The sequence below is a fragment of the Aquarana catesbeiana genome, linkage group LG03 (genome assembly GCF_042186555.1).
Source record: "Aquarana catesbeiana isolate 2022-GZ linkage group LG03, ASM4218655v1, whole genome shotgun sequence".
Classification (NCBI taxonomy): Eukaryota; Metazoa; Chordata; class Amphibia; order Anura; family Ranidae; genus Aquarana; species Aquarana catesbeiana.
The window spans coordinates 680238253-680374353 of NC_133326.1; the positions used below are offsets into that span (position 1 = coordinate 680238253).

Sequence of the window (136101 nt, forward strand, 5' to 3'; positions counted from 1 at the left end):
GGTGAATGGGTAGGGGTACCATGTACCCTATACTCATTCACATAGGGTGGGGGATCGGGATCTGGGGGCCCTCTTATTATAGGGGGCTCCCGGATTCCGATAAGCCCCCGCCCGCAGACCCCAACAACCAACGGCCAGGGTTGTCGGGAAGAGGCCCTTGTCCTCATCAACATGAGGGCCCTGCAGGGCGCCCCCCCTCCCCCAAAGCACCCACCCCCATGTTGAAGGCATGCAGCCTGGTACGATTCAGGAGGGGGGGCGCTCGCTCATCCTCACCCCCTTTCCTGACCGGCCGGGCTGCGTGCTCGGATCGGGGTCTGGTATGGATTTTAGGGGGGACCCCACGCCGTTTTTTCGGCGTAGGGGCTTCCCTTTAAAATCCATACCAGACCTAATGGCCTGGTATGCCCCGCACTCGCTGCAATAGGAAAATGTGTTTTTCCTATTGCAGCGAGCGCGAAATGCAAACCCTGCCCTTGCGTCGTATCTGATCCGTTGGACCAGCATACAGACGAGCGGGCTTTCCGTCGGACCAGCACACAGACGAGCGTACTTTCTACCAGAAACTGAGTCCGACAGAAAGATTTAAAACATGTTTCAAATCTAGGTCCGGCGGGCTTTTGGGAAAAAGTCCGCCGGAGCCTACACACGGTCGGATTGTCCGGCAGACTCTGGTCCGCTGGACCAAGTATGCCGGAAAGTCCGCTCGTGTGTACGCGGCATTAGGTTTATTTTGTCACCTCTATGTCTGGCTTTATTGTGGGCACTCCTTTTTTTAGTCACATTCTTTGTTTTTGCACGTTTGGTTTTCACTTGTTTTCTATTATGTGCGGGTTAGTATACACCGCACTTATCTTCTTTCACCCTCACATTTTTGAGTACTCACAATCACTTACTCCTTTTTTATCTAACCTTAATCACTCTATTTAAATGAGCTGGTGTATACTATTCTGACCCTTTGAATCAGTACTCTACTTAATTATTTAATCAATTGGTTATTTCAACTATTTCTAATGAATTTCCCCTATTCACTTACTATTCCTTTTCACATATGTATTTATCTAATACTCTGAGGCCGCAAACTGCATATATGGTATGCATGGAGATTGGTGTCCCTTATTTGACCACCTCTTTGAAGAATTACTTTTTAATATATTTTTTCTCATATATATTATGGGTGTATTTCTTAGCATATTTCTGGGTTTTCGCTACAGGTGTGGCTTGCTCCCCGATCGACTATCTGGCCTGACGGGGGGCGACCTCTAGTGTGACTTCTCTTAAGCCACATTGTTGGACTACTGCTCCGGTGTTGGTGGCCGTGTCGGTGGAGGTGTTTTGAGACCCCTTGGGGAGAGAGAATAGGCATTTTTTAAAAGGATCTCCATTTAGGAGGCCTCTTGTTGCTGGACACACATTGTTGGGTAATTATATCACATGCATGCACTGTACATTATTTTCACTGTGCGCAATTAAGTTTTTACATGTGTACCTTTATCATATATTCTCTAACAGACTGACCTCTGAAGAAGACCCTCGATATATGGGTTGAAATGTGTCAGCTTTTATTTTCTGATGTCGACAATATTTGTTTAATGTTGCTATGGAAATATGTCTGTATAATGTGTGTCTGATCCTATAAACTTTCTAAGCACTTCTTACTGGAGCTCATTTTTTAACCTTCATGTTATGCGATTTTTTGTACAATAAAATATTTTTATTTTTTATAAAACATTGATTCAATACTTGTATTTTGCTGCCTAAAAACCCCGCCCTGGGGGAAAAAAATTTCCTTCTTTTTTGGCATATAACATTCATAACCATAACAGAGACTTAGGGCCGAAACCAAATTTGAAGAGTACTTTCCACAAATATCCCCATTCAATTGAATTGAATGCTTTCTCAGTGTCCAAAGAGGCCACCACTCTCGCTGTATCTGGTTGTGCTCTATCAATATGAGAAAATAGTCTCCTAATATTAATGTCTGTGCCTCTACCTGGCATGAATCCCATCTGGTCAGGTTGAATTAGGGCCATTATGACTGTGTTCAGTATTTTGGCCAGTAACTTTGCGTCAACGTTTAGCAAGGAGGTAGGGCGATAGGAACAGCACAGGGAGGGGTCCTTCCCCGGCTTAGGGATCACCACTATGATTTCTTCGCCCATGGACTTGGGGAGATTCTCCGACTCCAGTGACACCCCTAACATGTCTTGAAATCTAATGACGAGGTCCTCTGCATATTGTTTATAGAACTCCACTGGAATGCCATTAGGGCCAGGGGTTTTACCAGTTTGAAGAGTTTTGAGCACCTTAAGAATTTCCTCTACCGTGATAGATCTATCTAGTCCTTCCAATATGTTGCAGGGCTGGGATGTCTATGTCTTCTAAGTAAGATGTCAACTCGTCCTCCCCATAGGTCACTCTAGAGCTGTAAAGTGACCTGTAGTACGAGACAAAGCACCGAATAATCTCTTCAAGGGCATAGAGAAGGTCTCCGTCAGGGCCAAGGATATGTGGCACACTAATCCCCCTAGACTGTTCTTTAGAGAGCCAGGCCAGCAGTCTCCCCAACCTCTCCCCCTGCCTGAAAATGCATTGGGACTGAGCCAATAACTTTTTCTGAGTGAGGGAGGTGCGAAGGCGGGGTCCTTCTTTAGTCAGGAACTGCAGCCGGGCGTACTGCTGGGGATCTCGAGATCTAATATAGAGTGCTTCCTGGGTGGTAGTGTCCACTCCAAAGAGTATCTGAGGGGGCTACCGAAGTATTCAAACTTAGTAACATAGGTGCATGGACCGATATGCCCCTAGGCAGTATCTTTACGTCCAAGACTCTAGGCAGGACAGACCCCCCAGCGAAGACCAGATCAATGCAGAAGAAGGATCTGTGAGACACAGAGTGGCAAGTGAAAGCCTGGGACTGGGGATGCCTCCATCTCCAGATGTCTGTCAGACCATATGTCTCTGCCCAAGCTGCCAGTCCCGAGTATTGAGGTCCCACAGCTGTCAGTCTGTCCACACCCAAGATTAAAATCTGTTCACTGGTTTAATGTTGATAAATGTAAAGTTATGCACTTGGAGACTAAGAATATGCATGCATCATACATAATGGGGGGATCCATAGTGGAGAAGGATCTGGGAGTTTTGGTAGATCATAAGCTCAATAATAACATGCAATGCCAAGCTGCGGTTTCCAAAGCAAGCAAAGTCCTTTCTTGCATTAAGAGGGGTATGGACTAGAGAGAGAGAGATATCATTTTGCCCTTGTACATATCATTAGTAAGACCTCATCTGGAATATGCAGTTCAGTTTTGGGCACCAGACTCAAGCCGTAATGTCTTACATCAACTAGCTAACAGAGTACCAACCACTGTCCACCCACAAAGTGGGGTGACACTACCCCACATAAAGGTGGACCACAACAAAGGGGATGGTGGGTGAGAGAGTAGGTCAAAAGATCCAAAAATAAGGCTGAAGATAATCCAGAGGTGAATCCAGCTGACAGAGTTGATGTAAAAGCTGACTCCACCCAGGGACAGGAGAGGATCTACAGGAAAGAGGTTACCGTCATTGGACAGCTCTTTTCCCGCCAAAGATTTTTCACCAATCCAGCACTCAGCTAACTGAGGATCTGCCCGATGGCTGAGGTAAATCCTGCTAGCAACAGCAAAGCAACTTGTAACCTGAAACACAAAACAGAAAGAACAAGCACAAAGGAGACAGGTACTTAGCAATCATCATAGCTCCGGGGTGACAATCCCATGGGACACTTGAGAATCCCTGAGCACAACAGTGCATAGAGGGCTTCATGGATTGGGTTTCCATGGTCAAGCAGCTGCATCCAAGCCTTACATCATCAAGTACAATGCAAAGCGTCGGATGCAGTGGTGTAAAGCAGTCTAGAGCAGTGGAGACATGTTCTCTGGAGTAGCAAATCATGCTTCTCTGTCTGGAAATCTGATGGACGTGCCTGGGTTTGGCGGATGCCAGGAGAAAGGTACTTGCCTGACTGCATTGTGCCAAGTGTAAAGTTTGGTGGAGGGGGGATTATGGTGTGGGGTTGTTTTTCAGGGGTTGTGCCTGGCCCCTTAGTTCCAGTGAAGGGAACTCTTAAGGCATCAACATACCAAGACATTGTGGACAATTTCATGCTCCCAACTTTGTGGGAACAATTTGGGGATGGCCCCTTCCTGTTCCAACATGACTGCACACCAGTGTACAAAGCTGCTACTGGAGTGAAGCGACAGAAATTTTAGGATTTTGTAGAGGGGTGAATATGGAGCCATCCTAGAACTGTAAGTAGATACCACTGGGGCTAGGAGCCAGGAGCCAGTGGACACATCTCTCTCTCCAGCTGACAAACATCTCTGCCCAGCCATTTCTATATCCCCTAGGGCTCCCTTTATACTTTATAGCGGAAACACACGTTCCTGCTCGCTGTGTTTTTTTTTCTTTTCTTGTTTTTCACACATAGGGTGGCCAATTCACTTGAATGGGCTGCCATATGTGTGACAAACACATCATAGAGGCTCTAGAACCTTTTAAGGCATGCAGCTTTGCCACATGGCAAAACGCAGGTCTGCTAATTGCATTTGGGGTGCCATTAACAATTAATAGCACCACAAGCGCTATGCGCATTTGCAGTGTATTTCCAAAATGCACTGCAAAATGTCCGTTACCTGTGCACTTTGTCACACATTCAGAAAAAGTCAAATGTGAATGCGGTCTAATGCCTTGTATACACTGTTAGTTTTTTTTTTTTCGTTCAACCTCACAGGCTGAATGAAAAGAAACTGACACCTCAGGTCAGAGCCAATGTACTAACAATCCAATGTTAGTACATCAATCTCCCCTGCTGTTCTATTGTGTTCTGACAGGGGGACGCCCCCCCCCCCCCCCGCCAGAACACTTCGGTCAGCGCTTTCAGCCATTAGCCTTTTTTGGTTGTGCCCCCGGCAAGTGTCATGAGGCAGCAGGAGTGCAGCTCTATCGATTCGATATTTCTAGGTGTGGGGGGCCCTGTCAGGTAGGTAGTAAGGGGCCCCATGATTTCTTACATTGGCCCTGCCTGTCAGCCCTGGGGGGGGGGAATTCTCCCCCTCCTTCCTCCTCGCATTACACTGTGTGCAAGTGGCACTTGCAGAGAGACCAGCTGCCCATTCTGTTCCCTCCCCTGCTTTCCTATTGGCAGGGAGAGGGAATCAATGAAGCTTTAAGAGTACTGCAGCAATGCATCTTGGGACATGTAGTCCCCATCAACAAATGGCCCCATAGACTTCTTTGGGGACAGGGCTGCACACCCCAGCATGCTTTTAGGGAAAAAAGGAGTAAGAAACAAAGAGACTGCCTGGGAGTTAGGCAGACACCATGAGGCAAGGGAGGAGACAAGACCCAGGGGAGAGGTGCTGCCTTCCTGGGTCAGTGTGCCATTCCTCCCACGCATCCAAGGCTGGTCAGAGATATCCTGCCTGAAAGGGAGATCCCAGGTGCATTCTCCCCAGGTGCATTCTATACAGACAACATAAAGTGTTCCGGTTGTGAGGTAGCCAATCAGGCTACCTGAAGAGCCTGCCTGTTCCAGAACACTTCGTTTGGGCCTTGGCCACAAGATTGGTGAGCTGGAACTTGCCCATTTTACAAAGATACAAAGACACTGCATTCAGACAATGTTGCCTATTTTTCCCACACCTGTAGGGACAAAGGACACTGGGTAATGTAGTTCCTCCCTCCTCCATGTCACCATATAAATACTGCTTCATTCCATCATGATGCTATCAGAGCCTGAAGAAGGAACACACATGCTCCGAAAGTGCGCCAGCTGGCCCTGTGCCCCACATCCAGTGACGTCACAGCAAGGCAAGCAATAGGGCTGCATCTGGCCTCCGGGCTGCAGTTTGGAGACAACTGCCCTAGGAGGTTCAGTTTGATGGACATAAGCCTTTTTATGGACTTTATTGCAGGGTGACTAAATGACTAGGACTGGTTATGCGGTGGCATGGGGATGGATAATATATGTGCCCAATTCCCTGGCACAGTCCCCTTTAAGGTGCATGTGTCCCTGGCACTGGTCTTGGCCCTCCAACTGTGCAAATGCCAACCCACCAGTTTCACTATGCAGATGCCAACCCATAATGGAGCCACTTGTGCTTTTTCTTCTTGATACCTTCAAGGCGTCTCTCCAAGCTATGTATGCATACAGTATCTTGGTGCTTCTTATTTGAAATCTAATTGCCTGTGCCTCTTTTTCCAAAAGTTTCTGTTCAATTGTTTCTGAACATAAAAAAATGGGGGCATGCTTTTATGGGTATTGCTACAAATGGGGGCATAGTTTTGGGATGGTGGGTCTGTAAAAGTTGGATTGTTCCTAGATATCATTTTGAAAATCTTGTAACTTTAGGGTACATAGCTCTGCAGGAGTTTTGACTTTCATAGAAAGTCAAGTCAAAGCATTATACCATAGGCAAAATACGGATTCACTTTCATATGTGTAGAACTGTTATGCCCCGTACACACGGTCGGACTTTGTTCGGACATTCCAACAACAAAATCCTAGGATTTTTTCCGACGGATGTTGGCTCAAACTTGTCTTGCATACACACGGTCACACAAAGTTGTCGGAAAATCCGATCGTTCTAAACGCGGTGACGTAAAACACGTACGTCGGGACTATAAACGGGGCAGTGGCCAATAGCTTTCATCTCTTTATTTATTCTGAGCATGCGTGGCACTTTGTCCGTCGGATTTGTGTACACACGATCGGAATTTCCGACAACGGATTTTGTTGTCGGAAAATTTTATCTCCTGCTCTCCAACTTTGTGTGTCGGAAAATCCGATGGAAAATGTCCGATGGAGCCCACACACGGTCGGAATTTCCGACAATACGCTCCGATCGGACATTTTCCATCGGAAAATCCGACCGTGTGTACGGGGCATTAGAGCTAAGTGGGTCTGCAAACAATACTGCATGCTCATCCTGTTTTTTTTAATTGGTAAAATGAAGTAGAGGAGACGGGGACTTCCTCCCTAGAAAGCCTTTTGGAAAGCTAAAAAAAAAACCCTAGAGTTCAGCAACACGACAAATCCCCAGTCCAGTTCCTTTTTTTCACTTCTTTTTCAAATCTGCATAGAGAACCTCTGTATCGGGATGCGGTGAACTCTCTGTCTTTTTCAGTGTAGAAGACGATGAGTGGTTGACAGTAGCATATACCAAATGTTCACCCTGTTGGGGTATCTAAATAAAAAAGTATAGGGTAAAATATTTAAAGCCAGGCAATAAATGTATTTTTCTGTGTTTTATTTATTATTATTTATATATTTATCTTTCCCCCACCTCCTTCTTAGTACTAGTGGTACTAAGCTAGACCTTTCCTGTTTTTTCTATGCTCCTCCTAGGGTACTAGCTAGCTCTAACATTACTCTGTATAGAGAAGGGAATAGTTAAAACCCCCTTTCATATTTTTTGTTTTTTCTGCCATATGTATCCCATGGGGAGCATTTCATTCACTTCCTCTTCTGTTCCTTTGGAATAGATCATGCATTTCTAAATGGCGGACCGCAGTGCGGACCCAGACCTAGTGACAGTCCTGTCTGGACCGCGGCTGCCACTTATCAGCTGTGTGAGCTCTCCTGAGTCTCCTGCCCGGCCTCCGCTGTCATCTTCACAGCAGGCGGGGGCAGGAGGTGCTGAAGACCAGGACAAAGAATGGGAGTCTTTTTAAATGAACAAATTAACAAATTGGGTAATCACCCGCTTGTTCACATATTGAGTTGGGTAGCTCCTGTCCTCTATTCTGTTCTGCAGCTTCTCTCGCCCCTGCCTGCTGTAAGGATGACGTCGGTGGCCGGGCAAGAGACTCGGGAAAGCTTTCACAGCTGGCAGTGCATCTACCCTGCCAAAGATAGGACAGTGCAAGGGAGGCTTACAGTGAAAGGAGCATTGCGATGTGGAGGGGCACCACTGTGATGTAAGGGGCACTGTGACATAAAGAGGCACTGTGTTATAAAGGGGCATTGTACCTAAGGGGCACCACTGTCAAGTAAGGGGCACTGTGCTATAAAATGCACTGTAATGAGAAGTGCACCGCAATGTAAAGGAAGACTAGGGACCAGTGGTGGCTGGTCCATAAGGGGCACAGGGGCGTCACCCCCCCCAAAAAAATTTTGCCCAATAGGAAAGCTAATCATGGAATTGTTTATTTTTAAATAAATGATAATATGGCTAACATGTTTTAACATCTTAAAGTTAAAAAATGTTAGACATATTATAATTTACTTACAAATAACTTGTTCTATGTGTGTGCAGGACACTGCGCGGGGCACCGGACTAATAGAAGTCTATTAGGTCCATGAATTTTTCTCAAGCACGTTATTAGAGCCTGAGGCTCTAATTGGCTTGCTTTACATTGTCCACGGGGCGCAGAGTACTGCGCCACGAACCCTCCCACTTTTGATTTTAACTAATCTAAATTTGCCATCTTGTCACTTCCGGTTTCCGGCTTCTTGTCCCAGCCAATCAAGAGGCTGAAGATTAGAAACACGGAAGCCGCCGGGTATCAGGGGAGCCTTGACAGCCCAAGCTGGAGGCTTTGTTTGCAGGTAAGGACCTGGAGGGCTTTGTTTGCGCCCCCAAAATCACCAGCCGCCACTCATAGGGGACACTGATGTAAAGGGGGAACTGTGATGTTAAGAGGGGTTGTGATGTGAAGGGGGGCTGAGGATAGTGATGTAAAGAGGGGGCTGTGGTGTAAAGGGGGCTATGATGTGAAGGTTAGGCTAAAGACACTGATGTACAGGGGGGGCTGTGATGTGTTCTATGCAAACATGAAATTCGGACCTCTGCCAAAAGAACATTTTTCTGACTGAATCTCCACACATTTTTAATCAAGACCCCTGTTTGTCACCAGAACACATTACCCTTATAATTATTTTCCTCTTTTCCTGTTCTGGGGACAGTTCAACTTCTTCCACATTCTGGAAAAAAAAAAAAAAACTTTGGCCACAAGGTACATTCTAAAGTAACTTCAGTCACACAAAAAAAAGTATTGAAATTGGAAGGAATGGTCAGGACAAGTCAAAACTCATTGGAGGAGAGTGGACTGAGTTCCCAGCACAGCTAGATAACTGACCATGCTGTGCTCTCATGCCTAGTGTGGTCAGTTTTTAATAGGAAAAGGGTGGACTGGAAGGGATTTTACACAAAGGAAGCAATACAAACAGAACAAGAGACTTTCTCATACAAGTATCTGGTATAGCAGGCACAGTTCAGGAATATAAAATGTTGGGTTTACATACTCTTTAACCCTGTATGCCTAATGCAGTCTTCCTCAGGGTTCTAGCTAGCTTCAGCATTAACCTGTAAGCCTAATGTAATCTTCCTCAGGCTGTATAGAGTCACTCATCAGCTATAAACTGATAAGACAGCTGAGATCAGTAGTTCTGCAAAAATATTAGAGTTTACAGAAGTATGTTTTATGTGCAGGACAATAAAAATGATATACCGTATTTATCGGCTTATAACACACACTTTTTTCCCCTGAAAATAGGGGGAAAATCATGGGTGCATGTTATACGCCGACAGCGTACCTTGGAGGGGAAGGAGGGGGACGAGTGCCGCCAGAATTCACCGAGCCGTCATCTCCTATCTACTCGGCTCTCACGTCACACGCACACAGTCCCGCCTCCACCACCGGCATTGGACCAGTGTTCTGTCTATCACAGAAGCTGGTCCAATGCCGATGGCGGAGGCGGGACTGTGTATGTGACTGCTGACTGAGAGCCGAGGAAACTGGAGATGACGGCTCTGTGATTTCCTGCGAGAGATGAGAAATTGTGACCTGCATTGATGGGGGAGATGGGCGCAGATCTGGCTGTAGATGGGCACAGATCAGGCTGCAGATGGGCACAGATCAGGCTGCAGATGGAAACAGATCAGGCTGCAGATGGGCGCAGATCAGGCTGCAGATGGGACCAGATCAGGCTGCAGATGGGCACAGATCAGGCTGCAGATGGGACCAGATCAGGCTGCAGATGGGCACAGATCAGGCTGCAGATGGGACCAGATCAGGCTGCAGATGGGACCAGATCAGGCTGCAGATGGGCACAGATCAGGCTGCAGATGGGCACAGATCAGGCTGCAGATGGGACCAGATCAGGCTGCAGATGGGACCAGATCAGGCTGCAGATGGGCACAGATCAGGCTGCAGATGGGACCAGATCAGGCTGCAGATGGGCACAGATCAGGCTGCAGATGGGACCAGATCAGGCTGCAGATGGGACCAGATCAGGCTGCAGATGGGCACAGATCAGGCTGCAGATGGGACCAGATCAGGCTGCAGATGGGACCAGATCAGGCTGCAGATGGGACCAGATCAGGCTGCAGATGGGACCAGATCAGGCTGCAGATGGGCACAGATCAGGCTGCAGATGGGCACAGATCAGGCTGCACTGAAGCTGCATTGATGCTCACTGACCATTATTTTGCTTCAAAGTGGTTTATTTAAAAAAAAAAAATTTTTTTTCCCTGAAACTTCCCTCTTAAATTGTGGTGCGTGTTTTACGCCTGTGTGTGTTATACGCTGATAAATACGGTAATCATATAAAATATACTGATTATTATTATAATTATGATTACTATGATTATATGATTATAATGATTACCAAACCATCTCCTCCATCACTTGCTCAGTGTTGCTATGGAAGGGGTCAGAAGGCTGATAATTTACACTTAGGTCTTGAAATCTAAGATGTTACTCTTCTTCTTTCCAGCAAACTGTATTTTCAATACTAGTCCCCAGTAGTGCACTGACCAGGAATGAGGTTTGGATTTATCATGACTATGGATTTGTGGAAAATTCACTTAGTTCTTAGATCTAGGGTTGCCACTTTTTCTTCAAGCCAAACCCGAACACTTTAGCGGTGCACTGTAATGTTATTTTTTTGGTAAACACTATAGCAGGGGTTTACTGTCCTTCAGACTTTAGGGGGGCCAGACTAGCCATTGGGAGTAGAAAATGTCCCCGATGTCAGTGGGAAAAAATAATGCCCTATTGTTTGTTTCAATGGGAGTAATTGCAGCCCATCATTGGTCTCAGTGGGAGGAGCTGTGCCCCATCATTGGTCCCAGTGGGAGGAATTGTGCCCCATCATTGGTATCAGTTGGAGGAATTGTGCCCCTTCATTGGTATCAGTTGGAGGAATTGTGCCCCTTCATTGGTATCAGTTGGAGGAATTGTGCCCCTTCATTGGTATCAGTTGGAGGAATTGTGCCCCTTCATTGGTATCAGTGGGAGGAATTGTGCCCCTTCATTGGTATCAGTTGGAGGAATTGTGCCCCTTCATTGGTATCAGTTGGAGGAATTGTGCCCCTTCATTGGTATCAGTTGGAGGAATTGTGCCCCTTCATTGGTATCAGTTGGAGGAATTGTGCCCCTTCATTGGTATCAGTGGGAGGAATTGTGCCCCTTCATTGGTATCTGTTGGAGGAATTGTGCCCCTTCATTGGTATCAGTGGGAGGAATTGTGCCCCTTCATTGGTATCTGTTGGAGGAATTGTGCCCCTTCATTGGTATCTGTTGGAGGAATTGTGCCCCATCATTGGTATCTGTTGGAGGAATTGTGCCCCATCATTGGTATCAGTGGGAGGAATTGTGCCCCTTCATTGGTATCAGTTGGAGGAATTGTGCCCCTTCATTGGTATCAGTTGGAGGAATTGTGCCCCTTCATTGGTATCAGTGGGAGGAATTGTGCCCCTTCATTGGTATCTGTTGGAGGAATTGTGCCCCTTCATTGGTATCAGTGGGAGGAATTGTGCCCCTTCATTGGTATCTGTTGGAGGAATTGTGCCCCTTCATTGATGTCAATGGCCCTTTTGCTGTAATTTGGAAGAATTGTACCCCATCATTAGTGTCAGTGGGGGGAATCATGCTCCATTGGTGGTATCAGTGGATGAAATAGTGCCCCAAGGGCTGGATAAAAGCAAGCAAAGGGCTGCAGTTTGGATACTGATACTATAGGATTGTAACAGACCTGGGGCACCTTTGGGCACTCCAAAGACAACAGTATTGCGGCACTCATGGTGCCCCCTCTCCCTCCTGTCAGGCCCTATTCCGAACCACATTCCTGTCTGAATAATGTGTCCGGGTTTCAGGTGGACTGAAACCCTGACAAATGGTTCCAAATCCGGACTGTCTGGGTGAATCCTGGACAGGTGGCAACCCTACTTAGATCCCAGCAAATCTTTGTCCACATTCACCAGGTCGAATTTTTTCAAACCTTAAAGTGGTTGTAAACCTCAGACATAAAATATGAGCAAAGTATATCCATATATAGTGTGTACTAAATCCAGAGCACTTAGGGGTCGATTTACTAAAACTGGAGCACTCAGAATCTGGTGCAGCTGTGCATGGTAGCCTTCAGCTTCTAACTTCAGCTTGTACGATTGAGCTTTGTCAATAAAACCTGGATGCTGATTGGTTTCTATGTAGAGCTGCACCAGATTTTGCACTTTTCAGTAAAAAAACCCTCTAAGTGTCATTTCTTTCATGTCTTGCCTCCTTCCTCTACTATCAGCATGAGTCACTTCTGACAATTTTTTCTGACACCAAGAGAAAAAAGGTGACAGGAGAGGAATCTCCAGCTGATTTACAGACTCAGCTCTGTTCCTGTGTGCTGTGTGAAGGGAGGTGTGTCCTTTCCCTCCAATCAGCTTTCAGAGCTCTCCTCACTGAGCTCTGCAGAGTGTAACCTCAGCTCTCCATCCCTTTTTTTTGACAGCTCAAACAAGCTTTACAAATTCTGGACTTGAAACAGAACGGGGATCTGTCAATGTAAACAGATAGATCCCTATTCTGACAGGGGAGTTCAGAGTGATCGTCTGTTCCTAGTGATCAGGAACAGTGATCTCTCTGTACTCCCAGTCAGTCCCCTCCCCCCACAGTTAGAAACACCTCACAGGGAACACATTTAACCCTTTGATCACTCCCTAGTGTTAACCCCTTCCCTGCCAGTGTCATTTATACAGTAATCAGTGCATTTTTATAGCTCTGATCGCTGTATAAATGTCAATGGTCCCAAAAAAGTGTCAAAAGTGTCCGATGTGTCCGCCGCAATGTCGCAGTCCCGCTAAAAAACGCTGATCACCGCCATAACTAGTAAAAAAAAAATGTATAATAAAAATACCATAAATATATCCCCTATTTTGTAGACACTATAACTTTTGTGCAACCCAATCAATATACGCTTATTGCAATTTTTTTTTTTTACCAAAAATATGTAGCAGAATACATATTGGCCTAAACTGATGAAGATTTTTTTTCGGATATTTATTATAGCAAAAAGTAAAAATATTGTTTTTTTTTTTTTTTCAAAATTGTTGGTCTTTTTTTGTTTATAGCGCAAAAAAAGAAAAACCACAAAGGTGATCAAATACCACTAAAAGAAAGCTCTATTTGTGGGAAAAAAAGGATATAAACTTTGTTTGTGTACAACGTCACATGAACATGAAATTGTCAGTTAAAGCGACGCAGTGCCGTATCACAAAAAAATGGCCTGGTGAGGAAGTGGGTAAATCCTTCCGGGGCTGAAGTGGTTAATGCACTGCAAGGCCTATGAATAATCACCATTAGACTCAACAAGACCAATATGGAGGCTTTTGGATATGCCAGCCCCCTCACTGTAAAAAAATAATAGGGTCACAGCAATTGCAGTGTCAGTGTATTGGAAGCTTTTGTCACCAAAAAAAATAGAGTAATAAAAAACGTAGACTAGCAAACTTAAAGGGACTAGACCAAAAAAAAAAATAAGAACTCCAGCTAACACTACAGGAGATTTCTAATAACATGTTTCCATTGATACAAAAAGTAGCACTTAGAAGTATAGTAGAAATACACATATTTTTTGGCTTTTGTGTGCATTTAAACATTTGACCTACTTTTTTATCTTCTGTCTTCTCTGTAGTTTCAGAAAAAGTGTCCCTAATAAAAAAAGGTAATTAGTGGTAGTTGGATAGATATTCATACATTTATATTGAAGATAGATAGATAGATAGATAGATAGATAGATAGATAGATAGATAGATAGATAGATAGATAGATAGATAGATAGATAGATAGATAGATAGATAGATTATATAATATATTATATATAATAGACATACCCAGAGTTAGGCGGCTTGTTACCTATATGAGAAAACAACAATAATTACAGTTATTTACTATTTAACCACTTCAGCTCTGGAAGGTTTCACCCCCTTCACGACCAGACCATTTTTTTTTTTGCTATGCAGCACTGCGCTACTTTAACTGGTAATTGGTTGATCATGCAACGCTGTACCCAAATTACATTTATATAATTTTTTTTTTAATTATTTAAATTAACTACTTATCTAACGGGCACTTTCACCTCCTTTCCTGCCCAGGCCATTTTTCAGCTTTCAGCGCTGTCGCACTTTGAATGACAATTGCGCGGTCATGCAAGAATGTAACCATGTGAAATTTTTATCATTTTCTTCATACAAATAGAGCTTTCTTTTGGTGGTATTTAATTACTGCTGGAATTTTTATTTTTTTTCCTAAACAAAAAAAAAAGACTGAAAATGTTGAAAAAAAAGTTTCTTAGTTTTTGTCAATAAATTTTGTAAATAAGTAATTTTTCTCCTTCACTGATGTGCGCTGATGAGGCAGCACTGATGAGCACTAATAGGCTGCACTGATGGGCACTAATAGGCTGCACTGATGGGCACTAATGAGGTGGAACTTATGGGCACTGATTAGGTGGCACTGATGAGGAGGCACTAATATTCTGCACTTATGGGCACTGATACGTGGCACTGATGAGCGCTGATAGGCAGCACTGATAGGTGGCCCTGGTGGGCCCTGATAGCCGGCAATGATGGGCACTGATAGGCAGCATGGATAAGCGGCACTGATGGGCGGCACTAATGGCACTGATAGGCATTAATAGGTTGCACTGATGGGCATTACTGATAGACGGCACTGAAACCCAGCACTGACTGGCATCACTAATGAGCACTGATTTCTGGCTGTGGTGGGCACTGATTGTTGGCACTGGTGGGCTATGATTGCTGGCACTGGTTGGCACTGGTTGCTGGCACTGGTTGGCACTGGTTTGCATGGGTTGCTGGCACTGGTGGCGCTCTAATGTAATCAGGGCACTGATCATCAGTGCCCTGATTACATCTCTCACTGTCCCCTGCGAGGAAATGCCGCTGATCGGTTCTGCTCGCCACACACTCTGTCGGTGTGAGGCGAGGAGAGCCGATTACCGGCACTTCCTTGTTTACATGTGACCGGCTGTGATTGGACACAGCCGATCACATGATTAAAGAGCCGCGTCAGCGGGTCTTTACAGAGATCGGGGTTGCGCCCTGTCCTAGCAACACAGTGGGACTGCGATCACCATGCTGCGCGCAGTAGCACCCGTTCGGGTGCACCATCATATGACGTCCACCCAGAACGAGAGCCGCACCATCCCGCCGTCATTTAACGGTGGGCGGGCGGCAAGTGGTTAAAAAAGACCAAAAATTAAAAAAAAAAAAAAAAAAACTATTTTTTTACTTTCTGCGATAAAATATCCAATAAAAATATTTAAAAAAATTGAATTTCTTCAAAAATGTAGAATAAAATGTATTCTGCTACATGTCTTTGGTAAAAAAAAATTTCAATAATAGTATATTGATTGGTTTGTGTGAAAGTTATAGCGTCTACAAATCATGGTTCATATACTGGAATTGTTATTTATTTATTTTTTTATACTTGTAATGGCGGTGATCATTGACTTACAGACATTAACTGACTCTGGCGGGGGGGTACACTAACTGACACTGACATCACCAGTGACAGTAACACAGTGATCAGAGCTAATACTATACACTGTCACTGTACTAATGACACTGGATGGGAAGGGGTTAACATCTCAGGACGATAAAGGGGTTAACTTTGTGTCTAACAAATGTGTAATGTGTGCTGCTTTTTACTAAATATGTTTGTTCCTTCTCCTTGTTTTGCAGAGAGAAGAATCAAAGAGTTCATTCCCTCCATATAGAGCCCTGTGTTTATCAACACAGGGCTCTGGGTTGTGATTGGGCAGTCGGTAAGCGGTTAAAGACTCTGTATAACCAGAACTGAATTTCTTTTAGTTTTTAGAAGAAGGTTTAAGCCCAGTGGCGGCCCATCCAAAGAGAGAGCATGGGGGCCGACCCTCCTATCTATGCGTCCGGCCCCCTAATCTACATGCAGGGAGCCAGACTTTTCAATAGGGTTCTCAATAGGGTTTGGGTTTCAATAGGGTTTTTCTTTTTTTAAGCACATTTTAAGCACATTTTAAGCTTCAAAAAAGGGTGGGCTCAGGGCGCAGGGCACTGAGCCCTGAACCCACCCAGTTGTGTGACAATAGCGAATTAATAGTCGCTATTGTTTCCTGATTCTCCTCCCGGTCAATCAAACAGTTCCTAAGACCCGATTGGCCAGGGAGTCTTAGGACTCCCGGCCAATCGGGTCTCAGTCAGGACCCACTTCCTGTTCAGCCTGGAGGAGAATCAATAACCCCGAAGCGAGGAACTGCAGCCCGGATCCATGTCTGCTTGATCTGCCTCCTTCCTAAGGTAAGGAGGTCTCTGATCGCCGCTGCATTCCCGTCCATCTCCCGCGGGGGAGGGATCGCCTCATTCCCATTCGTCTCTCGAAGGGGGGATCGCCGCATTCCCATCTGTCTCCCACTGGGGGGGGGGGTGGTAATTGGTTTGCTGCCCCCCCAAATATTGAGCACCAGCTTCCACTGTTTAAGCCTCCACCAGGTTACTTTTTGCTGTCTTTTCTTTTAGCTTTGGTTAGAGTAGAAAAAGGTTCAATCCCCCAGCAGGTTAGATTTTGCTGTCTTTGTCCTATTGGGGAAATTTTTCATAGACAAGAATCAGGAAATCTCACAAATGAGGAGAATTCTCCTATCAGACAATTGTCCCTGAAACAGGTATCCCCATTGGAAGGTTTCATCTCAGCTCCTGTTCTGGAGACAATTTTGTAATTTTGTGTTTACCTTCATTTTTTTTCCCTTGGTAACAATGATCATTAATACAAATATAGGGATAAATGTTCCCAGAAGAAACACGGACAGCAAGAAAAAAAATTGACAGAGGATCTAACCTTTCCCGAATATATCCAAAACTAAAAAAAGTTTTGCCTTGAGATAAACTTTAATGGTTTGCTACTGTCTCATCTTACTCTGCTCTCCGGTGTCCCCATCAAATTGTCCTTACTCATTTCCCTTTAGCTGTTTAGAGCATATTAACATAAGTACCCACTATACCTATGTTACAGCTAAATTTAAGAGCAATGCATACTTCCAGAATATTATGTTGTGATATACACCTGTGACAGACCCAACTGGGACAGGGGCTTTTGGAGGGGACTAGAGGCAAGCCTCCTACCCATCCATGGCCCATGGATTTTGTCTGCTTCTTCCTGTTACAGCATGGTAAAAAGCTAAGTTCAGTCTCTGATCCCATGGAGAGAGCAGATCATTCTTTAATGATGGACAACGTGATGAATGCTGAGAGCGAGGCTTGGATTCATTCTCTGAATAAGGACAATAAAACTTCCCATCTGGAGTGGATGGAAAGGTGTAATATTAATCTTGTACAGGTTAATGGACAGAGGAAGTATGGTGGACCTCCTGCAGACTGAGTTGGAGAAGCTTTACTTGGGACAGTAATATTTATCAAGAATATCCCACAGGAAATCTATGAAAATAAATGAATTCCACTTTATCAGACTGCTGGGACATTGTATGTCTTCTGATGACTTGTCTGGTGGACAGATAACACAAGTTTGTGTCTCCCCTATTGTGCGCCTCCTAGCTGTGCATTCCCATTGTTGATTGATTTACCTATTGGTTCTGTCTGTCTGCGTATCTCTTGGAGATAAGAATATTGTGACCACTTTACCTTGTTATGGAACCGTTCTGGGATGTGATGTGTTTATGCTTATAATAATGTATAATGTACTATGTATCCAGGGTTGTGGGCAGGGTGCTGGATCATCTGGTCACCTAGGCTGGTTTAAGTGGCTAGTTGTTAATTAGTTATTGTTATTTAGATCACTGTCAGCTATTCGTTGCTAGAGGTGGATTAGCATACTGCTTATGTTGGCTGTTCAGTACCTATGTAAATTATATTCTGGTATACATTTTCCTTTGCATATAATAACGTGACTAGGCCTTCACCTGATCTGCTTGCTACATAACCTGTGTGATTTTACATTAAAGTTACTTCCAGTTCCAGAGCACCTAAGCTAGTGTCGCCTAGTCTTGGGTGCTCAGCAACAACACCTGGTTCCTGGGTCCAGACTGGAGGAAGCTATATCTTGACGGAAGCACCCAAGCTGGGTGCTGGATGGTTCCATCACAATACCTCCCACCCTTTTGTTCTAAAAATCTTGATAGTGTACATTAAGCAACAACATAGTTACCTTATATTTCATTTTTTGAAATTGTTTCCTTCTTCCAAAATTTACACCAGTTTCCCTCAATAAAACTTAAATTTTTCCAGAAAACCTTTATTTTTTATCATTTATGATCTGTCGTTTTCTCTGTGTTTACAAATGTAGACTTACCTCTTGTTTTTATCCAGCAGATGACCAACACAATGAAGATGACCAGGAAGACAACGGCCACACCCATTACAATTGGGAATATTAGGGTGGAGTTACCTGTAATTTGAAAGATACATGCAGTTAATGAGATACCATAAGAGCATTTACGAGTAATTTTATTCCTCAACTGTACATTTGTATCACTAGCTAAAATCAAAGGACAAATTCTGAAAGGACAGATCCTCATATGACCCTTATCCATAGGCACATCTTTAAAAGGCATTAGCTGGAAATGTCGCCATCTCTAGAATTGCTGTAAATTTTCTGGTTGAACATTTGGTGAAATTCCAGTGAATTTTGTTCTAAAATTTTGCCTGGCAGCACTTGTAAGGAAAATGTTGAAATAAAAGCAAGGACAGATGTAAGCAAAGCCTAATTGCTCCATGCACTGGATTTACTATATTAGCAAGTCAAGGCACTATGATGTTTACACCTTCATTGCCCCTGATTGCTGTATAATAAACCTTTATCAAGCCAGAAAAGGTTTATTTCTTCTCTCCGGCTTTTAGCTAATAAATGCCTTTGTTTTGTCAACAAACACCAATAATTTATTTAATCTAGTTTGAAACGATCACAAGATTATCACATAGTGACTCATTCATGTCTTCATTTTACATTTTTTGTGTGTAATCCATGGCCTTGTGTGTGTATTGCAGACCATTTATAAAGATGTAACATCTTTTAAATGGTCTGCAGTGTAATATAGACACAGAGCTATTGAAGTGTTACTAAACCCAGGACTCTGCATTCACTATATCTGATCTCCCACAGTACACAGAACATGGAAATGCATTTGTTTTAGTAAATATAAACTGCTAAATACCTTTTCTCATCAGCAGTATATAGCAGTCTTAGGACTTCTATCAGTGTCTGGTTAAAGCATGTGAGAGTTTTCATTCTCCTCTGACTGTCCTATGAGGCTGCAGGACCCCTGACCCTTGGTCTAGACAGTGCTGATTGGCCCTGTGCTGATCACATGCACTCTCCCAAGAAAATAAAGTCCATAACATGCAAAGTGTTATATACACTGTGTTGATCGTCACTAGTCCCTCCTGCACCAGGATAGTGACCAGTCTATACAATTGTATTATTCAAGGTATTAGTTATTACTTTTATGCTTCACATGTCTTGTTCTTATGTGTATACCATTGTTAATTTGTAATAAAATTTATACCTTTTTACCTTCTGGTTTGGTCTGTCTATTAACAACCCTAAGGTGTCTCTCACCGTACCTTTGGTACCAGGTGTTTTTTTTTTCTACTTTCTACTTTCTCATTATTTGGGCCAGACAGACCAAACTTCTAAACACACAGTCCCTTCCCTCTCCCTATTCCTTGGTTCCCAAGAAAATAAAAAAACTCTCACTAGCAACACACACGAAGCTGAGCATGTGCAGAGTGACTCTGTCTTATCAGGGGATGCATTGGAGACAGTGGAAGAAGGGGGGGATCAGAGAAGACAGGATCAAACAGCCATTTTACACAATGTGCTGGATTAAGCCCTTAGTTCCATAGTAAGTGAGTTCTATACTCACTAGGTTCCATAGTGAGTATAACAAGCATGCTTTACTGCATATATAGACTTATTTTACTGTTGTAGGTTTAGTAACACTTTAATTCCCCCGTACACACGGTCGGACATTGATCCGACATTCCGACAACAAATTCCTAGGATTTTTTCTGACGGATGTTGGCTCAAACTTGTCTTGCATACACACGTTCACACAAAGTTGTCGGAAAATCCGATTCTGAACGAGGTGACGTAAAACACGTACGTCGGGACTATAAACGGGGCAGTAGCCAATAGCTTTCATCTCTTTATTTATTCTGAGCATGCGTGGCACTTTGTGCGTCGGATTTGTGTACACACGATCGGAATTTCCGACAACGGATTTTGTTGTCGGAAAATTTTATAGCAAGCTCTCAAACTTTGTGTGTCGGAAATTCCGATGGAAAATGTGTGATGGAGCCTACACACGGTCGGAATTTCCGACAACAAGGTCCTATCACACATTTTCCATCGGAAAATCCGATCGTGTGTACGGGGCATAAGGCTTTTTTCCTTTAGCATTGGATAGAGTGGAGAGGGATTAGAACACCTGTCAGGTTTTTATTGCTGTCTGTGCCCCCCGTTCCGGAAATTCATCCTATTTGTCCTGTTTACTGTTATCTCTGAAATTGAAAGAAAATCCCTAATTTAGGGAACATTGGGACACTAGTTCTGTTGACAACCAGGGAGTCCTTCACTTTGGGGGGGGGGGTTTCCTGTTACTTTCTGTTTTGGCTATGGGAAAGGATGTGAAGAGAAATCTCCCCCAATGGAACATGGATGGGTAAAACAAAATGAAAAATAGTCTCACGTAGTCCTTTTCCATAAGATTCCAACAATGGAATTACATTAACGGCAATATAAAGCCAACAAAGTTTTAAAAAAAAGTCTGAAGAAAAATAAAAACTTATTTTAAGTTGTTTTCAGCATCTTTGTGTATTTTTTTTTTTTTTTACAAAAACATACAAAAAACCCACAAAAAAACAAGAAAACAAAAAACAGGAATAAGAACTGCTTTTGCAATATTTCAAGGTTGGGTAATGATGATGGTGTGCTTTGGGCTCACTGATAATTACTGAGGATAAATACAAAGTGCAAAAAAATTATACAAATAAACTAATAACACAGTAAGTCATATGATAAAGTGCATATGTAAATGAATCTAGAATTTCATCCCAACAAAATAGTGACACATGTTAAGGCTAAAGTGCAAAACAGTGCCTGTGCTTTTCAAGCATCAGATTCAAGTTATGCTGTAACCTTACAGCAGTAAGGTGAGAGGCTAGTACACATTTAGGTGCCACCACATTTTGGATTGGCTAGACACCAGACGTTTTTACTGCACCATTCACGGTGAAGGGAACCATCACCTATCATTCACTTTGGACATTGTTTCATCGAACTTTTTGCGTTATTATATTAGTTGATTTGGGACTGTTATATATAGTTCATCATTGATCACCCTAACCTAGGGTGCTCCCTCGAATGTTCATTTTTTTTGGATTCATCATATCACTACTGTCACATTTTTATGTATGCACAGGCACTGTTTTGCACTTTAGCCTTAAAGCGGTGTTCCAGCCGAAATGTTCTTCTTTTTAAAAAAATCAAGCAGCTCCAAACACTGTAGCTACTGACTTTTAATAAGGACACTTACCTGTCCAGAGAGCCAGCGATGTCAGCCCCCCCGAGGCCGATCCGTCCATCGGATCGGGTGCAGGCGCCGCCATTCTAACTTCAATGCCGATTTCCGACTGCACATACTCGAGTCGTGCGGCGCTTTGTGAATGGCCAGCTTGTCTTCTGGGACACACACATGTCCCAGAAGACAACGGGGGGGCTCGCCGCAGAAGAGGATGTGATGTCCTCGGGCCGCGGCCTGGCTGGATCGGAAGTAATCTTAGTACTTCTAAAAAGGTACGAGAGAGAGAATTTTTTATTTTAATATCCAAAAACTAGGGGTGGAGAGGTGGTCTTTCTTTTAAGACCACCTTTAAAAATTGGGTGGAACTCCGCTTTAATATGTGTCACTTTTTTCTAATAATTGTTTATTTTTACTACCATTATTATGTAATCCCATAGTAGCTCGGGGGGTGCTTTTGGTCCCGCTCCTGGTTCCAGGGCCCCTCTTTGCCCTTTCCCCAGGGTGTGGGCTTCAAGCGCGATCTCTCCTGGGCCTATTTGACTGGCCTTCCAGATACTTCACCCCTTCCTCGGCACGGTGGGCCAGGACCTCTTGCCACGCCGCCTGGATCTCTTCAAGCACAGCAACCTTCAAGCACAGCACTTTGAAGGCCATCTTTACAGCCGTTTTTGGTAAATATGGTTGTATTTTGGCAATACATGCGTTGATGTTACATATATATTGTTGTTCAAATGTATGTTCTCTCCTATTATATTCTCTTGTAGAGTTCTTGTACTTCTTTTCCCCGAGAAAAAGACCTCTACTAGTAATGGCAAAACGCGTCAGTGTTTTTAGTATGATTATACATACCTATACCATACTATGTGTGTTTTATGTACACTTATGACTGTATTACTATGATGTATATACAATTGCTTCAGTTACAGAGCTCATGTTTTAACACAAGCTATATTGTATTAAATTTTTTCAGTAAAAATTTATTTTTTCTACTTTTTATTCCAATTTTTTGGCTGCACTACAAAACCGCATTGGGAAACTTTTCTTTCTATAATATGTGTCACTATTTTGTTGGGATGAAATTCTAGATTAATTTACATATGCACTTTATCATATGACTTACTGTGTTTGTTATTAGTTTATTTGTATCTATTCTTTGCACTTTATATTTATTCTCAGTAATTATGATTGAGCCCACAGCGCAGCCTCATCATTACCCAATTCCAGGCATACCCCACTTTTAAGTACCCAATGGGGTTTATTTACTAAAGCTGGAAAGTTTTAATAAGGCTCACTGCTGCATAGAAACCAATGAGCTTCTAACCCCAACTTGTTCAATTAAGCTTTTGTAATAAAACCTGGAAGCTCATTGGTTTCTATGCAGAAGTGAGCCTGATTTTGCACTTTCCAGCATTAGTAAATAAACCTCATTGCATACTTAAAAGTGGGGTATGCCTGTATCTCATTATCTGCTAGGATCAGCTGACCAGGTGCTTGCTGCAGTAGGTTCTGTTACCTTTAGTTAGGTAGTTAACCACGCTGAAGTATCATCATTAAATGTTTAAAGGTTAATTGTACTTTTTGATATTTACAGTCAATGAATACCTCTAATTCTTAAACATGTTCCAGCACCGTCCTCTAAGATTGTCCTTATCTGGTTCCCATCTCCCAAGCATTTTCTTATGATCACTCGGCAGTAGAAGGTGGTGTTATCTGGCCCATGGAAGTCTTCCAGGAGAAGATTGGAACCATCCACCAGTCTGGTCTTTCCCTTGTAATCCGGGTGTATGTAGTCCGGGTTTGGGTGGTAGACGTAGTCCTCTCTTGGGTCTCCGATCATCCAGTAGACTTCTGTCCTTAATATACTGCTCTTACTTTGTACAGTGAAGCTGCAATTGATTGTTGTGGGATGATGGAATTCAGTATCCTCTGACTGGAGGATGTTTAAGGAAATCGTTTTATCTAACAGATAAGAACAAATGTTATTAGTGACCCATGTGCAGGGTTCAGGTAAGCATATCTAAGGCTGTTTTTTTTTTTCAAACTACATTAGGAAAAGTATTACATTTCTGTCATAATATCAATATACACTTATTGTGTTTTTTTGTTTTTTTTTTACCAAATATATGTAGAAGAATATTTATTGGTCTAAACTGAGGAAAAAAAATATTTATTTATTTTTAAATTTGGGATATTTATTACAGCAAAAAGTGGTTATGACTAAGGCCTTATAGGCTGAAACGCGTCAACTGTTCTCATTTGCGTTTAGTCACTGTGGCTTGTCAATAAATATTACACTTTTTTAGAGCAATCACCGGAGTGCGGATCATCTTTTCTAGACATGTGCACACTGAAATATTTCGTTTCGGAATTTCGTTTTCGTCCAAAAAATAAATTTATTTAGTTACTCCCGAAATTCGTTTTTATTTGTTTAATTTTTCGTTAAAAATTGCATTCGTCCGAAAATCCAAATTAAGGTTGAATCTGTCATTGAAGGCTTATGGTGTCTGTCGAATGTTCAAAGAAGATTCGACAGAGTAGCTAAACTGTACAACGCTGTATAGTTTACCTGCTCCGTCGAATCTTCTTAGAACTTTCAACAGACACCATAAGCCAAAGTACGTGTGTACTTAGTTCTAGCTATTTTACTGCTCATCCTCTTTGGTTACAATCAGCCAATAACATTCATCATCATTATTTTTATTTATCTTTTCTCCCCTACGTCGAATCTTTTCTCCCCTACGTCGAATCTTTTCTCCCCTACGTCGAATCTTTTCTCTCTATGTAGAATAATCTTGGACTAATAGAGTTAAGGTTAGGCACATTCGACCACAGGTTTGATGGACACAGATTGGTATTGTCATCATCATGTCGAATAGATAGGAGTATCTATATCAAACTGTTGTAGCAACGAAAACGAAAATAAAGCATTTGTTTATGTCGGATCATTCGTTTTTCGGATTCTGCACTTTCGTTATCGTTTGTTAAAACGATAACGAAAATACCTGAAATTCGGACGAAAATGCATTCGGACGAAAACGAATGCACATGTCTAATCTTTTCCTCATTTCCCTACTCAGCCAGCGACTGTGGATCGAGCACCCGGGATCTCTGCTTTCTATGTGATGTATGGGTAGTAGCACTGACTTTTTTGTTTATAAAAAGTAAAAGATATTGTGTTTTTTTTTTTTCTTCAAAATTGTCGCTCTTCCTTTGTTTATAGCGCAAAAAATAAAAACCGTAGAGGTGATCAAATACCACCAAAAGAAAGCTTTATTTGTTGAGAAAAAATCACATCAATTTTGTGTGGGTACAGCATCGCACGATTGCGCAATTGTCAGTTATAGTGACGCAGTGCCGTATCGCAAACAATGGCCCGGTCATTGAGCGGCCAAATCTTCCGGGGCTGAAGTGGTTAAGTAGGCACTCTGAACTCCCTGTGTCTCTTCCGTGACTTCCACCACTGTCTGCCCCAACTTCTATAATCAAAACCTGGTTAGCTAGTCTGCCCCCTAGTGGGGATGGATTCGCATCCATGACACCCATTGCAGATATGTAATAAATAACTTTCTATGTTAAGTTGCGCTAGGCTCTCACGTGAGTGAATACTAGCAATGAGCCTTAATAATGCTAAATTATATATATAAAGTGACTCCGTACATAAATAAAAATTGATTGAATAATTGATTAGATCGTGTTTGAAAAAGTCCACTGTTTTAAGGCGATTTTCAAACGTAAAATTAACACACGATACACCCAAGGTTTGTGGTTAAAAGAGATAAAGACCTCCACCTCTGCACACACTGCCGCTTACCGACTCCAAATGATCTCCTATTACAGGAGGTCACACTCACTTGTGACTTAATACCCAGCCTGGGCCTTTTGAGAGATGGAATGGTGATCCCAGTGTCTTCACAGAATGTAATCTTTCAGGGGCACATGTTGCCCATTGATCCCCAAAAAGACATAAAAGCTTCCATAGTGTAAAATCCTAGGTTACTTTATTTAAATAAGAAAGTATTGCAGTTACAGTTAAAACAATAAGAGATAGCAGTATAGACGAGTTGGACGGCTCTCGATAGCAGCCCGTCACTCCGGGATCTGTGTGAACGAGGTGACGTCAGCACGCCGCTCGTCTCTACGCGTTTTGTCACACCTGACGTCGTCCTGGGGCCTGTTGAATGCCACTATGTGTTGACCCAGGGACAACACATCACCGGACAGGAATTTGAATCGTCTCCCACTCCATCCAAAACCCATGATGGCTGTATTCAGAGCTCACTCCCCGTCAGTCTTTTTCACACAAGAAAGGAAGCACGCTTCCTTTCTTGTGTGAATAAGACTGATGGGGAGTAAGCTCTGAATACAGCCATGGTGGGATCAATGGGCAACACGTGTCCCAGAAAGATTACATTCTGTGAAGACGCTGGGATCACCGTTCCATCTCTCAAAAGGCCCAGGATGGGTGTTAAGTCACAAGGGAGTGTGATCTCCTGCAATAGGAGATCATTTGGAGTCAGTAAGCGGCAGTGTGTGCAGAGGAGGAGGTCTTTATCTCTTTTAACCACAAATCTTGGGTGTATCGTGTATTAATTTCATGTTTTAAAATCACCTTAAAACAGTGGACTATTTAAAACTATTTAAACCATGATCTAATCAATTAATCAATCAAATTTTATTTATGTACGGAGTCACTTTATATATATATATATATATATATATATATATATATATATATGTTTAGCATTATTAAGGTTTATTGCTAGTATTCACTCACATGGGAGCATAGCGCAACTTAATATAGAAAGTTGTTGATTTTGTGAGTATCTCACAGGAAGTTGCAGCTTTGCTTTCTAAAAAACAAACTTATTTATGTTTCATCCATTCACTTATTCACTTGTTCTTCTATTCTGATAAGCGCAGTAATTTTAATTTTATTCTATGTAATAAAAATAATATCAATAGGAATAAGTAATAATGATAATTTTGCTAATAATTAAGTCCTTTTTATATGTATTTACAGTAGAACTATAATTAATTTTATTCCATTTTACTTTACATATTTTATCATCTTTGCTCTACATTTAATACATGACAAAGGATTCACAGAGCACTACTGGTTAGCTAAAGAGACAGCCTAGCTATAGTCATGTACTTTCAGACACTGTGGGCTTGATTTACTTAAACTGAAGAGTGCAAAATCTGGTGCAGCTCTGCATATAAACCAATCAGCTTCCAGGTTTTATTGTCAAAGTTTAAATGAACAAGCTGAAGTTAGAAGCTGATTGGTTGCTATGCAGAGCTGCACCAGATTTTGCACTCTATAGTTTTAGTAAATCAACCCCTCTGGCTTCAAAGGCCCATACACACGATACGGAAATCGGTAGTAACATTTCTTCCGACAAACGATCTGCCGATTTTCGGATCGTTAGTATGGTGCTTTTGACAGCCGATTCCGATTTTTCGTCAGACAAAAGCTGGATGTGAAGACTATAACATTTTTGTCGGATGTGAACTCAACGTCCGATCTTCGTTTAATCGGTATGGTTTTCGTACGAAAAAAAATCGGAAGAGCAAGACTACACATGCTCAGAAAGGAAAGAATACATACAAAACTATTCAACACATTACATCACTTCTGAAGTTGAATTCTGTTGTACAAGAAATTTCGTATGGTGAGTAACCTCTTCACTTTAACATGAGACTAGCATGCAACAAAAAATGGACGAACGGTCAACCGAAAATCTGATTGTGTGTAAGAGGCTTAACTGTAACCTCAGACAGAACTGTAGAGAAGGAAGGCAGCAAGGTGAGGAGTCACTGCTCTGATTTACTTGTGTGTGTAAATTTCTATATAATATATATATATATATTTGTGCTCATAAGTTTACATACCCCGGCAGAATTTATGATTTCTTGCCCATTTTTCAGAGAATATGAATGATAACACAAAAACTTTTCTTTCACTCATGGTTAGTGTTTGGTTGAAGCCATTGTGAATCAATCAACTGTGTTTACTCTTTTTAAATCATAATCACACAGGAAACTACCCAGATAACCCTGATCAAAAGTTTACATACCCTGGTGATTTTGGCCTGATAACATGCACACAAGTGGACACAAAGGGGTTTGAATGGCTATTAAAGATAACCATCCTCACCTGTGATCTGTTCGTTTGAAATTAGTGTGTGTGTATAAAAGGCCAATGAGTTTCTGGACTCCTGACAGACCCTTGCATCTTTCATCCAGTGCTGCACTGACGTTTCTGGATTCTGAGTAATGGGGAAAGCAAATAATTGTCAAAGGATCTGCGGGAAAAGGTAGTTGAACTGTATAAAATAGGAAAGGGATATCAAAAGATATCCAAGGAATTGAGAATTCCAATCAGCAGTGTTCAAACTCTAATCAAGAAGTAGAAAATGAGGGGCTCTGTTGAAACCAAACCACGGTCAGGTAGACCAACTGTAATTTCAACCACAACTGCCAGATAAATTGTTTGGGATGCAAAGAAAAACCCACAAATAACTTCAGGTGAAATACAGGACTCTCTGAAAACATGTGGTGTAGCGGTTTCAAGATGCACAATAAGGAGGCACTTAAAGAAAGATGGGCTGCATGGTCGAGTCGCCAGGCAAAAGCCATTACTATGCAAATGCCACAATGTATACCACTTACAATATGCCAAACAGCACAGGGACAAGCCTCAAACCTTCTGGCACAAAGTCATTTGGAGTGATGAGACCAAAATTGAGCTTTTTGGCCACAACCATAAACACAACATTTGGAGAGGAGTCAACAAAGCCTATGATGAAAGGTAAACCATTCCTACTGTGAAACACGGAGGTGGATCGCGGATGTTTTGGGGATGTGTGAGCTACAAAGGCACAGGAAAATTGGTCAAAATTGTTGGCAAGATGAATGCAGTATGTTATCAAAAAATACTGGAGGAACATTTGCATTCATCAGCCAGGAAGCTGTGCATGGGACGTACTTGGACATTCCAACATGACAATGATCCAAAACACAAGTTGACTTGTCATTGGCTACAGCAGAATAAAGTGAAGGTTCTGGAGTGGCCATCTCAGTCTCCTCACCTCAATATCATTGATCCACTCTGGGGAGATCTCAGACATGCAGTTCATGCAAAACAGCCCAAGAATTTACAGGAACTGGAGGCTTTTTGCCAAGAGGAATTGGCAGCTTTACCATCTGAGAAGATAAGGAGCCTCATCCACAAATACCACAAAAGACTTCAAGCTGTCATTGATGTTAAAGGGAGCAATACACTGTATTAAGAACTGGGGTATGTAAACTTTTGATCAGGGTCATTTGGGTAGTTTTTGTTGTGATTATGATTTAAAAAGAGTAAACACAGTTGACTGATAATAAATGGCTTCAGCCAAACACTAACCATGAGTGAAAGAAAAGTTTTTGTGTTATCATTCATATTCTCTGAAAAATGGCCAAGAAATCAGCCAGGGTATGTAAACTTAATAGCACAACTGTATATATATATATATATATATATATATATATATATATATATATATACACAAACTGTGTCACTTTCACTTTAAAAAATGAACAACAATAAATTATGCATTTAAAATTACATAAAAGTGTACCTATAATTTGAAGATCCGGTCCAGGATGGTTAGATGTTGTTTTTCCATATCTTGTAGAAGTTTCTATTTCCCACTGATAGGATCCTTGGTGTTTATGATTCACTTGATTTATTTTGAAGGATAAAATAGAATCCTTGAACAAGCAGCTTTCTGTAGGTGTCCCCCGTCCTATACGGCAGGCAGTAATGTTGGGTAAAGTATTTACATTCCTAATTCTAATACGACTGAGAAGTGTCACATTTTCTCCAGGAGCAGCAAAGATAACCGGAATCGTCTCCACACCGGGTTCATCTTCACCTGACAGATTCAACAATATTATATAAATATAGGGCAATGTACAGAACAAAAACAGCAACTTCTACTGGAATGTTATTTAAATTGAATTTGAAGGTTAACTCATTAAAGGGATTGTAAATTCAGAACGTTTTTTATCTTAATGCATACTATGCATTAAGAAAAAAAGCCATCTGTGTGCAGCAGCCCCCCTCAGCCCCCTTAATACTTACCTGAGCTCCCACTAGATCCAGGGATGTTGCACGAGGCACTCGGCTGGCTGGGACTCCCCTCCTCATTGGCTGAGACAACACAGCGCCATTGGCTCCCACTGCTGTCAATCAAAGTCAGTCAGCCAATGAGGAGAGGGGGGTGGGGCCAGGCCGCGTGGCTCCATGTCTGAATGGACATAGGGAGCTGTGGCTTGGCTTGGGTGCCCCCATAGCAAGCTGCCTGCTGTGGGGGCACTCAACGGGGGGGGGGGGCAGGAGAGCTGGTGAGGGACCCGAGAAGAGGAGAATCTGGGCTGCTCTGTGCAAAACCAACTGCACAGGGCTGGTAAGTATATCATGTTTGTCATTATTAAATAAAAAAAAAGAGACTTTGCAATCACTTTAATGCCTTCTCCCCAATGCCCCTTTAAGTGGGCTTTAATGAGGGGAGGCGGTGTTGCATCTGTATCATGTGACAGATGTGATTGGCCATCTCCCAGCGATATATTGCTTTTTTTTTTTTACTTTTGCATTGGGACATGAGGGCACTCTCCAGCTTCCCATGCCTTTTGTTTAACAAAAGCCTCCTTATTAGAAATACAAATGACCAAAATTAAAAAACTTTACCCCCGCAACCCCCCCCCCCCCCATAGTTATCAATTGAATTTGTTGATAAGTTTGCGCCTTTAGTGGCAGTTTAAGTGGCAGTTAGTGTCAGTATGTCAGTTGAAGGGGTTGTAAAGCCTCAAGGTTTTTCACCTTAATGCATTCTATATTAAAATTATATTAAAATAAATTTACATAAATTGCATCAGCTGAATAAATTAATGAATACATGAATAAAAAAAAATAACAAATTAACCCACAATTTGTACCAAAATAAAGTCCCTACATCCTACATAAGTGCATGAACAATGAATAAGTGAATATATACAATTTAAAAATAAATGGGGATAGATTTTTGGCTTTGACCATCAAATTGAACATTTATTTTTTAATGTTATATAGTCACTTATTCATTGTTCATGCCCTTATGCAATTTATTTACATTCACAAGTCATGGCCTTGTTACATAATTTTAGTACTTGTAACCAATATCTCTCCAATGTTAAGTAGATCGTAATTAATGTTCTATTTGTATGGCAAGCAAATAAATAAATAAAAAAAAAAAACAATGTGGGGCACTCCAAGGGAAAGGGGGGGGGGGGGTGGAGTCTGGTGTTGGGCATTAAAAAGCTTGTTCTTGCCTTACCTTTCACCAAAACTAGAGTGCCCCCTGGATTCTGCCATTCCTCCTCCTTTTGACTGCCTTCAAATTTGAGTTTCAAACGTAAACAATAATTTTTATCACCATCAGAAGCTATTATATTTTTTATAGTTATGGTTGCATTTCTGTGGTCTAGATCCACATGCACATTGATCCTTTCCTGGTGGTTTGAGGATATTACGGAGGTTTCTGTTTTTTTGTAAATTTCATCTTTTTCACGTCCACAATAATTTCTATCGGCTGACGCTCTCACTACGATATTTACAGACTTGATTTTGTTCTTCGTTACTGGAAATGCAAACTGGCAGGGGATTGTTATTGCTCCTCCAACTAAGGATTCCATTCTTGTAGGCTGATCAACGCAGTATTGTCCAGAAGTTTTATGGAACCTGTCTATGAAAAGAACACATTTTGATTATCACTCAGGTGAGAAGAAGCATAAGAGCTCATATTTTCAAAGGTGGACATTTGCGTTAAAATACATACAATTCAATAAGAGCACCAAACATATCTCCAAGAGTCCGAGGTAATTTAATGAAGGCTGAAAACTGATCCATACCAGAGAAAGCTAACACATTTCGGGGGCCAAACATACCATTTCTGCATTCACTAACACTGGCTTAGCCTGACCTACTGGAAATGTTCCCAGCAATAAATCAGTGCAGTTTTATTTAAAGGGACCCAATTCCATTTAAAGGGGTTGTAAAGGCAGAAGGTTTTTTTATCTTAAAGTATTCTATGTATTAAGATAAAAAGTCTTTGTCTGATCGCCATACAGAGAGCAAGGTCCCCCCTTGTGGGATTTTAAAGGCCCTAATGGTGATATAACACCAGAAGACAATATGAATGATAAATATAAAAATAGAAATTTGTTATAGTATATACAGTTCAAAGCTAGCAAACAATGAATAAGAAAACCGTGGCTGATACAGTTACACATCAATATGATACATTGGTTAGATGCTGTGAGGGATCACCAGGGAACTAAGGTGGAGATATAATAAAGGGACTCCCCTCTTATACAAGCGGGACCGAACCCGGCCTGCTACCTTGTTTTCACATTGCATGTGAAGGATTGCAGTCTGTGCAAACAGATCAGCTGCTCCTCCGATCAGCTGTTCCAGCTTTTATCAGCTGTTTCAGTCCGCGGAACATCGCCGTCTTGATGCCAGTGGAAGTCAACATGCAGATGGATATCTGAATTAGGAGGACCCCTTCAACTGTTCCTGTCTGTAGGATCCACTAAATCTGAGCCCGTAAGACCCCCGTAATAGGGGTCCCACACATCTGGTAAGCGGCCGCCCTTTTTCTTTTCATCTTAGAATCTGAATACCTATTGGAAGAACTTTTCTATTTGGGAAAAGCACCTATTTGAATTATAGGACTGTTTAAATTGTTTTTTTCAATCACCCATTCCTCAAGGGGACTTTGTCACAATAATCATTTACCTGTGTTTTATGTTACAAGAGATGGTCAGAGACTGCAGTTCTTATGAACGTTAGTAGATAATGGCCGATCGGCCCTCTCACCTGACCCAGCGATACAGCAACAACGGTTCCTCTGATCAGGAGTCAGCTCACTCTGAATTGCCTGTGGCGTCTCTGTTGGGTAGAGCGCAGATCTGTATTCTGGCAATGACTCCATTCCTTTCTCCACCAGGGATGGCGCCAGGCTGTGTGTCTTTCCCTCTGGTGGCGCAGGGCAGTGGGGTTCTCTCTCTGATGGTGTTCCCTCAGCACTGTCCTCTCCCTCTGGAGTCCTGGGTGTACTTCCCTGAAAGCTTTCCCAGGCTCCTGTCTCTCTCTCTCTCCCATTCAGCTGAGCATGCTGTGTGGGCTGCAGTTTCCGTGTTACAGTGAGGCTGCTAGTCCTCGGGACTACATGTCCCACAATCCTCTTCTTTGCTCCTTTTTTTTCTTCCCTGGCCGATATGAAGGCGGGAGAAGAAACATAGTGCGCCGCTCACTAGTATAGCGGCGCACGCAAGGAGGAGAGGGAGAGGGGAAATAAGAGCCCATGGCTGCAGTGGCGTCACTAGGATTGGTGTCATCCAGTGCGGTAAAACATGGTGTCACCCCCCCTCCACCAACTATAGTCGCCCCTTAATACAGACCCCCCTCCACTAAGTATAGACCCCCTTCGTCAGTGCAGACCCCTCTCTCAGTACAGACCTCCCATCAGTATAGACCCCCCTCAGGACAAACCACCCCTCCTCCATTAGTACAGACCCCCAAGAACAAACCACCACTCCTCCATTAGTAGAGACCTCCCCAGAACAAACCACCCCCTTCCATTAGTACAGACCCCCCAGAACAAACCACCCCCCTCCATTAATACAGACCCCCCCAGAACAAACCACCCCCCTCCATTAGTAAAGACCCCCCCCTCCATTAGTATAGACCCCCCCAGAACAAACCACCCCCCCTCTATTAGTACAGACCCCTAGGACAAACTCCCCCTCCATTAGTACAGACCCCCCAGACAAACCACCCCCCTCTATTGGTACAGACCCCCCCGACAAACCACCCCCTCCATTAGTACAGACACCCCCGGCCAAACTACCTCCCCTACATTAGTACAGACCCCCAGGACAAACCACCCCCCCTCCATTAGTACAGACCCCCCAGGACAAATCACCCCCCTACATTAGTATAGACCCCCCAGGACAAACCACCCCCCCTACATTAGTATAGACCACCCCAGAACAAACCACCCCCCCCATATTAGTATAGACCCCCCAAGACAAACCACCCCCCCTACATTACTATAGACCCCCAGGACAAACCACCCCCCCTACATTAGTATAGATCCCAGGACAAAACCACTCCCCCTACATTAGTATAGACCCCCAGGACAAACTACCCCCCTACATTACTATAGACCCCAGGACAAACCACCCCCCTACATTAGTATCGACCCCCCAGGACAAACCACCCCCCCTACATTAGTTTAGACCCCCCCAGGACAAACCACCCCCCTACATTAGTATAGACCCCCCAGGACAAACCCCCCCTACATTAGTATAGACCCCCAGGACAAACCACCCCCCCTACATTAGTATAGGCCCCCCCAGGACAAACCACCCCCCTACATTAGTATAGACCCCCAGGACAAATCACCCCCCCTACAATAGTATAGACCCCCCAGGACAAACCACCCCCCCTACATTAGTATAGACCCCCCAGGACGAAACCACACCCCTACATTAGTATAGACCCCCCAGGACAAACCACCCCCCCACATTACTATAGACCCCCAGGACAAACCCCTCCCCCTACATTAGTATAGACCCCCCCAGGACAAACCACCCCCCTACATTAGTATAGACCCCCCAGGACAAACCACCCCCCCACATTACTATAGACCCCCAGGACAAACCCCTCCCCCTACATTAATATAGACCCCCCCAGGACAAACCACCCCCCCTACATTAGTATAGACCCCCCAGGACAAACCACCCCCCCTACATTAGTATAGACCCCCCCAGGACAAACCACCCCCCCTACAGTAGTATAGACCCCCCAAGGACAAACCACCCCCCCACATTAGGTTAATTTAAAACACCCGGGTGGCAGCTGAAGAGGAGAGGACAGTGTGCAGCCGCGCCGCCCAGGTGGAGCGTGTCAGGCTCGGGCAGCATGCGGGAGTGAGACACAGGAGGTCGGAGGAGGAGAACTGGAACACGTTGGGCACAGGCCGCCCCCCCCCCAGTGACATCACTGCACGGCTGGTCTCTCACACAGAGACAACCGCTCCGACCTCATTTCGCTCTCCTCCTCTGACAGGAGGAGGGAGGGGGGATTGGGCTTCGGCACTCGGCAGGTCGAGCCGGCGACCAGCAGAGAGAGCCGCCTACGGACAATGAAGAGGAGGAGGGAGGGGAGCACTATGGCGCTTCAGTGCCCCCACCTCTGTGGCGCCCGGGTGCACTGCACCCCGTGCACCCCGTCCAGGATCGGCCCTGGGTATTGGAATAAGAATTTTTCAATAGTTTGGTAGCAACATTGTATATTTTTTCACATCAGGGGATGAGATATGAATTGGGGTTAGCGCAGATTCCATGTGTTACAACTAAGGTGGAGACACATAAAAAACATGAATGCAATGCCAAGTAAAACTAAGAATATATATGTGAATATAACCATGAAAATAATAATCTGGGGGCTTAAAGGTCAAAAAAGTAATTGACCTGTGTTCCGGATGTATATGGTCCTATGCTTCGCAAATATATTGACCATCCAGGAAAAATCAGCTAAGCACACAAAGGAAACATCACATCAACACTTACCAAGAAAGATCATGGATTAAAGCATTCCCTGGATAGTAGTCTGGTCGCCCACTCTGATTCAGGACCCCAAACTCCATAGCCTTTGTTTAAGCTCTATGCTGTTCACACTAAAGCTCTGGCGCACTTGTTTCAACAAATTTTCTCTCTTTTCGCCATGCCCCTGATTATCTAATGTACTCTTCAACCAACTGCTCCCAGACAGCCTATCCCACTCCCGTATGGCCCCTTGGGCACAGGCTGGCCTATTTATACTATGCCATTTCGTCCACCCAGTCACCCGTAAATTCTGAACCTTTGCTAACCTCCAGTCTAAATACCAACTCCTCAAAAATTTGCACTACTCTTATCTCCAAACAAGTCATTATCTGTTATCTCTCTCCTCTACCCTTATTTTATCTAAACCAATGACCTTTGAACTCATCTTCTCCCAGGGCCCCCATCAAATGTGATTAAGCTCTGTTATTTACCAAATACTTCAGGACTCATCCCCACTTTCAGATGATCTTCACACTTACATGCGAAAATCACCCAAAAGCCTATCTCTCTCCCTCAGTGGGGCAGGATCTGGTCCTCCACCTCCAAGATATCCAGATGCATGGCGCAGAGAGAGACAGCGTTTAAAATATTGTTCTTCTGGTATAGAACACCAGAAATCTTACACCGTTATGATCCCTCTCTGTCCCCCCTTTGTTGGAGATGTGGTAAGACCAGAGGCACTCATTACCATATATTCTGGAAATGTGAGTTATCAACACCTTTCTGGTCCATGGTGATGTCCCTGCTCCAACGACTATTTGAGTCTCCTCTCTTGTTGGACCCGCTACATCAAACAAACTAACCTCATACATTTTATTAGCAGCTAAGAGCATTATCCCAATGTGTTGGTTGACCCCCACTCCCCCTCACTGGAACAGCTTCTCAATGTCATCACCGAAATTTGCAGAATGGAGCACATGACGGCACTGGTGGAGGATGCTGTTGACAGGTTCAATGGGGTCTGGGAGTTATGGGACAAATCTGAATATGGTTCCCCCCTGATCCTATCTGGTTCACATTCATCCTTCCACCCCCGTACCTCCTTGACATAGCTCCCCTTTATACTTTTGCTTCCCTTGTTGACTTCTGGATACCACCCAGATTACTATCCCCTCACCCCATGGTATACATTTTTATGTTGTTCAAAATAGCTATATACTCCCAGCTGTAATCCAGAGAAATATTGTTATAGCCCTTAACTGGTCTGCCTTATACAGCTCTTTTTATGGATACACATCTATTTTCGACCTGGATACCTATACATTTTTTTCATTTTGTTTGTTTTATATTTGTTCGAATCATTCTAGCTCTCGCCGAGCTTACTGTGCTGCATTTGTAATGTGAAAATCTTTATTAAGAATACAATTCTAAAAAAAGATAAAAAGCCTTCTGTGTGCAGCAGCCCCCCTCAGTTCCTCTAATACTTACCTGAGCGCCCACTCAATACAGCAATGTCCACGAGTGCCTTGGCCGTCCGGGACTCTCCCTCCTGATTGGCTGAGCGGCAGCATTGGCTCCCACTGCTGTCAATGAAAGTCAATTAGCCAATAAGGAGAGAGAGGGGGCGGGGGCCGAACCGTGGCTCTATGTCTGAATGGATACACGGATCTGTGGCCCAGCTCGGGTGCCCCCATAGCAATCTGCTTGTTATGGGGGGCACTCAACAGGAGGGAGGGGCCAGGAGCACCAACAGGGGACCCAAGAAGTAGAGGGTCTGGGCTGCTCTGTGCAAAACCAATTATACAGAGCAGGTAAGTATAACATGTTTGTTATTTTTATACAAAAAAAAAGCAACTTAAGTATCAATTTAAGATCAGTCAAAGTTATTAAAGTGGTATTAATGTCTATTGTTTAAAAATTGCTGACAGATAAGGCTTTTATGACAGAAGAGACCGTATCAGTTGTCATGTACACTGAGTCGCACATGTGTATGCACAGCTTAGTGTACAGTACATGTGCGGCACTTGATCTGTGCTATGATGATGTGACTCCCATGCGCACACGCAGGAGTGATGTTCTTGTGGCCCGCCATTCAAGTGGCCCAAAGAGATAGAACCAGGAAGGAAGACCAGATGAAAATATTGTCCGGATCAGTGACAGCACAGCACCGGAGGGTACATTATGATAGGTAAGTTTGTTACAGTGTGCTAATGGGCGTGCATACTAGCATACTATGGCATTACCCACCTGGTGGCCCATATAATAAAGAAAAAAGTTTAATATCGCTTGAAGTCCTGATGAAGGGGGAGTTGTCAGGGGTGTGTAACATTACTTTCCCATGGCAGCTGCTCGTCTCATTCCAGCATTTCAGTTTTGACTGGGCTGCACTCTCCCTATCTGACTGTCCACCTACAGGGTGATTGGTGGTGATGCAGCCTCTGGTTGGAGGTCAAACCTGTTTTAAGCCTGCCAGGCCCTTAGTGTCATACTTGTGATAGTATTTGCAACATGTGCCTCAAGCTCCCTGTTTGCCTGCCTTGTTCCCGTGCCTTGACCTTTAACTTCAACGGAACCCCACCCTGCCAGCTAGTTTTGATTTTCTTGTTATCAACCTTGGATTGGACTTTTGACTACTCTTTGAATTCAGCCTGACTTTTGACCACAGATTTAACCCTGATTACTCTCTGAACGTTGCCTGCCCTGAACCCAGACTTCTATTGGACCACACTGCCTGTCTGCCAACAGCAAGTACCTGTTTGCTGTGCTTAGCTCATGCCTGCCCCGGTGTGTTAGCCAGGCCCTATAGAAATGTGTACAAGACCTGGGGGCAACCTAGTACCAGTAGGCCTGCTTGCCTTTTGGGAAAGGGGGCTGCTATAGGTAAAGAACACAGAGTCAGCTATAGTGCCTGACCATCAATGCTAGGGGTAGGCGTGACAGAGTGTATTGGCCCCAGAAATGCACTGGCTTTAATTTGCTATGAATAAATGTTATCATTAAAAATCTTGGATTTTTAGACCTTTTTTTGGCGCTCTCATTGGATTGTATGTATATGAACTCTCATTTCTGGGTTCTTTACCTGTTAGGAGAGTCCCTGTTTTGTTGAGTGCTGTCAAACTGGAACCAGTATGCCCAGTGACAATTTCAGTGACCCTTAGAAAATCTGAATCCAGCACCCAGTTTGTACTTTACCACTTCCTTACCGCACAACAGCAAAAAGATGGCCACACGTCCTCCTGGAACCATGCCCCGCGCGCCCCCTGGGGTGTGCATCCGGTGCATTCTATGATTGCTGTGTCCTTCAGGCTGTGATTTGACACAGCTGATCACAGATCATGGTAAAGGGTCAATTACAGCTGCTGTTTACCCTGTGTTTAGCTGTGTCCAATCACAGCTGATCACAATGTAAACAGACTTGACAGTTATCGGCAGTGCTTTCCTCACACGCAGTGACAGCGTGAGGAAAGCAGAGCCGGTAACCGGCCACTGTCACAGGGGACATGTACACAGATAATCAGGGCACTGATCATCGGTGCCCTCGCATTTCGCATTTTTAATGCAAGGCTAAAAATAAATGAAAATGAAATGTGTACATATTAACGGTTTAAAAAAAATCTGCAGAAAAATAACAGTTACGGGGAGAAGAGGAAGGAGTTAAGAGGTGCAATCAAGTTTAACTAAGGGTTAAGAATATAAATTTCCTTTTTTTTTACTGGTGAGGTTGCTTTAAATATCATATGCAGATCAAAGGTCACATTTGATCTGCAGATGAATGAAGCAGAGTAAATACAATGTAACAATAATGTTACTTCTGAATGAAGCTTCTGAACAGCATTCCTTCAAGCACTGCAGCTCCAGTAAATAGGACTTTCTGTCAGGGCTGGGCTCAGCCCTTCCTTCTCTGAGCTGGCCGCTCAGCTGTCGGTTAATTGCCAGCTCCTATCTCTCCACAGTACTCAGCTGCTGATGATATCCTGCTCTTCAGTCCTGCCTACTTAAACCGTTCAGCCCAGTGGATCTCTGCCTTCGCCTTGGTCAACATCACAAGAAACATCTCCTGCGATCCTGTGTAAAGACTGGCTTTGCTGACATCCCTTCTGGCTCCAGATCCTGCTTGCTGTTCCACTACATTGATCCCTGACTTCTGGCTTGGCTGACTATCCGTTCCTGTTACTGAACTTTGGCTATGTTTTGACTATGTTTGTTCTTTTACTTTTATTATTAAACAAGTGTGATTTAACTGTACTTCTGTCTCGGTCTGATTTCATGGTTTCTGACACTTTCTCTGCTTTGAAACACAAGCATTGCGGAGGAACTATATTGGTGGTGGCAGGGGAAAGGGGGCTTAGGTTTAATTTTAATATGGCATCTCTCAGTGGGAAAAAACCATTTCCAGCTTTCATTAATAAAGTAATAATTCTGAAAATTAGTCATAGACTTATTGTCAAGTTCATTAAAACAAAGGCATCATGGACTGCTGGGCACACAAGTGTTACGCATGAATGCCCCAGGAAGATGATGTACATACATATACAGGTAGGTCAAACAGAAAACAAACTGTGTACAGTGCTCAATAGTTTAGAGTCAAATTTACACAGAAAAATTAATAAATTAGAGATGTGCCTATTCTCTCTTCCCTGCCTAAACTGCACAATCTTTTAACTCAAGAGTCAGAAAGCAAACAGACTCAGCTCTATGTTAAAGTGGAGTTCCACCCAAAAGTTGAACTTCCACTGATTTGTCTCCTCTCCCCTTCCGGTGCCACATTTGGCACCTTTCGAGGTGGGGGGGAGCAGATATCTGTCTTTCACAGGTATCCCGTTCCCACTTCCGGGAGTCCGGGCTGTGGCCCATGATGTCACCGGTCAGTTCCCTCTTCCTCCCTCCTCCTTCCACTGCCACCGGTCCAGTAGGAGAGAGGAGCGGAGCCTCACGCATGCGCAGTAGGGTTCCCAGCGTGAAGCCGTAAGGCTACATTGCCAGGTTCCCTTACCCGCAATAGCAGCGGCAGCACCTGACCAGCCGATGGAAACATCCGCTGCGGTGCCGACATTGCTGGACTCCAGGACTATTATTAAACTCCAGTACTATTATTAAAAGCCAGCAGCTGCAGTATGTGTAGCTGCTGGCTTTTAATTTTTGCAGCAGTGGGCGGACCTCCGCTTTAAAGTGGGTGTCCCTCCTTGGAGTTTTCAGCTGTGTTTGGCCTATATTACATCAATGAGTCAGAGTACATCCACAGTTAGAATTACCTCTGGCAAGGAATTTTAAAGAGCACAAACATTCAGTATTATTTTTGAGGTTTTGATATTTGATCAGGTTCCCTGATATCATATAAGAGATAATAGAGAACTAAAATTTAATCATAGAGATTGTGGTGGATTGTTACTCTAGAAACCCTTCAACCAAAAGCTTTAATGTTGATTTTGATTTACCTTCATTTACTTAACCACTTGCCGACCGCCTAACGAAGATATACATCAACAGAATGGCACGGCAGGCAAAATCACGTACCTGGTACGTGATTGCCTTCCCACGGGCGGAGGGTCCAATTGGCCCCCCCCCCGATGCCAGCGGCGGTCGGCTTTGGTCTGGGAGCGTTTAGAGATGAGGGGGAGGCCATCCGATCGTGGCCCCCCCTCGCGATCGCTCCCAGCTAATGACAATCATCCCCTGCCTGTGTAGTACACAGAGGCAGAGGATGTGATGTCATCTCTCCTCGGCTCGGCAGTTTCAGTTCCGGCGCCGTGGAGAGAAGACATGTGAGTGCACAACACACACACACAGTAGAACATGCCAGGCACACTTTACATCCCAGATCCCCCCCCGATCACCCCCCAATCACCCCTCCCCCCCATCACACTGACACCAAGCAGTTTTTTTTTTTTTTTCTGATTACTGCATGGTGTCAGTTTGTGACAGTTAGAAGTGGTAGGGCAGTTAGTGTTAGCCCCCTGTATGTCTAGGGTACCCCCCTAACCCCCCCCTAATAAAGTTTTAACCCCTTGATCACCCCCTGTCGCCAGTGTCACTAAGCGAACACCCAGGCACGCAGCATACGCCTCCCTTAGTGGTTCCCAAAAACGCAGTGTTAGCGGGATCAGCCCAGATACCTGCTAGCACCTGCGTTTTTCCCCTTCGCCCGGCCCAGTCCAGCCCACCCAAGTGCAGTATCGATCGATCACTGTCACTTACAAAACACTAAACGCATAACTGCAGCGTTCGCAGAGTCAGGCCTGATCCCTGCGATCACTAACAGTTTTTTGTTAGCGTTTTGGTGAACTGGCAAGCACCAGCCCCAGGCAGCGTCAGGTTAGTGCCAGTACCGCTAACACCCATGCACGCAGCGTACACCTCCCTTAGTGGTATAGTATCTGAACGGATCAATATCTGATCCGATCAGATCTATACTAGCGTCCCCAGCAGTTTAGGGTTCCCAAAAACCCAGTGTTAACGGGATCAGCCCAGATACCTGATAGCACCTGCGTTTTGCCCCTCCGCCTGGCCCGGCCCAGCCCACCCAAGTGCAGTATCGATCGATCACTGTCACTTACAAAACACTAAACGCATAACTGCAGCGTTCGCAGAGTCAGGCCTGATCCCTGCGATCGCTAACAGTTTTTTTGGTAGCGTTTTGGTGAACTGGCAAGCGCCAGCAGCCTAGTACACCCCGGTCGTAGTCAAACCAGCACTGCAGTAACACTTGGTGACGTGGCGAGTCCCATAAGTGCAGTTCAAGCTGGTGAGGTGGCAAGCACAAGTAGTGTCCCGCTGCCACCAAAAAGACAAACACAGGCCCGTCGTGCCCATAGTGCCCTTCCTGCTGCATTCGCCAAGCCTAATTGGGAACCCACCGCTTCTGCAGCGCCCGTACTTCCCCATTCACATCCCCAACCAAATGCAGTCAGGTGCATGAGAGGCATTTTCTTTATGTCCTCCCGAGTACCCCTACCCAACGAACCCCCCAAAAAAGATGTTGTGTCTGCAGCAAGCGCGGATATAGGCGTGACACCCGCTATTATTGTCCCTCCTGTCCTGACAATCCTGGTCTTTGCATTGGTGAATGTTTTGAAAGCTACCATGCACTAGTTGAGTATTAGCATAGGGTACAGCATTCCACAGACTAGGCACACTTTCACAGGGTCTCCCAAGATGCCATCGCATTTTGAGAGACCCGAACCTGGAACCGGTTACTGTTATAAAAGTTAGTCACAAAAAAAGTGTAAAAAAAAAAAAAAAACACAAACAAAAATATAAAATAAAAAAAAATAGTTGTCGTTTTATTGTTCTCTCTCTCTCTATTCTCTCTATTGTTCTGCTCTTTTTTACTGTATTCTATTCTGCAATGTTTTATTGTTATTATGTTTTATCATGTTTGCTTTTCAGGTATGCAATTTTTTTATACTTTACCGTTTACTGTGCTTTATTGTTAACCATTTTTTTGTCTTCAGGTACGCCATTCACGACTTTGAGTGGTTATACCAGAATGATACCTGCAGGTTTAGGTATCATCTTGGTATCATTCTTTTCAGCCAGCGATTGGCTTTCATGTAAAAGCAATCCTAGTGGCTAATTAGCCTCTAGACTGCTTTTACAAGCAGTGGGAGGGAATGCCCCCCCCCACCGTCTTCCCTGTTTTTCTCTGGCTCTCCTGTCTCAACAGGGAACCTGAGAATGCAGCCGGTGATTCAGCCAGCTGACCATAGAGCTGATCAGAGACCAGAGTGGCTCCAAACATCTCTATGGCCTAAGAAACCGGAAGCTACGAGCATTTTATGACTTAGATTTCGCCGGATGTAAACAGCACCATTGGGAAATTGGGAAAGCATTTTATCACACCGATCTTGGTGTGGTCAGATGCTTTGAGGGAAGAGGAGAAATCTAGGGTCTAATAGACCCCAATTTTTTCAAAAAAGAGTACCTGTCACTACCTATTGCTATCATAGGGGATATTTACATTCCCTGAGATAACAATAAAAATGATTAAAAAAAAAATGAAAGGAACAGTTTAAAAATAAGATAAAAAAGCAAAAAAATAATAAAGAAAAAAAAAAAAAAAAAAAGCACCCCCGTCCCCCCTGCTCTCGCGCTAAGGCGAACGCAAGCGTCGGTCTGGCGTCAAATGTAAACAGCAATTGCACCATACATGTGAGGTATCACCGCGAAGGTCAGATCGAGGGCAGTAATTTTAGCAGTAGACCTCCTCTGTAAATCTAAAGTGGTAACCTGTAAAGGCTTTTAAAGGCTTTTAAAAATATATTTAGTTTGTCGCCACTGCATGTTTGTGCGCAATTTTAAAGCATGTCATGTTTGGTATCCATGTACTTGGCCTAAGATCATCTTTTTTATTTCATCAAACATTTGGGCAATATAGTGTGTTTTAGTGCATTAAAATTTTAAAAAGTGTGTTTTTTCCCCAAAAAATGCGTTTGAAAAATCGCTGCGCAAATACTGTTAAAAAAAAAAAAAAATGAAACACCCACCATTTTAATCTGTAGGGCATTTGCTTTAAAAAAATATATAATGTTTGGGGGTTCAAAGTAATTTTCTTGCAAAAAAAAATAATTTTTTCATGTAATCAAAAAGTGTCAGAAAGGGCTTTGTCTTCAAGTGGTTAGAAGAGTGGGTGATGTGTGACATAAGCTTCCAAATGTTGTGCATAAAATGCCAGGACAGTTCAAAACCCCCCCAAATGACCCCATTTTAGAAAGTAGACACCCCAAACTATTTGCTGAGAGGCATGTCGAGTCCATGGAATATTTTATATTGTGACACAAGTTGCGGGAAAGAGACAATTCCACATATGCCCATGGCCTGTGAGAGCAATATATCATTTAGTGACAACTTTTTGTAATTTTTTTTGTCATTATTCAATCACTTGGGACAAAAAAAATGAATATTCAATGGGCTCAACATGCCTCTCAGCAATTTCCTTGGGGTGTCTACTTTCCAAAATGGGGTCATTTGTGGGGGTTTTGTACTGCCCTGCCATTTTAGCACCTCAAGAAACGACATAGGCAGTCATAAATTAAAGGCTGTGTAAATTCCAGAAAATGTACCCTAGTTTGTAGGCTCTATAACTTTTGCGCAAACCAATAAATATACACTTATTGACATTTTTTTTACCAAAGACATGTGGCCGAATACATTTTGGCCTAAATGTATGACTAAAATTGAGTTTATTGGATTTTTTTTAGAACAAAAAGTAGAAAATATCATTTTTTTTTCAAAATTTTCGGTCTTTTTCTGTGTATAGCGCAAAAAATAAAAACGGCAGAGGTGATCAAATACCATCAAAAGAAAGCTTTATTTGTGGGAAGAAAAGGACGCAAATTTCGTTTGGGTACAGCATTGCATGACTGCGCAATTAGCAGTTAAAGCGATGCAGTGCCAAATTGTAAAAAGTGCTCTGGTCAGGAAGGGGGTAAATCCTTCCGGGGCTGAAGTGGTTATTATGTTGTAGTAATTTATTTGTATACTTTTTTCATTCAAATTCATTCATTCATATTCAAATATTGATTTAATTTAGACCTTTCTTCTGTTCACTCACTCTGCATTTTTTACATTGATAAAAATAAACAAGTAATATATACTGTATACTACATACCCCATAGACATAGCATGAGCAGGACCAGTACACTGTATATAATAATACTACAGACTGTATAAATACTACATACCCCATAGACATAGCATGAGCAGGACCAGTACACTGTATATAATAATACTACAGACTATATATATATACTACATTCCCCATAGACACAGCATGAGCAAGACCAGTACACTTTATATAATAATACTACAGACTGTATAGTGGATATAAAAATTCTACACACCCCTGTTAAAATGTCAGGTTTCTGTGATGAAAAAAATGGGACAAAGATAAATTATTTTATAACTTTTTCCACCATTAATGTGACCTATAAACTTTACAACTCAGTTGAACTAACTGAAATCTTTTAGGTGGCTGGAAGTAAAAATAAAAAACGAAAATAATATGGGTGCATAAGTGTGCACACCCTTACACTAATACTTTGTTGAAACACCTTTTGATTTTATTACAGCATTTAGTCTTTTTTTGGGTATGAGTCTATCAGCATGGCACATCTTCTTTGTAAAAACACACCAAATTTGACAGATTGCGAGGGCATCTCCTGTGCACAGCTCTCTTCAGATCAACATACAGATTTTCAATCAGATTTAGGTCTGGGTTCTGACTGGGCCATTCCAAAACTTTAATCTTCTTCTGGTGAAGCCGTTCCTTTGTTGATTTGGATGTATGCTTTGGGTCGTTGTCATGCTGAAAGATGAAGTTCCTCTTCCAAAGCATAATGCTATCACTAATGTCCCCTAATCTATCCATCTTTAGACGATCCCTGAAAACCCTTCTCTTCTTCTCTTTAAAGAAGCCTATCCTGCTTCATACTTCCTCCATCAGCTCACCCCCCCCCCACAGCTATCACCTTTTGTATCAATTGACCCTTCCTTTTTTGATTGTAAGCTCTAACGAGCAGGGCCCTCTGATTCCTCTTGTACCAAATTGTAATGCAACTGTCATGTCTGCCCTCATGTTGTAAAGCACTGAACTGCGAAAACTGTTGGTGCTATATAAAACCTGTATAATATAATACCATCACCATGCTTCACGGTGGGTATGGTGTTCTTTTGGAGATGTGCAGAGTTGTTTTTGAGCCAAATATATCTTTTGGAATGATGGCCAAAAAGTTAAACCTTGGTTTCATCAGACCATAACACATTTTCCCACATGCTTTGTTTTTGCAAAATTTAGCCAAGCTTGGATGTTTTTCTTCGTAAGAAAAGGCTTCCATCTTGCCCCTCTACCCAATAGTCCAGACATATGAAGAATACAGAAAATTGTTGTCACTTGTACCACACAGCCAGTACTTGCCAGATATTCTTGCAGTTCCTTTAATGTTATTGTAGACCTCTTGGCAGCCTCCCTGACCAGTTTTCTTCTCATCTTTTCATCAAGGCATGTCAAGTTCTTGGTAATGTAACTATTGTTCCATAATTTGCTCTACTTGATGTTGACTGTCTTCACTGTGTTCCTTGGTTTATCTAATGCCTTGGAAATTCTTTTGTACTCTTCTCCTGACTGATACCTTTTTTTTTTTTTTTTTTAATTGTTTATTTAACATTTTTCATGACAAATATAATAACAGTGATGTCACATTCGGGATGAAAAGGAAAATAAAAAAAAAATAAAAAGGAAGGCTTTAACACTGTCATTCAAGGTTACATAAGCTTAAAACATTGTATATAAAAGAGTACAAAAGATGAAAAAAAAAGAAAAAACAAAAACCAGATCAAAAGCTATAAGGTGACCTATATTACAGCTTTAAAATTGGTAATACCGAGTAAGAAAAGCTTTTGATTACTAAATCAGCAAGTCTACGGTAAGTACATTACATGTTTTACTGGAAGTTGGGAAATCATTAGAGACAACCTACACAATCAAAAGAATAAGATACACAGCAACCCAGGGAGATAGAAGACGTAGATTACTATGTATCTCTAATAATTCAACTAGTATCATTTGTCTTAATGTTATAATCATAATCATGGCTGCCAAATAAGAGTAAATTTCTGTATGGAATCTTCAACAATGGCAGTTAGATGTTCCATTCTGCGAATGTCCATTAAGGTAGACAGAGTTTGTGAAAGGGTGGGAGGGGAAGTGGATAGCGAAAGTTTAGGGATAATTTTTTTAGCTGCTAATAACACAAAGGACATCAGTTTCTGCTTTGGTTTGTGAAGACATTGATATGGGAGGCCTAGTAAATAGTACATGGGGTCTAGGGGAACGAGAGTTCCCGTCAGAGACTCTAGTAAGGTTTGGATCTGCTCCCAAAATTGGGAAACTAAAGAACATTCCCAAAAGATGTGAAAGTGGGAACCAACCGCCTTATTACATCTCCAACAAATTTGGGAAATGGACGAATCAATCGCGTGTAATCTTTCCGGGGTTTTATACCAAAACATAAGTACCTTATAGGCAGTTTCTTTGTGAGATATACATCGGGAGCTTTTGGAAGTGGAGACCCAGATCTTATCCCAGTCTAACAAAGATATGTTATGTTGGAGAATCTGTGCCCATTTCTTCATATAATAATGTGTATCTACTTTTAGGGGAATGGCTTTGTGGAGTATTCTATAAATGGTGGATATCAATTGGGGTTCATGGGGACCTGTAGCACAGAGCATTTCAAATTCAGTAGGTTTATCTAAAGACAGTGTAGGAGTTTTGATAGAAAAGAAATGTCTGACTTGTAAATATGAGTAAAATATGGTTTTGGGTAGTTGGTGTTGTTTTTGGAGGTCCTCGAAGGATAGTAAATGTCTCGTGGCTGGGTTGACCAGCTGTTGCAGCTGGAAAATCCCGGCCTTAGACCAGTGCACCACACGGTCATAGGACAGACTATCCGGGATGTCTGGGTTAAAGAGGATATTGGTGAGAGGTGAGCATGGGGATGAAAGTGAGTATTTAGTGGAGCACTTCTTCCATATTGCTAATGTAAAGAGCATCGGGGCCAGGCAGAGACCCCTCAGCTGGGGCATATATTTATCAGTGGAGGGCCACAACATATAACATGGGTGTACTGGGGAAGTTATGCTCATTTCAATATCCGCCCATCTATTTGGGGCTGTTCTATTGGTCCATGAAGTAAGGGCCCTTAGATGAGATGCGTAATAGTACTTGATAAAGTCTGGAGCTCCTAGGCCTCCTTTAAGCTTACGTGCCATTACCACTGAGCCCGCCACTCTATGTGAAGCATTGTTCCATATAAAACGGAGGCTTCTTCTTTGAAGATTTTTCAACTGAGACATTGGTATTGCCACTGGAAGTGTCTCAAATAGGTACAATAATTTAGGAAGAATAGACATTTTTAGAATATTTATACGTCCAAGGAGAGAGATGGGCAAAGCGGTCCAATGGGTCAGCAAGCGGTTAATTTGTTGGAATAGGGGGGGTAAGTTCACCTGATATAAAGTGGAGTATGATGCTGTAATGCGGACACCTAAGTATTTCAAGGATGTAGAGCTCCAATGATAATTATATTTCTGTTTAAGGGTGACCAGATTAGATGGTGTGATATTTATGGGAAGAGCTTCTGTTTTGGTAGTATTAATTTTAAAGCCAGAGATTTCACTAAAAGAGTTTAGGATTTTATGTAGCGAGGGTAGGGACGTGTGTGGTTGGGTAAGTGTTAAAAGAATATCGTCTGCAAAAAGGGATAGTTTGTATTCTAACTGACGCAGGCGTACTCCTACTATGGAGGGGCATTCACGAATTGTCGCTGCTAAGGGTTCCAAACTGAGTATAAAAAGTAAAGGTAACAAAGGGCAGCCCTGTCTGGTACCTTTGCTAAGGGGGAATGGGGAAGATAGATAAGATGAAAGTTGTACTTGGGAGGTAGGGTGAGAGTATAAGGATCTGAGAGCCTGTACAAAGGGACCCGAAAAACCATATTTGGACAGGATCGCAAACATAAAGGGCCAACTAAGGCGATCAAATGCTTTCTGGGCATCTAAACTTAAGATTACTGCCGGGGTTTTAGTTCTAGTAAGCAAGTCTACGAGATCTATGGTGCGTCTGGTGTTATCACCCGCATGTCTCAGGGGGACAAATCCAACCTGATCTCTATTTATCAGAGACGGTAAAATTTTTGAGAGTCTATTTGCCAGGGTTTTGGTGAAGATTTTGTAATCAGAGTTTAATAGGGCGATAGGGCGATAATTGTCAGGGGCAGTTGGGTCCTTATCTGGTTTTGGTATGACTATAATATGGGCATGAAGAAATTGGGGGTGAGGTATGGTACCTTTTAATAAAGAGGCATATAAGTTTAACATGTGTGGGGATAATATAGGAAGAAAGGTTTTGTAATAGGAGTATGGAAGTCCATCTGGGCCTGGGGATTTATGTAGGGGAAGCAGTTTAATCACTTCAGTCAGTTCTTTAGCGGTGATGGGATCATTTAATGATGAGCGCTGGTCAGGGGACAATTGTGGAAGCTTCAGAGACGATATAAATGAATCAAATTTCCCTTGAGTGAATTGGGTGAGTGGGTCAGAGCTCAAACAGTTATATAATTTGTTATAGAATTCTCCAAAAACTCTAGACATGGATTGAGGGCAATAGGTGGGAGTTCCATCCATTTGTGTTAGATGATCAGGGATGGAAAGACTTGGGCGAGGTTTCAGTCTGTTCACTAACATTCTGTGAGGCTTGTCAGCATATTCATAGAACTTCTGTCTTGACCATAAAATGGCTTTAGATATTTTATTCATCTCCAATGATTTAATTTTATTACGAATAGACATCACCTCCCGTAAACGGGTGGTAGTGGGGGCTTGAAGTAAGTGTACCTCGGCTGAGCGTAGTTGAGTCAAGAGTTCAGCTTTTTGTTGAAGCGAGTCACGCTTCCTGTGCGACCCAGCAGATATGCACTCACCCCTAAAAAAGGCCTTGTGGACCTCCCACAGAATGGAAGTGTCCGAGACAGAGCCATCATTGAGCTGAAAGTATTCAGTCAATTTTGTTTGGAGTTGCTGTTTAATAACCTCATTTTTTAGGAGAGACTCATTAAGTCTCCAATGACATGACTTAGGAGAAGCGGAATGTAGGGATAGATCTAAGGTTATGGGTGCGTGGTCGGACCACGTAATTGGACCAATTTCAGAGGCAACTAATTGGGGTAGCAAGGGTGCGGAAAGTAGGAAGTAATCAAGACGAGAATATCCTTTGTGTGGGGGGGAATAAAAAGTAAATTGTTTACCAGTGGGATGTTTCACTCTCCAAGAGTCAAACAGGTTATGGGTGCGAATTAATTTGCGGAAGGAGGTAGATAACCTATAAGCCTGGGCTGGAGGGGTGTTTTGAAAAAGATTAAGTCTATCTTTGTTGGAGGACATACACATGTTGAAATCTCCTCCCACAATTGTGAATGGGTGAGAGGAGTTTTGTACTTCCTCAAGAACTGTAGTGAGGAATCCTATCTGTCCCGAATTGGGTGCATAGATGTTGACTAACGTGAGTTTCGTTTTTAAATGGACACAGTTCAGGATAACATAACGCCCCCGGGGGTCCAGTTTTGAGTCAATAACTCTTATAGGACATGAATGTTTGAACAAAATTGCTACACCTGCCTTCCCAGATGGGTCGGAGGCTACAAACGTGTTAGGGAACAATTTAGAAGCGAATTTAAAGGAGCCCCCTGGTCGAAAGTGTGTCTCCTGGACCATGACCACATCGGCTCCAGAGGCTCTGAATTCCTTCAAGGCTAGCCAGCGTTTGTGAATAGAGTTCAAACCCTTCACATTACACGAGAAGACCTTCAGAGCCATGAGGAGGGCATGTATTGTACAGCAATTGAAAACTTAATAACATACAGCAACATTTTTAACCAAAGTAGGTTAATCTGTAGTATCTTTACACATTTCTCAATTGTCATGTAGACAGTGAGCATATATACTTTAACAGCAAAAAAAAAGAAAATGTTAGGCATATATTCAGGCCAAAAAAGGGCCTAGGATTGAAAAGAAAAAAAGAAAAAGAGAAAATATGAACTAAAAAAAAAACAAAAAGTAAAAAGGAAAAAACATTTTGACATCCTGAAGATGTAAAAATCTTCAGGGGGCCTTGGCTACCAGCCATAGGCCTGTAGAGGAGCATGTCGGTCAGCAACGTGGACGGATCGGTACCTGCTCCCTCCAAAAAGAAAAGAAGATTATATATGCAAACTTTCAACCTTGGATTCTGGGGGAGAAAAAATATAAAAAAAAAAAAAAAAAAAAAAGGGGGGGGCCGTACCAACCGGGGGGGGCTGGAGTCCCCAAACTGGAACAGTTGCCTTTAAACTAGGCCAGCAAGAGCAGAATTAGGGAGGTCTCTCTCTGCGGTCATCAGGGAACTTCCCTTAAAATCCTCGGTGCCACCAAGGAAAATGGTAGGAAAAAACATTGAGGAGCTTCTCCTCATTAAGTGAAAAGTGTTCAGGTAGGCATTCTAGCTGAAGCAGGACGTTGAGGAGTGGAAAAATTTCTTTGACGTCTCCGACGAACCGGGGTCCAGATCGCTGTAAGCGGTTGAAGAGGAGCAGGAATCAGGTTTAGAGGTGGTGGAGGCAGATCTTCTTCAGGAATAGGCGGCAATCCTAAGTTGCGGATAAAGGCTTCACATTCGTGTAATGCTCGCATCGAGTATTGAGTGCCATCTCTCGAGGCCGAGAGGCGAAAAGGGAAACCCCATCTGTAGGCAACTTGATGTTGTTGCAGGTGCATGGTTACTGGCCGTAAGTCACGCCTTTTAGCTAGTGTGATGGGGGATAGGTCGCTAAAAATTTGAAGTTTAGCACCTTTGTATTCAATGCGATTTTTATTTTGCATGGCCATTGTGAGAGCTTCTTTGCTTTCATAGTAGTGGAAGCGAGCTATTACGTCTCTTGGGTTGGTACCAGGGGGTGGTTTCGGAGCTAGGGACCGGTGAGCCCTGTCTAGCCTCCAATCGATATCTGGAATATGTGGAGCTATAGTGACAAACAGTCCTAGGAGATAGGGACGTATTTCTTTGTCAGGAATAGGGATGAGCCGAACACCCCCCGGTTCGGTTCGCACCAGAACCCGCGAACGGACCGAAAGTTCGCACGAACGTTAGAACCCCATTGACGTCTATGGGACTCGAACGTTCGAAATCAAAAGTGCTCATTTTAAAGGCTAATTTGCATGGTATTGTCCTAAAAAGGGTTTGGGGACCCGGGTCCTACCCCAGGGGACATGTATCAATGCAAAAAAAACTTTTAAAAACGGCCGTTTTTTCGGGAGCAGTGATTTTAATGATGCTTAAAGTAAAAAAAAAAAGTGAAATATTCCTTTAAATATCGTACCTGGGGGGTGTCTATAGTATGCCTGTAAAGTGACGCGTGTTTCCCATGTTTAGAACAGTCCCTGCACCAAATGTCATTTTTAAAGGAAAAAATCTCATTTAAAACTGCTTGCGGGTTTAATGTCATGTCGGGTCATGGCAATATGGATGAAAATCAGTGAGACAAACGGCATGGGTACCCCCCAGTCCATTAGCAGGCCCTTTGGGTCTTGTATGGATATTAAGGGGAACCCCGCACCCAAATTAAAATAAGGAAAGGTGTGGGGCCACCAGGCCCTATATACTCTGAACAGCAGTATACAGGCGGTGCAAACAAGACAGGGACTGTAGGTTTGTTGTTAAGTAGAATCTGTTTGTAATTTTGAACGGGTACATTTTTAACGTGTTTAGCTCCAGCCAAAAAATCTTTTCTAAGCTTTTTGGAAAACATAGGGAAGGGTTATCACCCCTGTGACATTTGTTTTGCTGTCTTTCCTCCTCTTCAGAAGATTTCACCTCACTTTTTTGTCCCAATGAAAAATGTTTTTTGAAAATTTGGGTTTTTTTGTGGAACAAGGATTGGAAAGCATCAGTGGAAAGGAGAAATTGTTTTCCCATATTAACTCTTACAGGAAAGAATTTCCCTTCCTAGGGGTAGATTTCATCTCACTTCCTGTTGTCTCCTTCCGTTTGCAAGTAGGAGTCGTTTGTAAGTTAGATGTTTGAAAGTAGGGTCCTGCCCTATATACTCAGCAGAAATTTGGGCCTTAGGTGTTGCTGTGGCCACAACACTGTAAGCCCTCACAGGGCCCTGCTGTGAAATATTAGATCAAGAATTGTAATTACATGCCCCTGTTGAACAGGAGCTGAAAAATTAGGCCTTAGGCACTGGTGCTGGTGCCACAACACTGCAACCCCTCACAGACACTCTAGTTGGAACGCAGGAACGAGCCCTGCTGCAAAGTATTGCTTCAAAAATTGTAATTACACGCCCCTGTTAGACAGGGGCAGAAAAATTGGGCCTTAGGCACTGGTGCTGGTGCCACAACACTGCAACCCCTCACAGACACTCTAGTTGGAACGCGGGAACGAGCCCTGCTGCAAAGTATTGCATCAAAAATTGTAATTACACGCCCCTGTTAGACAGGGGCAGAAAAATTGGGCCTTAGGCACTGGTGCTGGTGCCACAACACTGCAACCCCTCACAGACACTCTAGTTGGAATGCAGGAACGAGCCCTGCTGCAAAGTATTACATCAAAAATTGTAATTACACGCCCCTGTTAAACAGGGGCTGAAAAATTGTGCCTTAGGCACTGGTGGTGGCGCCCAGAACCAAAAATGTTCTTACAAGCTATCAGCGTGATGATTGAGGAGGAAGAGGATAATTACTCAGGGATAGTCACTCAGCATCAGCATAGGCAGTCTTTGGAGGGATCTGAGATTTCAAAAAAAATTATTCGGTTACATCAGCATCAGGTGCTTGGTAGCTGGTGGTGATCCAAGACTCATTCATTTTTATGAAGGTCAGCCGATCGACCGAGTCGGTGGACAGACGCACCCTGTGATCGGTTACCACGCCTCCAGCAGCACTGAATGTGCGTTCCGAAAGAACGCTGGATGCAGGACAGGCCAGTAGCTCAATTGCATACTGTGCAAGCTCTGGCCAGTGATCCATCCTCAAGACCCAGTAACCCAGAGGATTTTCGGTGGGAAAGGTGTCCAAGTCTGATCTTGCCCCTAGGTATTCCTGCACCATGTAAAACAGACGCTGGCGATGGTTGCTGGAACCGATCATACCTTGGGGCTGCGGACCAAAAAATTGTCTGAACGCATCGGTCAGACGGCCACCTTCTCCACGGCTCCTTCTTTGACTGACCGAAGCCTCAGCAACACGTTGTCCAGAAACAGGAGTTTGTAACCTCCCAGTCTCTGGGAACGCGTTGCACAGACCTTTCTGCAAGGCCTCCCGAAGATGTTTCATCCTCTGCTCCCTCTGCGATGGCAAGATAAGGTCCGCAACCTTACCCTTGTAACGTGGATCAAGGAGGGTTGCCAGCCAGTATTGGTCCTTCTCCTTGATACCACGAATACGAGGATCCTTACGCAGGCTTTGCAGGATCAGGGAGGCCATGCAGCGTAGGTTTGCTGAGGCATTCGGTCCGGAGTCCTCTGGGTCACTAAGAACGACATGGTCCGCAGCCACCTCCTCCCAGCCACGTACAAGTCCATGTGTTTCTTGGGACTGATCCCTTAAAGACTGCTGCTGATGCTGAGTGCCAGGCTCCACCTCCATACTGACACAATCTTCCTCCTCCTCTTCTTCCTCCTCGTCCTCTTCCTGTGTGATCGGCGGGCACGCAGGAACACTGTCTGGATAAAGGGGGCCTTGAGAGCTAAGGAAGTCCTCCTCTTCCTGCCTCTGTTCTGCCTCAAGTGCCCTGTCCATTATTCCACGCAGCGTGTGCTCCAACAGGTGGACAAGGGGGACAGTGTCACTGATGCATGCACTGTCACTGCTCACCATCCTCGTGGCCTCCTCGAATGGTGACAGGACAGTGCATGCATCCCTGATCATGGCCCACTGGCGTGGGGAAAAAAAACCAAGCTCCCCTGACCCTGTCCTGGTGCCATAGTCGCACAGGTACTCATTGATGGCCCTCTGCTGCGTGTGCAGCCGCTGCAGCATGGCCAACGTTGAGTTCCACCTGGTGGGCATGTCACAGATTAGGCGGTTCTTGGGCAGGTTAAACTCCTTTTGGAGGTCCGTCAGCCGAGCACTGGCATTATATGACCGGCGGAAATGCACACAGACTTTCCTGGCCTGCCTCAGGACATCCTGTAAGCCCGGGTACCTGCCCAAGAACCGCTGCACCACCAAGTTAAGGATGTGAGCCAAACAGGGCACATGGGTCATTTGTCCCTGTCGGAGGGCAGAGAGGAGGTTGGTGCCATTGTCGCAAACCACCATTCCTGCCTTAAGTTGGCGTGGCGTCAACCACCTCTGAACCTGCCCCTGCAGAGCTGACAGAACCTCTGCCCCAGTGTGGCTCCTGTCCCCCAAGCACACCAGCTCAAGCACCGCATGGCATCTTTTGGCCTGCGTACTTGCGTAGCCCCTTGAACGCCTACAGAGCACCGCTGGTTCCGAGGAAGAGGCCATGGAGGAAGAAGAAGAGGAGGGGGTGGAGGAGAGAGGTGTGTCACAATCAGCATTTTGGAGGCGTGGTGGCGGAACAACCTCCAACACTACTGCACCTTGTCCTGCATCCTTCCCAGCTGCCAGCAGAGTCACCCAATGCGCCGTGAAACTTAGGTAACGTCCCTGTCCATGCCTGCTGGACCATGAGTCAGCGGTAATATGCAACTTACCGCTGACCGCCCTGTCCAGCGAGGCATGGACATTGCCTTCCACATGCCGGTAGAGAGCCGGAATCGCCTTCCGTGAGAAAAAGTGGCGTTTGGGTACCTGCCATTGAGGAACCGCACATTCCACAAACTCACGGAAGGGGGCAGAGTCTACCAACTGAAAAGGCAGCAGTTGAAGTGCTAGCAATTTTGCCAAGCTAGCATTCAACCGCTGGGCATGTGGATGGCTGGGAGCAAACTTCTTTCGGCGGTGCAGCAGCTGGGGCAGGGAAATTTGCCTGGTACAATCTGACGTCGGTGTACCAAAAGCAGATTGCCCACAAGTACTTGGCTGTGACACACCTAATTCTACACCTTCATTCCTCTCACTGCAGGTCTCAGAGAGGACTGAAGGTCTAGTGGGGTTGGAAATCTCAGCTGATGAGGAGCAAGGAGAGATCCTCTTTGTTCTTTGGTGTGGGTCTTTTAGATACGCTTGCCAACGAACTGCATGGCAGGTCAACATATATATATGTATGTGGTACCCAAGCGGGAGATGTTTTGGCCACGCGAGATACGCTTGAGACATATGTTGCAAATAGCAGCGGTGCGATCTGATGCACTCGTCTCAAAAAAGGCCCACACCAAAGAACTTTTTGAATAACGCGCAGAGACTGCAGCGCCCTGCACATGTGGAGCTTTGGGGTGTGATGCAGTCAATGTGCGCTGCCCTTAGGCTGGCCCCTGGAGGGCATCCTGCCTCGTTGGTGATGTGCCGCCGCCTCCTCCTCCTCCTCCTCCTCCTCCTCCTCTCTCCTATCAGGCACCCACGTTGAGTCAGTGACCTCATCATCCCCTCCCTCCTCATCACTGGAGCAAACCTGGCAGTATGCTGCAGCAGGGGGAGCATGACTGCCAGATTGCTGTCCTTCTTGGGCACCCCCTCTGTCCGTGCTCATGTTACTGCCTTCATCGAGCTCAGTATCGTCATCAGAGCCTTCCAAACGCTGGGCATCCTCCTGGAGCATGTACCCAACACTGTGGTCAAACAGTTCGAGGGAATCCTCATGAGGACATGGTGGAGCTAGGGAAGGAGTCACTGATGACATTGAGCTGAGGGAAGAGGCCGCTGCTTTGCCAGACAAAGCACCCTGGGCATGGGTGAGAGAGGATGAGGAGGATGAGGACGGCTTGGTCATCCACTCGACCAAGTCTTCCGCATGTTGCGGCTCAACACGGCCAGCTGCCGAAAAAAAGGCCAAGCGTGTCCCATGGCCACGTGCTGATGAGGATGCACCGTCTCCACGACCAGCACTAGACACAGAGCCTGCTTGCCCTCTCTTATTGGCTTGTGACTGTCTGCCTCTCCTTCTTGGCCTTCCAGACATACTAATGGCCTGTAGCTGCACTAAGCTGGGATAGAACACCTGTAATTTTCTTCAAGTAGCTTTATATACTGTAACCAGACAAGCCTGCCTGTCAGTAGGAAGATAACAGGAACGGATCTAGCTGAACACTGTGAGCAGGACGCACTGTACTAAATGTAAATAGTCTAGCTGCCTGACCGTGGTACTAATAGGATCAAATAGAACACCTGTAATTTTCTTCAGGTAGCTTTATATACTGTAACCAGACAAGCCTGCCTGTCAGTAGGAAGATAACAGGAACGGATCTAGCTGAACACTGTGAGCAGGACTCACTGTACTAAATGTAAATAGTCTAGCTGCCTGACCGTGGTACTAATAGGATCAAATAGAACACCTGTAATTTTCTTCAGGTAGCTTTATATACTGTAACCAGACAAGCCTGCCTGTCAGTAGGAATTTAACAGGAACGGATCTAGCTGAACACTGTGAGCAGGACGCACTGCACTAAATGTAAATAGTCTAGAAGATAACAGGAACGGATCTAGCTGAACACTGTGAGCAGGACGCACTGCACTAAATGTAAATAGTCTAGAAGATAACAGGAACGGATCTAGCTGAACACTGTGAGCAGGACGCACTGCACTAAATGTAAATAGTCTAGAAGATAACAGGAACGGATCTAGCTGAACACTGTGAGCAGGACGCACTGCACTAAATGTAAATAGTCTAGAAGATAACAGGAACGGATCTAGCTGAACACTGTGAGCAGGACGCACTGCACTAAATGTAAATAGTCTAGAAGATAACAGGAACGGATCTAGCTGAACACTGTGAGCAGGACGCACTGCACTAAATGTAAATAGCAGGAACGGATCTAGCTGAACACTGTGAGCAGGACGCACTGCACTAAATGTAAATAGTCTAGAAGATAACAGAAACGGATCTAGCTGAACACTGTGAGCAGGACGCACTGCACTAAATGTAAATAGCAGGAACGGCTCTAGCTGAACACTGTGAGCAGGACGCACTGCACTAAATGTAAATAGCAGGAACGGATCTAGCTGAACACTGTGAGCAGGACGCACTGCACTAAATGTAAATAGTCTAGAAGATAACAGGAACGGATCTAGCTGAACACTGTGAGCAGGACGCACTGCACTAAATGTAAATAGCAGGAACGGATCTAGCTGAACACTGTGAGCAGGACGCACTGCACTAAATGTAAATAGCAGGAACGGATCTAGCTGAACACTGTGAGCAGGACGCACTGCACTAAATGTAAATAGCAGGAACGGATCTAGCTGAACACTGTGAGCAGGACGCACTGCACTAAATGTAAATAACAGGAACGGATCTAGCTGAACACTGTGAGCAGGACACACTGCACTAAATGTAAATAGCAGGAACGGATCTAGCTGAACACTGTGAGCAGGACGCACTGCACTAAATGTAAATAGCAGGAACGGATCTAGCTGAACACTGTGAGCAGGACGCACTGCACTAAATGTAAATTGCAGGAACGGATCTAGCTGAACACTGTGAGCAGGACGCACTGCACTAAATGTAAATAGTCTAGAAGATAACAGGAACGGATCTAGCTGAACACTGTGAGCAGGATGCACTGCACTAAATGTAAATAGCAGGAACGGATCTAGCTGAACACTGTGAGCAGGACGCACTGCATTAAATGTAAATAGTCTAGATAGAAGATAACAGGAACGGATCTAGCTAAACTGAATACAGTGTATATATATATATGCAACACCTGGGATGCATATATATACACAATACACTGTAAGTGCAGCTAACTGACTGACTGTTCTGCCTAATCTATCTAACTCAAATCAAATGACACTGTCTCTCTCTCTCTCTATCTCTCAGCACACCGGAACACACACTACACAGGGCCGCCGTGCAGGCGGCCTTATATAGTGTGGGGTGTGTACTAAATCCCCTGAGCCATAATTGGCCAAAGCCACCCTGGCTTTGGCCAATTACAGCTCTCTCTACTGACGGCGCTGTGATTGGCCAAGCATGCGGGTCATAGTGCATGCTTGGCCAATCATCAGCCAGCAATTCACTGCGATGCCGCAGTGAATTATGGGCCGTGACGCGCCACACGAATTTAGCGCGAACGGCCCATAACGTTCGCAATTCGGCGAACGATCGAACAGCCGAAGCTCATCCCTAGTTAGAAACTGTCTCCGGGATTCCACGGATCCTCACATTCTGGCGTCTCTCTCTGTTCTCCAAGTCTTCCTGCTGTGATTGGACCTGGAAAACATTTTGTTTGAGTGTCGCATTATCTTCTTCGAGTACGTGCACATATTTCACCAGTTCATCAAACTTGGATTCTAAAGTGTCCGTTCGATCGCCAAGTTGATCGATTTCCCCTCGGAGCTCCTGAGCCAGTTTCCCTACTGCTACTGTAAAGTTGCGGGTCAGATCTTGTAGCAGGGTCTGTAATTTTAAGTCCAGCACTGCAACTGTAACTGAGCTGTCCGAATCTTTTCCTTGGGGTGGGGGAGTAGAGATAGGAGTACCTGTGAACAATGCAGGATGATCAGCAAGGTGGTCTGCAGCATTCTCTGCCATATGTCTGAAGTTGCTGTGTGAGGTCTCCCCCCTCTGCTGTTGTGTGGAGAGGGGTGTCTCTCGGGTTAGGGGGTTGTGAGCAGAGAGTTCTTGTGTGGTGATTGCTGTGTCTGCCGTACGTTCCGCTGCGAGCGTTGCAGCCGTCTGGTTAATTGAGGCCGGGGATTGCGGCCCATACAGGAAACGCTCCATGCTTTGAGGCGGCCGGGAGGTCGGAGGTGGGACAAACCCCTGGTAGACGTGCCGCTGGGAACCTATTTTCCCCATGAGGTGCCCGGGAGGTTCTGGGAGCTTATCCAGTGGATCCTGGATCTGTGTGAGCTAGCGTTGCTGAGCAGGGTCCTGGGATGGAAGGAGCGGGTCCGGAGCTACTCTCTTAAGCGTCCGCCATCATCGCCCGCCGCGCATGCCGACTGATACCTTTTAACAATGAGATCCCTCTGATACTTTGGAAGCTCTCTGTGGACCATGGCTTTTGCTGTAGGATGTGACTAAGAAAATGTCAGGAAAGACCTACTAGAACAGCTGAACTTTATTTGGGGTTAATCAGAGGCACTTTAAATGATGACAGGTGTGTACTGACTATTTAACAAGAGTTGGAATGTGATTGCTCATTTCTGAACACAGCTACATCCCCAGTTATAAGAGGGTGTGCAGACTTATGCAACCACATTATTTTAGTTTTTTTATTTTTACCCCCCTAAAAGATTTCAATTTGTTTTTCAATTGAGTTGTACAGTTTATAGGTCACATTAAAGTTGGAAAAAGTGCTCAAATGATTTATCTGTGTCTCTTTTTTTTTTTTTACATCACAGAAATCTGACATTTTAACAGGGGTGTGTAGATTTTATATATCCACGGTATATACACTACATACCCCGTAGACACAGCATGAGCAGGACTGGCACATTAATAAATTTAAAAGAGCGAACAAAAGTCCTGGATGGCTTAACACCAATGTAAAAATGCATATAAAAGCAAAGGAGAAGGCCTTCAAAAAATATAAGGTTGAGGGATCATCATCAGCATTCAGACTTTATAAAGAATGCAACAAGAAATTTAAGGGTGCAATTAGGACGGCTAAGATAGAACATGAAAGACACATAGCAGAGGAGAGCAAAAAAAATCCCAAGAAATTCTTTAAGTATGTAAACAGTAAAAAAGGGAGGACAGGCCATATTGGCCCCATAAAGAATGAGGAAGGACATCTGGTAACAAAGGATGGGGAGATGGCGAAGGTATTGAATTTATTCTTCTCCTCAGTCTTCACGAGTGAATCGGGGGGCTTCAGTAACCAAAACTGCAGTGTTTATCCTCATGACACAACACAGGAAGACCTCCATGGTTAACAGAGGACAGAATTAAAATTAGACTTGAGAAACGTAACAATAATAAATCACTGGGACCAGATGGCTTGCATCCGAGGGTACTTAGGGAACTCAGTCAAGTGATTGCCAGACCGTTGTTCCTAATTTTTACAGACAGTCTACTGACTGGAATGGTACCAGCTGATTGGAGAAAAGCCAATGTAGCACCAATATTTAAAAAGGGCCCACAATACATCCCTGGGAATTACAGACCAGTTAGCCTAACATCAATAGTATGTAAACTCTTGGAGGGGATGATAAGGGACTATATACAAGATTTTAGTAATAAGAACGGTATCATTAGCAGTAATCAGCATGGATTCATGAAGAATCATTCTTGCCAAATCAATCTACTAACCTTCTATGAGGAGGTGAGTTGCCATCTAGATAAAGGAAGGCCCGTAGACGTGGTGTATCTGGATTTTGCAAAAGCATTTGACACAGTTCCCCATAAACGTTTACTGTACAAAATAAGGTCCGTTGGCATGGACCATAGGGTGAGTACATGGATTGAAAACTGGCTACAAGGGCGAGTTCAGAGGGTGGTGATAAATGGGGAGTACTCAGAATGGTCAGGGGTGGGTAGTGGGGTTCCCCAGGGTTCTGTGCTGGGACCAATCCTATTTAATTTGTTCATAAACGACCTGGAGGATGGGATAAACAGTTCAATCTCTGTATTTACAGACGATACTAAGCTAAGCAGGGCAATAACTTCTCCGCAGGATGTGGAAACCTTGCAAAAAGATCTGAACAAATGAATGGGGTGGGCAACTACATGGCAAATGAGGTTCAATGTAGAAAAATGTAAAATAATGCATTTGGGTGGCAAAAATATGAATGCAATCTATACACTGGGGGGATCTAGGATGGAAAAGGACCTGGGGGTCCTAGTAGATGATAGGCTCAGCAATGGCATGCAATGCTAAGCTGCTGCTAACAAAGCAAACAGAAAATTGGCATGCATTAAAAAGGGGATCAAGTCCAGAGATAAAACGATAATTCTCCCACTCTACAAGACTCTGGTCCGGCACCTGGAGTATGCTGTCCAGTTCTGGGCACCAGTCCTCAGGAAGGATGTACTGGAAATGGAGCGAGTACAAAGAAGGGCAACAAAGCTAATAAAGGGTCTAGAGGATCTTAGTTATGAGGAAAGGTTGCGAGCACTGAACTTATTATCTCTGGAGAAGAGACGCTTGAGAGGGGATATGATTTCAATATACAAATACCGTACTGGTGACCCGACAATAGAAATAAAACTTTTTCGCAGAAGAGAGTTTAACAAGACTCGTGGCCACTCATTAAAATTAGAAGAAAAGAGGTTTAACCTTAAACTATGTAGAGGGTTCTTTACTGTAAGAGCGGCAAGGATGTAGAATTCCCTTCCACAGGCGGTGGTCTCAGCGGGGAGCATCGATAGCTTCAAGATACTATTAGATAAGCACCTGAATGACCGCAACATACAGGGATATATAATGTAATACTGACACATAATCACACACATAGGTTGGACTTGATGGACTTGCGTCTTTTTTCAACCTCACCTACTATGTAACTATGTAACTAAGTAACACTGTATATAATAATACTACAGACTGTATATATACTACATACCCCATAGACACAGCATGAACAGGACCAGCACACTGTATATAATAATACTACAGACTGTATATATACTACATACCCCATAGACACAGCATGAACAGGACCAGCACACTGTATATAATAATACTACAGACTGTATATATACTGCATACCCCATAGACACAGCATGAGCAGGACCAGCACACTGTATATAATACTACAGACTGTATATACACTACATACCCCATAGACACAGCATGAACAGGACCAGCACACTGTATATAATAATACTACAGACTGTATATATACTACATACCCCATAGACACAGCATGATCAGGACCAGCACGGTGTATATAATAATAATACAGACTGTACATATATTATACATACCCCATAGACACAGCATGATCAGGACCAGTACACTGTATATAATAATACTACAGACTGTATATATACTACATACCCCATAGACACAGCATGATCAGGACCAGTACACTGTATATAATAATACTACAGACTGTATATATACTACATACCCCATAGACACAGCATGATCAGGAGCAGTACACATAACATCATGGCTGCTATCTAAAATCAAAAAAAGTTTTGCTGATTATAAGCCATCCAAAGAGGAACTTATATTGCAAAAATGTCTACAGTAGGCATGGGAAGAAGATCACACATCTGGACTTCCCATTTTTCTAATTTTACAGACCAAATTAGAAGAAGACTATGTGGCAAGCCTAGCTTGACATATGAAGCGACATTATAATCAAAAACACTTTTAGATGATAACAAGTACTTTGTATACATAGCATTACACATCAATTAATAAAAGTAGTAAAAGTGATCAAACTAAAGACAAAATGTGACCATTAGAGATGAGCCGAACTGCCGTGAGTCCGTTTCAAGCAGGGGTCTGCAAAATTCAAAGAACGCCGAACCCAAACTCCATTGAAATCAATTGGAGCCAAATCTGTCAAAACAAAAAGCCAATTTTCTGGGCTAATAGGCAAGGGGGTGTCAAAAATAGCATGGGGGTCAGCACTGCCCTGGAGAAAATGTACCAATGCAAAAGAAAAACAAAATTGTAAAAAATTCCATGTTGCCAGGGGTTGTGATTATATAAAGCGCTGACAGTTGCAAAGGAAAAAAAAAAGAGTTGTAAATTGCCTGCCAATGGAATCTGCCTCCCGGCTTCTTTTTTTAAAAGAAAAAATGCCACAAAGACTCAAAGGTCCCCCAAAATACAGACCAAGGGTCTGTGTGCTGTTTTTATATTTTAAGGAAGCTGGCAATTAAGATTTATTGGGCAGCAATTTAAACTGTGACATTTCTTTCTTTGTAAATGCCATTATTGCTATAGAACATCATACTAAAATAATACCAAATCCTCTGAATATAATATGGATTTTAAGGGGGTAGCTCACTCATAAAGAACAAGAAAATATATGTGAGGTCTCCCTTATAATCCATGTCATACACTTAATCCAAGCATGCATTGTAGTTGACCAGGAAGGGGGGGGGGTGTAGTGAGTGTGCACCACCCACCTCCAGAGCCATATCAGGCCACATGCCAAAGGGAGTACCCTGCTATGGGCCCCCCCCCCCCCCCAATAGAGCACCTTGTCCCCATAATGATGAGGGCAAGGGCCTCATGCCCACAACCCTGGCCTATATTTGTGGATATGGGCAGGGGGCTTATCAGAATCTGGAAGTCCCTTTTAATAATAAGGTGGTCCCAAGATACAGACTACCCCCCATGTGAATGACTAAGGGGTACATAGTACGCATACAAATCTAAAGGTGTGGTGTCCCTTTAAATAATATCTCAAATCTAAAGACATACTAAATATACAGTATGATAAACACAGTACATAAATATTGATAACATACAGTGATAAATGTGCCCACAAAAAAAGTGTAAAAGTCCAATTAAAATCACAGTCCTGTGATAAGTTAAAGTGATTGTAAATGATTGTACAGTAAATGATCACCTTGTAAAACAATCCATTCCATTTAAAATAGGAATGAAAGGCAAAACTGTTGTGTATAGATATAAATAAAACCATTATAAATCCTTTTTCCCCCCTTTTTTCTAAGTGATCACATCCCCTCTGTTCTCAGCTGCATATGAGCTGGGGGGAGGAGAAGCAGCAGCAGCACACTGAGTTTTCCAGTGAAAGGCTGGGCAGGGGAGACATGCCAGGAAAAGCTTGATTTTTGGAGGAGAACAGGCTGAGTTCCCATCATAGCTAGAGAACTGACCAGGTGTGCCCCCTGCTTAGTGTGGTCTGTTTTTAATAGCAAAGCAGAGGGACTGATAGGAATACCAGAGATTTCACACAAAGGAAGCAATACAAAGAGAACAGGATCATTTCTCATACAAGTACATGGTACAGCAGGCACATACCAGGAATATGAATTGTTGGGGTAACAAACACTTTAGCTACAGGTGCCAGCAATCCTTATGTGATCCCCATGCTCCTTCACCAACACAGATCTTTATTCACTTACTAGCTCTTTTCTTCTTTTTTGTGGAAGTCTGGCCATCCTCACTTTAGCAAAAAGACCCGGGACTCAAGGTGGCTTAGACAGCCATGATTTACAGAAGCATTTCCATGCAGCACTTCTTACACATGCCTGCAACTGGGTCATTTTAGATGACACCAACTCCTCAGTAGTTCTGGAAGTAGGGTACCTAGGCTCCTACAAAACCCTACGTCTTCTCCCATCCTGAGGCCCTCAAGCCCCATTTTTACTCACTTTATCATTGGAGGCGGTGCTCAAGGCCTGGCGTTCCACTCTCAACAGGCACTTCAGTCAATCCTCAGTAGTCACCCCATACGCCACTTTGGTTTAACACAACTCATTAGGAATTTCACTCCATTCCAGATCCGATAGTTTGGGCATCCAGGGGGATTAAGACACTTGCACATATTTGCACTGACGGAGATCTGACTAAATTTGACAATCTGAAACACCACATTGGTCTGCCCAACACTTACTTTTTTGGATACTTACTTAATACACTTTCCCCAGCAACTGGGTCTAAACTCCGACTCTGTTCTCTCCTTTTCTCTCCTTCACAATAGCACAAGATAAAACAAATCAGACCATAATGTACTTTGCATAAAACAATTTTTATTTAGGACAATAAAAAGCACTCACATTTTAATGTGCACTCCAGTGTGCACCCGCTCATCAATATAATAGTCAAACTTCTCAGATGATCACCTACAGCTCAGCCCTACACATTACATCAAAAGACTTCATCAGGGGAAGGAGGCTGCAGTCACTCACTTATAGCTTTATGGTTACAGACACCACAAACACTTCCCCAAACTCTCCACTGCTGCCAGTCTCTTATTATTATATTGTAACAAACTTACAGTAAAATACTGAATTAAAGTTATAAAGGCATTCTATGCATGAAGGTAAACAACCTTCAGTGTGCAACTTCCCCCTCGGCCACCCCCTAATACTCACCTGAGCCCCATCTTAATCCAGCAATGTGCACGAGACCCAAGGCTCTCCTGGGTCACTCCCTCTTGATTGGCTGAGATGCAGCAGCAGAAGCTATTGGCTCCTGCTGCTGTCAATCACGGCCAGAGAGACAGGAGCAGGGGGTGGGGCTGAGCCGCTCTCTTTGTGTCTTATGGACTCAGAGAGCTGGCTTGGGAGTGAGCACACATGAGTGCCCCCAAAGCAAGCAAATTGCTATGGGGTCACTCAGCAAGGGGGAAGGGCCCAGAGCACCAGAAAGGGACCCAAGAAGAAGAGGATTGGGGGGTGCTCTGTGCAAAACCATTACACAGAGCAGATAAGTATGACATTATACTATATAATGTGCTTTGTTTACGAAAATAGAAAAAGCTTTAGCAGCTCTGCAATAATAAATCTCATACACAAAGTCATATGATTCCTTTCATCGGTGTGAGTCCAAAGAGTTATTTTCAACTCTCATATAGGGCAGGAAACGATGATCATAGTTGCTTCAGAGATCCCATCACCACGCCTCGTAGGGTCCCACTCCCTATGGATGTTATACTCACCAGATCTAAGTATAAATCAGGACTTAGAATGAACCACTTTGTCCAGCTGGAATCCTCCTCTGATTGGCTGCAACCGGTATCCACTACACCTTAAAGGGTTACTAAACCCTTGTTTTTTTTTTTTTAAACAAACATATCATACTTACCTCGACTGTGCAGTTCGTTTTGCACAAAGTGGCCCCGAATCTCATCTTCTGGGTTCTCCCGGCGGTGCTCGCGGCCCCTCCCAGCATCGTGAAACCACTTAGGAGAAGCGCTCTCCTCAGGGGTCCCTGTGCGGGCACGCTCCAAACGGGCAGAGAGGTAGAGCGTGTCTCCGCTGTGGGAACGAACTGGCTCAGGTGAGTAAAACGGGGGGGGGGCTGGTCAGTGACAGACGTTTTGCACCTTAATGAATAGAATGCATTAAGGTGAATAAACACGAGGGTTTACAACCCCTTTAACCACTTAAATACCGGGCCATAGTCATATGACGTCCGCAGATGGGATCTCCCATCCTGGGCTGGTGTCCTTTTGACATCCTCGGCTTCTCGCCACTCCTGCAGGCGCCCGGGGTCCTGCAGCGCAGCGATCGGGGATGAGGTGTGTCCCTCATACACAGCCCATCCCAGATCCGTGTAGAGATCCAATAAAAAATGGCTCTTACCACGTGACCGGCTGTGTCCAATCACAGCTGGTCACATGTACTGTCCACGTGCACAGCGCTCGTGCACGCCCCTAGGGCACACACAGATCGGCGATCGGGGATGAGCCTTGTCACCCTAACACAGCCCAACCCCCAATCGCAGTAAAGAGCCAATACTCAGGAGGAGAAGCAGAATGTATTTTGGGGTGTAATTGGAAGAATTCATATGCTGTACGTGAGAAATAACTTGTTATTATGACAATTTTGTGAAAAAAAACAATTCTTAATTTTCCCAAGAATTGTGGGAAAAAATTACAACTTCAAAAAACTCACCATGCCTCTTACTAAATACCTTGGAATATCTACTTTTCAAAAAGGGGTCATTTGGGGGGGTGGTAATTGTACTTTTTTGACATTTCAGAGCCTCAAGAAATGAGATAGGCCGTTAGTACATCAGGTGTGATCAATTTTCAATGATTTGCACCATAGCGTGTAGACTCTATAACTTTCAAAGAGACTAAATAATATCCACTAATTTGCTTTATTTTTACCAAACAGATGTAGCAGTATAAATTTTGGTCCAAATTAAGGAACAAAAATGACTTATTTGCAAAATTTTATCATAGAAACGAAAAAAAAGTTTTTTGTTTTTTTTTAAATTTTCGCTTTTTTCACTTATGTCGCAAAAAATAAAAAACCCAGTGGTGATTAAATACCACCAAAAGAAAGCTCTATTTGTATGAAAAAAAATGATAAAAATTTTGTTTGGGTACAGTGTTGCATGACTGAGTAATTGGCATCCAAAGTGTGAGAGCGCTGAAAGCTAAAAATTGGTCTGGGCAGGAAGGGTGTATAAATGCCCTGTATTGAAGTGGTTAAGCACAGGGAAGCCCTCCCACCGAAACCCAATGTATAAGGAACCTCCCCTCATCAGAAGCAATGGGTTTCAAAGTATAGTGTGAAAATGTATTGATCCCACGAATCCCCCCTCAAGTAATGAACTTAAAATGTCAAAATTCTTTAAAGGATTTAAAAAGCAGGTAACACTTTGGATCATTGCTCAGTCTGAGTGTGAGGCTCTCACCGCTTGTAGGGTTACTGCTCGCGGTGATCCTGGGTTGAGCAACACTCCCACTGACCGACACTGTAGCCGAGAGGTTACGCCCTCACGGGACTGTCCAGAAATATATGTTTTATTATTATTTTTTAAGGTATGCTGTGTGAATGGGGACACATAGCAGGGTTTTCTCAAATTTGACTACAAAAGTGGAAATATTTTTTAAAGGCAACATGATAACAGATAAATATATGGGGTGCTGTAGCTAACCTCTCTTTTTGAAAAATATAGCTGTGTTGCTGTCATGCTGGTTCTCTGGCTTCAGTGCATTCCAAGTTACTTACCCAGGACAAGTATGCAGGCCAGGTGTTCTGGCTTGACTGATCCAGAATACTACTTGCCTACTGGGGCTTACTACTACTACAGAAAACTACTTGCCTACTGGGGCAATTTTAATTTTTTTTTTTGTACAAATGTTAAAATCAGCACTTTTTTGCTATAGATAACTACAACCTCCCCAAAAACTGCATATTTATTGAAAGAAGAGACCCTGGAGCATAAAATGGTGGTAGTTGGATTTTTTTTATATTTGCAGGACAGAGGTAAGAGACTCGCCTCTTCTCCCTGCAACTTACCCACCAAAACTCCACAGGCCAAAAAACACCATGGGAACTCCTCAGAATCCACCTCTCTCAGCTCCACACTCCCATCCTCCTTAGCAAATATCCCTGTAACTGACAACCCAGTGTCAGAAAGCATGCTAAAGTCGATGCTACTCACTCTACAAAAAGATTTACACAGGGAGCTGCAGCTATCTTTATCACAAGCACATGACAGGCTTGACTATCTGGAAGACAGAGCTGACACCACTGAGAAACATATATCTGAAATGAGTAAAGCTCATAACGAGCTTCTCGATGCGCACGATCATCACACGGATGAGATCCAAAAAATTAAACAGAAGCTGGCGGACCACGAGGACAGGTCCAGAAGAAATAATATAAAATTCAGAGGGATCCCCGAGTCAGTGCCACCCAATGAGCTCAAAAAATACCTACAACAGCTCTTTCTCACCCTGCTTCCTAATCTCTCTCCTCACGACCTACTCATCGATCGTGCACACAGAATCGCAAAACCAGATCACCTGCCAGCGGAGATTCCCAGAGATGTCCTAGCCAGAATCCATTTTTTCCACATAAAGGAACAAATCCTTTACACGGCACGGAATCTCAAACCCTTACCGGCACCCTACTCTAAAATAGCCCTCTTTGTGGATTTGTCACCAGCTACTATGGAACTACGTAGAGCATACACCCCGGTCACCTCAATCCTACAAGAGCATAAAATTATCTATCGTTGGGGATACCCCACCAAGCTTCTGGTCACATACCAGCAATAAACAATCCCAATTCTATCGCCTAAAGATGGATATAAGAAACTAACAAACTGGGGCCTACTACCCATACCCGCAACGTCTCACCGATGCACCTCCGAATCCTCCTGCTCAACGCCAACAAAACAAGGCAGATAAAACCTAATGCTACCTTAGATCTACTAGTCCCCAGCTCAGATATATCCTGCTTGGGCGATCTATTAGTCTCCACCTCCCACCACTTTATAGTGTGCCGTGCACACTTAGTCAAACGCTTACGTACAATTTTTCACTCAATACATTATCTGAGAACTGTTTATATTGTTTTTCTTTTGTCCTTATTTCTAATAGTGTGCAATATCTCTAACGATATTCCATAATCTGTATTTGTCACACGTTGAGTTGCAACGGTTGTTTTACCTTCTTTCAGTTACTAAGAGCTATTAAGTTGTTTGTTATAACTCTCAATTCTTACTACTGCCAATAGCCATTCTTTATAACAGCCAGCTGTATACAAGATTATAGTCGCGCTCAATTCCTGCAAACCAACCTCTAACACCTACAATTATGACACTCAAGGTCACATCTATAAACGCCAAAGGGCTTAATTCCCCCTTTAAGAGAAATCTTCTTTGGAAAGAAGCGTGCTCCCAACATGCAGACATACTATGCATGCAAGAGACGCATTTCTCCAACACCAACGCCCCATCTTGTACACACAAAAAATACTCCCAGTACTTCCTTTCCAACAACAACAAAATAAAAAGTGGGGTAATGATAGCCATTAGCGCCAAGGTTTCTTTTACCCTACACCACGTAGTCACAGATGACGAAGGCAGATTTATAATTTTAGTCGCCACTATTGATAATCACATCATGACCCTGGTGAATGTTTATGTACCCAACACCTCACAAAAAAAATTCTACAAAAAACTCAAAAATATTCTAGAACCCTACAAGAGTAACACGTTAATCATCTGTGGTGACTTTAATGACACCCCCAACCCCACACTGGATTCTACCAACTCAGATAGAAGGAGGGCATCTGCTCTCTCCTCATTCATAGATAGCGAAGATTTATACGATCCCTGGGAGGTGCATGCATGACGTTGAACGCGACTATACATTTTATTCTCACCCAGGGAATTCTTATTCTCGGATTGACCTTTTCCTCACAAACAAAAAAGCACTATTGGCAACCTCAGAATCAAATATAGGTCTTATCATGTGGTCAGACCACGCTCCAATATCCTTGAGAATATTCCCCCAAACCTGTCCAACGAATTGTTCTCTATGGAGACTGAACTCATCCCTCATAACCAATCCAAAGTATGAAACTGAAATAAAATCTGAGATTGAGAATTTCTTTAAACTTAACTGTGCATCTGTCGAAGATCAATCTATGGTTAGCCCATAAGGCTTTTCTGCGGGGTCTACTCATCAAATTTGGTGCCCAAGAACGCAGAAGACGCTTAGCGGAAATAGAGTCACTGCTACAAAAACTAAAGGCCTTAGAATTAACAAACAAAAATTCACCCAATCGGACAACTTTTGATGCAATTCGAGACTACAGACTCAAAATAAGTGAACTATTACACAACAAATTTGACTACTATGTCAAACGCTTAAAATTAAATTCATACTCCTTTAGCAACAAATCTGGAGCCTTCCTGGCCAGACAAGTTAAACGTCAACAAACGCGTACAAAAATCCCCTACCTTCTGAACTCAAAAGGAGTGCGCATGTCTAATCCATTGGACATAGCTAACACGTTTGCGTCCTTCTATACACAATTATACAATTTGCAAGTGCAGAGATCCACCTCCCCACCAGGTACCGAAGAAATAGAAGCCTTTCTCTAGTCCATACAACTTCCCTCACTAACTCCCACACAAGTAGCCGAGCTGTCCACCCCATTCACACAAGCAGAAGTCTTTAACGCCGTCAAATCCCTTCCACTACACAAATCCCCAGGACCAGTTGGGTTCTCCAATGAGTATTACAAACACTTCAACGACATCCTCTCTCCCCACTTATGCACCACATTTAATCAATATTCCTCTACAGGGAAAATCCCAAAAGAATGCCTCGAAGCCCTGATAGTAACTCTCCCTAAATCAGGTAAACCAACTGACACCCCAGGGAATTACAGGCCCATTTCCTTACTAAATACGGACACAAAACTGTATGCAAAAATATTAGCTCTCCGACTCTCCAAGGTTATGAATCAATTGATACATATAGATCAAGTCGGTTTCATACCGGGGAGACGAGCATCAGACGGGACCCAGCGATTTGTCGACATCATACAATGGGTGGAACATAACCGAATGCCTTCTCTGCTCCTTTCTTTGGATGCAGAGAAGGCATTCGATAGGGTACAATGGACTTACATGGAGGCGTATTGTCCAACTCCTTCAACATTACGAATGGTACAAGGCAGGGCTGCCCACTGTCACCCTTAATTTTTGCCATGATCATGGAACACCTGGCCCAAAAGATTCGCTCTGACTCCCAAATTAAAGGTATCAACATTGGTACCACTGAACACAAAATTGGTCTTTACGCAGACGACGTAATAATCGCCGTCACTGACCCACAATGCTCCCTGACCGAGATTCAATATATCCTCGACCAGTTCAGTGCGATAACTTTATACAAAGTAAACCATAGCAAATCCTTTATGCTGGCGCTAGGCCTAGATAAACCAACCATACAACACATTTCAAAATACTCCTCATTTTCCTGGTCAAAAGACTCATCTTTAACCTATTTAGGAATCCGCTTGACCTCACCTAGCAAAAATCTGCTACGCACAAATTTGATAGACCTGGAAGAAAAGCTTAAAGGAATATCTAATGATATACATCATCCCTTTGTATCATGGGTGGGTAGAATTGCATTAGCTAAAATGTTCATGCTCCCACATATTCTCTATGTCTTCCGCACGCTACCAGTGCCATTCCTTTCAACGCAACTACGAAATCTCCAATCTCTCATCAACTCCTTTATCTGGCAACACAAACGGGCCAGGATAAAACACCACAAGTTATTGACTCCAGCACGAATGGGGGGATTGGGAGCCCCTAACGTTAGCCTATACTACAAAGCAGTCATTCTAGACCAACTGAAATTATGGTGGAATCCATCCACTCCCTCCAACTGGACACAAATAGAATCAGCAATGCTAACCAAAGACCCGAAACTATACCTCTGTGCCTCGCTTCTTGCCCCAAACCCCAAACGCTTTCCTATGTACACAATAACGGCCTCCCTAAGAGTATGGACATCTATTCCTCAAATGCTACAGGGGTTACCTCAAGCCATTCTACAATTCATCCCACTCAAAGCTTGCTCAATAATTCTACCTGACCTTCAACTATGTACATGGATTGACGCAGGTATTCACACCATTGGTCAACTCTTCACTGCGTCCGGTCTAATCCCATTCAATGACCTTCAAACTACCTTCGGTCTCTCACCAAGAACTTTCCATATATACCTCAGGATCAGATCTCTCCTCAATAAAACACATTAGATAACACAAGACGAGATTTTATCTCTCATGATACAATATCTTGCCTTCACTAAAAGCATACGTAAGGGAATATCATATATTTATGGCTTGCTCTCTCAACCTGCTCAGAACTCAACTCAAGACCAAATCTTGCAGTGGTCTAAACACGTTCCTTCAGCCCCTCCACCTAATCAATGGCAAAAGGCTTTATCCTTACCATCTAAACTCTCCCACTGCACCACACATTGGGAATCCTTACAAAAGCTCTTTCAACACTGGTACTACACTCCCACCAGAATTGCCAAGATGCACCCCAACACATCCCACTTATGCTGGAGAAATTGTAGTCTTACAGGAACTCTACTCCATATTTGGTGATAGTGCCCACACCTCAAAGTCTTTTGGAACCAAGTACTAAAAATGCTCCAATCATTAACACTCACAACAAATAATCTATCTCCCATTGACCTTCTCCTGGGTCTGATGATTCCCACATGGCCCAGGAAATTCCAAACAGTGGCCACCCACATCCTCATCGCTGCAAGTTTGGCAATTGCAAGGAAATGGAAAAATATTCATCCTCCTGACATCAAGGAAGTGATCATAATCCTAAACGAAAACTTCAAAATGGAATACGGCTTCTCCAAAGCCCATCTCACCACTGAAAAATTTTTCAAGAATTGGACTTTATGGATCAACGACCCTAGAAGTGTACAGCTGGACTGATTCCTCCTTTACTCACAAAAATCTCACAACTCTGTTATAATCTTTATTCCTCATTAATAAGTAGGCAGTCCACACACCTCAGCATTATGCGCCCAGTTTCCCCACGTAGTAAAATATAACTACGTGTGTGACTGTCTGCTGGCCCCACTCCCTGTAGATAGCAAGAATAAGGTTTAAGTTAAATCTACAATCGATAGCGTTGTTTTTTTTTTTTTTTCTCATTTAGGTTACTACCTATATAAGACCAAGTATTTGCATGTTATAGCTCCTTTATTAGCACATATATGCAACACATTTTTTGCATGTTCTAAATACGCACCTAAGTGTATACATACCATAGCTTGAAGATGTATCTTTGTAATAATCTTTTTGTTACCTTTTTGTAACTGTTGAAAATTGAATAAAACTTGAAGTATAAAAAAAAAAAAAAAAATCATAAGAAGGATTCAAAAAAGCTGAATTGGACCATTCTGCAGGTACAGGCAAATTGGAGGGGTAGAAATCCCAGACATTTCTTGGATCATACAGAAAGAGACTGAATATTCAGGTTGAGGACATGTTGGTAGGTTATCTGAATCCTATCTAAATTGGCCCTAGTATGTATGAATGTGAGTTAGGGACCTTATGCAGCGTACACACAAGCGGACTTTTTGACCAGACTGGTCCGACGGACCAAGTCCGGCGGACAATCCAATCGTGTATGGGCTTCATCGGACCTTCAGCGGACTTTTCCGGTCGAAAATCTGACGGACTTTCGATTTGAAACATGCTTCAAATCTTTCCGACGGACTCGAGTCCGGTTGAAAAATCCGCTCGTCTGTATGCTAGTCCGACAGACGTAAACCCACGCTAGGGCAGCTATTGGCTACTGGCTATCAACTTCCTTATTTTAGTCCGGTCGTACCTCATCACGTACAAATTCGTCGGACTTTGGTGTGATCGTGTGTAGGCAAGTCCGTTCGTTCAAAAGTCCGTCGGAAGTCCGTCAAAAGTCTGACGAAAGTCCGCCGGAATGGCCGTCGGACTTTTGTTGCCGAAAAGTCCGCTCGTGTGTACGAGGCCTTAGATTGTAAGCTCCTTGAGGGTAGGGACTGATGTAAATGTATAATATATATGTAAAGCGCTGTGTAAATTGACAGCGCTATATAAGTACCTGAATAATAATAAAATAATAATTATAACCATAAGGCCTAAATGTGGATTTTAATATTAATTGCTATTTCTGATTAGAGTAGAAGTTACTGAAGGATCTAGCATGCTAAAAGAACTGGACATAGGTAATCAAAATAATTTTTAGGCATTTTTAATCTTTTAAGGGAGGTATTAGAGTTACCTAGCCCTCTAGAAACATAGCCTATATACTATAATTATTATTTCTCTGCTAGAATTGGAGATATGGAGAAAAAATATGGAGAAAAAAGGGTTTTTAAATTAGGTATGCTCCCTGGGTTCCTTTGGGGCTATGCACATTGGCAGCTGTACCTGTCCAGCCATGTGTCTCAATTGACAGCTTTGTTAATGCCTACATGGGGATGCCCAGAACACCTGCACATTCCCATGCAGGTAAACACATCCCTCATGCAGGACACAGGTGCATACACCCAATGTGTATGAGGTCTTTGCATAAATGATTAAAAATGGTATCCTGAAATGTAAATAATTGAGCACTTTCCTTTTTACTGTTAAAATCCCACCTATGGTATATATGTTTAACAAATCACTAAGCAAGAAAGTGGTCTGGATTTTACGAACAGTATGGCCTGAGATTTTAAGCTATTTGAGGTCTCACTGAAGGAGTGAGAGAGAGAGCACTGATTGCAGTGATATTGTGATGTATATTGCCATAGTTTGGAAAAGTCCCTTTTCTGTTCCATCAGGACTGAGCCTCTGTGTACAAAGCTAGCTCCATAAAGGCATGGTTTGATGAGTTTGGTGTGTAGGAACTTCAGTAGCCTTCACAGAGCCCTGACCTCAACCCTACTGAACATCTTCAGGATGAATTGGAACATGTGAGCCAGGTCTTCTTGTCCAACATCATTATTACATGAGCTCACAAATGCTCTTTTTGCTGTGCAGCGCACTACTCCCTTGGGAGCTGCTAGTAGTTACCTTTCTGTTAGTGTCTTTCCGTTCTCCTCCCCCGCACCAATAACATCAGCAGACAGAACAATTGAACATTAAACTTTATTCACTTCCTTTAAGCATGATAGAAAAGAATGTGCAATATTTACAGTCTGTATCTTCAGGAAGTATAAGCTGCCTCTAATCTTTGGTTCCTTTAAAAGTAGTTCTATCCTTTTCCCTTAATGAACCGACAGGTGCCTCTCTGAAAAACACCTTGGAATTCAGATGTTAGAAGTGCCAGGCCTCACCTGCCTATCTCGACTCCTGCAATCCTCCCTGGTCAGTTCAGGAAAAGTCGGGCGCACCCCGATCTACTGCATCCTTTTAGTAGCCGCTTCCTGTTCCGTATGTTCAGAACCATTCCAGCAGGTGAGATCTGATACATTGCCCGTGTAGTTTCTTTAGGTGACTTTTTGTGGATGAACCATCCAGCGCTGAGGTCTCTGAACCCTCAGGCCTTCCAGTTAAAATTCTTGTGCTATCCAGCACTGAGAGCATTACACCCCCAGGCCTTCAAGCCTGGACCCTCGAGGGTCACATTCTTGCTGCTTCACTGGATCAACTTCCCATCTCCAACCACCCAGGAGACATGTGACCTTAGTTTATATAGGCCTGATAGCCCCTGCCCATTGAAATTAACGATTGGTTCAGGGTGACCTACACAAACTAACTGCATCCTGTGTCCAACCCACCTTCCCTCCAGAACCTCTCACTGGAAGAACAGGGCGTCAATTAAACAGAATACAGGTGGTCACACCCCCCCCTTTCTATTCTGTTTTATCTCCCACCTAGGGATGAGCGGAACACCTCCCTGTTCAGTTCACACCAGAACTTGCGAACAGGCAAAACATTTGTTCAAACACGCCAACACCTTTAAAGTCTATAGGACACAAACATGAATAATCAAAAGTGCTAATTTTAAAGGCTTATATGCAAGTTATTGTCATAAAAAGTGTTTGGGGACCTGGGTCCTGCCCCAGGGGACATGAGTCAATGCAAAAAAAAGTTTTAAAAACGGCCATTTTTTCGGGAGCAGTGATTTTAATAATGCTTAAAGTGAAACAATAAAAGTGTAATATTCCTTTAAATTTCGTACCTGGGGGGTGTCTATAGTATGCCTGTAAAAGGGCGCATGTTTCCCGTGTTTAGAACAGTCTGACAGCAAAATGACATTTCAAAGGAAAAAGTCATTTAAAACTGCTCGCAGCTATTAATGAATTGCCGGTCCGTTAATACACATAAAAGTTCATTGATAAAAACGGCATGGGAATTCCCCACAGGGGAACCCTGAACTAAAATTATAAAAAAAAAATGACGTGGGGGTTCCCCCTAAATTCCATACCAGGCCCTTCAGGGCTGGTATGGATATAAAGGGGAACCCCGGCCAAAATTTAAAAAAAAAATGGCGTGGGGTCCCCCTCAAAATCTATACCAGACCCTTATCTGAGCACACAACCTGGCAGGCCGCAGGAAAAGAGGGGGGGATGAGAGAGCGCCCCCCCCCTCCTGAACCATACCAGGCCACATGCCCTCAACATTGGGAGGGTGCTTTGAGGTAGCCCCCAAAACACCTTGTCCCCATGTTGATGGGGACAAGGGCCTCATCCCCACAACCCTTGCCCGGTGGTTGTGGGGGTCTGCGGGCGGGGGGCTTATCGGAAGAAGAAGCATTTAAATGGAATTTAAAAGGAATTGTGAAAAACTGTCTCTTGTCATTTTTAACATTTTTGACAGTTTTTTTGTGAAATGGTAGGGGTACAAATACCCCCTTACCATTTCACACAGGGGGGGGCCGGGATCTAGGGGTCCCCTTGTTAAAGGGGACTTCCAGATTCCGATAAGCCCCCCCGCCCGCAGACCCCCACAACCATCAGCCAGGGTTGTGGGGATGAGGCCCTTGTCCTCATCAACATGGGGACAAGGTGTTTTGGGGGGCTACCCCAAAGCATCCTCCCAATGTTGAGGGCATGTGGCCCCCCTCTTTTCCTGTGGCCTGCCAGGTTGCGTGCTCGGATAAGGGTCTGGTATGGATTTTTGGGGGGACCCCACGCCATTTTTTCTTTTAAATTTTGGCCTGGGTTCCCCTTAATATCCATACCAGACCTGAAGGGCCTGGTATGGAATTTAGGGGGACCCCCCACATCATTTGTTTTTTATAATTCTGGTTCGGGGTTCCCCGGTGGGGAATTCCCATGCCGTTTTTATCAATGAACTTTTATGTGTATTGTCGGACCGGCAATTCATTAATAGCCGCAAGTAGTTTTAAATGACTTTTTTTCCTTTGAAATGTCATTTTGCTGTCAGACTGTTTTAAACATGGGAAACATGCGCCCCTTTACAGGCATACTATTAGACACCCCCCAGGTACGAAATTTAAAGGAATATTACACTTTTATTGTTTCACTTTAAGCATTATTAAAATCACTGCTCCCAAAAAAATGGCTGTTTTTAAAACTTTTATTTTGCATTGATCCATTTCCCCTGGGGCAGGACCCAGGTCCCCAAACACTTTTTATGACAATACCATGCATATAAGCCTTTAAAATTAGCACTTTTGATTTCTCCTATAGACTTTTAAAGGGTGTTCCGCGGCTTTCGAATTTGCCGCGAACACCCCAAATTGTTCGCTGTTCGGCGAACTGGTGAACAGCTGATGTTCGAGTCGAACATGAGTTCGACTCGAACTCGAAGCTCATCCCTACTCCCAACCAATTTAACCCAACCAGGCTTAAACCAACAGGGCAAAATACTGGCAACGTTACCTGACACTAATCCTAACTGAGTAATTTAGCACACACCTAAGTGGGTGGGCGCTACAGCTAAATAAGAAACATTTCCACAAAACACTTCAAGATCTTGTGAACAGTCTTTCCAGAAGAGGGGAGGCTGTTATGGTTACATTGTGGGGGCCAACACTGTAATAGCCATGGTCTTGGAATGGGACATCCAACAAGCATAGGGGCAATGGTTATATGGTCAAAAGCTTTTGGCTAGATAGATGAGATATACTTTCTTGCATTTAAAGGTCACTCTGTTGATGTCAGTAGTTTTTGTTCACATAGATGGCAGCCAGTATTGAAAGTATAAGAATTAGGAAGGCTTTGAGCCCAACATAAGCTGCAAGTATTGTAAGTATTGTATCACCTGTAGGACGCAATGTACTCCCTGTAAGATAGAAACAAAAATGAATGTCAGGAAGCATAAAGATATTCATAAGCTTAAATAATGTAACACAACTCACCATCACTACTTTATCAAATTTTAAATTGATTCCCCCTCACTATGCCTGGTTGCCCATAGCCAATTTCTTTGGTGCTCCATCAGTCGCAGACACTCCGATGTCATCACATACAATGCGGGACCAGCAGTCCTGAATTGTATGTGAAGACATGGTGGGCTGACCACGTTGGAGGGAAGAGGAGAGCTCCAAATTTCAGGGGCGCAAGGGAGAAATTAAATTTAATTGCTTTTTGTTACCCTACACAAAAAATTAGAATTTAACCCTAGCAGTGCAAGAGGGCCCCACCACAAGGATAACTTTATTTTTTTTTCTAGACATTAGTTCAAACAAATCAAACATTATTTACCCAGTTTTACAAACCAAACTATCCAGCAAAACTGGCAGCTAGAGGGTTCAGACAAAACATTTTACACTTACAGGGGTACTTTCAACAATCAACTTTTATTCAATTAGTTAAAACTTTTATCCCTTGTACTGGAGACATTTACTTTCTGGAACCTATTTTCCACCATACAGTTCTTTCTCTCCCTGGGGACCTTTGACATCATATAAACTGCGTTATTTGTTAGACTCCATAAGCTATGTAAGTCTATTATACATTGACTTTGAGAACGTATTTATGGGCATGGATGTATTTTTGTATATTTTTGCATATTTGTATACCCATTATACCTCTGTTTTAGAATTTTCCTGATCTGTGGTCCAAGGGAAAACTCCCCAAAGAAGGTCATTTAGGTTAAAACGCGTTGGTGCCTTTTGGAAGTGTACAACCAGAAAATACTGCTATATGGTGTACTCTCTTTTTTATCCACTGTTTACTGAAAATATGATATCTATAGGGGATATTTTTAATAGTTCAAAATAAAAATACAATTTTACTTTATTAGATGTGTTAATTTCCTTTGGTCTCACAAGGCCCCGGTCCTTTCTATTCCCCTGTTTCCCTTGTGGATTCCTCTTCTAGGAAACAAATCATCTTTTTTCACTTTTATACCTTACTGTATATATCGCAATATGTTTCCATTTCATATGTAGTGAATTTTTTATAATAATGAAAAATGTTAATGCAAAAAGAACCTAAGAGTCAAAGACTATCGCAAATGAATCCTATGAATCCTACTACCTACCAATGAATACAAATTAATACTGTACATATTAATTCATTATGTTATTAAGTTGAATTTAATTCCATATTTCCAAAAGACTTTCTTGGGCCATGTACACACAATTTAAATGAATGGTCTTCCAAGTTCAACCCCAATACAAAAAGAATCTTATTAGAATATTGCGCACAAAAAAAAAATAAAATTAATGGATCCACATAACTTTTGATCATTCGTTATGTCGTTACGTTATTTTGGATGCTTCGAACATTAACAGAGGGCCCAAACTTTTGCATCATGTCAACTGTATGAAACAAATGAATATGAATGAATTTGAGTTTTCGTTACAATTTATTTTGAATTCACTGCTATTGTGATTTGGATACATCCAAATCCCCAAATCATGTAAATTTCTTCTGAATTTCAAAAAAACTAATTGCACATGTCTACGGCTCACTGCACTCAGAAGTAGCCGGCTGACAATTCAGAATTACCAACAGGTCAGGCTGCGACTGGGAGACATAAAACACCTCCGCTCTGAAACAATGTCTGGGATAAGTTTCGTCCATATGGGGTTGTTGAAATTTTCCCCTCCTCACATGTTGGTTTCTAGAAGCGGCAAATGGCTGCTAGAACTAAGCCCTGCATCACAGAGGGAGGTCCCATGTTACACCATACCCTAAAGCTCCAACAGACCAACCGAGAAGTGAGGGAAGGTAGAGCAGATGAGTATAGGTAGATGGTCCATATTTCCCATTTAGGGTATGAGCAAAGCTCCAAAGGAAAGACAGTAAAGCCCTCCCTCACCCTAAGCTCCTCTCCCCCCAGACTTAATTTTATATATATATATATATATATATATATATATATATATACACACACACACACACACACGCTGTATCAGGGGTGTATCATGAAATGAGTGGGCCCTTGTGCAAGATAAAAAATGGGCCCTAGGCACCACTGCAAGATGTAGGTGTGGCTTGAATTGTGTGAAATATTGGGCGTGGCTTAAAGGGGGTGGGGTTTAATAGAGTCTGAGATGACTTACATGTGCAGAATGTGGTAATGTTAAATATGGAATGTACAGTTCAGTGTGTATAGCATTGGGTAGCATGTGCAGGAGAGGAGTATGGAGTGTATGGTGGTGGGTAGTATATGCAGGAGAGGGGTGCGGATTGTATGTAGGTGGGTAGTATGTGTAGAAGAGGAGTATGGAGTGTATGGAGGTGGGTAGCATATGCAGTAGAGGAGTGCGGAGTGTATGGAGGTGGGTAGTATGTGCAGGAGAGGAGTGCAGAGTGTATGGAGGTGGGTAGTATGTGCAGGACAGGAGTGCAGAGTGTATGGAGGTGGGTAGTATGTGCAGGAGAGGAGTGCAGAGTGTATGGAGGTGGTTAGTATGTGCAGGAGAGGAGTGCAGAGTGTATAGAGGTGGGTAGTATGTGCAGGAGAGGGGTGCGGAGTGTATGGAGGTGGGTAGTATGTGCAGGAGAGGAGTGCTGAGTGTATGGAGGTGGGTAGTATGTGCAGGAGAGGAGTGCGGAGTGTATGGAGGTGAGTAGTATATGCAGGAGAGGAGTATGGAGTGTATGGTGGTGGAAAGTATGTGCAGGAGAGGAGTGTGGAGTGTATGGTGGTGGGAAGTATGTGCAGGCAGTGGCGGAAGTATAGGGGTCACTGAGCTTATGGAGGTGGGTAGTATGTGCAGGAGAGGAGTGCAGAGTGTATAGTGGTGGGTAGTATGTGCAGGAAAGGGGTGCGGAGTGTATGGAGGTGGGTAGTATGTGCAGGAGAAAAGTGGGGAGTGTATGCAGGTGGGTAGTATGTGCAGGAGAGGAGTGCAGAGTGTATGGAGGTGGGTAGTATGTGCAGGAAAGGGGTGAGGAGTGTATGGAGGTGGGTAGTATGTGCAGGAGAAAAGTGCGGAGTGTATGGAGGTGGGTAGTATGTGCAGGAGAGGAGTGCAGAGTGTATGGAGGTGGGTAGTATGTGCAGGAGAGGAGTGCGGAGTGTATGGAGGTGGGTAGTATGTGCAGGAGAAAAGTGCAGAGTGTATGCAGGTGGGTAGTATGTGCAAGAGAGGAGTGCTGAGTGTATGGAGGTAGGTAGTATGTGTAGAGGAGGAGTATGGTGTGTATGGAGGTGGGTATTTTAATTTTTTAATTTTTTTTTAAATGTATTTTTTTTGTTTTTTGTTCAAAATGCTTTTTGGGGACCACTGGATGGTGTGAGTAGGGCAATTGACGGTGTCAGTAGGGCAATTGACGGTGTCAGTATTTTTTAAATTTTTTTTATAGTTTTTTTTTTCATCCCAGCTCAAAACATTCAGATGGGGAAGGAAGTCCGTAAAGTTGTACATCACAGCAAAAGCCTGTGAGGAGATATATGACACCCTCAGCTCTAACCAGGCCATGCCCTCAAAGCAGTTCACTCTGACCCTGGAGTTTAATCATGGGGATATTTGTGAATGTTTGCCTAGTACTGGGATAACCGAGCATGTTATAAGTGCAAAGAATAATATTTAAAAAATGCCAGTACTAAAAGATCAATGGTGGCAAACGGAAAGATGAACAATAAAAATAAAGATGTGTATCAAAAAAGGAAGAAAAACAAGACAAAAGGCAGCTCAAAAAACAAAACTAAGGAAAAGGAAAAATCCCCCCCTAGAGCATTCTATCCAAAAGAGATAGTTCAGCTAACCCCCTTGTGTTCTCCACATGTTACAATTCCGTTTCAGGAGATAAAAGACATCATTTCTAGGTACCTCTCCGTCTTACATAGCGATTCTAGCTATAGAATGGTGTTGAGTATAGGGGTCAGGTATGTCGCAGGGAAAGCACATACTATTGGTAATATGGTCTGCCCTAGGATGTATGTTTCAAATCCATCTACCCACACATGGTTACATGGTGGTGGAGTAATCATTGGAGCACGAGGTGATTGCATGAGGATCACCCAAGTGTGTGCAACATGAGCACCTGGCAGCTCCACACCTGAACATTCCAGTGGTATGTGACTTACTGTACATACCACTGGAATGTTCAGGTGTGGAGTTGCCAGGTGCTCATGTTGCAGACACTTGGGTGATCCTCATGCAATCACCTCATGCTCCAATGATTACTCTACCGCCATAAGGCTCGGTTCACACTGTCCCGACTTGGGATATGATTTGTGAGACCCCAACTCGCATGACATGTGAAATCCCATTTTATTCAATGAGAGCTGTCTTAATTAGCACTACTAAAGTCGCTCCTACTTTAAAAAAGGTTCCTGTACTACTTCAAGGTGACTTCTATCCGACGTGTGTCCAAAGACTTTAATGGAAGTCATCTCCAAGTCAGATCCTCATCTTAATTGATGTGATTTTGATCCGGCATTACATGAAGATTACACATGCGATCCCTAAAATTGCTTCAAAGTTGCTTCAAACTCTCATCAAGTCGCACTCAAGTCGGCTGATAAAGTTACACTGTAAGTCGAACGACTTTCAGGTTGCGGTGGTGTGAACCGAGCCTTACACAACTTATCAACTGCCAGACTAAATATGCTGTATGTACAGTATAGTGACATGCATTATATACAACGTTCAATATGGAGGCAGGGACACCAGATGCCTTTGTGTCAGGAAGAGAGCTCATTTTTCCAATATAAGTACCAATAAGAATACTAACTTGGCTAGACATTTTAGCCGGTTTCATGATCACAATGCACAATCGCTAAGAGTCCAAATTAATGAAAAGATTGATCATCCCGCTCGTGTTGGAGATCACCTCTCCCTCCTTTGCCGGAGGGAAGTGTATTGGATCTTTAAAGCGGAGTTTCGCAAAAAAATTTTTTTTAGATGTCAGCAGCTGCAAATACTGCAGCTGCTGACTTTTAAAATAAGGACACTTACCTGTCCCGGGGTCCAGCGATGTCGGCACCCAAGGCTGAACCGTCCCTCGATCCTCGGTGCTGCCGCCACCATTCTCACTGAGGGAATCGGGAAGTGAAGCGTTGCGGCTTCACTGCCCGGTTCCCTACTGCGCATGTGCGAGTCGCGTTGCGCATCTACACTGGTCCCCGTTGTGTTGTGGGAACTGTGTATTTCCCACAACACAACGGGGGTGGGCGGGGAGTCTGCGGCTAGCTGCGGCTAGCTATACCCGGTAGTGGGTGCAGATACCTGTATTATACAGGTATCTGCACCCCCCTCCCCCCTGAAAGGTGCCAATTGTGACACCGGAGGGGGGGAGGAATCCGATGAGCGGAAGTTCCACTTTAGGGTGGAACTCCGCTTTAAATATGACATCTGTATCCCAAAAGGTCTTAACTTTGATGGGCTTGCACCCATTATTACGAATACATTTAATTTTTTTAAATCTTTTTCTTTTTTCCTTTATTTTTCCAGGCTAGCGGGTGGGTTTCTTGGAAAAAAAATGTACCAGTTACTTACCGGTAACTGTCTTTCTAGGAAATCTCCCAGGACGGCACACCTGAGATGAGAGGCTCCTCCCCACAGGAAACACAATCAATCAACAGCTGTTTTAAGTCCTCACCCTTCCCCTTGATCCTCAGTTTGAAGAGAAGTAACTTCTGAACCCGGTTCACAAGGGAAATCGTTCCTGATAAGCACTCACCTTCTAGTGTTCTAAAATTTTCCCTCCTCCAACGGGTGGGAAGTAGGCCTGCCGTCCTGGAAGATTTCCTAGAAAGACAGTTACCGGTAAGTAACTGGTACTTTTCTCAAGTCATCTTCCAGGACGGCACACCTGAGAGGATAAGCAAGTACCTCAGGCCTACCTTAGGGTGGGACCACTGCAAGACACTCTTGGCGAACCTCGGTTCTGCAGTGAGCTTTACCTTCACTCCATATGCTTGATGAAGGTATCTTAGCTGGATCATGTGGCTGATCTGCCAGTCTACTCCACCAATGTCCCTGCCTTCTCTGCTTCGGATGCAAGATCTAGGTGGAGTGGGCTCTTAAAGATGGAATCAGAAAACATGTTAAACATGTAGGTTATCAATGTTGCCTGTCACACATCTAACAACCATAGCCTATTATTCCTATAGGTGCTGCTTAGAACCAGTAAAAAGATTAATCAGAGACCTGTGTTGTAAGACAAGGACACTACATTGATAAATAAGGGGGCCTGTGTTAACACAACCCTGTCCAGGGAAAGAAAACTGCCAAAAAAAAGGGGGGCCCTGACAGACAACCTTTTTTGTTCATTTTTATCTTTACGTCAACAAAGACTGAAGGGAAACCTACTCAAGGGAAATAGATTAACAGAAACTTAATCCCTGGATTTAAGGCATGCCCAATCTATAGTTTTACTGACGCCTGAGAGCCTACTCATGAGAATAACATCCATAGAAGGAGTAGAACACTCATATTGCTACATCTAGTTTTGCTAGAAGGGCGAAATGAAGGCCAGGCACCTAGCTGTAACTTATTTGGTCGGGTATACATCTTTATACTTCATCTTCAGGCCATAATACTCCTCTAAACAGAACTTCCTAAGTTCTTATTAAACAGGGCTATTCATTATCGCCTTCCTCCAGTGACCCATAACAAATATGGGAAGAGACCCAAATCCGAACCTCAATGTAGACAAACAGTCCTCACAGTCTGGTTTTCTGATATGCGGCCCATATGTAAGCATTAAGACACAAACAAACCCTAAATGCTGCGCATTTCTGAAGTGCAGCTATCTGGTCATAACTGGTAAATACAGAAAGGACGGGAACCCCCTTTACAGTGGCGTTTTACTGATGTACAGCAAAACAAGGCCATAAAGATAAGACAGAAAGACCCCAACTTCTATGTTGCATATTTATGACAAACCACCAAGTACAGTTATAAGACAATCTTTTCTGTTATGCAGTTCTGTAGTGTAGTCAGATAAAACCAACCCTGAGAAAGGACACAAGCAACCTACACCATTGTGTTTTTCTGAAGTACCATAAGGTAAGGCAATATGAAACAGAAAGCACCAACAAGCTTCAATGCTGAGTATTTCTGCTGTGCAGCAACATAAAAACAGAGAAACAACAGACAGCCTTTACAGCTGCGATCTTTCTGGTCTACTGCAAAATAAGGCAATAACTCCACGATGAGTATTCCTGCTGCGTAGCAAAATCTCAACCAGAAGGGACAGATAAGCTTAGGGCTCCCACACCCGTGCGACCCAACCTGCGACTTGGGACTGCAAGACACATGAGAAGTCATATACTATGGCTTCCAATGGGTACCATCCGTTACTGTGCGACTCCAGGTCGCAGCGTCTCCAGCAGTCCCTGCTTACTGGATCCACAGACCTCAAGATTACACAGGTCGCAGGAAAAGCAATTTTCAGGTCGAACAAACAAGGGGTCCCCATGCTGTGGCTCCCTGGAGGAGTGCAGCCAACAACCCCCTGCTGTGTATCCCTAAGAAACAGCAAGGAAGATCAATGAGAAACACCACTTACTGCTGTGCCTTTCTGATATACGGACGATAAGGCAGTAAATATAGGACATACAGGACACAAACAATGTTCAATCTTGTATATGTCTGATGTGCAACAACAATTCTGAATAGAGATAGCACATCCGTATTCAAGTGATTTGGCATGCGACTCAACATGTCAAATCGCATGCCTAAAATCAGCAGCCATTGCCGTTAATAGCACTGTCTTAATCGACACAATGCCACTTTGTGGTGCTTACCAAAGGCAGTACGTGTACTACCCCTGGCACAGGTTCAATTTGTATTTCCCAACAAATCAGGACCATCAATCTTCACTGCTGCCTTTCTGATAAGCAACCAATGAGGCAGTAATACAGGACACAAAAAACCCCACAGAGAGACCTCAATCTTGTATATCTCTGATGTGCAACAATATAACAAATCTGAATAGAGATAGCACATCCATATTGAAGTGATTTGGCATGCAACTAAACATGTCAAATCGCATGCCTAAAATCGCCAGCCATTGCCGTTAATAGCACTGTCTGAATCGGCACAACGCCACTTTGTGTATATGTACTACCCCTGGCACAGGTTCAAATTGTACTTCTGTTATGGAGCCCAACAAATCAGGACCATCAATCTTTACTGCTGCCTTTCTGATAAGCAACCAATAAGGCAGTAATACAGGACACAAAACCCCACAGACAGACCTCAATCTTGTGTATGTCTGATGTGCAGCAATATAACAATTATGAGCAGAGATGTCATCACCAGACTCAATGATGTAGTACAGACCACCTTCCCTGTTGTATTTTTCTGATATGTAGCCAAACAAAGCAGTAGCTTTAGGATATAAAGGACACCAAGCAAGCTTAAGTGCAGTGCATTTCTGATGTACAGCAATATACACCTTATGAGCAGAGATGTCACAAATCTCAATGTGTATTTTTGTTGTGCCACCAAACACCCCAGCAAGGAGAAACCTTCATTACTGAGGTCTACTGGTGAGCAGCCAAGAAGGAGTCATGGTGTATCCCTTTATGAAATAGCCAAACAGGGGCAATTTATTTCATAGGCATAGCCTGGGCTGTGGATACTAACCCTTCACCACCAGCGAAGGAACAAATCCTAAAATGGTTGGACACCTTACTATAGTAGCTGTTGTTCTACCCTACCAGCTCATACATGGGTGGGGCTGATCAGTAACTAAAGTCTCAATGAGCCCAGCCCTAGAGACCAATTTAAGACCTCTAGAAAGGGTGGTTACCAATTTAGCCTGGAGCTAAATAGCTACCTGCAGGCCTTAGACAAGCAATCATGTAGTTCTTGCATAGGTTTGCACCGAAAAACCTCAATTAAAGGATATAGGATATATGGTAAACCGCCTTTAGATCTGCCACTGAGGGGACTGTAGCCCAAACCAACAAAGAGGTTTTTCTTTCCTCCTGCACTATAATATAACCACAGTGTAAAGGTGGAGTGGGAGGTTGGAGCTTATGAAAAGCTACGCATAGCAAGCAACCCCCAAAAGGAGGATCTGTCACAAGGGAACCCCTACACACAAGCTTGGTCCCTGCCCATCGTTGAAAGTTAGGTCAGCTTTTAAGCATCCTGGAGCAACTTCAGATTTCTAGCAGCTGGGCTAATAGGGCCGGATAACCTAGTGCACCTGCTGACCAGGGGAGCTTACTCCTGAATCCTTCAACCATTGCACAATTAATTACTTGTTCAGTGGTATACATGCTCTTTGTATCTACCAGGTCCCCCCTTCGCTATATTCACCCTTACTAATGTACCACAACTGGGCATGTAGGGAGAGGCTGGCAACCTACTGTTGCGATAACCACAGTGTCTCTGCTGTAAGAGGGAGCTGTGGCTGGTGGTTTTAGCAGTAACTTCTGGGCTATTTGTTATGCAGACAGCAGGTCCTGCACCAGTCAGAATATACACGGGTAAGGGGGAGAAATGCCTTACCTACCTCTTCCCATCTGAGGTGGTTTAGGCACACTCGCTGCTCTGCACCACTTGTCCGCCATACAGCGTCTCTGATGTAAGAGGGAGCTGCGGTGGTGTTTTTTAGCAGAAGCTTCTGGGCTATTTGAATCCAGACCTCAGGGGAGATTATGTCAAATGGCCAAAAACCATCTGGCTGGAATTGGGGATTTTGCAGCTAAATTACCAAGGCAAAGGAAAGTACTCACTGTTGTCATCTTCCCTTTTTGCCACAGCCCCCGGGCTTGCTTTTCCATCCTTATGGTCCGCACACAAGGAGGGTAGCCGCCAACGTACCCCCCCAACTGCTGTCCCCATAGGGAGTTGCAAGGTTAGGCTGTGTCCCGCAGTGTACCAGTCAGTATATGCACATGGTGGGGGGGGGGCAATGCCTTACGTTCCTCATTCCCATCTGAGGTGGTTTAGGCAGACATCCACCATAGTCAACTGGTGGCTCCTCGCCTAGCAAAAGGAGGATGTGGGCGCCTGCTCCTGCTGACTCTCAGCCTTCCCCCCTGGGTAAGAACGCCGCCGCCATTTTCCCGAAGTCTGAAAATGACGCAGGTGCTTGTCTGCCCTCCCCAGCAGCCCACGCGAGCTACCAGGGGCCCAGAAGTCAGGGGGATACGATCCCCCTGGAAAGAACCAATGGTGAGCAACCCCGTCTGAACGGACACCCGGGCAGGAAAGGGGGGAGACAGGATAAAGGCCCCTGAAGTTATGGGTACACCACTGTACCCAGGGGCCTTCAGCTCTCAGGGGGGGCTCTTCCAGTTTCTGCTGCTCCCCCTGAGCTGAGGAAAGGATAGGGGAACCCCCCAGGAAGGATAAATATATCCTGCCAGACCCAGAGGCTTCTCAGGCATTTGGTCCGGCTCCCAGGGGGAGACCACCAGCCCCAGGCTTCGGGTCATTTGGAAAAAACAAACCGTTTTGCTGTGTAGGGAGAAACACAATCAAAAACTGAGGATCAAGGGGAAGGGTGGGGACTTAAAACAGCTGTTGATTGATTGTGTTTCCTGTGGGGAGGAGCCTCTCATCTCAGGTGTGCCGTCCTGGAAGATGACTTGAGAAAAATTCTTTGAACTTGTTCTCACCTGTAGTCTCTGCTTTGACCCTTATATGATATCATTATGCATGTCATTTAGACATTTAATCATATTTGAGTGTGTTTTTATAGGGAGGCCTTTACCCCAGTTTATCTGTTGTTTTTTAGTAAAGCGTTTAATAGAATTCAACATTTTATAGTTTTTTCAGACCCTTTATTCCATGCTCTTGGAGGGAGATTTTCTTAGTTATATTTTTTTGAGCTGTTTTTTGTCTTGTTTTTCTTCCTTTTGGATAGACATCTTTATTTTTATTTTTCATCTTGCCATTTGCCACCATTGGCCTTTTAGTAGTGGTGTTTTTTGAATATTATTCTTCTCACTTACATCACTCTTTTTGCTCTGTTATACCAGTACTAGGCAAACGTTTACCTGACACATTTTCTGTATCCCCATGATCAGGCCGTGGTCCCAGGGCCCGGAGGAGGAAGGGGGCCCGCCAGCACTGCCTGCTTGGACTTTTTTTTTGTCCTGGAAAAAATACTTGTGGCCGCGGGCCCGCATCGATCTTTTTCAGCCCCCTAGTGGGCCCTAGCGCCCACTAGGGAGGGGGGCACGGCCCGGGTAGAAGAAGCAGGCCGCCTGCTGTGACAACTTTGATAGAATCACCGGACGCTCCCACAGAAAGTCCAACCTCCAGGATCGGCCCCTTTGATTGACAGCACACTGGTCCAATGGTGGGACCAGTGTGCGGGACTTTGTGTGACTGCGAGCACCGGAAACACTGGACAATTAACACCGCTCGCCCGCACTGACATCACGTCCGGTACGCTGGTTCCGATTTCTGGTGTGTTGGAACACACGCCGAGACTTGAAGGAACGGGGCCTGTCCCCGTGCTATTTGCTGTACATGTTGGTGCTAATTTAATAGCACCTCACAATGTAAGTTTGCACTTTATTATTATAGGCATTTGTTAATAAAAACATATAGCGCTATGTGATTTACTTTGCTTTTACTAAGTTTTACTGCCAAAACGAGCATAAGGATACACCAAGGGATGTTTTCTAAGTGAAAGATCATCTCTCTTTGTGGTATACTACCTTCCAAAGGATCTGAGCATATAAGACTTTTTATACTTAGTTATCTGGTGAGTTTGTATTTCTCCTACACGAGTGGTGGTGGAGCACAATAACTAAGATTACCTGTCATTACACAGGCTCTTTTTGGTGTTTGGATTTTTCTTTGAGGACTTTCTCATATTGTTTTGTTTAACCATTATTGATTTTGGTGGTTATTTAATATGCACTAAATGAATTTATATGGTGTTATTTTCACATTTTGTTTTGAGTTAGCGCCAACCTTTTTATATAATTTTAAACTGTTTGGAAGGTGATACACTGACTTGAAAAAGGGGCAGCCCTACTTACATTCTACTGCACATTTACATATATTGTTTGGAGCCATTACTTGTTAATTTGAATTATACAATTAAAAACAAAGCTGTCCTAGCGGGCAATCCCCACTCTGTGTGATGATCCGGCGGGCTCCTCTTCTGCATAGGTGAGGCTGCACTGATGGGCACAGGTGAGGCTGCACCAATGGGCACAGATGAGGCTGAGCTGATGGGCACTGGTGAGGCTGAGCTGATGGGCACAGATTAGGCTGCGCTGATGGGCACAGGTGAGGCTGCACTGATGGCCACTGGTGAGGCTGCGCTGATTGGCACTGGTGAGGCTGCACTGATGGGCACTGGTCAGGCTGAATTGATGGGCACTGATCAGGCTGCATTGATATGCACTGGTGAGGCTGCATTGATGGACATTGATCAAGCTGCACTGAAGGGCATCAGTGAGGTTGCATTTATGGGCACTGATGAGGCTGCGCTGATGGGCACTGGTGAGTCTGCATTGATGGGCACTGATCAGGCTGCATTGATGGGCACTGGTGAGGCTGCAGTGATAAGCACTGGTGAGGCTCCCATCAGCATACAGTGCCCGGAACAGCGGAAGAGGAGAGGACACACCAGCCAGCCACAGCAAGGCCAGAGTGCCAGTAAGCCAGCCACCCACGCCAGTGACCCACCCACAGCGGGGCCAGGGTACCAGCCACCCACCCATGGTGACCCACCCACAGCAGGGCCAGGGTGCCAGCCAGCCACCCATGGTGACCCACCCCCAGCAGGGCCAGGGTGTCATCCAGCCAGCCACCCACTGTGACCCACCCACAGCAGGGCCAGGATGCCAGCCAGCCACCCACGGTGACCCACCCACAGCAGGGTCAGGGTGCCAGCCAGCCACCCATGGTGACCCACCCCCAGCAGGGCCAAGGTGCCAGCCAGCCACCCATGGTGACCTACCCCCAGCAGGGCCAGGGTGCCAGTCAGCCAGCCACCCATGGTGACCCACCCACAGCAGGGCCAGGCTGCCAGCCAGCCACCCCCGGTGACCCACCTACACCAGGGAGCCAGCCGGCCACAGCAGAGTGCTAGCCAACCAGCCACCCACAGGAGCCAGCCACAGAGAACACAGGAGCCAGGCACAGAGGACGTGGGAACCAGCCACAGCTACAGTACCCATAGTTAAGGTAAGAAGAGCCCTACACAGTGCCGATTTTATCTCTACTTTGTGAGAGGTTGGGGCAGGGGTGAGAGTCATGGCACAAGGAGGGGGTCCCGTGAGGACTAGAGTGAATGTAGGTGTGCACTTTACACTCTGTTAGAAAGTGGCCCCTCTCCAGGTTCCATTATACTCCTTTGTAGTCTCTAATGGGACCTGGGGGGGACTATTTCTAACAGACACTATAATGGACACTGAAAGGGCCTCTGTTAGAGAGACCCCTCCAGGTCCCATTAGATTCCTTTGTAGTCTCTAATGGACAATGTTAGAAAGAGACGCCACCTTCAGGTCCCATTAGACTCTGTTGTAGACTCTAATGGGGCCTGGAGGGGACGCTTTCTAACAGACTGTCCAATGGACACTATTAGAAAGAGACCCCCCTCCAGGTCCCAATAAAAAAATAAGGCAGGTATTGTACTTTGTCCAAAATGTAGAGGCGGAGTCAGGGGTGGGGCCAGGTTGAGTCATCGACGGGGCCTGACATAGGGCCCTTGCTTTATTTGGTCCAGGGGCCCTGAGTGTTGGCAGTCCGCCCCTGCCCATGATTAATCTCCGGGGGCAAAGTGAAAAAACGTTGGGGGGGTGCAATCTGGTTGGAGCCCGGGCTGAGGCTGTCATACACCTCCTCACAGGGTTTTGTTGTGATGTGTGACTTTTAGGATTTCCTTTCCCTACAACATGTGACTGTGGTAGCATGAACTCTAAATACAGCTCGTTTTGAATAATACTTTTAGACATTTTTGATGGTCAGTGCGTACCTTTAACTATTAATCGTGTCCCAGGACCTTCTTCTAAGATTGTATCTATGCGGTTTTGACTTTCTCCTTCCCCAAAGCATTGTCTAAAGATCACTCTGCAGTAGAAGGTGGTGTTATCTGGCCCATGGAAGTCTTCCAGTTGAAGGTTGGACCCATCCACCAATCTGGTCTTGCCCCTGTAATCTGTGTGTATGTAGTTCAGGTTTGGATGGTAGACGTAGCTCTCTCTAGTATCCCCAAAAATCCAATAGACTTCTGTTCGTAAGACATCATTGTTCTGTTGTAGAGTAAAGCTGCAGTTTATTGTAACAGGTTGATGGAATTCCACTTTCTCTGGCTGAATGATGTTTAAGGTGCTTGTTTTACCTTAAAGATAAACAAAGAAACAATTAAAACAGACCTCTGTGAAGCACATTGGCACGGACCAGATCAATTTTTATTGATCAGCATTGATAGCACTGACCAATTAGAATCCATCTCTGGTCCATCAAGTAAGTGCTAACAAAAAAGAGCAGGGATTTCAAGTCACAAGACTACTAGAACAGCTGCCGGGGTGCTGACAGCTAGGCAAACACGGAGGTAAGTACAGTGGGGAGTGGGGACTGGGGAAGGGGGAGAGGAGGGGAGGGTGCCTAATGTTAGTTCACCTTTACATTTTTTTCTGGAAAGGGGAACTAACCCTCTAAAACAAATTCAGGTGAGCTTGGTCTTTTGGAGCTGGCAATCTAATTTCAAACTAAACTGATCTGGACAGCTGCAAAGCCACCCCGTCACTTTTAGGGCTCTTTTACATGAGCTTTAACCTCTGAGGAGCAATCCACGTTGGATTGCTTTTCAGGGGGCGTTTGACAAGCAGTGAGGAGGTGTTATGCCACCTCCTCATTGCCTGTTTTAACCCCTAAAAAGCATTGCACATGGTTGCAGGACTGCCCCATTCAGTTGAATAGATCATACTCAGTGGGCAGTGTTGCCAGCCGAATGTGATTGGGAGATCATTTTTGCTGTGCTTTGCTTTAGTTTTTCATCATGACCACAACATGTGTAGCACCCACTACCTAGGTAGGTGCTAGATATAGTTGTTTTGTTGTCAGTGCAGGTAAATTTAATTAGGCCTAGCGGTAGGCTAGGCCTGTTTGTTTTTATCTGTGGGCTGGCAGTGGCCTAGAGTAGGCTGATGACTCACAGACAGCAGGCACTTCTTGGTTCCTCCCTCTAGCCTCCAGAAGATTCTGGAAGCAGAGGAGGGGAAAAGAGGTGGAGCTGTCTGGGTTGTGTTAAGAAGCCCTGACCAATTCCCAACCTAGATTAGCGGGGGGCAGGCATCCTTAAATACCTGGGGTCAGTCCAGCTGGGGAGGAGTTGTTTGGGTGTAAGAACTGAGAGAAGGAGTGTTAGGCTGTCGGGGCCTTGAAGGGAGCCCCCTAGTTTAGGGTGGAGCAGGAGAGGACAGCAGGGAACACTGCCGGGCAAGTCTTAAGGAGGGATCCACCAGGTGTCTGAATGACAGACACAGTCGGGAGAGCTGGGAGGGGCATGCCAGGAGTGGATGTAGAGCCAGCGGGAGAGACTGTGATGTTACTGGCATTGAAGTTGGGCGGCTGCAGCCAGGAGGGCTGTCAGTCTACACAGGACTGACTGGGATCAGTAGTCCACCTTATTACAGCTAGTACTAAAAGACTTTCCTTTCACCATTGGTTGCTACACCAGAGGGGCCCACGGTCCATGTCAGCAAATGGCAGTTTCTAAGGTCTGACTGTGCTAGAGTTGGGCCTACCATGTGCTAGCTGTGCCAGGAACCAAGTATTGTACAGGAAAGAGAGAAAGAGAGAGAAACAATCTGCAAATATGTGTTGTGCTGGCGGGGGCTGGAGCTCTAGAAGATGTAAATAGAGGTTCCAATTGATCATCATATTGATTTCTGCTATTGATTCTGGGCATCCCATAATTCCCTTTACCCCATCAAAGTTCTAATCCCTCAATAAAAATACAAAAACAAAGCTCATGGACTGTTCATTGTCTGGAGAGTGACTGGAAGTGAATGCCAGGCTGGGCAGGGTGACAGGTGGAACTACTACACTCTACAGTCCCTACGGGGGTACCGCTACATATGCATATACCCCCATCCACTTCCTTTGCAGTCTAAGGAGGAGCAGTTGGGCGCTGTAAAAATGTAGCTCAACTGTGTTTTTATTGCCCCCCCAACCGTAAGTGTAAACATAGCCCTACAGCCAGGGCCAGGGGGCAGAAAGGGCATGTGAAGGACACAAATGCCCTCTGAAAACTGGTCTGCTATGGATTGTTGTTCAGAGGGACAGTAATGATAGTCCTTAGAGCCCCCCTCCCTCCCTCAGATCCCACTAACAGTCCTCCCCAGGCTGACGCCAACAATGCAGAGGCAGTTTTTTCCCATTTTAAACTTCAGTTTTCTGCAGTGTACCACAACTATTGGTACTATTTCAGTGCATGCCACAAACATTCCATACATTTTGCTGCATGCGTAGCTATTAGCTCCACCCACTTCAAACTGTGGTCTCAGATTGCCACCTTCACCCTGGGGGCTGGACGACCGTGTCCTGATATTGCCTAGTCCAAGATTTTAGCACAACCCCCTTCAAACGGTGGTCTCAGATTGCCACCTTCACCCTGGGGGCTGGACGACCTTGTCCTGACATTGCCTAGTCTGTGCTTTTAACTCCACCCCCTTCAAACGGTGCTCTCAGATTGCCACCTTCACCCTGGGGGCTGGACGACCTTGTCCTGACATTGCCTAGTCTGTGCTTGCTCGTTCCTCCACTGAGGACAATGGTAAATTACATCAGGATATAGAGTAGGAGTAGCTTTGGGAACATTTATTCCTTGACCTCCTCTGTGACCAACAAACCTTGAAATAACAATCATTTTGTCACTTCCGAGTTCAGATCTGTCATTCCCCCGCTACTGTGTCACTGTGTCTAGGGAAGCAGCTAATAAGGCACGATCTGTCCGAGGGGTTTAATAGACCTCTGATATCTCCATAAAGAGGACCCATCACCTGCCCAATGCTGTAATATAGGGAGCTTAAAAACACCTTTGTGATGGCAATACATTTTTTATTTTAAAGAAAACTTAAATAAGGTGCACACATGTATGTAAACAGCAATTGTGCAGTACATTGAAGTATCACTGCAATTGTTAGAGAGAGAGCAATAATTCCCAGGGATCCCTCGCTCCTCTGCAAGGTGGGAAAACACTGTATCCCGTTAACCAAGAGGGCAGAAGAAAATCCTTTGTGATGAATGAGCCCAGAAACAACGAGCATTTTGTCAACTTCTGGTTCACGGCTGTTATTTCCAGACTGCTGTAGCTGGGCAAGCAGCTAATTGAAGCTGGGGGCAGACTACAGCTATCTGATATTGCAGATTTATCATCCAAGACTGCCTTTATATGCCTCTAGTGCTGGGCTAGGTTTACCTGCATCACATTTCTGGGCCTAGAAGAGAATCGTGGTGTAGCGTCACATATGGCGACCCATCACATTTCGCTAAGGAAGTGACAATCCGCTGATAAATTTCCAACTGCGCATGCGTAACTTGCCGACATGCGTTCCAAAAGTTTTTACGACAATAAGCAGTGAAACCGTGAGATAATGTCACGGAAGTGACATTACAGACAAGGTCTTCTTCTGTATAATTATTGATTGTAAGAGACCAATTTGCAACAGGGCCCCTCGCGGGCTCGCTTCGCTCGCCACACTTTGGGCACGGCCTTGCTTCCCTCAACATAATTATATTCTAACTCTTTGTCCACTTGGATGGTGGGGCTTGAACCTGGACTTAGGGGTGGAGCCACAAAATAACTGCGCAAGGGCAGTTCAACGCCAGTTCCGTCGCACTATCTGGTGGTTTTAGTGTGGTCTTTTGTCGTAAAAGTGTTGTAACGCATATGGCGGCGTCGCGCATGCGCACTCCAGCGGGTAGCGAAATGTGATGGGTCACCATATGTGACGCTACATTGGGACTAAGCAGCCATTGCTGAACTGTTGATTTATCCACAAACTACACCTCCCATCAAGCCATCCTCTCCAGGGGAGAATTATTGGAGAGGCTTTAAAAGGGATCTGCTGATCAGGCCCAGGTCTCTTGCTTCCCGGGATCCATCAAGTGAGTACCGATCCGCCGCTTCGTTCAGAGGATTGCGGCTTACCATGCTACTCATGTCTCTGCAGATTTAGCCCAGGCGGGATGGACTCTGCTTCGCTACAACAGGGGTACCCCAACAGCATCACTGACAGAAGAGGTGTCAGGCAGTCCACTGAATCAGCAGACTGAACAGCCACCTCATCATGTTCACTAGAAGGACAGACTTGTATCGCTTATCAGATAACCATTGTGGTCATCAGGATTGGCCTGGCACATGCCCAAAATCCAGTTGCCAGCTACTAGTACATCTCTTTAAACACTTTGCCATACCTAAGAATTCTTTGCTTCTCTGAGCTCCAACTGCCGGTGAAGATAATTGCAAGGCCTTGTATTCAGAACACTGTTTCTTGATTGCTCTTAAAAGACACACATTACTGGTACCCATATTACTCAATCTCTCATTAGGATTAAAGGTAGTATAGGCCAACCCGGGGTATCCCTTTAGTAGTAGTAGTAGTACTGACAACAGCTAATGACCCTTTAAATAATCCATTACTCCGTTAGAATCTGTTACTTTGAATACTATTGTCATTCCTTTGTTATTGCTATTTTCATTTAACTGCTCCAAGAGTTATCTCAACTGAGCCTTGGCTGTTCTTCCAAGATTTGGCGGATTTAACACTCTTATAAATCTCTTCTTGTGATTAAGCAAATCTAATGCCCCATACACACGATCAGAAATTTGACCAGCAAAAGACTGATAAGAGTTTTGGTAAGAAAATGTGACCGTGTGTATGCTCCATTGGACTTTTGCTGGCCGAATTCCAGCCAGCAAAAGATTGAGAGCAGGTTCTCAATTTTTCGGGCGGAAAAAGTCGCGATCGGAAATTCCGATCGTCCGTACACATTCTGACGCACAAAATTCCTTTGCATGCTCGGAAACAATTCGACGCATGCTCGTAAGCATTGAACTTCATTTTCTCGGCTTGTCGTAGTGTTGTACGTCACCGCGTTCTTGCCGGTTGTAAGTTCAGCGGACTGTGTATATGCAAGCCAAGCTTGAGCGGAATTGCGTTGGAAAAACCATCCAAGATTTTTCCAACGGAAATTCCGCTTGTGTGTACGGGGCATAAGGCCTGATTCACACCTATGCATTTTTTGTGCTTTTTGCATTTTGCAGATTTGCTCTACAGAACGTGTTCCATAGAAAACCATGTTAAATGGACTGTAGTGCAAATCTGCAAAATGCACAAAAAATGCATAGGTGTGATTCAAGCCTAAGAGGGCTGATATCAGTTTGTATTGTGTCAGAGTGTTATATAAAGGTATATATATATATATATATATATATATATATATATATATATATATATATATATATATATATATATATATCATATCTGAACCTAGAGTGTCAGGAAGGCTGGAAAGTTCACAGGGTCAAGGCTGCAGAGAAGAACATGCCATACCAAGCAGCCCTCAAGGAGATAGCGCTACATAATCAAGAAAGATCTGTGCTTGATTAGCTGCAATGGAAAGCAGGGAAGACATTGAGGGTCTAATAGATCTCTCATGTCTCTATGAAAAGTACCTGTCACCTGCCCATGCTATGACATCACACAAGGGGCTTTGTTAGCCCCTTTGTGATAGCAATAAAGTCAATGGAAAACTAAAAATTTCAATCAAAAACTAAAAAAAAAACAATAAAAATAATGTATGTAAACATTGATAGCGCCACACATGTGAAGTATCATGCTGTGAATGTCAGAGTGAAAGCAATAATTCTGGGGACATAATTTATGGCCAGCTCTTAATTAATAACCTGTAGGCTTTTAATGTTTTCACTGTCACCGCCATAAGACTTATGAAGGTGTCAGTAAGGGGTTTTACACACACCCCCAGCAGCTGCAGCCTCCAGGAGTGTGTGTACACTCCGCAAGCCAACTGTTTTCTTTCTAAAGACCCCTGTAGTGCCTCCCCCAGGCATAACCCCCATGCCATGCTTCTCGGGCTATGCTGTCCTACCTGCAGGCCCAGGACCTACATGGCACGTGCCACCGGGTGGATGGGAGTGGGACCAGTGAACATCCATACACTGATCTCTTCTAGCTAGAATGAATCTGGAAGTGACGTATAATACAGCAGTGGCCAACCAGTGGTCTGTGGACCATTGATTGTCCATAAAAAGATTTTGGTGGTCCCCAGGGGTTCTGCCGCAAATCAACATTGTGGAAGATGTATACTACCCAATGTTATTTCCAGTGTCGTTCTCAATTTGCGTGTACAGTCATTACCATCAGCGCGCATTGATACCAGATGCCTCCTCTGTAGTTCCGGGTCCGGGAGTAGTGTAGAGAGCGGGAGGTGAAGAAGGAGGGGACTTCCAAGGGCAGCACTGATCACAGACAGTGGGAGGGACCACGGAGCTCGAGCACATGGCTGGATAAGGAGCTGAGATCCAATGATGAGTCTATGTAAGGTGGGAGTGTAATGCAGAGTGAGGGGGGAGGGGGCAGAGAGCTGCAACATTGTGTGTATAAGGTTGCACTGTGATCCAGAGGGAGGGGGGCAGAGAGTCGGAGCATTGTGTGTATTAGGCAGCAGTGTGATCCAGGGGGAGGAGGGCAGAGAGCCAGAATATTGTGTGTATAAGGCAGCAGTGGGATCCAGGGGGAGGGGACAGAGCTCCAAAGCCATTTGCCTTGGGTGGCATTTTTCAGGGGGGCTGCGCTGCCCCCAGGCTCCTTCTTCCTGCCACTTCTTCCTTTCCTTTCGATTTCCCTACACTGCCCTCCCGACAACTTTGGGTGCTGCAGGGCAGCCGCCGAGGGATCTGTTTGGCCAAATAGTCTAAAAGACCCCTGATGTCTCATTAAAGAGAGCCTGTCTTAAATATATTATATCACATGGGGGACTTGGTCTGTTAAATTAAGTTGAAAAACAACAGACTTACTGGCCAGATCACTAAGCGAAAATAATGGAAAGCCTAAAAAAAAAACAAAAAAAAACAAATGCAGCCAACAAATTTAAGAATTGTAATGCTGCGTACACACGACCGGTTTTGCCATCCGAAGGTTTCTCTGACGGAACTCTGATGGAATTCCACTCAATCGGTCTTGCCTACACACGGTCACACCAAAGTCCGATCGTCCAGAACGCGGTGACGTACAACACGACGGGACTAGAAAAAGGAAGTTCAATAGCCAGTAGCCAATAGCTTCCGTCTCTTACTTGCTTCAGAGCAACCGTGGTTTTTGGTACGTCAGAACAGCAAACAGATGAGCGGGTTTCCCGATAGTACTTAGTCCTGTCGGAAAAATTTAGAACATGTTCACTATCGAAGTCCGTCAGAATTTTTGATGGAAAAAGTCCAATGGGGCATACACACGATCGGAATATACGATGAAAAGCTCCCATCAGACTCTTTCTGTCGGAAATTCCGCTCGTGTGTACGCGGCATTACACTGCACTATAATAAATTTTGGGGGTTTTAATACTGCTTTAATTTTCACTTTGACCTGTTAAAGATTATACAAGGTTGTAAAGAATGGATTAGGACAGCTATACAGATTTTAGAGATTTTCCTCGGAACACTGCTAATTGTTGAATAAAAAAAAAAAAAATCACCCACCTATAATAAGAAGTTGTGGCCCAAGATAGTAATATGTGTTTTTCTCTTCATTATTAGTAGATATGTTCACTTGATAGCAATAAAAGGCATTATCCTCACTGGTAACTTGATTGATTTGGAAATATAAAGAATTATTCTTATAGGTGCATTCTCCGATATTTGTGCCGCGGTCACATCCAGTATATCTGTCTGGGGTCCTCCATACATGACAGGTGACGTCACTTGCAGATTTTATGTTATTACTTGTGAAGTGACCCAGAAGTGTCACATTTTCTCCAGGAGCAGCAAAGATCACCGGTATTGTCTCCAGACCGGGGTCATTCCTATCTGATATAGAATAAAATATTATTATAGACAAATGTGGCAAACAAAAACCTCAATGCCTGTTTAATTGTTTTTAAAGCTGAACTTGAGGCAAAAAGCCTAATGTACAGATGAATGTAATGTATGGGAGCTGGTTTACCTGCCAAAGGATCTGTATTTCTGCCCATCCAATCCTGAGATTTACACACCTCGACTAATAGCACAGCCCTGCCTGAAAGATCTGAAGACCTGGTTCCGGTTTTTCTCTCTTGCAGTTATGCAACACTAGAGTCCATACAACATGTATGTGACGGAACCATCCAGCACCCAGATTGGGTGCTTCTGTCAAGATACAGCTGTCTCCAGTCTGGACCCAGGAACCAGGTATTATAGCTGAACATTGCACCCAAGATACTAGACAACACTAGCTTAGGTGCAAACTGGAACTGGAACTCTTTATTGTAAATTCACACAGAATATATACCATGCAAGATCAGATAAGAGTTTATACAAACTGTGAACAGGAATATAATTAACCACCTCAATACTGGGCACTTTCCCCCCTTCCTGCCCAGGACAATTTTCAGCTTTCAGCGCTGTCGCACTTTGAATGAAAATTGCGCGGTCATGCAACACTGTACACAAACAACATTTTTATCATTTTGTTTCCACAAATAGAGCTTTCTTTTGATCATCACTGGGGGTTTTTTTTTGCTAAACAAATTAAGAAAGACAGAAAATTTTGAAAAGAAATAGTTTTTCTTTGTTTTTGTTATAAATTTTTGTAAATAAAGTAAATGTGCTCCTTGACTGATGGGTGCTGATGAGGTTGCAGTGACGGGCACTGATAGGCACTGGTGAGGTGGCACTAATAGGGTTGCACTGATGGGCACTGATGATGAGGCATTAATATGCCTCACTGATGGGCACTGATAGGCAGCACTGATATTCAGCACTGATGGGCATTGATAGGTAGCACTGATGGGCACTCATAGGTGGCACTGATGGGCACACATAGGTGGCACTGATGAGCTCTAATAGGTGGCACTGATAGGCGGCACTGATGGGCAGTGATGGGCACTGATAGGTGGCACTGATTGTCACTGATGGGTGGTACTGATGGGCACTCATAGACGGCACTAATGGGCACTGATAGGTGGCACGGATGAGCATTAATAGGTGGCACAGATGAGCACAGATAGGCGGCACTGATGGGCAGTGATGGGCACTGATAGGTGGCACTAATAGGTGGCACTGATGGGCACTGATAGGTGGCAATGATGAGTGGCACTGATGGGCACTGATAGATGGCTCTGATAGGCAGCACTGATGAGGCACTGGCAGGCATTACTGCTGGGCACTGATTGGCACCTCTATTGGGCACTAATTGGCACCTTTAATGTCATACCTGGTGGTCCTGGGTGGCGTCCCTGGTGGCCCTAGGTGGGCATCCATGCTGGGCATCCCTGATGGTCCTGGGTGGCATCCCTGATGGTCATCCTCAAGGGGGGGCGCGCTGCGCTGTTAATCCGATAAATGGCTCTTCCTATTAACACGTGGTAAAAAGTATCCGTCAGAAGCTCTTTACCCAGATGGGAGATGCGGTGTGCCAGACTGACACCCCACTACCGATCACTGCGATGCGTGTCCCCGGGTTATCCTGTTTCACGTCATATGATGTCCAGTCAGGATAACTGAACCACTTGGCGGGCGGGAATTGGTTAACATAGCTAAGGAACAGCTAACATAAACATAATGCTAATACAGGTCTAGCACCTAATAGCCTAATAGTGACAGTGATCTAAATGATCTACATGAACTAATTAACAACTAGTCACCTATAGTGCATCCGGAAAATATTCACAGCGCTTCACATTTTGTTATGTTACCTTATGCCTTATTCCAAAATGGATTAAATAATTATTTTCCTCAAAATTCTACAAACAATACCCCATAATGGCAACGTGAAAGAAATTTGTTTGAAATCTTTGTAAATTTATTAAAAATAGAAAATGAAAAAATCCCATGTATATAAGTATTCACATCCTTTGCTCAGTACTTAGTTGAAGCACCTTTGGCACCAATCACAGCCTCAAGTCTTTTTGAGTATGATGCTACAAGCTTGGCACACCTATTTTTGGGCAGTTTCTCCCGTTCTTTGCAGGACCTCTTAAGCTCCATCAGGTTGAATGGGGAGCATCGTTGCACAGCCATTTTCAGATCTCTCCAGAGATGTTCAATCGGGTTCAAGTCTGGGCTCTGGCTGGGCCACTCAAGGACATTCACAGAGTTGTCCCATAGACACTCCTTTGTTATCTTGGCTGTGTGCTTAGGGTTGTTGTCCTGTTGGAAGATGAACCTTCGCCCCAGACTGAGGTCCAGAGCGCTCTGGAGCAGGTTTTCATCAAGAATGCCTCTGTACATTGCTGCAATCGTCTTTCCTTCGATCCTGACTAGTCTCCCAGTTCCGGCAGCTGAAAAACATCCCCATAGCATGATGCTGCCACCACCATGCTTCACTGTAGGGATGGTATTGGCCAGGTGATGAACTGCATGTGGTATTTGTTTGTCATTGTGTGTGTATTGTCAGTCATAGTCATGTTAACTGTTACATTGATACACCATCTGTAAACATATACATTTGATGTATCATTTTATGATTGGTCTCAGAGGACTTAAGGTTTACTAGTCTCACCGGAAAGCAACATTCTTTTATATCAGTGTTTTCTGTGTTTAAATCATTAATAAAATGTGATACTTATTTTTACTTATTGTTCCTTTGACTGCCCTTTCTGACCATAAGTAGCTGTCTTTTATCACGGGAATGTCCAATCTGCAGACCTCCCAGGGATAGCTTTCTATTTCTATATGTTATATAGGCTACGGCCAGAGGAGGTGGAGGAGTGGCAGCGAGTAACCAACTGTTAATAAATTATTAGAGTGTGAGCAACTTCTACGGTCATCTTTTTTTGTTAAAGTATAGAGTTTAAGTTAGGATTCAAGTTGATCCACCTTGACCATCCCTCGCCTCTAGCTTATATTGGTCCTCTGGCACCTATCGTATGTGCCCATGCTTTAGTTAAAATAATATTGTGTTAGTACGCAGATAACTTTAACAATGGCGTTTACTTTGGGAGAAGACATTGACAGGGAAATTAAGGAGACTTTTGAAGGAGACGCATCACAATCCCTAAATAAAAATCAGGAGATTAGGGAAGGATTTAAAGAACATAAAAAGCTTTTGATTAAGCATTTGAACAGGAAGTGGGACGTTTCTTTTTTAGAAACGTATATTCAACATAAAATAATCCTTCGAGGACTACGTGATAAGACCATACCAGCTGAACATTTACACAACGATAGATTCCTTCCAACATGGAAGGAACTATGTGTCAATCATGGTATAGCAGTTATGGCCTTAATAGTGGAAGAAGAAAAAAGCTAAATGGCAGAACTTAAAAATAAAATAGAAGAAAGTGCCAAGGGACTGGACTTATTAAAGGAGGAAGAGGAATTTACTAGACAAAATGAGTTCCTAAAAAAAGAAATAGAAAAAATACAACAAAATTTGAAGGCTACAAAACAATCTAAATATAGAAGGGATACTTTGGACTTTGAAAAAGACCAAGCCTTTGATTTAACAACTAGAAGGGGGAGGAGTAGCTTGACACGAAGAGGATCTAGATCCCAGTCACGAAACAGACAGGACGGGTCCCCCTCATCAGCAGAGGAAAATAGCAATAACAAAATAGTTACTTTTTTAGAGAAGGAAGGGGTGGAGGAAAAATTAACAAACACCCCCCCAATGAACAACTTATCTCAGAAGAAACAAAAAGAAAGCAGAAGACAAAGGAGGAACAGCCTAAGGCAACAAACGGGAGGCTCACGGACAAGGAGCCAGAACCGTTAAAATTAACACATAGTGACGTCATGTCTAAAGAAGACAGGACTCTCATTAATTTATCATCATTTCCCCTTGCCCAACGACATATTTAATTATTACAACATGGGATGTCATTTTCGCCAGTAAGTTCCGTGGATGAATTTACCATCTATAAGGATGTAGTACTATATCTAAGGAAGGTATTTTTTAGATCATTATATGAACAAGACGGATCCACAGAATTAAGTAAAATCGGTCTAGATGCAGACGACCAAAATGCAATTGATATTCTTAATTCCCTACTAGAGGAAAATGAAAAACCAGAAACAATAAATTCCCAGACTAGGAGATCTGCAAATCTAAATATAAGATCTACAAAGATGCCGTCGCTGGGTAAAAACAGATGGCTAAGTATGTTCCTTGAAATGGTTCAGGTAGATTTAGGTGAAATTCCTTGGAAATGGTTTGGCCAAGATAACCTCACTCGAATAGAACGCCAGGCATTAAAAGAACTTAAAGAAGCAAGACAGGTCATAATCAAAAGAAGTGATAAGGGCGGTAATATCGTCCTTATGGACGATGAGGATTATGAAGCAGAGGCCAAACGCCTCCTGGGAGACATCAATACATATCAGAGACTTGACCATGATCCTTTTCCCAGAGTAGTACGAGAATTGAATAGCAAATTGGATGATGCAGTGGAAGAGGGATTATTAACTAAAAAAGAATTTGAATACCTCTCGGTAGATGATTATAATATCCCTACCTTCTACTGCATCCCAAAAGTCCATAAATCTCTGAAAAAACCCCCAGGGAGACCAATTGTTTCCGCTATCCGAGGACCTTTGGATAGAATAGGAAAATATCTTGACTCTCTTCTAAAAACTATGGTGAATGAACTGAAATCATTTGTACAGGATACACGCCACGTGTTGGCGAAGGTGGCGGACCTTATGCCCCGTACACACGGTCGGACTTTGTTCGGACATTCTGACAACAAAATCCTAGGATTTTTTCCGACGGATGTTGGCTCAAACTTGTCTTGCATACGCACGGTCACACAAAGTTGTCGGAAAATCCAATTGTTCTAAACTCGGTGATGTAAAACACGTACGTCAGGACTATAAATGGGGCAGTGGCCAATAGCTTTCATCCCTTTATTTATTCTGAGCATGCGTGGCACTTTGTCTGTCGGATTTGTGTACACACGATCGGAATTTTCGACAACGGATTTTGTTGTCGGAAAATTTTATATCCTGCTCTCAAACTTTGTGGGTCGGAAAATCCGATGGAAAATGTGTGATGGAGCCTACACACGGTCGGAATTTCCGACAACAAGGTCCTATCACACATTTTCCGTCGGAAAATCCGACCGTGTGTACAGGGCATTAGAATCACAGGGGAGGCTTGGCTGGTCAGCATTGATGTAGAATCATTATATACATCGATCACACATAATTGTGGAATTGCGGCAGTCAAGGGGTTCCTTGATAAAAGCTTCCCAAAATGTTGGGGGGGGGGGAATTCATCTCAGATTAATAAGTAAACTCCAATATCTATGTCTATATGTTTAATGTCTTCATAGTTAGAAAAACAAGAATTACTAAAAGAATTTAAATGAGCCTACTAGCATTCAGCAATGAGCATTAGTGTCTGTAAGAAGTATGAGGGAAGCATGGAGATGTCACAGATGAACAAAAGATAGCCATCCGAGCTGTTATTTTAGCTTGTCCCAGTTATTTCTCAATGAATGAAAACACCAGGAGGAGGAGCGTTCACACCCCGAGATACTATAAGGGAGAGGTGTAGATCAGCCCCTTTCATGTGCAGTTGAAGCTACGTAACAAGACGTTGCGAAACGCGTCGATGTAAGCTGCGTGCATGGACGCCGTTTCAGTGATCCCCGATGTATTTCATGGGAGCAGAGAAGCGGAGTTTTGCTATACCTAAATAACATCATATGCTTAGCTGCAATCACTTACAGTGAAAGCTGATATCCAACTGTGGCGCTGTCGAGTAATGAGCAGTTAACCGCTAGACTACCAGGACGTCAGACCCACCAGCAACTGTCCAGCCATTCAGCGCAGATAGACGGGTAACCGTTAGACTACTGGGACGTCAGACCCACCAGCAACCATCCAACCATTCAGCGCAGATAGACGGGAAGGTGAGGAGTCTGATATACTCCTGAAGCCCCCGGATCCATGTGAGGAAGAAAGGCGGTAATGTAATATGTGTAACAGATCTGCTCACCCTACAGCACCTTAATATACAAACGTGGTCAATGTATATGAAAGGGCCTGAGTATATTGTGTGCCGATGAAAGCTTGGGAAAGCTTAGGAAAACATTATGGAACTTTAACACTCACCGGCCACCTATATACAAGCAATTAACTCCTGATATGACCTGACCAGCTTGATTTGATCCATGATCTCAGTCTGTTGGAACTATATATTTCCTATTAGTTCTCCTTTTGTTCTAAATATACAGGACAGTATTTTGGATAAACCAGTATTTAGAGACTTGAGACAAATCTCGGCTGGACTTTACAGGTTTAATAACTATTGCTTTCAATTTCAGGTTCAACCATTTCCAGACCTATAGCTCCACGTATATTTATTTAGTTAGCTTTGGGTTATCAGCACCCCCGGGGACCACCCTTGCATAGCAAACCCCTTTATCTTTTTGTATGTTTCTTAAATCATTATTATTGGCGATTAGCCACTGGGGCCTCTATGCAAGCATGGATCACTTCAGGCGCCTGCACTGCATGTGGTATTTGTTTGTCATTGTGTGTATTGTCAGTCATAGTCTTGTTATCTGTTACATTGATACACCATCTGTAAACATATACATTTGATGTATCATTTTATGATTGGTCTCGGTTTACTAGTCTCATCGGAAAGCAACATTCTTTTATATCAGTGTTTTCTGTGTTTAAATCATTAATAAAATTTGATACTTATTTTTACTTATTGTTCCTTTGACTGCCCTTTCTGACCATAAGTAGCTGTCTTTTATCCCGGGGATGTCCAATCTGCAGACCTCCCAGGGATAGCTTTCTATTTCTATAGGTGATGAACGGCGCCTGGTTTCCTCCAGACATGATACTTGCCATTCAGGCCAAAGAGTTCAATCTTTGTTTAATCAGACCAGAGAATTGTGTTTCTCATGATGGTCTGAGAGTCCTTCAGGTGCCTTTTGGCAAGCTCCAGGCAGACTGTCATGTGCCTTTTACTGAGGAGTTGAACACTGGAGCTGACCTTTGGGTTTTTGGTCACCTCCCTGTCTAAAGCCATTCTCCCCCACTCAGTCAGTTTGGCCGGGCGGCCTGCTCTAGGAAGAGTCCTGGTGGTTCCAAACTTCTTCCATTTACAGATGATGGAGGCCACTGTGCTCATTGGGACCTTCAATACTGCAGACATTTTTCTGTTCCCTTCCCAGATCTGTTCATCAATACAATCCTGTCTCGGAGTTCTACAGACAATTCCTTGGACTTCATGGCTTGGTTTGTGCTTTAACATGCACTGTTAACTGTGGGAACTTATATAGACAGGTGTATGCCTTTCCAAAACATGTCCAATCAACTGAATTTACCACAAGTGGACTCCAATCAAGTTATAGAAACATCTCAAGGATGATCAGTGTAAACAGGATGCACCTGAGCTCAGTTTTTAATGTCATGGCAAAGGCTGTGATACTTATGTACATGTGATATTTTTTTTAAAATAAATTTGCAAAGATTTCAAAACGAACTTCTTTCATGTTGTCATTATGGGAATTTTGAGGAAAATAATGAATTTAATCCATTTTGGAATAAGGCTGTAACATAACACAATGTGGAAAAAGTGAAGCGCCCTGAATACTTTCCAGATGCACTGTAAACAAGCCTAGGTGCCCAGACCGTTCTTTGATTAAAGAAATACAATGGATAGTGGCGCAGGTTATAGTATATAGCATGAGATTAGAGTCCATACAAATGTCCTTTGAGCTGTTAAGCTCTGTGTGAGGAAACAGTTTATGCAGACAGGACAGCCTTGCAGGGGAGCCGAAGCAGACTCCAAATATGTAGAGAGAAAAAAAGAGCTTGAGAAAGGAGCATGCACTACAGACATCCCCCTAGTGTGCATGCTCGGAAACGCGTTGCGATTTTGTCTGTGACACCATCACGCCACATGCTGTGTTCCAGTGCTTCCCTGTAATCCACCAGCTGTTCTTCAGGCCTCGCTTTGGACTTCCCTGTAATCCACCAGCTGCTCTCCAGGCCTCGCTTTGGACTTCCCTGTAATCCACCAGCTTCTCTCCAAGCCTCGCTTTGGACTCTGCACACATGCTGGAAGATTCCTGCTGGTCAGGACGCCGGCCATGAGAAGGATTCACAGGACGTGACCCCCTCTGCTGGAAGCTGTGACGGAGATTGGTGTAACCGGACTAACCTGTGCCTGAGTAATGAAACCTAAATGTGAGTGTTTTTAATGCGCTTTGACTATTAAAACTATACAGTCTTAACTAAGCGGCGCCTGCTTCCTGTTTGTTTTTGTTCTTTGATTAATCAGGGGTTCCACCTTATCTCTGACTCTCTGGCAACGGTCTACCACCCTGGATACACATTAGGCATAAACACATAACGTCGCACAATGGCTCGATAACAAGGTAAAGTGGTCACAATTAGGGATGAGCCGAACAACCCCCCGGTTCGGTTCGCACCAGAACCTGCGAATGGACCGAAAGTTCGCACGAACGTTAGAACCCCATTGACGTCTATGGGACTCGAACGTTCGAAATCAAAAGTGCTCATTTTAAAGGCTAATTTGCATGGTATTGTCCTAAAAAGGGTTTGGGGACCCGGGTCCTACCCCAGGGGACATGTATCAATGCAAAAAAAACTTTTAAAAACGGCCGTTTTTTCGGGAGCAGTGATTTTAATGATGCTTAAAGTAAAAAAAAAAAAGTGAAATATTCCTTTAAATATCGTACCTGAGGGGTGTCTATAGTATGCCTGTAAAGTGACGTGTGTTTCCCGTGTTTAGAACAGTCCCAGCACCAAATGTCATTTTTAAAGGAAAAAATCTCATTTAAAACTGCTTGCGGGTTTAATGTAATGTCGGGTCCTGACTCCTGGCAATATGGATGAAAATCAGTGAGACAAACGGCATGGGTACCCCCCAGTCCATTACCAGGCCCTTTGGGTCTTGTATGGATATTAAGGGGAACCCCGCACCCAAATTAAAATAAGGAAAGGTGTGGGGCCACCAGGCCCTATATACTCTGAACAGCAGTATACAGGCTGTAGGTTTGTTGTTAAGTAGAATCTCTTTGTAATTTTGAATGGGTACATTTTTAACGTGTTTAGCTCCAGCCAAAAAATCTTTTTTAAGCTTTTTGGAAAACATAGGGAAGGGTTATCACCCCTGTGACATTTGTCTTTCCTCCTCTTCAGAAGATTTCACCTCACTTTTTGTCCCAATGGATTGGAAAGCATCAGTGGAAAGGAGAAATGTTTTTCCCATATTAACTCTTACAGGAGAGAATTTCCCTTCCTAGGGGTAGATTTATTCTCACTTCCTGTTGTCTCCTTCCGTTTGCAAGTAGGAGTCGTTTGTAAGTTAGTTGTTTGAAAGTAGGGTCCTGCCCTATATACTCAGCAGAAATTTGGGCCTTAGGTGTTGCTGTGGCCACAACACTGTAAGCCCTCACAGGGCTCTGCTGTGAAATATTAGATCAAGAATTGTAATTACATGCCCCTGTTGAACAGGAGCTGAAAAATTAGGCCTTAGGCACTGGTGCTGGTGCCACAACACTGCAACCCCTCACAGACACTCTAGTTGGAATGCAGGAACGAGCCCTGCTGCAAAGTATTGCATCAAAAATTGTAATTACACGCCCCTGTTAAACAAGGGCTGAAAAATTGGGCCTTAGGCACTGGTGCTGGTGCCACAACACTGCAACCCCTCACAGACACTCTAGTTGGAATGCAGGAACGAGCCCTGCTGCAAAGTATTGCATCAAAAATTGTAATTACACGCCCCTGTTAAACAAGGGCTGAAAAATTGGGCCTTAAGCACTGGTGCTGGTGCCACAACACTGCAACCCCTCACAGACACTCTAGTTGGAATGCAGGAACGAGCCCTGCTGCAAAGTATTACATCAAAAATCGTAATTACACGCCCCTGTTAAACAGGGGCTGAAAAATTGTGCCTTAGGCACTGGTGGTGGCGCCCAGAACCAAAAATGCTCTTACAAGCTATCAGCGTGATGATTGAGGAGGAAGAGGATAATTACTCAGGAATAGTCACTCAGCATCAGCATAGGCAGTCTTTGAAGGGATCTGAGATTTCAAAAAAAATTATTCGGTTACATCAGCATCAGGTGCTTGGTAGCTGGTGGTGATCCAAGACTCATTCATTTTTATGAAGGTCAGTCGATCGACCGAGTCAGTGGACAGACGCACCCTGTGATCGGTTACCACGCCTCCAGCAGCACTGAATGTGCGTTCCGAAAGAACGCTGGATGCAGGACAGGCCAGTAGCTCAATTGCATACTGTGCAAGCTCTGGCCAGTGATCCATCCTCAAGACCCAGTAACCCAGAGGATTTTCGGTGGGAAAGGTGTCCAAGTCTGATCTTGCCCCTAGGTATTCCTGCACCATGTAAAACAGACGCTGGCGATGGTTGCTGGAACCAATCATACCTTGGGGCTGCGGACCAAAAAATTGTCTGAACGCATCGGTCAGACGGCCACCTTCTCCACCGCTCCTTCTTTGACTGACCGAAGCCTCAGCAACACGTTGTCCAGAAACAGGAGTTTGTAACCTCCCAGTCTCTGGGAACGCGTTGCACAGACCTTTCTGCAAGGCCTCCCGAAGATGTTTCATCCTCTGCTCCCTCTGCGATGGCAAGATAAGGTCCGCAACCTTACCCTTGTAACGTGGATCAAGGAGGGTTGCCAGCCAGTATTGGTCCTTCTCCTTGATACCACGAATACGAGGATCCTTACGCAGGCTTTGCAGGATCAGGGAGGCCATGCAGCGTAGGTTTGCTGAGGCATTCGGTCCGGAGTCCTCTGGGTCACTAAGGACGACATGGTCCGCAGCCACCTCCTCCCAGCCACGTACAAGTCCATGGGTTTCTTGGGACTGATCCCTTAAAGACTGCTGCTGATGCTGAGTGCCAGGCTCCACCTCCATACTGACACAATCTTCCTCCTCCTCCTCTTCCTCCTCGTCCTCTTCCTGTGTGATCGGCGGGCACGCAGGAACACTGTCTGGATAAAGGGGGCCTTGAGAGCTAAGGAAGTCCTCCTCTTCCTGCCTCTGTTCTGCCTCAAGTGCCCTGTCCATTATTCCACGCAGCGTGTGCTCCAACAGGTGGACAAGGGGGACAGTGTCACTGATGCATGCACTGTCACTGCTCACCATCCTCGTGGCCTCCTCAAATGGTGACAGGACAGTGCATGCATCCCTGATCATGGCCCACTGGCGTGGGGAAAAAAAACCAAGCTCCCCTGACCCTGTCCTGGTGCCATAATCGCACAGGTACTCATTGATGGCCCTCTGCTGCGTGTGCAGCCGCTGCAGCATGGCCAACGTTGAGTTCCACCTGGTGGGCATGTCACAGATTAGGCGGTTCTTGGGCAGGTTAAACTCCTTTTGGAGGTCCGTCAGCCGAGCACTGGCATTATATGACCGGCGGAAATGCACACAGACTTTCCTGGCCTGCCTCAGGACATCCTGTAAGCTCGGGTACCTGCCCAAGAACCGCTGCACCACCAAGTTAAGGACGTGAGCCAAACAGGGCACATGGGTCATTTGTCCCTGTCGGAGGGCAGAGAGGAGGTTGGTGCCATTGTCGCAAACCACCATTCCTGCCTTAAGTTGGCGTGGCGTCAACCACCTCTGAACCTGCCCCTGCAGAGCTGACAGAACCTCTGCCCCAGTGTGGCTCCTGTCCCCCAAGCACACCAGCTCAAGCACCGCATGGCATCTTTTCGCCTGCGTACTTGCGTAGCCCCTTGAACGACTACGGAGCACCGCTGGTTCCGAGGAAGAGGCCATGGAGGAAGAAGAAGAGGAGGGGGTGGAGGAGAGAGGTGTGTCACAATCATTAGCATTTTGGAGGCGTGGTGGTGGAACAACCTCCAACACTACTGCACCTTGTCCTGCATCCTTCCCAGCTGCCAGCAGAGTCACCCAATGTGCCGTGAAACTTAGGTAACGTCCCTGTCCATGCCTGCTGGACCATGAGTCAGCGGTAATATGCACCTTACCGCTGACCGCCCTGTCCAGCGAGGCATGGACATTGCCTTCCACATGCTGGTAGAGAGCCGGAATCGCCTTCCGTGAGAAAAAGTGGCGTTTGGGTACCTGCCACTGAGGAACTGCACATTCCACAAACTCACGGAAGGGGGCAGAGTCTACCAACTGAAAAGGCAGCAGTTGAAGTGCTAGCAATTTTGCCAAGCTAGCATTCAACCGCTGGGCATGTGGATGGCTGGGAGCAAACTTCTTTCGGCGGTGCAGCAGCTGGGGCAGGGAAATTTGCCTGGTACAATCTGACATCGGTGTACCAAAATCAGATTGCCCACAAGTACGTGGCTGTGACACACCTAATTCTACACCTTCATTCCTCTCAGTGCAGGTCTCAGAGAGGACTGAAGGTCTAGTGGGGTTGGAAATCTCAGCTGATGAGGAGCAAGCAGAGGTCCTCTTTGTTCTTTGGTGTGGGTCTTTTAGATACGCTTGCCAACGAACTGCATGGCAGGTCAACATATGTCTGGTCAAGCATGTGGTACCCAAGCGGGAGATGTTTTGGCCACGCGAGATACGCTTGAGACATATGTTGCAAATAGCAGCGGTGCGATCTGATGCACTCGTCTCAAAAAAGGCCCACACCAAAGAACTTTTTGAATAACGCGCAGAGACTGCAGCGCCCTGCACATGTGGAGCTTTGGGGTGTGATGCAGTCAATGTGCTGCCCTTAGGCTGGCCCCTGGAGGGCATCCTGCCTCGTTGGTGATGTGCCGCCTCCTCCTCCTCCTCCTCCTCTTCTCTCCTATCAGGCACCCACGTTGAGTCAGTGACCTCATCATCACCTCCCTCCTCATCACTGGAGCAAACCTGGCAGTATACTGCAGCACTGGGAGCATGACTGCCAGATTGCTGTCCTTCTTGGGCACCCCCTCTGTCCGTGCTCATGTTACTGCCTTCATCGAGCTCAGTATCATCATCAGAGCCTTCCAAACGCTGGGCATCCTCCTGGAGCATGTACCCAACACTGTGGTCAAACAGTTCGAGGGACTCCTCAGGAGGACATGGTGGGGCTAGGGAAGGAGTCACTGATGACATTGAGCCGAGGGAAGAGGCCGCTGCTTTGCCAGACAAAGTACCCTGGGCATGGGTGAGAGAGGATGAGGAGGATGAGGACGGCTTGGTCATCCACTCGACCAAGTCTTCCGCATGTTGCGGCTCAACATGGCCAGCTGCCGAAAAAAAGGCCAAGCGTGTCCCATGGCCACGTGCTGATGAGGATGCACCGTCTCCACGACCAGCACTAGACACAGAGCCTGCTTGCCCTCTCTTATTGGCTTGTGACTGTCTGCCTCTCCTTCTTGGCCTTCCAGACATACTAATGGCCTGTAGCTGCACTAAGCTGGGATATATATATATATATATATATATATATATATGTACTGATACTGCAGCTAGCAAAATCAACTGCCTGCCTGTAGTATGAGAACACCACCAACCTTCTACAGGTAGCTTTAGCTGAACACTGTGAGGTGGACGCACCCCACTAACTTGTAGGTTTAGCAGAACACTGTGAGCAAGACGCACTGCACTAACTGTAAATAGTCTAGCTGCCTGACTGTGGTACTAATAGGATCAAAAGAACACCAGCAATTTTATTTAAAATACTGTAACAAGACAAGCCTGCCTGTCAGTAAGAAGATAACAGGAACGGATCTAGCTGAACACTGTGAGCAGGACGCACCCCACTAGCTTGTAGGTTTAGCTGAACACTGTGAGGTGGACGCACCCCACTAACTTGTAGGTTTTGCTGAACACTGTGAGCAGCACGCACCCCACTAACTTGTAGGTTTAGCAGAACACTGTGAGCAGGACGCACTGCACTAACTGTAAATAGTCTAGCTGCCTGACTGTGGTACTAATAGGATCAAAAGAACACCAGCAATTTTCTTCAGGTAGCTGTATTTACTGTAACAAGACAAGCCTGCCTGTCAGTAAGAAGATAACAGAAACGGATCTAGCTGAACACTGTGAGCAGGACGCACCACACTAGCTTGTAGGTTTAGCTGAACACTGTGAGGTGGACGCACCCCACTAACTTGTAGGTTTAGCTGAACACTGTGAGCAGGACGCACCCCACTAACTTGTAGGTTTAGCAGAACACTGTGAGCAGGACGCACTGCACTAACTGTAAATAGTCTAGCTGCCTGACTGTGGTACTAATAGGATCAAAAGAACACCAGCAATTTTCTTCAGGTAGCTGTATTTACTGTAACAAGACAAGCCTGCCTGTCAGTAAGAAGATAACAGAAATGGATCTAGCTGAACACTGTGAGCAGGACGCACCCCACTAGCTTGTAGGTTTAGCAGAACACTGTGAGCAGGACGCACTGCACTAACTGTAAATAGTCTAGCTGCCTGACTGTGGTACTAATAGGATCAAAAGAACATCAGTAATTTTCTTTAAAATACTGTAACAAGACAAGCCTGCCTGTCAGTAAGAAGATAACAGGAACAGATCTAGCTGAACACTGTGAGCAGGACGCACCCCACTAGCTTGTAGGTTTAGCTGAACACTGTGAGGTGGACGCACCCCACTAACTTGTAGGTTTTGCTGAACACTGTGAGTAGCACGCACCCCACTAACTTGTAGGTTTAGCAGAACACTGTGAGCAGGACGCACTGCACTAACTGTAAATAGTCTAGCTGCCTGACTGTGGTACTAATAGGATCAAAAGAACACCAGCAATTTTCTTCAGGTAGCTGTATTTACTGTAACAAGACAAGCCTGCCTGTCAGTAAGAAGATAACAGAAATGGATCTAGCTGAACACTGTGAGCAGGACGCACCCCACTAGCTTGTAGGTTTAGCAGAACACTGTGAGCAGGACGCACTGCACTAACTGTAAATAGTCTAGCTGCCTGACTGTGGTACTAATAGGATCAAAAGAACATCAGTAATTTTCTTTAAAATACTGTAACAAGACAAGCCTGCCTGTCAGTAAGAAGATAACAGGAACAGATCTAGCTGAACACTGTGAGCAGGACGCACCCCACTAGCTTGTAGGTTTAGCTGAACACTGTGAGGTGGACGCACCCCACTAACTTGTAGGTTTTGCTGAACACTGTGAGTAGCACGCACCCCACTAACTTGTAGGTTTAGCAGAACACTGTGAGCAGGACGCACTGCACTAACTGTAAATAGTCTAGCTGCCTGACTGTGGTACTAATAGGATCAAAAGAACACCAGCAATTTTCTTCAGGTAGCTGTATTTACTGTAACAAGACAAGCCTGCCTGTCAGTAAGAAGATAACAGAAACGGATCTAGCTGAACACTGTGAGCAGGACGCACCACACTAGCTTGTAGGTTTAGCTGAACACTGTGAGGTGGACGCACCCCACTAACTTGTAGGTTTAGCTGAACACTGTGAGCAGGACGCACCCCACTTACTTGTAGGTTTAGCAGAACACTGTGGGCAGGACGCACTGCACTAACTGTAAATAGTCTAGCTGCCTGACTGTGGCACTAATAGGATCAAAAGAACACCAGTAATTTTCTTCAAAATACTGTAACAAGACAAGCCTGCCTGTCAGTAGGAATATAACAGGAACGGATCTAGCTGAACACTGTGAGCAGGACGCACTGCACTAAATGTAAATAGTCTAGCTGCCTGACTGTGGCACTAATAGGATCAAAAGAACACCAGTAATTTTCTTCAAAATACTGTAACAAGACAAGCCTGCCTGTCAGTAGGAATATAACAGGAACGGATCTAGCTGAACACTGTGAGCAGGACGCACTGCACTAAATGTAAATAGTCTAGAAGATAACAGGAACGGATCTAGCTAAACTGAATACAGTGTATATATATATATATATATGCAACACCTGGGATGCATATATATACACAATACACTTTAAGTGCAGCTAACTGACTGACTGTCCTGCCTAATCTAGCTAACTCAAATGAAATGACACTGTCTCTCTCTCTCTCTAAGCACACCGGAACACACTGCACAGGGCCGCCGTGCAGGCGGCCTTATATAGTGTGGGGCGTGTACTAAATCCCCTGAGTCATAATTGGCCAAAGCCTCCTTGGCTTTGGCCAATTATGGCTCTCTGTTAAGGCGGCGCTGTGATTGGCCAAGCATGCGGGTCATAGTGCATGCTTGGCCAATCATCAGCAAGCAATGCACTGCGATGCCGCAGTGAATTATGGGCCGTGACGCGCCACACGAATTTGGCGCGAACGGCCCATATCGTCCGCAATTCGGCGAACGATCGAACAGCCGATGTTCGAGTCGAACATGGGTTCGACTCAAACACGAAGCTCATCCCTAGTCACAATATTAATCAGATCTCCAAGAAATGAGCAGACAGACAGAAACAATAGGTGACTCAATTAACATTGGGAAATCACACCTAAGAGGCACCAGGAGACCCCAGTATCAGGTTGGTTTGAACTGATCATATGAACATCTTCTCTGAGTCTCACAGTCTAAAGCAATCATTGCTGGTTTGGGCACAAAGGACCCAAATATATATCCCAGGCCTAACTTTCCAGAGTCTGTGTGTTTCGGGGAGAAAATCCAGAATCTGAAGCAAGACCACTTCATTGGCACACACCTCCCAAGAATAGAGCCCCCCCTCAAAAGCCAGGGCCCAAGTTAGGAGGCAAGAGGCTATTGTGCAGTTCTCTCCAAAAGCCCCTGTCACAATGTATACCTTATGTCAGTTGCAACAGGGGGGTTTACACACACTCCCGCCGGCTGCAACACCTCTTACAGATGGCTTTTTTTTCTCAGTATGTGATGGCAGGGGGAGCTCAGGCATTTCCCCCTGTAACATGGATCCAAATTTGTGGCAAACAGGTAATGGTCCCATTCATTGATGTCCTGAATCCTGGAATTTTTGCGTAGGTACTGCTGCATGAATGAGCCAATGTACCACAAATTTTCAGTGGCAGAGGAACTCAATCCCTCAGTCTCAATGAGGGAACTGTCTTCAGGGCTGGTTCACACTGTGCTGTGCGCTTCTGTGTGATTCATTCTGCCTTCAAAGGTAGAGAGTGACTAGGTGTCACTAGGTTACTAGTCAAGACTTGCTGTGTAATAGTGAATGGCAGTCTCAGCCTGGACCCCCGCCATGTCAGCCCCCGTCTATCGGACATGCAATCTGCAAGTCCTTAATAGTTTATTGACACCCCTAACACAGGTCGCAAACGCAGTGCGTTTGCCCACAAAGGATCACATGGTACAAAAGCTCAGATAAAGCAGCGGGAGCCATTGGCCCAGATACAGCAGCGGGAGCCATTGGCCCAGATACAGCAGCGGGAGTCATTGACGAGGAAACGGGGGCTTAGTCTTATGGAGTAGGACTCAGGAATAAGCACGCATGAGTGCCCCCAGAGCAAGTAGCTTGCTCTGGGGGTACTCTGCATTGAGGTGGGGCCAGGAGCACAGAAGAAGGACCTAAGTAGAGGAGGATCCGGGCTGCTCTGTGCAAAACCACTGCACAGAGCAGGTAAGTATGACATGTTTGTTATTTTAATAAAATAAAAAAGAAACTCCACAATCACTTGTACTATTAATATTAAGAATAATAAGAATAAGGACACTCTTACACTACTGCGGTGCGGTTTTCTAGTACCTCGGGTGCAGTGCAGCTTACCCACTTGTTTGGAGCGAGTTAGCTGTGTTCTCCCATAAAGTTATATTGTGTCCTGTGTATTTTGTGCGCTTTCTGAAAGTGCACCAAAACTCTTGCATGCTGCATCTTTGGTGCGCATTCAGAATATAACTGAAGCACTCTGATGTTTAGGCAGTGATGCTGTTAAATTTAGTTGCCAGGCGGTAATTGCCTCAGACAATTGTTAGAAGGTCAATTGATTTCATCCTAACTCTGAAATTGCTGCACTTCTCTCTTCTGTTGCTAGGTGTCTGGGTACCTGGTGACATTAGATAAGACAAGGGCATTGCAAGGACAGATTAAGAATGAAAGGGGTGTCTCAGCTAATGGGCAGGGATTTTCTTGGATCCCTTGGCCTGCGGGGAGAACCTATTTATTTGGGTGGAGTCAGGTAATCTATGTTCTGTGCCACCTGGACAGCTGTCTGGGTGGATGTGTCTTGTGCTGCCCCAGGCTGCTAGGCCAGAGGCCTATCCCAGGGACATCTGGCTGCTAGGCTGTCTGAGGGGCCTATCCAAAAGCAAGAGAGCAGCGTAGGGTTGAGACTGCGACTTGCAGTCCAACCAGAAGTGATGGTTCTGCCGGCCATAGAACCTGTCGTGGTCAAAGGTAGAGGGGAAACTGCCCTCTACCTTCTACCCCTCGGACAGTGTGATCATCCGCAGACCTGACAAGAAGGATATTCAACACTACATCACCACTGTAAATACCAGAGGATTTGAAGTTGCCAGATCCCAGGTACTACTGGTAAATACTATGGAACTATATCTGTTCACCAAATCTTGTGGATTACAAATGTGTGTTTTGTGGAGTTAAGGATGCTATTCTGGAAGCCACTTCACTCCTGCACAGAAGTTGTTGCTAGTGGAGAACATTCCTGCAGGCTGTACTGCTGAGATTGTGCTGGGCTGAATGCTCCTGGCAGATACAGGGAGTGTCCACTTGAATCGCGCTGGACAGTACTGTGGAATTGCCAGTGTTGTTCTCTCTAAAAGGTGACCTATGATGTTCAGCAGGTTGTTTCTTCAATTGATGAGGAGCTCTTTCTCAGTCCTCAGCTGTCATGCAGACAGACTGAGACTACCGTTGCAAGGGGACCTATGTTCAGAAGTGGGGTGCCTTGCACCATGGCCTGGCTGCTTGTTTCCTAATCGCAGCTGTGCCACCTGTCCCCGGAGTTATCCCTAAGAAGAAGGGAAACTGCAGGGAAATGTGTTTCACCCAAGTGGAAATATTGATGGACTCTGAAGATTCAAAGACACTGGGGTGTGTGTTAGCTAGATAGAATAGGCTGTGATAAGAAAGGGGTAAAGTTCTTACCGTATACTCTGAATAATGGACTACCCAATGTCACATATTGGCCACTAGGTGGTGTGAGAAGTGCTAGCCTGAGTGAGCTTTCATTTACATTATGTGTTCATCTATAGGAAATGCTAAGAAAGTTTGTGGATAGGGGTGGGCGAAGGGTTCGGCCCGAGCATAAGTTCGGGCCGAACTTTGGTTGTTCGGACGTTCAGCGAACAACGAACATTATGCGGTGTTCGCGGCAAATTCAAAAAGTCGCGGAACCCCGTTAAAGTCTATGGGAAACTAACATGAAAAACCAAAAGGGCTCATTTTAAAGGCTTATATGCAAGTTATTGCCATAAAAAGTGTTCGGGGACCCGGGTCCTGCCCCAGGGGACATGTATCAATGCAAAAAATGTTTTAAAAACATCTGTTTTTTTAGAAGCAGTGATTTTAATAATGCTTAAAGTGAAACAATAAAAATGAAATATTCCTTTAACCAGTCGCTGCCCGCCCACCGTCATATGATGGCGGGGCGGGGTGGTGCGGCTCTTGTTCTGGGCCGATGTCATATGACAGCAGCCCATTCAAACAGGACATGCGCGCGGGTGCGCAGCCCTGCACTGTCGGTGGCGGCGTGTCCCCGAGACACAGCGCAGACATTGGGCATGGCTGTTTACCACGTGATCGGCCGTGATTACGTCCCGGCCGATCACAAATGGTACTCCCTTCCTAAGACCACGCATCGGGAGCACGCAGCGTGGTCAGCGTGGTCAGTGTGGTCATGTCAGTGGCAGCGTGTTCCCAGGAACACTGCTCGTCATCGACAAGGGTAAACAGCCAATGGCTGGCAACTGTTTACCACGTGATTGGCTGTGATTAATTCACAGCCGATCACTAAATGTAAACACAGAGCGGTTACTACCTGTTACCGGCTCTTCTCTCCTCACACACCATTTCCAGTGTGAGGAGAGAAGAGCCAGGAGCAGTGAGTAGTTACCGATCTGTGTAGTGTCACACAGTAAAGAGAACCTGTCACATCGCCCCCCCCCCTTGCAGCTGTCACCCAACAGTCACCACATAAGTGCCCATTAGTGCTTATAAAAGTGCAGCTGTCACCCATCAGTACCCATAAAGTGCACCTGTCATCGTCAGAGACTTCCATCAGTGGTGCACCTGTCACCCATCAGTGACCATCGCCTCTCACTCATCAGTCACCTGTCAGTGACCGTCATCAGTGACTCTCATCTGTCATCTATCAGTCCCATAAAGTGCACCGGTCACCATCAGAGACTGCCATCAGTGACCGTCACCTGTCACCCATCAGTGACCGTCACCCATCAGTGACTGTCACCTGTCACCCATCACCTGTCACCTATCAGTAAACGACACCTGCCACCCGTCTGTCACCCATCACACAGCCCATCAGTGACTGTCACCTGCCACCCATCACCTATCAGTAAACGACACCTGCCACCCATCTGTCACCCGTCACAAAGCCCATCAGTGACCGTCACCTGCCACCCATCGCACAGCCCATCAGAAAAATGTCCAAAAGAGTTTTTACCAGTGAGGAGGCGTTCCAGATCCTCTCCATGACTTATGAGAGCAGCGGGGAAATGCCAGATTCAAATGCCAATTCTGATTCTGAATCAAATTCAGCATTTGAACCGTTCGATAGTAGTGGATTGGCAAATGAATCAGAGGAAGAATGGATCCCTCCTAAAAGGGCATGGCGCTCTGGAAACCAGGCAGCCACCAGCAATACACCCCCCGGATCAAATTTCCAGGCCCAGTACCAGTGCTGCCACCAGCGATAGACCCCAAGAACAAAGGCCCAGTACCAGAGCTGCCGCCAGCGATAGACCCCAAAAACAAAGGCCCAGTACCAGAGCTGCCGCCAGCAATAGACCCCAAAACCAAAGGCCTACTACCAGCACTGACGCCAGCGAAAGACCACAAGAAATGCCCAGGCCCAATACTAGTGCTGCCGCAGCATCATGCTCAAATGCCAGCACAGGAACTTCAAATCCCCCAACTACCAGCACTGGAGTGCCACGTCCCCCAGGAGCCAGGGCCGCAACACATCTTTCAGATGGTCTTGCCAACCCAACATGTCTGCCTTCCCACTCAGGATCAGCAAGAATTCCCCTATTCACCACACAGCCAGGTGTGCAGGCTAATACCCCAAATTTTACAGAAATCGATTGTTTTTATTTATTTTTGCCCGACACTTTGCTGTAATTCATGGTGGACCAGACCAATTGATATCCCCAGCAGCATATTGCCAACAACCCCCAATCATCATACACCCGTCCGTTTGAGTGGAAGGATTAGATTTATGGGCCTCACCATAAACATGGGGCTTACAAAAAAAAATGAAGGACATGCCTATTGGTCCACCAACCCCATTTATTCTTCCGTAATGTCCAGGTGCAGATACGAGATGATTATACGCTTCCTTCTTTTCAGCGACAACACCCAGTGCCCTCCCCGCAATCATCCAAATTACGATAGGTTATATAAAATTCACCCACTCATAAATTTCTTTTGTCAACGATTTGGAGAACTCTATGTCCTCAATCAGCATATATGTGTAGATGAGTCCCTGGTACCCTTTTCAGGCCGACTAGGAATAAAACAATACATTCCTAGCAAAAGGGCCAAATACGGAGTGAAATTTTATAAGCTTTGCAAGAGAGTCATGGGATATCTGTATGCGTTCCACTTATACGAAGGAAGAGATTTCCAGCTCCAGCCCTCTGAGTGCCCGGCTTACATGGGCACAACTAGTAAAATTGTATGAGACCTGTCATACCCACTGCTGAAGAAAGATTACCACATATACCTGGATAACTTCTACACCAGCCTGCCCCTTTTCAAACGCCTATACCTCGCAGAAACCCTGGCCTGTGGACCCTCCAGAAAGAATATGAAGGGCTTCCCACAAGCCATAGTGAATTAAAAACTGAGAAGTGGGGAAAGAGCAACTTTGAGATGCAATGAAGTGCTGGCCTTGAGGTGGAAGAATACCAGGAATATATACATGATGTCCAGCATCCATGATGACACTACAGTTGTAGTTCAGAGAAGTCGAGGTCCCATTGAAAAGCCAACATGTGTACAAGATTACAATCTCTACATGGGGGGGGGGGTGTGGATTTCAACGACCAAATGCTTTAGACTTATTGGTAAAAAAGGAGGTCCCGTTTCTGGTACAAGTAAGTAGCAATCTATTTAATTTTATCTGGCCATTTATAATGCCTACATAATTCACACCAAATCCAGGGAAAGCCCTCCCCACTTCCTAAAATTCATCAAAGAAGTTGTCACGTCCATCATCTACCAACAAAGACCCCCCCCCAGAAAACCTTCACTCTGATGCTGTTAGCCGACTTCATGAGCGCCACTTCCCGGACAACATTCCACCATCTGAACCAGGTGGAAGACACCAAAAAAGATGTTGAGTATGCAGCAATGGATTTCAAAGAGATACCAGCTACCATTGTCCTAGGTGTCCCTCCGAACTCGGCTTTTGCATTGGTGAATTCTTATGACTATATCACACATCCCTAAAATATTAGCCCATATTCTTAACCATTTCCCCATTTTCATCATCTGTGCTGACCATTTCCCATGCTTCCTCAAATAACCATGCCTGTTTTATCAACTATGCCTCTGCCTATCATTTGGACTGCTTCCACGTGAACTGACCCTGGCCTGTTTTATCAACGATGCCTCTGCCTACCATTTGGACTGCTTCCACGTGAACTGACCCTGGCCTGTTTTATCAACTACGATTCTGCCTACCGATTGAACAGCTTGCACATGAACTGACCCTGGCCTGTTTTATGGACTATGCTTTTGCCTACCGCTTGGACTGATCTGTCGCCCTGCTACTGTAGTACACAGGGGTCTCGCATGTGAGGGGCTCCAGAAGTGTTTTTCTGGATGGAGAAAACTATTTTTTTGTTGTCTCCGGGTTTCATAATTTCCAGATTAGGGTATGGAGTCCGGAGGCTTCATAGAGATTTGGGTGGGTGAAGCCTCTATCCCTGTGCCCCTGTGCATGGGTCTTACCTGTTTGCGGCCCTCAGCCTGCTGCTGACTTACTGTCATCATGCCTCTGCCTGCCGCATTAGCTGACCAAACCTCTGCCTGCTACCTGGACTATGGAATAATTAGCTGTAGCAAGAGGCAGTATGTTTATGAAGGACTGGAGAGCGGTAAAATAATGAGTGCAGGCAACGGTGTATCAGGAACAATATTATGGCTGTGCTGGCTGTCTCTGCCTGGACAACTTTTATGGACAAATGCTTTGGCTGTGCTGATGATATCCTTGTGCTGACTATAGACAATATTCCTGCCTGCTTCCTGGATAATTACTATTGTTGTCGCTAAGAACATCCCTGCCTGCTGCCTGGACCAATTCTCTCCTCTGCGGACACTACTAAAACCACAGATAATACTTATTTTTTATCCTTTCCTCAATAGAATTTATTTTGAAGTGTAATATGTAAATGCTATGTGTTAGAAATATGAAGGGCCTTTAAAAATGATAGGTTGTCAGGAAATTAGATGTGTAATTTATGCTTGTAGAACGCCTGAAGGTGCTACTTCAATGTTGGGCCTCTGTATGTGGCCAGGCTGTGTAAAAGTCTCACACATGTGGTATCACAATACTCAGGAGGAGTAGAAGAATATGTTTTGGTTTGTAGCTGCAAGCATGCATATGCTGTGTGAGAGAAATAACCTGTTAATATGACAATTTAAGAGAAAAACAAAAAAAAAAACACAAAACAAATCTTCAGTTTGCAAAGAATTGTGGAAAAAAAATACAACTTAAAAAAACTCACCATGTGACTTACTAAATAACTTGGGATGTCTACTTTTCAAAAAGGGGTCATTTGGGGGGTATTTGTACTTTCCTGGCTTGTTAGTTAGTGTCTTAAGAATTGAGATAGGCCTTCAGTACATCAGGTGTGATCAGGTGTAATCAATTTTCAATGATTGGCACCATAGCTTGTAGACTCTAACTTTCACAAAGACCAAATAATATATACTAATTAGGGTTATTTTTACCAACAATATGTAGCTGTATACATTTTGGCCAAAATTTATGAAGAAAAATTATTAATTTGCAAAATGTTATGACAGGAACAAAGAAAAAGGCATTTTTTCACCAAATTTTCAGTCTTTTTTTATTTATAGCACAAAAAATAAAAAACCCACTAGCGATTAAATACCACCAAAAGAAAGCGCCATTTGTGTGAAAAAAAGGACGCAAATTTTGTTTGGGTACAGTGTTACATGACTGAGTAATTGTCATTCAAAATGCGACAGTGCTGAAAGCTGAAAATTGGTCTGGGCAGGAAGGGGGTGAAAGTGCCCTGTAGGCAAGTGGTTAAATATTGTGCCTGGGGGTGTCTATAGTATGCCTGTGAAGTGGCGTTGTTTTCCCGTGTATAGAACGGTACCACAGCAAAATGACATTTCTAAAGGAAAAAAAAAGTAATTTAAAACTGATTGCGGCTGTAATGAATTGTTGGATCCCTTCAATATAGATAAAACTCACTGGAAAAAACGGCATGGGTCCCCCCCAGTCCATTACCAGGCCCTTTGGATCTGGTATGAATATTAAGGGGAACCCCAAACCAAAATTTAATTAAAAAATTGCGTGGAGGTCTCCCCAAAATCCATATGAGGCCCTTCAGGTCTGGTATGGATTTTAAGGGGAACCCTGCACCAAAATTTAGAAAAAAATGACGTAGGGGTCCCCCACAAAATCCATACCAGACCCTTATCTGAGCATGCAAGATGGCAGGCCACAGGAAAAGAAAGGGGAACGAGAGAGCGCCCCCCCTCCTGAACTGTACCAGGTCACATGCCCTCAACATGGAGAGGATGCTTTGGAGTCGCCCCCACAACCCTTTCTCGGTGGTTGTGGGGGTCTGCGGCTGGGGGGCTTATCGGAATCTGGAAGCCACCTTTAACAAAGTAACCCCCAGATCCCAACCCCCCCATGTGAATTGGTAATGGGTACATTGTACCCCTACCAATTCACAAAAAAGTGTCAAAAATAGTAAAAATTGCAGGAGACACTTTGGGACAAGTCCTTTATTAAAAAAATAAAATGTCCCACAATGTAAACCCATCTCACGCCTCCTGACCAACCAAAAAAATGTAAACGGGTGACCCCACTCCCCGTCTGATGCCATGTGACATCAGAGAAATGCAGGGTCACCCGTTTAAGTCATGGGTGAGACATCGTGAGCTGCCAAAAAACTATAAACTACCGTGAACTAAAAACTGAAAAAGCACTTCCCACACTTCCCCACAATGTGAAAAAACAAATGTATATAAATGTGCCGCGCTACTCCTAACCAACAATAAATACAACCTAAGCTGTAAAGTAATCTGGATGATATGTGTAACATGAAACAGTGAATTACAAAATAATCCAATCATAATGTAAAGTGCTCGTACAATAATAATCTAATCATAATGTAAAGTGCTCGTGCTCCGTGAATCACACGCAGTCCATAATGATATAAATATAATCAACACAGTCAATATAAAGTGATAAGATGTCTTCATGCAATGTGCACTCCTCCCCCTTCAGTTGTACCCTCACCTTAAGGGCCTAGAAAATAAGCCAAAAGATGTTTTCAGCAGATATCCTGGACCATCCTTCTATCTCCTATAAGTATACTGGCTGCTGTGTGCTGGTACTCCTCCCTGGTCACCTCCTGCTCCTGATAATAGCCCAGCTTTAAGAGGATACCAGTTTTCTCCTGGTTACTTCCAATAAGCCTCCTCGCATATGCCACATAGGAAGAATAATAGAGGCATACAATAGTGTGATACCGTCTAAAAAATGTTTAATCTTAAAAAACGCTCAAAGTTCATACAACTCACATTTACATAGTAACAGAATGCTTGTAAAGTGCTGTAATGCTGTGGTGGTGAGGGGGGGATAGGGTCACCTGAATCCCGGATCTGCTGGCGACTCAGCTATATAACAGCTGTCAAAGCGAGAACAATGCAATATGCGTGAGCCTCCCATGGAGGCGGAACTGTTGTTTTTGTTTTTTTGTTTTTTTCTTTTTTCGGTTCGTCGAGCGGTGTAAGATGGAATTACATTGCGGGACATTTCTATTTTTTTATTTTTTAATAAAGGACTTGTCCCAAAGTGTCTGTCCTTTTTATTATTTTGACACTTTTTTTGTGAATTGGTAGGGGTACAATGTACCCGTTACCAATTCACAAAGGGGGGGCAGGATCTGGGGGTGCCCTTGTTAAAGGGGGCTTCCAGATTCTGATAAGCCCCTGCCCGAAGACCCCCACAACCACCGGGCAAGGGTTGTGGGGATGAGGCCCTTGTCTCCATCAACACAGGGACAAGGTGCTTTGAGGGTGACTCCGAAGCATCCTCCCCATGTTGAGGGCATGTGGCCTGGTACAGTTCAGGAGGGGGGAGCAATCCCTCGTCCGCTCCTCTTTTCCTGCAATCTGCTAGGTTGCATGCTCAGATAAGGGTCTGGTATAGATTTTGGGGGGACCCTCACGCATTGTTTTTTAACATTTTGGTTTGGTGTTCCCCATAATATTCATACCAGACCCAAAGGGCCTGGTAATGGACTGGGGGGACCCATGCCGTTTTTTTCAATGAGTTTTATCTATATTGCCGGGACCCGACAATTCATTACAGCCGCGATCAGTTTTAAATTACTTTTTTTCCTTTAGAAATGTCACGATATTTAAAGGAATATTTCATTTTTATTGTTTCACTTTAAGCACTATTATAATCTGCTCCTGAAAAAAACAGCAGTTTTTAAAACTTTTTTTTGCATTGATACTTGTCCCCTGGGGCAGGACCCGGGTCCTCAAACACTTTTTATGGCAATATAAGCCCTTAAAATGAGCACTCTTGATTTTTCATGTTCGTGTCCCATAGACTTTAACGGTGTTCGTGTGTTCGTCCAAATTTTTTGCCTGTTTACGAGTTCTGGTGCGAACCGAACTGGGGGTGTTCGGCTCATCCCTAGTTGTGGAAGGGGGTGACATTCTCGGATGAGAATGGGGCCCATTTTCATTTATATGTGTATTGTTTAGACATATTATAGTGTGTACTTACACTGCTATGCTGTTCTTGGCTGAGGACTAGGGAGGAGCCGAACACCCCCCAGTTCAGTACGCACCATAACCTGCGAACAGACCGAAAGTTTGCGCAAACTTTAGAACCCCATTAAAGTCTATGGGACTCGAACATTCAAAATCAAAAGTGCTAATTTTAAAGGCTAATATGCAAGTTATTGCCCTAAAAAGGGTTTGGGGACCCGGGTCCTGCCCCAGGGGACATGTATCAATGCAAAAAAAAGTTTCAAAAACTGACGTTTTTTTTGGGAGCAGTGATTTTAATGATGCTTAAAGTGAAAAAAAATGAAATATTCCTTTAAATATCGTACCTGGGGGGTGTCTATAGTATGCCTGTAAAGTGGCACGTGTTTCCCGTGCTTAGAACAGTCCCTGCACAAAATGGCATTTTTAAAGGAATAAAATAAAACTGCTTGCGGCTTAAATGTAATGTCGGGTCCCGGCAATATGGAAGTCCATTACCAGGCCTTTTGGGTCTTGTATGGATATTAAGGGGAACCCCGCACCCAAATTAAAAAAAGGAAAGGCGTGGGGCCCCCAGGCCCTATATACTGTGAACAGCAGTATATAGGCGGTGCAAACAAGACAGGGACTGTAGGTTTGTTGTTAAGTAGAATTTGTTTGTAATTTTGAACTGGTACATTCTTAAAGTGTAGCTCCAGCCAAAAAATCTATTTTTAAGCTTTTTGGAAAACATAGGGAAAGGTTATCACCCCTGTAACATTTGTTTTGCTGTCTGTGCACCTCTTCAGAAGATTTCACCTCACTTTCCGTCCCAATGACAAATGTTTTTTGAAAATTTGAGGTTTTTTTAGTGAAACAAGGATTGGTGATAAAGCATCAGTGAAGAGGAGACACGTTTTTCCCCATATTAACTCTTACAGGAGAGAATTTCCCTTCCTAGGGGTAGATTTCATCTCACTTCCTGTTGTCTCCTTCCATTTGCAAGTAGGAGTCGTTTGTAAGTTGGATGTTTGAAAGTAGGGGCCTGCCCAATATACTCTGCAGAAATTTGGATCTTAGGTTTTGGTGCTGCCACAACACTGTAAGCCCTCACAGTTATTCTTAGTGGGTGCAGGAACAGGCCGTGCTGTGAAACATTAGATCAAGAATTGTAATTACATGTCAATGTTGAACAGTGGTAGAAATATTGGGCCTTTGGTGGTGGTAGTGGTGCTGGTGCCACAACACTGTAAGTCCTCACAGTTACTCTTGGTGGGCACTGGAACGGGCCCTGCTGTGAAATATTATTTCAAAAATTGTAATAACATGCACCTGTTGAACAGGGGCAGAAAAATTGGGCCTTTGGTGGTGGTGGTGGTGCCACAACACTGTAAGCCCTCACAGTTACTCTTGGTGGGCGCAGGAATGTGCCCTGCTGTGAAATATTAGATCAAGAATTGCAATTACATGTCCCTGTTGAACAGGGGCAGAAAAATTGGGCCTTAGGCACTGGTGCCACAACACTGCAACCCCTCACAGATGCTATAATTGGAGTGCAGGAATGAGCCCTGCTGCAAAGTATTGCATCAAAAATTATAATTATACGCCCCTTTTAAACAGGGGCTGAAAATTTGGGCCTTGGGCACTGGTGCTGGTGCCACAACACTGCAACCCCTCACAGATACTCTAGTTGGAGTGCAGGAACGAGCCCTGCTGCAAATAATTGCATCAAAAATTGTGATTACACGCCCCTGTTAAACAGGGGCAGGAAAATTGGGCTTTAGCCACTGCTGCCACAACACTGCAACTCCTCACAGATGCTATAGTTTAAGCACAGGAATGAGCCCTGCTGCAAAGTATTGCATCAAAAATTGTAATTATACACCCCTGTTAAACAGGAGCTGAAAAATTGGGCCTTGGGCACTGGTGCTGGTGCCACAACACTGCAACCCCTCACAGATACTATAGTTGGAGTGCAGGAATGAGCCCTGCTGCAAAGTATTGCATCAAAAATTGTAATTACACGCCAGGGGCTGAAAAATTGGGCCTTGGCCACTGGTGGTGGTGCCCAGAACCAAAAATGTTCTTACAAGCTATCAACATGAAAATTGAGGAGGAAGAGGATTGTCACTCAGCATAACAGGATAGTCACTCAGCATCAGCATAGGCAGTCTTGAAGGGATCTCACAGTAAAAAAAAAAATCAAAATCGGTTACATCAGCATCAGGTGCTTGGTATCTGGTGATCCAAGACTCATTCATTTTTATGAAGGTCAGCGGATCGACCGATTCGGTGGACAGGCGCACCCTGTGATTGGTGACAAAGCCTCCAGCAGCACTGAATGTGCATTCCGAAAGAACGCTGGATGCAGGACAGGCCAGTAGCTCAATTGCATACTGTGCGAGCTCTGGCCAGTGATCCATCCTCAAGACCCAGTAACAAAGAGGATTTTCGGTGGGAAAGGTGTCCAAGTCTGATCTTGCCCCTAGGTAATCCTGCACCATGTGAATCAGACGCTGGCGATGGTTGCTGGAACCGATCAGACCTTGGGGCTACGGACTAAAAAATTGTCTGAACGCATTGGTCAGATGGTCACCTTCTCCACCGCTCCTTCTGTGACTGACCGACGCCTCAACAACACGGACCAGGAGAACCAGGAGGACCAGGAAATTGTAACCTCTCAGGCTCTGGAAACGCGTTGCACAAACCTTTCTGCAAGGCCTCCCGAAGATGTTTCATCCTCTGCTCCCTCTGCGATGGCAAGATAAGGTCCACAACCTTACCCTTGTAATGTGGATCAAGGAGGGTTGCCAGCCAGTATTCATCCCTCCCCTTGATACCATGAATATGAAGATCCTTCCGCAGGCTTTGCAGGATCAGGGAGGCCATGCAGCATTTGTTTGCTGAGGCATTCGGTCCAGAGTCCTCTGGGTCACTAAGGACGACATGATCCGCAGCCACCTCCTCCCAGCCACGTACAAGTCCATGGGTTTCTTGGGACTGTAAATGATCCCTTGAAGACTGCTGCTGATGCTGAGTGCCAGGCTCCACCTCTGTGGATCGGCGGGCACAAAGGAACACTGTCTGGATAAAGGGGGCCTTGAGAGGTAAGGAAGTCCTCCTCTTCCTCCCTCTGTTCTGCCTCAAGTGCCCTGTCCATTATTCCATGCAGCTTGTGCTCCAACAGGTGGACAAGAGGGACAGTGTCACTGATGCATGCATTGTCACTGCTCACCATCCTTGTGGCCTCCTCAAATGGTGACAGGACAGTGCATGCATCCCTGATCATAGCCTACTGGCGTGGGGAAAAAAACAAGATCCCCTGACCCTATCCTGGTGCCATAGTCGCATAGGTACTCACTGATGGCCCTCTGCTGCATGTGCAGCCGCTGCAGCATGGCAAACGTTGAGTTCCACCTGGTGGGCATGTCACAGATTAGGCAGTTCTTGGGCAGGGTAAATTCTTTTTGGAGGTCAGCCAGCCGAGCAATGGCATTATATGACCTGCTGAAATGCACACAGACTTTCCTGGCCTGCTTCAGAACATCCTGTAAGCCACCAAGTTAAGGATGTGAACCAAACAGGGCACATGGGTCAGTTGTCCCTGGCGGAGAGGAGGTTGGTGCCATTGTCGCAAACCACCATGCCTGGCTTAAGCTGGCATGGCGTCAACCACCTCTGAACCTGCCCCTGCAGAGCTGACAGAATCTCTGCCTCAGTGTGGCTCCTGTCCCCCAAGCACACCAGCTCAAGCACCGCATGGCATCTTTTTACCTGCGTGCTTGTGTAGCCCCTTGAACGCCTACGGAGCACCGCTGGTTCCGAGGACAAATCAGCACAGGAAGAGGCCATGGAGGAAGAAGAGGAGGATGGGGCGGAGGAGAGAGGTGTGGCAGAATCACCACTAGTAGAATTTTGGAGGCGTGGTGGCGGAACAAACTCCAACAGTACTGCACCCTGTCCTGCATACTTCCCAGCTGCCAGAAGAGTCATCCAGTGTGCGTTGAAAGATAGGTAACATCCCTGTCCATGCCTGCTGGACCATGAGTCAGCAGTAATATGAACCTTAACTGCTGCCTTTTCAGTTGGTAGACTCTGCCCCCTTCCGTGGGGCAGAATCTACCAGCGCTGACCGCCCTGTCCAGCGAGGCCAAGACATTGCCTTCCACATGCCGGTAGAGAGCCGGAATCGCCTTCCGTGAGAAAAAGTGGCGTTTGGGAACCTGCCACTGAGGAACCGCACATTCCACAAAATCACGGAAGGGGGCAGAGTCTACCAACTGAAAAGGCAGCAGTTGAAATGCTAGCAATTTAGCCAAGCTAGCATTCAACCGCTGGGCATGTGGATGGCTGGGAGCAAACTTCTTTCAGCGGTGCAGCAGCTGGGGCAGGGAAATTTGCCTGGTACAATCTGACGTCGGTGTACCGATAGCAGATTGCCCGCAAGTACTTGACTGTGACACACCTAATTCTACACCTTCATTCCTCTCAGTGCAGGACTCAGAGAGGACTGAAGGAATAGTGGGTTTGGAGATCCCAGTTGATGAGGAGCAAGGAGAGGTTCTCTTTGTTCTTTGGTGTGGGTCTTTTAGGTATGCTTGCCAGCGAACTGCATGGCAGGTCGACATATGTCTGGTCAAGCATGTGGTGCCCAAGCGGGTGATGTTTTGGCCACGCGAGATACGCTTGAGACATATGTTGCAAATAGCAGCGGTGGGATCTGATGCACTCGTCTCAAAAAATGCTCACCCCAAAGAACTTTTGGAATAACATGCAGAGACAGCAGAGCCCTGCACATGCCGAGCTCTGCGGTGTGATGCAGTCGGTGTGCTGCCCTTAAGCTGGCCCCCGGAGGGCATCCTGCCTCATTGGAGATGTGCCTCCTCCTCCTCCTCTATCCTATCAGGCACCACGTGGAGTCAGTGACCTCATCATTCCCTCCCTTCTCATCACTGGAGCAAACCTGGCAGTATGCTGCAGCTGGGAGAACATGACTGCCAGATTGCTGTCCATCTTTGGCACCCCCTCTCTCTGGGCTCATGTTACTGCCTTCCTCTAGCTGGGTACCATCGGAGCCTTCAAAGCGCTGGGTATCCTCCTGGTGCATGTACCCAACACTGTGGTCAAACAGTTTGGGGACTCCTCAGGAGGACATGGTGGGGCTAGGGAAGGAGTGACTGATGCCATTGAGCCAAGGGAAGAGTGCCCACCAAGAGTAACTGTGAAGACTTACAGTGTTGTGGCACCAGCACCACCACCACCAAAAGCCCAATATTTCTACCACTGTTCAACATTGGCATGTAATTACAATTCTTAATTGAATGTTTCACAGCACGGCCCGTTCCTGCACCCACTAAGAGTAACTGTGAGGGCTTACAGTGTTGTGGCAACACCAACACCTAAGGCCCCAATTTCTGCAGAGTATATAGGGCAGGCCCCTACTTTCAAACATCCAACTTACAAACGACTCCTACTTGCAAACGGAAGGAGACAACAGGAAGTGAGATGAAATCTACCCCTAGGAAGGGAAATTCTCTCCTGTAAGAGTTAATATGGGAAAAACGTTTCTCCTTTCCACTGATGCTTTATCACCAATCCTTGTTTCACTGAAAAACCCCAAATTTTCAAAAAACATTTGCATTGGGACAGAAAGTGAGGTGAAATCTTCTGAAGAGGAGCACAGACAGCAAAACAAATGAAACAAGGGTGATAACCCTTCCCTATGTTTTCCAAAAAGCTTAAAATAGATTTTTTGGCTGGAGCTAAACACTTTACAAATATACCAGTTCAAAATTACAAACAGATTCTACTTAACAACAAACCTACAGCCCCTGTCTTGTTTGCACCCCCTGTATACTGCTGTTCAGAGGGTCTGGGGCCCCACGCCTTTCCTTTATTTAATTTGTGTGCGGGGTTCCCCTTAATATCCATACAAGACCCAAAGGGCCTGGTAATGGACTGGGGGGGTACCCTTGCCATTTGTCTCACTGATTTTCATCCATATTACCGGGACCGGACATTACATTAAAGCCGTAAGCAGTTTTAAATGACTTTTATTACTTTAAAAATTTCATTTTCTGCAGGGACTGTTCTAACCATGGGAAACACGCGCCACTTTACAGGCATACTATAGACACCCCCAGGTACGATATTTAAAGGAATATTTCCCTTTTTTTCCACTTTAAGCATCATTAAAATTACTGCTCCCGAAAAAACGGCCGTTTTTACAACTTTTTTTTGCATTGATACATATCGCCCCGGGGAAGGATCCAGGTCCTCAAACCCTTTTTAGGACAATACCATGCAAATTAGCCTTTAAAATTAGCACTTTTGATTTCGAACATTCAATTCCCATAGACTTCAATGGGGTTCTAACGTTCGTGCGAAGTTTCGGTCCATTCGCAGGTTCTGGTGCAAACCGAACCAGGGGGTGTTCGGCTCATCCCTAATGGGCACAATCGAGAAGCAGAATTCAAGGCACTATTATGAGCAAACTCTGCCCACAGTAAGAGGTCTGACCAGTTGTTATGATGGTCAGAAATATAGCAACGTAGGAATTTCTCCAAGGACTGATTAGTTCGTTCTGTGGCCCCATTAGACTGCAGGTGTTATGCAGAGGAGAAAGCAAGCTGAATTCCCAACTGTGCACAAAAGGCTCGCCAGAACCAGAACACAAACTGACTACCCCTGTCCAAGACAATAACCTTGGGTAGCCCATGTAAGTGAAAAATCTCCCTAGCAAAAATTTAAGCCAGTTCCTTAGAAGTGGGAAACTTCTTAAGTGGAATACAATGAGACATTTTCGAGAGCAGATCAACCACCATAAGGATAACTGTGTTGCCCTGGGAGTTGGGTAACTCCACAATGAAATCCATAGACAGGTGGGTCCAAGGCCTCTCTCCATTGGATATGGGTTGTAGTAGGCCCACTGGAAGGTGTTGTGGAGTCTCTGAGCACACACTGAACAGGCAGCAACGAAGGCGGTTACATCAGCACACGTAGACTAGGCCACCAGAAGTGAGACTGGTGCGAACTGTATCCAGAATACGATCAGGAGGAATCACAGGAACTGGAACCAACTCCATGTCATGGAGCCCTTACATTCTTAGTACCGGTTAAGAATTAGACAATGCAATTGAAACTTGACAAGAAAAGAGCCCATGGCACCCTTCTGGGAGAGAGGTGTTTAGCCTCAGACAAGAATGTGAGATTCTTACATCCAATACGAATGAGAACTGGCACAGTAGTACCTTCAAGGAGATGTCACCAATCTCGTAATTGCACTCCACAGGTGACAATTTCTAGGAAAAGTAGCCACGAGGATGCATAGCGCTCTCAGAGGTAGGATGTTGAGACAGAAGGGTGCCGACTCCAGTCTCAGAAGCATCAACCTCAAGGATAAAAGGTAACGTAGGATCAGGATGTGCCAACACAGGAGCAGAAACAAAGGCAGGCTTGAGACTCTTAAAGGCCTTAATGGACTCCGGAGACCAACTCTGTGGGTTACTGTCCTTTCTGGTCATATCACTCAGGGGCTTGACCA

At 44.5% G+C, this 136101-nt stretch overlaps 2 protein-coding genes across 4 annotated transcripts in view; both read right to left on the reverse strand.

Annotated features, from left to right (window-relative positions):
- Nucleotides 1–3021: 3021 nt before the first annotated feature.
- Nucleotides 3022–63250, reverse strand: LOC141133521 (uncharacterized). Its single transcript, XM_073622949.1, has 9 exons — nt 63170–63250; nt 31210–31617; nt 29473–29769; nt 23453–23809; nt 18619–18714; nt 14148–14169; nt 13923–13965; nt 8909–8965; nt 3022–7226 (listed from the first exon to the last, which is right to left on the reverse strand). The coding sequence occupies exons 1-9, from the start codon at nt 63210–63212 to the stop codon at nt 7098–7100; spliced, it is 1452 nt and encodes a 483-aa protein (XP_073479050.1). The 5' UTR covers nt 63213–63250; the 3' UTR covers nt 3022–7097.
- Nucleotides 63251–78618: 15368 nt separating this feature from the next.
- Nucleotides 78619–136101, reverse strand: part of LOC141133523 (adhesion G-protein coupled receptor G6-like) — a 287556-nt gene continuing 230073 nt past the window's right edge. For all 3 annotated transcript variants that reach the window (XM_073622952.1, XM_073622954.1, XM_073622953.1), the window contains exons 5-7: nt 101051–101377; nt 93302–93667; nt 78619–79274 (exon numbers count right to left, since the gene is read on the reverse strand). In XM_073622952.1, coding sequence (XP_073479053.1) covers nt 79150–79274; nt 93302–93667; nt 101051–101377 — 818 coding nt within the window. In that variant the 3' untranslated portion in view covers nt 78619–79149. The remainder of the gene's footprint in view (nt 79275–93301; nt 93668–101050; nt 101378–136101) is intronic.

Excerpts from the sequence above, each read along its gene's own strand:
- LOC141133521 (XM_073622949.1), bottom strand. The coding sequence starts at position 63,212 with ATGATGTTATGTGTACTGCTCCTGATCATGCTGTGTCTATGGG. Across the intron at positions 14,170-18,618 it reads CTGCTGGATAAAAACAAGAG|GTAACAAGCCGCCTAACTCT; the intron begins GTAAGTCTACAT and ends TTTCTCATATAG. Across the intron at positions 7,227-8,908 it reads AGAGGAAAATAATTATAAGG|ATACCCCAACAGGGTGAACA; the intron begins GTAATGTGTTCT and ends TTTTTTATTTAG.